At 43.3% G+C, this 128,747-nt stretch overlaps 1 protein-coding gene across 6 annotated transcripts; it reads right to left on the minus strand.

Moving 5' to 3' along the window:
- Nucleotides 1-1,798: 1,798 nt before the first annotated feature.
- SEMA4A (semaphorin 4A) lies at nucleotides 1,799-107,457 on the minus strand. 6 transcript variants are annotated; one of them, XR_010086314.1, is made up of 16 exons: nucleotides 56,262-56,473; nucleotides 33,723-33,855; nucleotides 29,545-29,705; nucleotides 24,292-24,354; nucleotides 23,940-24,038; nucleotides 23,073-23,184; nucleotides 21,778-21,894; nucleotides 21,260-21,399; nucleotides 17,487-17,659; nucleotides 16,181-16,331; nucleotides 15,087-15,276; nucleotides 12,569-12,687; nucleotides 10,837-11,000; nucleotides 7,774-7,880; nucleotides 2,527-3,322; nucleotides 1,799-2,416 (listed from the first exon to the last, which is right to left on the minus strand). XR_010086314.1 is itself a non-coding variant. In XM_063440319.1 (15 exons), exons 2-15 carry the CDS (start codon nucleotides 33,805-33,807, stop codon nucleotides 2,685-2,687), a joined length of 2,319 nt encoding a protein of 772 aa, XP_063296389.1. In that variant the 5' UTR covers nucleotides 33,808-33,855; nucleotides 107,380-107,457; the 3' UTR covers nucleotides 1,799-2,684. The 6 variants fall into 6 exon arrangements, 5 of the variants coding, with proteins under 5 accessions (XP_063296389.1, XP_063296388.1, XP_063296390.1 ...); XM_063440319.1 differs by lacking the exon at nucleotides 56,262-56,473 and adding an exon at nucleotides 107,380-107,457 and having other exon boundaries at nucleotides 1,799-3,322; XM_063440318.1 differs by lacking the exon at nucleotides 56,262-56,473 and adding an exon at nucleotides 69,324-69,836 and having other exon boundaries at nucleotides 1,799-3,322.
- Between the last annotated feature and the right edge of the window lie 21,290 nt (nucleotides 107,458-128,747).

The raw sequence follows: 128,747 nt of genomic DNA on the forward strand, positions 1-128,747 counted from the left end.
ACCCAATCCACCTCAACCCAGGCCTGATATACCAGGGCACTCACAAGCACCGCTGCAACCGCTAATGGAGTCCCCAGATGACTCTGCACCAACCACCAAACGCGACTTAAAGCTCCTATTAGCAGACATCCACAAACTCCTAGCGGCTGACACAGCCCTCCTCAAGACCAAACTGCGCACGGTCACTGAAAGGGTGAGAGCCACGCAGGCAGAAGTGGTGACAGTACACGCTCACATAAACACAATGGAAGACTCCATTAAAACGAATCCAGCAACAACAAACGTACCTGTCATTCAAAGTGTCCAGCATGGAAGATCGACAACGCCGCTCTCACCTTTAAAAGCAGAGGCATCCCCGCAGAAATAACATCTGAAGAGCTACCGCAATACACCAGACGCCTCCTAGCTACAATCCTCCCACACACAGCGGTCAAGAAAATGGCCATAGATGGGGTGTACCGCCTGCCTACCCCTCCCCACCTAAAGTCCCCAACAGCCAGAGACGTCATTTTCAGATGCACCACAGTGCAAGACAAACTACATATAATGGCCGGGCTGAAAGGGAAGACACCACTGCTGTTCGAGAACTCATCCCTAACGTTCTTTCAGGACTTATCAAAAGCCACCCTAATGTGGCGCAAATCCTATGGACCACTCACTACAAAACTCCGAGCAGCAGGAATCGCATACAAGTGAGGCGCTAACGGGACACTGGAGGTAACCCGAGATGGCACCACCCATGTCCTGACCTCCGTGGAGGACGCACCTACCCTCCAAACCACCCTGAGACTACACAACATGGCACAAGACCCCGGGAATGCCGCCCAGCTGGAACCAGGACCCAGCGGATCACAATACCCTGTACCGTGACTGATGTGCACAGATACCGCAGGCTGGGTCAAAGTGACTGCTATACACAATATATTTCAAGTTTTTATCGAGACTTTACCTATGTTTTATTTTATTTTCTTGACTTGTTATCCCACGGTATAAATACCTAAACACTAAGGACCACCGACGCACTGACCCTGGTAGAGGATACATAAGCTCCAAAACAAGGAGAGACAACACAATACACAACCAACCACAGGGCGACTAAAAATCTACCCCCCCCTGCAGCCCCTTCGGTTAGACCACCCCCAACAAGCCACCAACAACTAACAGCTCACCTCCACTAACGCAGCCAGACAACAACATCCGGCACAACACAGGGAGCCTAGCCCATGACACATGGAACTGACACAAACCCGAAGTCCCACAACTCGAGTAAAAACTGAAACCCCACATAGAGAACCACCAGACTCCTACTTGACGGGATCTGCTACACTACACCATGCCCCATCTTAAACACAAAGAAGCACAAAACAATATAACACCTAAGTATGGATAACTACGGTAAGTTATGTTTTAACATGTTACTGTTATACTAAAAATGTTATAGCTCGACCCAAAAGGTGCAAACCACAAACGACACAGGACTTCGACCTCACTTGTGCACCTGCGTGTACGACTGTCTGTAAAATTATTGCACCAAAACCGAAAATAAAGATGTAAAAAAAAAAAAAAAATTCTAAGAGTGTGCTCCTCTTTATTTTTATCTAGGGTTATATGGAGTAATAGGATGATAATGTAGGTAAGGTTATATGGAGTAATAACGCCCCGTATTGTGTATATATATTTCATGCAAAACTTTAGTTAGTATTAGTATCCTAACATTAGTATCCTAATTTTGTATATTCAACTTTTATTTATATATATATTTCAACAGTACCCCTAGAAATAAACATATTTAAACATGGTCATTAAAAATAATAGTTTATATCTACATAAATAAAATAAAACTCAAAATATACACAAAGCACGTTTTGCGGAACATGCTATTCCACTTTTCCATAATACTGATATGATTTGGGCAAAAGAGTGGTTTCTTGAAATACAGTGTTTGACATATAGCATAACCGCCCTCCCTCCCCCCTGGTCCAGGTCCTACATCCTCCAATTGTCCATAGAGCTGCATCCAGCTGGGAACCTAGCAACAAACATGCATTTAGTGAAGTCAGGCTCTGATCCTGTAGCTCGGCTGAGTATTCCGTCTGCCAACCTGTGGTCTATTCACTCTCAGCCACCCAAAATAACAACTGAGGCAGACATAGGTGTTACTAATGCATGTTTCACACTGGCCACCTGGTATTGTTTTATAGTCACACGTGTTACTCCTTGTTACTGCAGAAAATGTAATTTGTTTTGAATTTGGCACACACAGGGTGGCATCCCTTAAGTGTAATTCATCGATCCATGTCATCAATCAATGCACATTAATAGCCGGAGGTGGAGGTGGCACCTGCTTCACTATAGTCTGCCATCCTGCTGGAGTTGCTTCTTAAAATAAATCCTTGGGGTTTGAGTTTTTGTAGTCCTGTGAAATTAACATTAACAGCATAAGCCTTGTCCTTTTTTTCACATTATAAAATTACAAAACAAATGAATGAATTGTACCACTGGGACCGTGTCGCACAGTGCATTTACCTGTGTTCATTAAAACAGTGTCTTTTGTGGTTCCGTTTGATAGATGAGAGGCCCTTGTTGGTTGTCCACCTCAGAGAGAGTGAATGGTGACCTCACATGGTCATGTAATGGAATGTATGCAGTGCATTCTCCAGGGTCACTGACAAGACAAAAAACATTTAGACATCCGACGCATCCTCGAGTGGGGCCCTCCCATTAGATGTTCGTACTATCACGGTGTTGTTATCTAGGTCCATCATGGCATCTGACCCACTCACTGGTACACAGCACATGTTGGGGTTGTTCATGTCATTCTGGCAGATCCCATTCAAACGAGTCGTTTCTTTGGCATCAGACAGTTTTTCAGTTTCTGGGGTATTGCACCCCTGGATTTTACTCTTAGCTTTTAGATTATCTCGCCAACCGTAGAGAACAAAGATTAAAATCCCACACAAGGTGGACACCAGCAATATAGTAACCACCACAAAATGGGTGTAGTAATTGTTACCCGTGAATTGAGGAGACGTTTCCATGTTACTGTCTGTGTTCTCAGAGTCCTTATGTGTTACATCCACCCCGCTTGGGTCCTTGACCCAATATTTGGCCACTTGGTAGGTGAAGCCATTCTCTTCAGCCCAGCACTCATACAATCCCAAGGTGTCTCCTTTAACGATGATCACAAGCGTGTCCTGAGACGTTACCATTTGCTTGTCCGAGGATTTCAACAATGGATGCTTCCAGGTGTACGTTGCCAGAGCAGAGTGTTGGGGGCATTGCAGTTTCAGGATGGTATTATAGTTGGCAGTGTAGTTAGCCACTGTAAATAAAGAGGCAAAAACATTAGTTGGATTTCCAGCTGCAAATATGTCTACATTTGAAGTACTATGTTAGCCATAAAAAAAAACTACGGACTACAAGGTTTGGATAATGAGTGCAAGAGCCAGTCACACTATTCTGGGATAGTCTGTGTTGCTTCTATACAGCCCCAATTAATGAGTGCCAGAACCTGAGAATTGATTACGTCCAGTTCAGTGCAACTTTCTGGGAGCTCATTCAAAAGGACCGGAGACGTCTATGAGACGGAGTAAAGACACAAAGCCTGACCATGTTCAGTTCTCTGGATCCCTCACAGACACGTTTCACAAAGTGGGAGCTCTGAGCCTCACAGCACTTTCCTCCTCAGGAGCTCAATACTGGCTGTGGGGACTGTCAGTGAATAGGGAGACGGCTTGTGTCACACAGTCACAGCATCAGGTTCCATAACTCCCCGCATGTGATCTAGCAGGATGGTGCATTTTATCCCTGCTCTGTAGTGTGTGATTGCACATCGCTACGGTCTTCTAGAATCTAGATACAACGTTGGGATACTCTGTCAGGATTATTCAATAAAGTAAATCTACATTTATGCCAAAAGACCCAAACTGAAAACATAGGCTTATATAAAAGAAAAAGTCCATCAAGCAGGTTTGTACAAACCAATGAAATCTTTTTTTCCCCTTGATATGTTTTTACAGGAGACTTAAATGGTCCCTCTTTTTTCCCTGTAACCCTTGACCCTACTTTTCTTTTTTCCTGACAGGTGGGAAAATCAGAGGGCAGCATGCTTAGCACAAGTCTTGCCAGTGGAGCTTGGGAAATCAATTATAATATATATTATATTGGAGAAATGTCAGAAAAATACATGTGTCTCTAACATTGGACTGTTCCTTTATTATTTAGATTTTGCTCCCCCCTTCACTGTGTCATAAAATAAATATTACTTCAAATTCAGCAATAAAACCGTCTTCTGACCGCAGCACCACTGTGCCCGGCGCACAGAGAAGAATTGAGACAAAGGGAAGGAAACCCTCTCAGCTGCCTGTTTGCCAACCAGGAAGGTTTACACTCAGAGCACCAAACCTACTTCAGCTTAGTGAAGAGGTTTTGGTGTATATCTTATGCTCCCGGCAGTCTCCCTGCTCAATTCGCTACTATATAGGAGTTAAATTTACTTTGTTTATACAACTCTAGTCAAACCTCCCTGCATGTGACTTACACAGCCACCCTACACATGTCCTGTACATTTTTAAAGTTTTTTTACACAGTCTGTTTAGTTTAGAATTTCTTATCTTCTGATCTGTTAAAGTGATAATTCATAGAGACTGCAGGAATCTTCTGTGATTAGTGTTCAGTTAATAGAGCAGGAGATAGGAACGTATAATGTAATCACACTGTACTGTATGATCTAACTGAAAATTAAACCATTTTTCATGGGAGGCTGTGTTATTGGCAGCCATGGGGGGGCGTGGCTAGGGCTGCATAAACAGTGAGTTAACCTGCACCATTTCTCTACATGCAGGTCTACATGAAAGTCAAATTCATTACAAATAATATTCCAGTTCACAAGGTGGAGAAGATCTAAAGAAGACGTTATTTGGGCACACATTGGATCCAGCTATTGCATGTGTGGAATGAAAATTAGACTATTGAAAAACATGTAAATCATATAAACAATAAAGGTTAATGTTTTATTTGGACAAACAAACCTGCCAAGGTGATATTCACTGATGTTAGGCAGGGGTGGGGCATGAGAAGGGCTAATATTTTTATGGTGTAGTCATGGTTAATAGATTCCTGGACAGGCAATTCTGCACACATGATATTGATTAGAAGCAAGATGCACATAATTTTTTTAGTTTTGGCCAGGGAGAAGACAGGAAAAGGCTAATGGTTAGCCGGTGTGGCCTGGAAAGGGTTAATGTGCTGCCAGCCCCAGGTGTTATTGATTTCTGGTGGAGCAGCCAGGAAAGGGTTAATGATTGTCCAATGTGGCCTCAAACGGGTTACTGATTGGGTGGGGACAGGAAGGGCTTAATGGTTGGGTGGAGTGGCCTGTAAAGGGTTAATGCATTGCTGGACCCAGGTGTTATTGATTTCTGATTGGAAGGGGGTGGAGACCTAGATCTATAAATCAAATCCACCCATGGTGGGTGGGTATGAGGTGTGAGAGGAGGGGGACGTTTTAACTTGGTTTTGCATCGCTTTTTTACTCTGCGTGTGTTTCGGACAGGATCATCTCTGGTGTGTCTGTGTGTTTCAGGTAAGAAACTTTCCTGTGTTTTAGTAGAGACATGGTCTGACAGAAGTGTTTTATTAACTGTTTGGGTGCCAGAGAGAGAGAAAATATTAACTGTTTGTATTCCAAAAGGGTGTTAGAGTAACTATATGTCTGCCAGAGAGTTGCAATGTTAACAGTGTGTGTGCCAGATATTAAGGCTATTAACTGTTTGTGTGCCAGGAAGGAATAAATGTTAACAGTTTGTGCAAAGCAGATTTGTTTGAACTGTTTACGTGCAGACGGCTTGTTTTATTAACGGTCTGTGACCCAGAGAGCTGTAATATTAACTGCTTGTCTACTAGAGGTGTAAAAGTTTATCATTTTGCCCAATATTAATGTAACAGCTGGTGTGCCAGAGGGTAGGTACTACCCGGTTAACTGTTTGTGTGACACAGTGATAACATATTAACCGTTTACTAAATGTGTATTGCTGCTATTTACAGCCAGTGACTAGAGATATTGACTGTTTGTCTTCGTATCTCCACTGACCGTCTAAGGGTTAAAGGAATACTCTACACACAAAGCACCCCAGGTTGCTGAAAGTCTCTACTTGGGGAAAAAGGGGAGCGCGTGCAAAGGCTGCAGCCATTCGAACTGGTAAGATTAATCCCCCCCCCATGAATATATTCAGGGATACGAACTAAATCTTACATTTTATTGGAGTGATTAATAGTGCATATAGCTGTTAATATCATCAGTCATCTCCAGGATGAGAAAATGTCTTGGTTTCCATGGAATGGGCTGGTGGGGAAGTTTATTAAACCACTAGAGGGTGCGTTTACTCCACGCTAAGGTGAGGAAATTTGAAGACATTAAGCCAGAAGGAAAACAAAAAAAAAACAAATTGCAGGTCATGTTTCGAAGCATTAAAGACTCAGAGAGGCATCCAACACTGGACAACCTCTAGTTGTGCATTATAACTTGCCCAAGCACCATGGGGAATGTGTTTCACAAACACCCGCAGTGGTGCGGGTTCTGAATATTGTATGCAGTGTTTTCTGAAGTGATTGGCAGGAGATTGTATTCCCGCTAGGACAGTGGTTCAAGCTAAAATAAAACAAATACTTTTTTTTTTTTTTTTACTTATTTGATAAATTGTCACAACACATTTCCATCCTGCAATAAGACTCGGATCCATAGTCTTGGTATTTATACAATGGTAAACATTAACCCCTTAAGGACCAAACCTCTGGAATAAAAAGGAATCATGACATGTCACATGTGTCCTTAAGGGGTTAAACAAACAGTCTGGTGTGTGTTTTATGGTTTCTTTTCTACTTACAATCCCATATTTTAACTTGTCATTTGTCTTTAGTTTGCTGACTCTTCCAAAATGAAGAATTCTAGAATATGTTAACTAAAGAATAAAAGCCGCTGAATATATGAGAGACCGTAATAAACTCCCAGGCCTCAGTTTGCAGTTACTGCTGGGATTTTACATATCAGTCTATGGGAGAGTTTTAATTGATTTTCAGACCTGTCGTGTAGATGTCCAAGATAAGGTCGTCTTTTTAAGTTGCGTCTCTAGCCCCAGGAGCCAATGGATCAGAGCATCTTTATTTATGAATGGTTTGCAATACCTAGTCTTGATTTTGTTCGTGTTTAACATCTCTCTTGCTCCTCCCTGTGGCCATATTATGTTAAGTCATGTAAGTCAGTATAGGATATCTATTTTGATATGTAAAGCTGGTTTGGGGAGTAAAGTGGCACGTTTGATGCATAACCAATGTCTGTATTTATATGTAAAGGGTTTCACTAGAAATATAGCCCTATGAGTCAAAATCTTAACATTTGGGTGTTTGTATGTTCTAATATGTCCCGTTACGTTCTCATATGTAGCTCTTTGTAGATCTGTCTATCCATGCTGTGACTTTGTGTTAAATTGCACCATTATTTACACATAACCCTGTGTTGTGTGCTAGGTATCCTTTCTGTAGGCTCCAACGGTGGTAGCCCACTGCTGCCAAGAATCCGAAACAATTCTACATTTTATTCTAACAGATGAGTGGAATCCGCTTTGAAGAACCCATACAAGTGCCAACTGAGATGGTGGTGGCAATGGGGAGTTATATCCAAGAGGAGGAGCCGGCTATGGCACTGACGTACAGTATAACTCACCCCCCCCCCCCCCCTGCATCCTCACAGTATGCCATCTGGCTGACGTGTCTTACCTTTCATTGGTTTGGTGTCCGTTGCAAAGGTCGCTTTACCTCTGGGTAATTGGGTGCTGCAAGTGGTGTTTGGATGTCCATTTTCAATGTCCTGTAACCAGGATTCACTGCAGAGATAAGAAACACGTCATCAGATGCCTACCGATTACCCTCCAGCAGTAACACTCGAAGCCACTTTTGATTTGCATAGAAAATTCGGGCCCTTAAAAGGAACACTATGCACCAAAACAACTTTAGCTTAATTAAATGGTTTTGGTGTATAGAACACATCCCTGCTGTCCCATTGGTCAATATAAAGCACTTTATACACCCCTATCCGGCTGAGCCTTTTGCAAGATGTGTGAGAAAGCTGTGTCTATTTATTTTAGTTTGCTTTACTTATTGCACAGTTTAACTTAGAATTTCGCATCTCCTGATGTGTTAAGTGCCTGCTATACCCTTCAACCGGAAAGGGGAGGGAAGAGGCTGCGGGAGACCCCAGCAGTCTCCCTGCAGCAGCACTGGCCACCCCCTGGCCCTCCAGGGCCATGTGATCACCATGATCACATGGCCGCAATAGGAGTCTATGGAGCTGCCAGCAGGGGGACTGTTTGAGCTGTCAGGCTGCTAAAAAGTTTAAATCGCTCTCGCTCTCTCGCTCTCTCGCTCTTTTGGTGGGGAGTGGAACTTATACTTTGATTATACAATTTAAAAAATAAAGTGAACATTGTTCCACCACCACTCTAGTTCAGTACCCAGAGATTTCTCTTTTGTTTTCCGTTAACACATGATGATTTTTTTTTAAACCCCTTCAGGACCAGACTGTTTTGGCCATGTTGTAAGTTAAAGGGACACTATAGTCACCTGAACAACTTTAGCTTAATGAAGCAGTTTTGGTGTATAGAACATGCCCCTACAGCCTCAATGCTCAATCCACTGCCATTTAGGAGTTAAATCCCTTTGTTTATGAACCCTAGTCACACCTCCCTGCATGTGACTTGCACAGCCTTCCATAAACACTTCCTGTAAAGAGAGCCCTATTTAGGCTTTCTTTATTGCAAGTTCTGTTTAATTAATATTTTCTTATCCCCTGCTATGTTAATAGCTTGCTAGACCCTGCAAGAGCCTCCTATATGTGATTAAAGTTCAATTTAGAGATTGAGATACAATTATTTAACCCCCCTAAGGACACATGACGGAAATATTCCGTCATGATTCCCTTTTATTCCAGAAGTTGTGTCCTTAAGGGGTTAAGGTAAATTACATCTGTTTGAAAGTGAAACCAGTTTTTTTTTCATGCAGGCTCTGTCAATCATAGCCTGGGGAGGTGTGGCTAGGGCTGCATAAACAGAAACAACGTGATTTAACTCCTAAATGACAGTGAATTGAGCAGTGAAATTGCAGGGGAATGATCTATGCACTAAAACTGCTTTATTTAGCTAAAGTAATTTAGGTGACTAGTGTTCCTTTAAGGACCAGAGCTATTTTAACACGTTTGTGGTGTGTATGTTTAGCTGTAATTTTCCGCTCTCTCATTTACGGTTCCCATATAAATTATATATTTGGTTTTTTTTCAGGACAAATAGGGCTTTCTTTACGTACCATTATTTTTTTTAATATATGGTGAATAATCAAAGACTTTTTTTTTTTTTTATTTTTTTTTATTTTTAACTTTTACTTTAAAAATCTTTTACTTACCTAGAAAAGCTAATGGAAAAAACTGCTAAATAGATTAAAAATTTTGTCATGAGTTTAAAACATCCAGTGTTTACCTACTGTACTTTTTTGCTTTTTGTTTTGCAAGTTATAGGGCAATATGTACAAATAGGAAATTGCTATTTCAAAATATATATTTTTTTAAATGTATCAATAGTGACATTGTAACACTCTTATCTGTCATAAATCCCTGAATCACACCCCACATGTACATATTATTATTTGTTTTTAAAGTAGACAACCCAGGGTATTCAATATGGGGTATGTCCAGTCTTTTTTAGTAGCCAAAGTTAGCATTTTTTTTTTTTTTTTGTGTTAAAAACGCAAAAACAATTATGAACACTATCTTTGGCCAGTGTTTGTGACTTAGTGGCTACAAAAAAAGACTGACATACCCCATTTGCAATACCTTGGGTTGTCTTGTTTGCAAATGATATGCCATCATGGGGGTAGTTCTCATTCCTGGGCTACCATACGCTCTCAAAGGCAACATAACCAACCTGGCAATTTTCAATGTAAATTTTTTTTTGACCCCTGTAACTTTCAAAAACACTATAAAACCTGTACATGGGGGGAGACTTTGCTGAACACAAATATTAGTGTTTCAAAACAGGAAAACATATCACAACAATTATATTGTCAGTGAAAGTGCTGTTTGTGTGTGTGAAAAATGCAAAAAAGTCACTTTCACTGACAATATCATCGCTGTGATGTTTTACTGTTTTGAATCACTAATATTTGTGTTCAGCGAAGTCTCCAGAGTAAAACAGTACCCCTCATGTACAGGTTTTAGGGTGTCTTGGAAAGTTACAGGGTTAAATATAGTGCTAGCAATATAAATTTAGGTTGCATACTATTACTTTGGTACCAGCATCATTAAGACCTTATTTATGATTGTATATATTAATTTATGTTGAGTGTTCACTGTGGGATTTTGGTTCCTTGTGTCTTGATATATATTTTTGTTGTTTATATCGAAGTGTGTAATATCTGCCTTGGCTATACCTGCAGAGTGGGTCAGACTGTGAGCAGCCAGTGACCTATTTTCAGTTTTAAACTTCCTCTAAATTATTTAACAAGAAGAAACGGCACAAGTGGATGAAATGGTGATGTGGTACCTATAGTGTCCCTTCAATATAACAATTACAATTATTAACATCTTTATCCAACCTGGACCTAGTACTCTGTCAATCAAAGCCTTTGTTGTTGGATCAAACTGACAGTAATGTTTTGGAAGTGTTAAGAGTATCCCTTATTACTAATTTTTGTTAACTTCTTCCCAATTGTATTCCAACATTGTTTAGAGAACCTAACTGTTGGTTGTTTTATTTATTTCTATTCAAACTTGTGTTTTTTTGTTTTACTTACGATGTGTCGACCTTTGACTGAGCCCAGCGGCAGATGTGGTTCTTAACATCCCAGGCGCAGTAAGGATCTCTGGCTAAAATACAGTCAAAGCAACTGATGTACACACTGCAGTTAGCAAGAGGCACCTGCAGGATCCCTGACGTGTAACCAATGTAGAGGAGCCGCTGATGGAAATGGAAGAGAGGTTTGTATTATTGGAAGAATCACAGAGCAAAGGAAGCCACTCCTATCACAGTCTTCAAAAGAAAAACAAATCCGTATCCAAAGGATGAATTTTAGCCCGCCACACACGTTATGTGTCATGGGTAGTAGATCTTAAAATCAGAGCACAGTATAGAATAGAGCAGGGACAGGCAACCTTCGGCATACCAGATGTTTTTGATTACATCGCCATTGATGTTTTACCAGCGTTACCCCTGTACGAGCATTATGGAAGATGTAATGCCGACGGTTGCCTACCTCTGGCATAGAGCATTTGGAATCTGTATTCCTAACACTATAGTATGTTTCTAGTTAACGTTAGAACCTGCCCCTCCTATGTGTACTGTTTAAAAAAAAAAAAAAAAAGTTGTCGGCGCTGCCACCCACTCTTCTCATGTGACTGGATAACAGTCCGATGCAATGCTCAGAGAGGAATATTATGGATTATAGGCGCTAGTGAATGGAAGTATTCTCTGACAAGCTGTGACCGCACAGTATGTCTAGTGGGGAAGTAACACACCCAGTTCTCCTATCCAGAGGGCTTGGAGGCGCACTGCCAAGATTTCTAATTATTAAAATTATAGGATCTGGAGGATAGACAAGGGGAGAACTACGGTCCGGTGTAACTATGAAAATAACTCTCCAAAGTAGGGAAAGGCTAGAGAGAGTGTCCCTTTAGCGTAATGAAGTGGTTATGGTGAATAAACACCCTTCAGTCTCACTGCTTAGCTCTCTGCCATCTAGAAGTTAAATCACTTTTTTTTCGGTTTATACAGCCTTAGCCACACCTCCCTGACTGTGACTTTTACAGCCTAAGGGCATGATCTATATACTAAAACTGCTTCATTAAGCTAAAGTTGTTTTGATGCTTCAAGTGTTTGCTAATAAAATAAAAATTGATCATGCTTTTTTATTCTTTTCTAAGCAAGCTCAGAAGGGACAATCAATTATGTGAATTTGTATTATTTGAAATCTGGTTGTTGTTCTTATTCTGGTCAATTTAGTATAACTTTTGGTACGTGTTTTCCCAGTTTGCAGCAGGTGGGGTTCAGAATTAAATGCCATTATGTTTATCTTCACTAGTTTCTACTGTATCAAGCTTACATGCTGACCTATTAGAACTGATCATTAGACTCCATACTCTGGGTGATAGCAGTTCTGTAATACAGCTGCAGTCGATATCTATCTATCTATCTATCTATCTATATATATATATATACAGAGGTCAATAACCTCTCTCAATCCTCTGTAATTGAAGGGATATGAAATATTCCAAGTACTAGAACTACTACAGTCCTCTATAACATGGCTTGGCACTGATTTGGGTCACGCTGCCAATGTAGGCATTCATTCCTTGGCAGAAAGTTCTTGTATAAACAGACATCCAGCTTGGAGAAGACTGGAAGCAACACAGGCACCTGGTTGCACCCAGGCAAGTGTCAAACCATTTTAAAATTAATGACAGGTCATGCTGGCATCATCACCACTATGGCAGGCTTGGAGTATTGCTTGCTGCCCCAGGGAGTCTCACCTTGTTGGAGGCCAATAGGAGGTTCTTTACGGGCTCCTGATTTGGAAGAAGTTCCAACTCTTCAATGATATGTGAATATTTTTCGTTTACCACAACCACTTTCTGCAACGACCCTTTATCTGAAAGCCACAAAATGTAACAAAGTCAAACCCTTCAAACCTGTCTGATCACTAGAGCTGTGCAAAAAATAAAATGGTGCAGGCTGTAATCGTGTGACTTAAAGGGTTACTCCAATCATCATAACTACAACAGCCTTCCGTAGTTGTTCTCATGCCAGGAGTACCATTTCCCTGTTTGGCAACAGTTTTCCCCCTTATCTGGGTAGCCGCTGGGCTCTTACACTTCCTGGTGGTCCGATGTCACACTTCCAGCTTCTGCAGAAACCAGAAGCCGCAGCTGTCACCATTCATTGGCTAAGAGTGTCAGCTGACAGCTCTCACCTAATGTGATTGACATTAACCAGCTCCGATCTTTAGTCCTGGGCTGGCTGACACCCCAACGCCGCTCCCGGAGATGGAGCTACTGACAGTAGAGGAGTTAAACTTTGTATGTGCAGCATTTCTTAGCAAACATCTAGATTCCAGCCACCATGACCACTTCAAATCATTAAAGGGTTACTACAAGCCATGACCACTCCAAAGTCAGGATTCAGGCTGTAGATGAGTGATCCAAGAAGTGGATTTAGATGTGCAGATTTCAGCCTAAGTGCTTTGAGTGTGGGATAATCATTAAAAATGTAAAATAGGACCAGTGAAGACTCTCTCTCAAACCTGGAACTGATGGCGGAGACACAGAAAGCAGGCAAGCCTAAGGCACAGGGCAGCCCCCCAGTCACTGAAGATCGACTGAAAGCCCTCCTTGCTGCTTTACACCGACATATCACGGCAGACATCAACTCATTCAAAGAGGAAAGCCACGGGGTGTCAATGAGACTGCATGACACAGAAATCAGCACAGCAGCACGAGCTGACAAAGACCAAAAACGACCTGACCCAAACCCAGCACCAAGTTGCAGCTATGGAAGATCGCAGGCGATGGAATAATGTAAAGATAAGGGGCCTGGCTGAGAGCGTTACAATGGCGGAAATCCCCCACCTCATTCGAAGACTGCTATACAGCTTATTTGCTCCAAAACAAGCCAAAACCCTGATGTCGGGGAGTTACTACAGGCTACCACAACCGCAGGCAACTCCCAGCAAACCAACAGGGATGTAATTGTGCGTTTCCAGCACGGACAGGCATGGTTTTATTTTTTATATCAGCGGTCTGAAACCACTAACCACAGTACTGATACAGCATAAGAAACCCTACAGATGGGGTGCACCACGAAGCCTTCTGATCCCTAATGGGACTGGGACTCTTAAAGTTACTGACATCTCTGAAATGGACAACATGGGACTTGGCCACAATCTGCCAGTTTGTCCCGGCTACCCAAAGAAACAACACCGCTGCCACCGGGACAGCTTGAACATTCTATACTACCACACAATGTGTATACCAATGATATTATCCAAGTTAATATACTACACCCCTTTTTTTCCCTCAATGATTAGATACTTAAATCTGCATAATGTGTGGTCTGATAGATGTCCTTAAAGACACGTACAACCAAACTCTCACCTGCTGGCTCTGGGGTCTACGTACCCCTCTCTCTATCCCCCTCACCCTAATTGCTGATTTCAGCATTAAGTTACATATCAGAGCGGGTGTCCGCCTCTTGTTCTTTGTTTACAAATGTTCATACCCTCACTAGTTGTCCTCAAGAGGCTCATAGCCGTGCCTGCCCCATGGCAACAACGGATCTTACCGATGCCACTCCTAAGAAGGGTAGTTCAGCTGAGTTGATCAGCTACTGTTTTATATATAATATATATATATCTTTAATGTAACACCCTCAGACCAGGTGTAACCCACAATGTAGATTATGATTGCTATACTGGTTTTGCCATACAATGTTGCTTTTACTGCTTTTTCATACGCCTGTTAACCTGATGACACAAGCCCTCCAGAACACATGGGTCCGGTCTGTGGGCTACTTTTACCCTTGCTAGAGATATCCTGTTTTATTGCACTCTTAAACGGAATACAGCTATTTTCTACTACTAACAATACAAAAATGTGCCCGAAATATGTTTGCCATACCACTGTTCTATGTATAATGAAACGCCTGCATCAGCTGTTGTGGCAATGCAGGTAGCCTGTATACAACAAAAATAAAGATATAAACAAAATGTAAAATAGGCTGGCCAGGTTTTTAAAATGCCAGCAAAAATTAGTTTAAATGTTATTTGTTTTGGAGAAGTTTATTAATTGTATATTATGCTCCTCTTACGTAAAGACCATGGCCTGTGCTCAATTTAAATAAAACTGTCATTACTGGGTGGTCTACCTATTTAGTTATGTTAATAAGAATGTTGCCTGCAATGCTAATTAAACTGTAGCCAATTCTTTTAATAGACCAATGAGTTGGAATTCATCACAAGACCAGCAGAGGGCAGTGTCATACCGAGTATCTTACCTGTACCAAGGAATAGGACAGTGTAGTTACGGCCGGAGATTGTTGGCACTGAATCTACGGTGATTTGGGTGTAGCGGAGACCTTGTTTGATTAGCAGTGGATTATGTTCAAGGGGAGAAACCTTCCCATCCATCAGAAAATGGTCTTTCATGAAGTTCAGGTCTGTGTCTGAGAACTTGCCTGGGGAGCACTACAAATGGAAGGAGACCTGTTATTTTTTAATGGGATTAAAGAGTCACTCTAAGCAGCATCAACGTTGCATACAACATCCAGCTTTAACTCTCAGCTGGGAAAGCGTTTTAGAACAGCACTGATATGTAAAACAAATTCTGCAACTCAGCCCCATCAGAGCTGTCAATCAAGCACTCTGAATGGTCGGCTGTCCATTTTTATGTTGTACAGACAATTTGGACTGTGGTCTCTTTTCTCTATGTTGCTGATTGCAGACCAACTCAACAGTATGTCTGCAAGGATTTTATTTATGTTATCCATTACTTTTTTATCTGTGTAATATGTTTCTTATATGAGGCACTTGTCACCCCATGACACCTGCCCTTTCCTTCACATCCACATTCACCAATCTGCATGTCTATCCAGAGATTTTGACTAGTCAGTAATTGTGGAAGGTATAAATGTGTGTTAAAAGCATGTCACCAGCATGAATGAAGCTATGCATTCTTTTTATTAGTTTGGTGCTGAAGCCAAGAAGAACTCTGCTGCCATGAAGAAAGCATTTTAATGTGCTCAGTTGAAAGCAAAAGAAACCCATGATTAAAAGATGAAATGAGCCTCCCTTACGACCTCTGCAGGTTTCAATGCGAGATATAAAGTTTAAACACTTTAAATACATTGCACATTCCCTGGAAATTCCACCAATATAATATTCAAAGAAATCAATTTAAACTTCCTGAAACATTTATTTAGCAGCAGACAGATTGGAGCTATTCTGTGCTGATATACACAGTACGAACATGCTTTGTAATGTCCAAGGAATTAAACACCTCACCCTAGGCATACAGGGTGGACACATTGTAATTACATTGCTATCAGCCAACACCTTGATCAAACCAAGTCCTCCCACAACCAGTACTCACGCTGCCAGGACGGGGGTCGGACACAGGGCCGGTGTACGGGGTCCATCTCGAGCTCTCCTTATTTTGCTCCTTGTAGTTTCCGTCAAAAACATTTTCAATATCCTTCAGCTGAAAGGAACAAACTGCAGAAGTACTGGATCCTCCGGCCTGCCTGTTATGGGGAGAGGAGGAGAATTTTACAGTCAGATCACCTACTCTCTAAACCATGACTTGTAGGGATCAAAAACCTAATTATGCAAGTGATGCTACAATAGCCAAACTGTTACTGTAATCAAGATCTTTCCAGTTCCTCTACTTCTGCCTGTAATACAGTTTGGTGTTCAGTAAAAGATCGATCAGTACTGAGCTAACAGGAACTTGTTCTGGTAAGAGCCTCTTCGCTCTCTCTTATTCCCTGCCTTTTCTCAGATACGCTGCTGTTAGAAACTTTATTGGAAAAAACTAGTGTACCATTAACATTGCACTTAATAAATGTTAAATAGTAATAGTAACCAAACCACTGTTTTGTACAGACAGAAAGAAGGCTCACTTTGGTTGTATTTCTACAATTACAGTATCTTAAACTCTGGGATGGTTCTAGGGGTAAAAATATAATAATCTGAGAATGAAGAGTTCAATGGGTAACTTCAATGCCTCAGCGTATAATGGTACACCCCAATACGAGCGTAGAATGGTACACCCCAATACGAGCGTAGAATGGTACACCCCAATTCGAGCGTATAATGGTACACCCCAATACGAGCATAGAATGGTATACCCCAAAACTGAAAAAAGGCCCTACTAGAACTACTAGTCATACAGTCTGTGTGCCACGTTTAGTGGCTTGGATTTGGGGTACCCCTACAATCCAATGGCTTTCTAGGGGTGCGAAGCAAGGCATTATATACACATACTGGAAATTGTATTATGTAATTATGTATAGAATGAGTGTGAGTGAGGCTATTTCTACAAACCACAAATTGCAAGTAACTAGCTTCGACATTAAATGGAAAATGATCTGTTCTACGTGACATTTGTTTACACTCAGGGGTTTGATTGCAGTTGTTGAGCTCCCACCAGGTTGCTAAATGGTTAATAATGGAGAGATCTAATAAACTGCCTTACTGTCTGATTAATCCAGTGAAGGCTGATCAGCAACAGATACGCGTGATGTCAGCAATAGCTGGAGTCCTATAGACTGTTACCGTTTTACACTGTCCATTTGTTTGCATTGGTGGAATATTTCGTAGTGTTTAGGACACATTGTTTATACTCCCGTCATTTCCTGGTTCAGCTGCTGATTTGAACGAATGGACGCAGTACTTACCACTGTGAGCTGAACACACCATAGAAAGTACTGCGCTGGGGATCGTCTGGGTGTAATAAGGCCACGTGCTGAAGGACGTTGAAAGGGAAACCATCTGGATCGGAGCAAAGCAGCTGGGCTTTCAGAAATGTGGTCCACCTCTTCTGGAGGACCTTATCCCCACCAGCATCATTCTATGGGACACAAACAAAAAATAAGAACATATAAGAACAGGTGTATGAGCCAGGACAACCACCCAAACCAAGGTTTAATTATTTTTGTCTACATGGAAGAGACAGATTAGGTTTAGTTGTATTCATTATCTGTGGTATGTTTCCAGATGAGTGTTTTGTGATATTTAACAAGTTCTATCTTTTAATATAGTAAATTTAATAACAATGACCAGACAAAACAAGTCCGGTCTTTCACGATGAAATGTGGCAGCTTAAAACTAAAAGGTCAGTTGAAATTTCATTTTACAAGCAGCTGTTATCTGTAAAATTGCCACACAGGATATTTGCAAGATCCTTAATTTTGCAGAGTAAAACCAATCTTTGAAGAATAACTTGGCAATGTATGCTTGAGACATATCCTTTGCTTCACAGACATATATAATAAAAAAATAGTAAATTCAGTGTGAAAATATTGTCAACAACACCGGGCTTAAAATGGTCACTATAGGCACCAAAACAGCTTTTGCTAAAAGGAGCACTATAGGGTCATGAACATTAAAAATATATTTCTGACCCTATAGTGTTAAACCCACCATCTAGACCTCCTGGCCCCATCTTGCCTACATAAATATAGTAAAATCTTACTTGTATTCAAGCCTGAAGATGCTGGCTTTTTGGGCCATGATCAATACACCAAAACTGCTTCATTAAGCTAAAGTTGTTGTGGTGAATATAGTGTCCCTTTAAGTGGACAATGAGCTGTACCTGCAGTTTAAATGAACATATATTATATATATAAATAGCAGTAAAGGATGGCTGCTCACCGGATTTTAAAAAAGCAAAAAAAAAATTATTGAGAAATGTTTAAAAAGACCAACGTTTCAGTCCCAGTTCGGGACTTTCTTCAGGGTCTAAGTAGCAGAACAACCTATTTTTCATATATATATATATATATATATATATATATATATATATATATAAAATTTGCCAACATCACCGTGACAATCTCTCCATCGTACTTTCATTTACAACTTGGCTATTAACCCGTTAACGCCGTTACGGCGTTCCATGCCGTCCCCATTATAATGGGCTTTAAAGCCGTTGCGGCGGCATGGAACGCCGTAACGGCTTTGAGCCCCAGGAGGTAAGTTATACTTACCTTCGCCGCGATCCTCTTCTGGGGGGCTGCCTGACAGCCCAGGCTGCCCTCCAACGGCAAATGAGGCCCCCGGGGGCCATGTGATCGCTCTCAAAGAGCGATCACATGGCCCCCTATAGCTGGCTATGGATCTGCCTGCAGGGGGACTGTCTAAAATATCAGACAGTCCCCCTGCTGGTAAGAAAGTATAAAAAAAGAAATTAAACATGTTAAAAAATAAATTGAAAATATTTTTATATATATATAATATGTATATATATTATATATATAATATATATACATATTATATATATATGTAACGTCATACAAAGTGTATTTTAATACTAATATAAGTATATATATTAGCATTAAAATACACTTAGAATGATGTTACATATATATAATATGTATATATATTATATATATAATAGATGTACATATATATATTATATATATATACGTATAATTAAAATAATAAATAAATAAAATAATAAAATAAATAAATAAAATATTGAAACAAAATTTAATATAAATTATATATTCATATGTAATTTCATTCTAACTGTATTTTGTTATTAATATATATATATTGGAAACAGAATACACTTAGAATGACATTCTATATATATCTATATATATATAAAATACAAATAACCGCAAATATATATATATAGATAAATACATATAATTACATACAAGATTACATTAGTATACACGTAGAATTTAAATACATATATATGTATATATATTAAAATTCTACATGTATATTTAAATAATCTTTTAACATAATTATGTGATTTGATTAATTAAAATTTGATTGACATGCCTGACAACACAGGGAGAAAGTGCAGAGAATTTAATTTGCAAGCACTATATTTGACCCTGTAATACTCCACGACACCATAAAACCTGTACATAGGGGGTACTGTTTTACTCGGGAGACTTCGCTGAACTCAAATATTAGTGTTTCAAACTGGTAAATTGTATTACAACGATGATATTTTAAGTAAAAGTGACGTTTTTTGCATTTTTTACAAACAAACGGCACTTTTATGGACTATATTATTGTTGTAATATGTTTTACTGTTTTAAAACACTAATATTTGTGTTTAGTGAAGTCTCCCGAGAATAACAGTACCCCCCATGTACATGTTTTATGGTGTTTTGGAAAGTTAGAGAGTCACATATAAGGCTTGCGTTTCATTTTTTTCACATTGAAATTTGCTAGATTGGTTATGTTGCCTTTGAGAGCGTATGGTAGCCCAGGAATGAGAATTACCCCCATGATGGCATACCATTTGCAAAAGTAGACAACCCGATGTATTGCAAGTGGGGTATGTCCAGTCTTTCTTAGTAGACACTTAGTCACAAACACTGGCCAAATATTCGTTTTTTGCTTTTTTCACACAAAAACAAATATGAACGCTAACTTTGGCCAGTGTTTGTGACTAAGTGGCTACTAACAAAGACTAAACATACCCCACTTTCAATACCTTGGCTTGTCTACTTTTTCAAATGGTATGCCATTATGGGGGTAATTCTCATTCCTGGGCTACCACACCGTCTCAAAGGTAACATTACTAATCTGGCAAATTTCAATTTGAAAATGGAACGTTCTATATTTGACCCTGTAACTTTCCAAAACAACATAAAACCTGTTAATGGGGGGTACTGTTGTACTCGTGAGACATCGCTGATTACAAATATGTGCATTTTGTTGCAGTAAAACCTAACAGTATTATGACATTTACAGCTAAAATGTGAGGCGGAACTACACATTTTTAAAAAATAAATAAATTTCTCACAGTTTATTTTATTTTATTCATAATAAATTATATTCCATATATGAATAGTTAATGGTAAATTAAAGCCCTGTTTCTCCTGAACAAAATGATATATAATAAGTGTGGGTGCATATAATATGAAAGAGGGGAACTACGGGTGAACAGACATATAGCGCAAATTCCAGTTTTTGTTTACGTTTTGTTTTGATCAGAACGTGCACTATTGACTCCGTCCTGAAGGGGTTAATCATGTGGGGGTTATTTACTAACTGACACTTTACTGTAAAAAACGCTCATCCTAAAATTGGCCAGTCACTGGACAATTCCCGGTTTAGTACAACCAATGTCAAGACAGAAATTCTTCCTATGAGAGCTCACACTGAGTAAGCAAATTTTTTGCTGGCAAAACTGTTAGCAACGCACAGGTAAAGTTAAATTAAACTAGAGAAATTAAACATTAACTGTGAGCATTTAATGTGCCTGTTACAACTAGTAGGGACCAACTTATAAATGCATTATAAAATCACTGATTTAGATCCTCCAAATTCCCAGTGTGCATTTATTAACCCCTTAAGGACAGATGACGGATATATTCCGTCATGATTCCCTTTTATTCCAGAAGTTGTGTCCTTAAGGGGTTAACACGGGTAAGTGTTCACTCAGTCAAATCTTGTCACACCTCACACAAACTTGACGAACCTTGCATACACGTGCTACCCGTGATGCAGTCAGCTTGTCGAAGAAGTCAAACTCTCTTGCGGTCTCTGCAAAGAAGAAATACACTTTGCTGTCTGCTGAAGTACCGGCCAGATTAAACGATCCCACGAATGAAGCATCCGCTGCAAGAGAAAGAAAAACAGTTTGGCAATTTTAGTCGTAACTTCCCCATTTAAATTCGCTACAATTTAGAGTTTTGTGAATAAACCCCTCAGTGATGAAATAAGCTCCGTTTCTGTTATTGAATGACTCCTAAGTCTCTCGGCAGAATGATACATGACCAGCTGGATTTAATACAAGGCTAACAGGAGATCAGGATTGTGCTGACTGATACAATCAGATTGAGGCATGTTGTTACAGAATTGCATGATATTTTCTATTATAAATCCACTTTGTTAATCAATAAACTTTATATTTCTGGGCTGCAACGGCGTTGAGGTTGGCATTTTTAAAAATTCTATATAATTCACAAATCTTCAGTATTTCTAGCGGTAACTTACCGTGCAGCCAGCCGAGGGAGGTCTCTGTCTTCAGGTTTTGTCTGTTCCCAAGGGTACGGTAGATAATGGGCTCATTCCCCTTGAAATTGTTCATTGTCCCAGTATAGAGCTCCCCATCTACACAATATGGGGCAAATCCATTAATATAACAATCATTTGCAGCCATTAGATGCAGGTAACTGAATGTACATTTATTTGTCAATGTTGTAGAACTCCTAATTGCCACGATGCATTGCCAGCGGGTAGAAATGATTTGACAACTTATCCTGGTACCGCAGGCTGTAGAGGTTACAGAGGCTTGCAGTGTTCCTTTAAGCATTTGAATAATGGAAACCGTAATCATGACAATCTATAGTAAATGGCAAGTCAATTAAAGAAGTTACACATAAACCTAAATTATTTTAGAGAAAATTGGTTTTAAAATAGTGTAGGAAAAAGGAGCCAGTGGCCAGCGATGCAGCTTCAATTTATTTCTTTAATGGAACACTACACATACCAACATGTATTCCGAACACTACAGTATTCCCCCTGTAGTATATGTATGCTCCTTCCTCCTGTGAGGGTTTGAAAGGCGAGTATTGCCTACCTTTCTTCTGTCAACGCGCTCATCTCGACACAGCCAAACCACATCCCCGGCTGTTGATCTCAGCCAATCCAATTCCTCCTCATAGGGACTCAATGGGAGGCTAGTGCACATGTGCTGCACTAATTAAATGCTACTCTAGGGATAGCATTTGATTGACTACTGAATTTAACAGGGTTCTCACAGGGAAGTAATTCTAGTGGACAGCCAACAAAGTTGTGTTTTACCCTGCAAAGTATTGTACAAGATGACAATGTTTTACATTACAGGGTTAAAAAGTTATCATTGAGATAAAGTGGTCTGGGTTCCTTTATTGATCCTTTAAAAAGACAGCGTGTAAGTCTTGTAGGAGCAAAGCTAAAATAGAGTATGGCCAACGTCACCAAATCCTCAACAAGGCTATGCATTGTTCAGAGAGGCCATAATCAATACTGTGAATAGAAATGGTTTTAACGTTTGGTCTGAATTTATTCACAAGTAAATTTACAACTCATTAGTATACACAGTCCATGTAGAGGTCAACACAGAGAGTTTTACACAAGCTGTGAAAACATTTACACCATTGACAACAGCTCTTACACATTAACCTCCACCCATATTCACTAACTGACGGTACCGTACATATCGCAGCCTGCAATGTGCAACTATATACCTTTTGATTGTAAGCTTTATTAACAAGGCTCCTTCTTTTCTCCCGTGATTATGTACTTACCGACCATAACTGCAGTGTGTTTGTGTTGTGGGTCGAAGGGTGACTGTCCTCTCCCATCCAAGGCGATGACATGGCCCGTAATGTCTGTGTACATGGAAAAGGTGTCCAGATTCTGGAGGAGGGGACACGAAGTACAGTGAACACTAGAGAAATAACCTCTACATACAAACAGCCAAATAAAGGGGATGACATATGTTAAAAACCACTGGATTCCCTAAATCAGATCGCAGGACTGTCTGTCATTGTCTGCAATGTTTCGGGTCTATTCACTCAATTGGGAACTGGAGGGGATCGACAAGGTCATTGTAAATTTTAGGCTAAAGTACATTGCTCCAATTCAGCTATTTTGGGCTAATATGTGCAAATATTTTGTCAATTCTACACAGTTCCTGGTTTAGTAATTATATATTTTTTTCTAGCTCACATGAGATGAGTTTTACAGTAGAGATCGTAATTTAAAGATAAACGTGCCCCTAGAACTGCTCTTAATCAATTTACCAATGTATGTCACACCTGCTGCCTTGGCACAGAGTTTTAGAGAGAAACCCACTTCAGATATAAATATTGTTGCCTATTAACTCTCAACATTCCCTACACCAGTCCCCCACTCCCAACTAATAAACATAGAGAGCAACTTGTCAGGAATAGGAGATCAGGTGCATGCTGGGAACTATTATGGGTTATTGAGAGGGCTAAGCACAACATTACAAGGTGCTTTAAGGTACATATGTGCAGATACATTATTAAAATACCTTAAAACCTGCCAGACAGTTTTGAAAATGTTTAACATAACATATTGGTCAGATAGTACATAGGATGACATTCTTGCAGTCATACTGGATACAGGATGCCGGAACATATACTTACAATGTACGTGCAGAATGGGTTAAACGCGTTGGTCCCACATGTATACAGGTGGGTGTTATTAACGGGGAGGAGGATCCGGATGAAATTTAAACATTCCGTCTGTGGAAGGCATACATTATTAGCCAATGGATCCTATCGAGATATTTCACTTCATTATTACATTATATTGTGTAGTTCTGGCATGACAATGCTCCCAGAGGCTGTTTTTATCTTGTCCCCACTAACCGTTCTATTAAAAGGTGTCTATAGCATTTTAGAGAATCCACCCAGTCTCCAGCAGGACAGCCTTCACATTATATATCAACACCTTTAGTGCGTGAACATATAGAGACTATATAACAAAGTCAGTTACCTCTTTGCTTTTTGCCTTTAACACACACTGTGAGATATTTGTCGAGTCTGAAGGCCATGATATCTGGAATGACATTCAAATTGAAAAGGGTGAAGGTGCTTTACAAAGTATAAGCATTGAAGGCAGAATTGGCGAGATGTATTTACAGCTGTTATCATCATGGTTTCAATAAAGTGAATTCCCCCCCCCCCCCCACCCGCCTCCCTAGATCACAGAACAGAGGGGGACAAGACAAGCTCCTACATAACTTCATACATAACAATGGGCTACTGGACCCCTGGAGACTCCAACACCCAGGGGAACAGGACTATACATTCTTCTCAGCAGCACATGCCACTTACTCCCGAATAGACTTATTCCTCACAAACCAAACCGGCATGCACTGGATTAAAACCCCTGTGATCCATATCGTGGTCAGATCACGCAGACATAGCTCTCACTCTAAAAACTCCAGGCATCCACACACCTTGGAGGTGGAGGCTGAACGCCTCACTCCTTAGGAACTCACAGGCTAAGGACGAAATACAAAAGGAAATTACACACTATTTTCAGACCAACGACACACACCAGACATATCCCCGACGACTCTATGGGCAGCCCACAAAACAGTAATACGGGGACTCCTCATAAAAATAGCCACCCGACTAAAACAGGAAAGAAGTAAACGACTAGCAGATCTCCAACTGCGCAAAATAGAACTACGACACAAACAAACGATAACTCACGCTACAACCAGAGAACTGAAAGAAATTAGACACCTAATTAGGGAACTGATGCTTGACGATGTTAGCAAGGAACTCATTAAAACAAAACGACTTTTCTATGAAAAGTCTAATAAAATGGACACATTCCTAGCAAAAGCCCTCAGGCCCAAACCCGTCACCTCCTTGATAACTGCCCTGAAAGATAAACAGGGTAAGGTCCTCACAAACCCCAAAGACATTAACGACGAATTTACGAACTTCTTCACGGCAGTATACAACCACTCTCCCACGCTGACCGTAGATAACCATGAGTACGCAACCATTGTAGACACATTCCTAGAACAAGCACAGCTCCCACGCCTATCGGAAGACATAACAGCACCGTTGCGAGACCCCATAGACAGGGAGGAAATAGAAAGAGCGATTGCGGGACTGAAGGGAAACAAGGCCCCGGGCCCTGACGGTTTTGACGGGGCGTACTACAAAGCTTTCAAGGAAGACCTAGTACCCCACTTAGCCAACATGTACACACGTTGGACAGGAGGAGAAGCCCCCAACGAAGACTTAGCGACGGCGAATATCATACTAATCCCCAAGCCAGGCAGAGATAACACACAAGTGGCCAACTACCGCCCAATTTCCCTCATCAACTTTGACGTCAAGGTCTACGCCAATTAACTTGCAAACAGACTAAACCCCATACTAACCAAATGTATACACGCAGATCAAGTGGGCTTTGTACCCACTAGGCAACTGTACGAAAACACGAGAAGAGCAACTGACCTCATTTGGTGGGCCGGGAGAAATCGGACGCCTTCTCTGATCCTTTCCCTGGATGCGGAGAAGGCGTTCGATAGAGTCCAATGGCACTACATGTTTGCGCTCTTACGCAAACTACAGATGCCAGAATTCTTTATAACGGCTGTGAAAGCCCTGTACACCAACCCAAGGGCGCAGACGGTGATACCAAACGCAACACCGAGTATTTTTAAGCTTACAAATGGAACACGTCAGGGATGCCCCCTTTCACCGCTCCTATTCATACTGGCCCTAGAACCATTGCTACATCTCATAAGAACCCACCAGCAGATAACGGGCATAAAAATAGCCACGGAAGAATTTAAAGTATCCGCGTATGCGGATGACGTACTCCTCACCATCACTAACCCAGCACACTCGATCACATACCTTCTTACACTGCTTGACACGTTTAGCCAAGTCTCAAGCTATAAGATCAATCTGGACAAATCAGTTGGCATGCCGATAGGGTTGACAGAGACGGACATCGTACAACTCAAACAAGCGACAAACCTAAACATAAGCCCCCGACCCATTAAGTATCTAGGGGTCAAACTAACCGCCAACCCCAACGACCTATATTGAGAGAACCATCAAAGGCTCATAAATACCCTCTTAAGAGACCTAGATAAATGGCATGGAAAACCCATATCGTGGTTAGGAAGACTACATAGCGTCAAAATGAACCTCCTCCCCCGACTTCTATTCATCTTTCAAGCATTACCGATAAAAGTGACTAAGGGAGACCTTAAACCACTACAAACAGCAATAGATGACTTCATCTGGGCACGAAAAAGGCACAGAATAGCAAGACAGACATTATACACCGCCAAAAGCAAGGGCGGACTGGGCCTGCCCAACCTCTATCTCTACTATGTCTCAGCCCAATTAGCACAAATCATAGAATGGCACTCACCACTAGACGCACACAGATGGGTAGACCTAGAAACCATGCTCATGAATACAGACCTCCCACAATACTGGATATGGGTACCCCGAGCCGACAGACCAGAATTAAGCACAACCTGCCCGGCCATCCTGAACTCCATCAGTATATGGGACGCCACAACACATAAATACGCACTGTCCCACCCGATTTCTCCCCTAACCCCATACCTCAGAAACAAAGCATTTACACCAGGCCTCACCGCTAAAGACTTCCGAAACATTGAAAACACGGGCATACAGAGGTACCATCAGCTTTATCAGGCGGGCACACTCCAATCCTTTGACAACCTAAAAATGTTAGCCCCTTTAAACACGAAAGACTATTTTAGGTATATCCAACTTAGAGATTTTGCCAGAAAACCACACATTCGAACAGCATCTATGGCCAGACCAACCTTTTTTGAAACGCCGTGCGCCAGAGAAGCACCACGGGCCGGCCTCATTACGCTCTTATATACACAACTAAGCGCACCATCAACCAAATCACAGACACCCGCGTACGTGGCACAGTGGGAATCAGAACTACAAAACCCATTAGAAAGCGGGGAATGGCAGGACATTTGGGAGGCAACGGCAAAGACCTCTGTGTACTACACCAGGAGCAATGCTACAAAACACTCATGAGGTGGTACACCACACCAGTCAAACAATACAGAATGGGAAAAACAACAACGGACACTTGCTGGAGGGGGTGTGGGGACAAGGGAACCTATCTCCACATGTGGTGGACGTGCCCTAAAGTGAAAAGCTTCTGGGAAAACATTGCCAACCTCTTGGCAGCAGTACTACACAAACCTATCCAACCTGAGCCAGGGGCATTCCTCATAGCAAGACCATTAGATGATCTCACACACAAAGAACTAAAATTACTCAACAAAATTAACCTGGCGGCTAGACGGGCCATGGCACAGACATGGCTACACACTGACATGCCCCACATGGGTAGAGTAACACAGAACATAAAAGAAGCCCATCTTATGGACAAACTCACGGCGCAACTCAGGGATACCTATCCCATATTCCTAAAAATATGGGAGCCATGGGAAGACTACACAAACCGCTGAAACTCACAGACACCACACAAAGGCTTGAGCTGTATTTGACCCAAAACAAAAAGACGAGCGCCCTGGCTGACAGCGACAAATCCCGAAATTATGGCTGCAATCCCCCCACCCCCCCCCCAACCCCCACCTTTCCTCCACTGGATACACTATTTTCTTTCGTTTCATCCCTTTTCTTCTTTCCTTCTCAAAATGTTGAACACTCATGTATGTAATAAACAAAAAAAAATAAGGCAAAATACAAAAATAAAGATTTAAAAAACAAAAACCAAAAAACAATAGGGCACCCCTATTCCCTCCCTTTTCTATTTTGTACCCCTCCCCAATCCTTAGATCTAGAGCAGCAACAAATGTTATGTACAGAGTAATATTGTATAAGCAAACGACAGATACTGTAACCAAAGAAAAATCGTCATAAACCTGTTTCATATGTAAGATTGTCATGAACAGCAAAACTAAGCTCTGCGAACCTTGTAACAATAATCTTACTCCCTTGTTCTATTCTGTACCCTAACCCCAACGACAATGAAAACATTTCAAAAATAAAGAATTTTTAAAAAATAAATAAAGTGAATTTCCTGGATATAAAGGAGAGAGGAGGGGGCGGAGCCAACTAGACGCACTCAGGCTAAGCTCCTGGACCACAAGCCTGATTATATGAATTATACCTGCCAAATCAAGCCTTTCTGAGACTGAATGCGGACTATACATACCTCTGGGCCGGTGGGTGTTATCCCAGTCCCCATTGGGCAGCTAGCTTACTCACCTAGCACAGAACGGAGGGCCCCCACGGAACTCCACACCGACTATCACTTGACCAAGACGGCCACTGACGAGAGGCCTACCGTGCTTCAGACTCCTCCATCTTGGGCCGCATGGGAAGAACAAATAGACAAAGCATTTGCCAGGTTTTGGAAGCAATTCTGTAGTATAACCCATCAAATAGAGCAGAGGTTTGCTGATGCAACCACTACCCTGATGAGCCCCAAGGAACTGTCAGATGGCGAGTCCCCACCAGGACTGGCTTCACGTGCCAGTGGACCACCTGGGCTGAGGGTTACCCGCTACACAAACCACGCAAATGGAAGATTACCACCAACAACGACGGCAAAAAAGTGGACTATCCCGCACTCCTCGGATGGGGAAGGACTCAGTCGCAGGGAATCTCAGGGCCGAGGGGCACATGCAACTATCCCTCAACAAGGAATGAGGTTGGAGAGGTGGTACACCAAGGTGCCGATATGCTGCAAGCCCAAGCAGACAGCCTGAATGCTTTATGTGTTTACCGACTGTAGGGGTTGAGTGATTCCCTCCTCCCAAATTGATCTCCACCTGGGAACTTTCTGTCCTTAACACACCATTTTACTGCTTCCCTGCAGTTAGTATATTGCTATATCTTGACTTGCTATACATGGTGAATAATCTCAGTGGTGTTAGTCTGATAAGTGACAGAATGTGAAACCTATAACTATAATAACAACACTTCATGCCTTTTGTCTTTCCATACCTTAACGTAGCTGTGCTCCTAGCTGGCATGTCTGACTTCTTTGATGTTTAGCCTGTGCTTACTTCTATAAAAATGTGCAGTTATTCTATAAGCCATGTTAATGTGTACTATGATTGTTACTTGTTGAAGCTGTCGTGGCTTTTTAAGCATACTTGTTAACCCTATTTACACCAAAGATAAAGAATATAAAAAAAAAGGAGAGAATCCCCAGAGCAGAGACTGGTAAAGTACTGACCTGATTCTGCAAATGGAGATTCCCAGAGTCATCGATGCTTAAATACAGCACGGTATCCCTTGCTCCTACATACAGCTTCTCCCGGTCCTCGCTTAGTAAGAACTGGTCATAATTCAACACGTTTTCAGCACTGAATGTCTTCACAGACCTGCTGGGGTCACCTAAAGTAAAAAGGGTATGTACACTTACTACACACGTACAGCACCTGGTTAGATAAGGATAGTAATCAAACAAAATCACAACAATCAGTTACACCATATCATCCAAAGACATTTCCAAATCCTGTCAAGCCTGCTGGGGCACAGTTACCGTCCTGCCTGCGACATGACCAGACAACCATTTTTTTTTTATTTGTCACCAGCATGCCCTAATATTTCATTTCTTTACCCACGGACCGATGTGGCATCCAGCCACTTTCTAGGTCCTGAGGGCATCTCATCGACACGAGTCTGAGTATTCTTACATAACATAAATCTCGATACCTTTATCTAACGTAACCCTCAAAAGAACTCTTCCTCGTGTTAGGAAAATACTGACTTGTCCTATAGACATACTATGAAGTCTCTTTTTATTTCTTTAACCTTGTACCTATTACACCAATTATTTAAGAAGACAACATATTCCAAGCATTGCCTTATCATAACACAATGGAGTTCATGTATTAACTCTGGAATTGTGAAGAAAGGATAAGGACACAGTAGGCCAGGGGTAGGCAACCTTTTAGCAGCACTGTGCCAATATAAGATTGTGATGTCCCGTAGCGTGCCGGTCCTATTTTTTTTAATTGAGGTGTGTATGCTGCCGTATTCTGCTTGTGTTATTTTTTCTGTAATTGCTTTGTATCGTTGTATTTGTGCGTAATATGCAGGGCCGTCTTTAATATTGACTGGACCTTGGGCAAAGCATTCGCTTGGGGCCCCCTGGACCCTGTCCCCCCTCCCCATGCGTGCAATCACGTCCTCCACCTCAACGCAGTGGCAGACCTAAAGTAGAGAGGTGCAAGAATTTTATTGGGCCTCCCTGTTGCACGGGTGATTAAAAGGTAGATCCCCGTCTGTTGTGCAGCTCCAGAAATGCATTGACAACTGGGGCTCTACCATTAACCCATGTTTCCAGGTCTGTATTAAGCACTAAGCGGTTTTTGTATGGAATAGGTTTGTGTGTGGTGTTGGCATGATTGCAAGCATGTATTTGTGTAGTGTTGGTTTTTGAATGCAGGGGTGTATTTACATATGATTTTGGTGTGTAACACAGACATGTTTGTACGTAGTGTTGAAATTTGAATGCAGGGGTGTATTTGTGTGTAGTGTTAGTGTGTGAATGCTGAGATGTATGCACATATACACGCACACAGAGATATATACACACTGAAACACACACACACAGATACACACATACTGACACACACAGACATACTGATACACACACACACAGATATACTGACACAGATTTACTGACAGACACACACACAGACATACTGACACACATACACACACAGATATACTGACACACACAGGTATACTGACACACACACACACAGACATACACACAGATATACTGACACACACAAAATGTACACTTTAAAAACCTGCTGGTGGCAGAAGGTGTTGGGAGTTGGGGTCTGGCTCTCTCGGCCAGCCCCCCTCCACTCTGCCTACTCTTCTTTCCCGCGCGCTCCTCTCTTTGTGGGTGGAAGTGATGCGTGTCCGTCACTTCCTCCCAGCCTGCTGCCAAAAAGCAAGGGACCCGCTCGCGCTGTTAAGCGCCTCAGCGCGACCGGGCCCCTGCTGACAGAAGCCCACCGGGTGGCCCTTTGTGCACGGGCCACCCAGTGGGCCTCCTTAGTGTGCGGATTACCAGCCAGGTGTTAGAAATAGTTGAGGCCAGCGGGGCTCACTGTGCAGCTGCCCAGTTTGCCCCGCGTTAAAGACGGCCCTGCGTATATTAGCTATTATATTGTATATGTTCATGAGTAGTTTATGGATTGTGTAGGATACATATGAATGTGAGTTGTGTATGGGGGCTGCTTGTGGAATTGTGTGTGTGAATGGATATGTCACATTGTGTGTTTGGTAGTGTGTGTGTCGGCTGTTTGAGGTATTGCATGTGAGAGGCTGCATGTGGGGTTGTGTGCATGTATGTGGATTGTTAGTGGTGTTGCATTTGTGCGGATTATGTGTATGTTTGTGTGTGGGCTGTCCGTATTATTTGTATGAGGGGAGGGTTATTCTACATTTCTGTGTATATCTACCAGTGTGGGTGTCTTCCCTGGGGTCCAGTGGGGACCAGGCCGGCCAGGTACATGTCAAGGACCGGAGCTGCAACTGCGAGCTGTTCTACTATTGTGTGGATTCCCATTCACAAGTGCTGGGAGGAAGTGATCTGAGATCCCTTCCTCTACGTGCTGCAATGCATAAATTGAGGATTGTCCTTCACCACCTTTTCGGATTAGCAGATACCTGAAGTTTTACTGGGACTCCTGATAGGCCAGAGCCTGTTTGTCTCTAGCAGCCTTGAGTGCCGTGCAAAGACACCTCGAGTGCCGTGCATGGCACTAGTGCCGTAGGTTGCCTACCCCTGCACTAGAGGGACTTCCGGAATTGAAACAAACCTTTGGTCTGTTATCTGAAGCTGGACGTCCTCACGCTCTGCATGAGAACATTGTATAATGCTTTCCTATGGGGAAATCCTAATGTGAGCGCAACATCGGCGTTGGATTCGGGTAAGTGACTAAAGGGGTTTGAAGGGGGGCACTGCAGGAGCATATAGTCCAAGAAAAACAGGTTTGTGTCCCTGGCACTATAGAATCCCTTTAATAAACTTTCAAATGATATATAAAAAAAAAAAAAAAAAAAAAAAGGTGTAAAACTCACTTTATTTCCAGAGCTGCGTTGGTCTCATTGAAAATGGCCCTGCCCCCTTGGCTGAGATCATCAAAGTTGACAATCTCAAGTACTCCAATTCTGGTGATTCTTCCATGTTTTCCAGTTTACCAAATCTTATCCACTACCTGGTTGGAATTGTCAAAAGTCCATCTTATGTCATTTGCAAATTTTTATAAATACTGACAGAGCCGCTTTCAAGGTGAACTGTCACTTCGATTGAATAAAAAACTCAAAATCACCTATAGTTTATAACTTTTTAGTCATGTGATGTATATCAAAGATTTAGTACGTGACATCATAATCCAATTCACTCCTGGCACAGCCAGGGCACACAATGTAAATGAGGAAGAGAACCTCCTACTCCACACTGTTCTATGACATTTATAATGATGATTGTCAGTGAGTCAAGATGGAGGTACCAAGCGCCACAAAAATGTAAACACAGAGATGTGGCTTCATACATTTAACTTTACTTTTCAGGCCTCACAAACACCGACTTGTTATATATAGGTGTTAAGTAAATAGCATTGTGAAATTCTGACAAGTGGCAGTTCCCTTTTAGAAATTACCCATATTTAGCAATTGTCAGACTTCCGCTTCCTGACTCAGACTGGAAACATCACCAAGTAGTCTCTGTTTGCCACATCCTATGCTGCAACTCTATAAATAAATAACTACTAATATAACTGAATAAAATGAAAGACGTATTTGAGAAATAAAAAGCCTTTTGTTCCCTACAGGAAAACGCCAGACACCCTAAGGCAGGGGCAGAAAGTGTGTGTTTCTAAATATGTGCACTGAGGGGGCACATTTGGCCTCAGAGACACGTGTAAAGGATCAAACTGTGTCCATGGGAACTGCTTCCATAATAAGAAATATTTGATGACAAGTAATTGACATACACAAATTAACAGAAGAAGAGGTGGAGAAGGTCCTGCTCAAACTTACAATCTATGAGGAAGGGGAATACCAGGGTGTCAGAGGGGAGGATTAGATGTATGTGATACTCAGCTAGTCAAGGAGGTGTGGAAGAAACAGATAGCAGAAGAAGAGAGAACGAGCTGGGTTATGGGATTGAGGGGGAACTGAGGAGGGAGTAGTAATGAGAGAAGTGTCACCCAGGAAGATGGTAAGCTTTCCTTAAGACGTGTTGTCAGTGACTTCTTAAAGCACTGGAGGCTAGGGGAGAGTTTATGGCATGGGGTCGTGAATTTCACAGGAATGGAGTTTTACCGTGTAAAGTCTCACCCTGCTATTACTAAAGTCCACGGCACTTGGCGTATTGCAACTCACCACTCTTGAAGGAAATCCTGGCCACGGGTTCTGCAAGAACATAGGACAGCACAGCCACCAGGAGCAACAGAGACCACGCAGGCATGGCAAGGGTTTGCTTTCACAGCTTTCCGCTCGCACTCTTCCTCCACCGCTGCCGAAACAAAGAGAAGTGAACATTATAAAACATTGTCTGGAGCAACAGACATCACTGAATCCGTTGCTATAGCAGGTTTAAATAACTAAGGTATATCCCCTGAAAACTAACCTCCCAGGGTAACAACACATTAAAAAGATCCACAATTACAGCCATCACATAAGGGGGTGGGGTGTATATAAACAAGAAGACCTACAGGTAAATATTTACAGGTTGGCCAAAGCGCTCTATTTCGTACTTATGAATCTAGGCATGCCCAAAAGGCTGCTTTAAATAACGATGGACACAGACCAGAGGATGTGATCTGAGGAAGCCAATAATGGCAAAACGCATCATCACGCTGTACACAATTCTGTGAGTACATCATTACGCCACACTGAGGGCGTCATCAAACACCGCCCACCGGTACAAAGCTGAAACCCGGGAAGCCAGAAGTGCCGGCTGCTGGTAGTACTGAGGATTTTGAGCAAGTACAATTGCATTGAGGGTGAGACAGAGTATCCTGTGAAGAGTGTTATTGATTTTATCAATAAAGTTTGTTCACGGGGGGCAGGGCCTGATCGCCATGCTGACCGGTCGCAGGCCGGAGAGGCTCCTGACTACTTTGGTCCCCAATGGCACAAAACTCTACCATCACCGAAATCTGAGTGACCGGAAGCAGTCATGAGCACCCAGGCAGAAGCCGGAGCCACCGCAGTCCCTGAGATCGGGAGTTCCAGAGCCGCCAGGGAGCGATATGGGACTTTGGGGCCTGTGGCCTACGGGGGTGGAGAGCGGGACGGACGTCCGCCGCCCTGCTTGCGAACCTGGCCACCCTGTGACAGCCTTGGGATGCGCCTCGAGGGCCTCGCCTCCCCCCCCCATGGCCCGGGGGTTATCCCGGTCCCCAGCGGAGGGTCACACCGCCCTACTAAGCTATGCGCTAGGAGCCAGGGCACTAAAATGGCGGCGCTGCGGTCCACAATGGTCAAAGCGGCCTCGCCTGTATGCAGACGGAACCACCTTGCTGAGCATCACCCCTACCCAGACAATCCTGCCTTCCGACTGCGTGGCGGGCGGGCTGGGGCAGGAGGTGGAGGGTAGCGCCGGCAGGAGGGGCCCTCAGAAGCTCCACTCACTCTGTGGTCGGGTCTGAAAAGGACCGAGCGAAGAGGCCCACCAGCGGTAACCCTGCTAACCTGCTGACCCGAGCCGACACCACAGCCACAATGCCCATCGACTACCCTCAATGCCCGCACACACCTAGACACCGCTAACCGAGGCACGAACTAACACCATGCAACTCTGTGACACTGCAAAACCGGTGGAACCTGCAGCACTCTGTGAACTGTGACAAGCACAGGGACAGAACTATACACAGCGATTTTACTGGTAAGCAGTATACCATACCAGACGGAATCGGCTAGGCTAACTTGTGGGACTGATACTGGTCTGGACTCTCTCAACGACCTGGTTTGCTAATTTAGCCCTTAAATGTCACACACCGAAGCTTGAATGTCATGACCTTGTGTATTATGTTCTCTTACACCTTGCTAACCTCTGCTACTGAGATTAACACAGTAAGAGCATAGCAATGAGGATAGCTAGGGCCAGTGTAACAATCTTGCCTCTTCCCTAGACTAAGCCTGAATAATGCTATTTGGATACCACTATCTGATCTCCCTTATTGATATTGCTTAGTGAAATTACTCCCACAGGATTCCATTCACAGTTAATGTAGTGTATTCTCAGAATAGCTGACTAGTCTGACACAACTGGCTTCTGCCATATGATGAGATCTCTCATACTACTTAATGTATCTACTATGTCCATGACTTGTTAACCTAACAACGACTGCTAAATGGTGATATGTGTACCGCAGTGAATGCTTAAGCCATAGCCTGTATGCCACGAAAATTTACCGGGCACTGTTTTTGATTGTATAGCTATCGTTATATCCACGCCTGCCACAGTCTACCTTACGCTAATGTAACCAAACGATAGAAGAAGTAATTAAGGCTCACCAGCATGTACCCAGCTTGATTTTGTTATCACAATACAAAAAATATGTGCGTACCTTCTAAATGCTACATAACAGTATACACTCTTGTATGTTAACGTTGTCTAAGAATGCTGTTGTGGCATCAATGTCTTGCGATTGTTAAACATGCACAACAAAAATAAAGAATCAAAAAAAAAAAAGTTTGTTCACATTGGAGTTCGGTTGTCCATCGTTTTCCTGCAAAAAGCTGGGATATATATTCAAAGTGCAGATAGCCTGAGCAGTACTTTACCTGCTCCACGTTTGTGAGTGCTATGTACATATCTGGTTCTTTATATATATATATATATATATATATATATTTAGTGTTTAACAATATTACACTATATATCTTTTGTTTTCTCTTTCATGTTGAACTCTAATATTTTAATACTTTCACAGTGTGTTGGCACAATAAGCACTTTAATTGGCTATTTACACATGTATGTGATGAGTTCTTGCACTTTATATTGAAGCACTTTATGTACTATTTGCACAGTATTTTAGCACTGATTTTTTGCAATATTGATGTTATTGTATTGCATGATAAATTCTTGGCACAATTCTCAAAAAGGCGCCGCACACTTTATTTTTTGGTTTCATATTTTCAATTTTAGTGTTTTTAGAGCTAAATACACTAATACGGTGCTGCTACTTAGTATTGTATAGATTTTTATGTATATTTATTTTATTGTCAGCGCCATTTTTTACTCGTAGTTTTGGTGTCTGATTCCAAAAACATACAAATAAATAATCAGCAGATTTCCAATAAAATAAATACCAGAAGCTCTACTTGAAATTAGTAAGTCACATATAATATACACAAGGATTTAAATCAATACGTGACGCCAGTGTCAGGACTGCAACGACAATTACACGGCAACGTCAGCTAAATGAATTATAGATATCATTTGCTAAAGTGAGAATTGTTAGGAATTCAAAGAGATTTAAAGGAAAAACAACATTTGAACAGCACACACCATTTCCTTAGAAGATCCACGCTGTGGTGCAACACGAACAAGGTCCCTTGAGATATGCAATATCAATACAGCAATCGCCATTACATAATCTCAGCAATAAGAACAATGCTGCCTTCACAACGAGCTGTCCACCATAGCCCAGTCTCAGGACAATCACTGTGAACACGTTCCCTTTAATCCTATTTTCATGGGTTTGGGTGTACTGACGCATTTCGATCTGACATTTTATCATCCTGATCTCATGATGGTTTGTACAAATTCAGTTAGAAACTTTAGTATGAACAGCAGAACGGCTAAATATAAGAAATGGCGCTTTGTAAACAATTTTATATAATTTTGTGTTTGTCTCACAGTGTGTGATGAACCCAGTGGCTCTCATGTGATATTACGCAGATCGTGATTAGATGAGGACAGGCAAACACTACATATAGCTCACTGTAGGTTTAAGTTAACTGCGATCTACATGCTGCAAAAAACGATTGTTATGAATCTGCCAGAAAAAGCACACTGTTTATACATAGCCCCCATTATTTTTGTATCTTCGTTCCATTTGCAGCGTGTATTCTGGCTGTGCCTCGACTGAACAGGATTGTATTGTCATTTGTAGCTCAATGCAATTGTTCTGATGTCTATTGTCAGTCCCTGCAGGCATTTTCATGAAAAGACCGTGTTTACATTACTGCCTTGTAACACCTCCAGTAGCAGTTACTCAGACAGTGACTGAAGGTGCTTCCTGGCTCAGTGCTGCACACGGTGCAGCAATGATGTTCAGCGTCTCCACGCTCTGCATGGAGACACTGAATGCTATGGGGAGATACTGATTGATGCAGAGTGAATGCACTGGATTGGCGGAGATCGTCAAATCTGATAATCTCAGCGAAGGTAGCGGAGTGGGGCACAGTCAAACGCAGCGAGACTAGTGTGGCACTTAAAAAAGGGGGAGTAAAATAATCTTTTGAAGAGTAGACAAGCGGGGCTGCATCCTAAATTGTGTTTTACAAGTATAGTGTCAGGAATACACGTTTGTATTCCTGACACTATAGTGCTTCTTTAACATTTACAAGAAAACAGAGAATTACATTAAAAAAAAAAAATTAAATTTGAGTTATTTTTAAGGTTTTTTTAAATGGTTTCCAGAGAAGAGGCAGTTCCCACTATAAAGGAGATATTGGTTAACACAAGTTAATTGTTTGATTTAATGCTTTAATTACCATAGAAGTGGTGACCATAAACGTTCATATAACATAAATGCTGTACGTGGACACAAGGGCACAGTGATTATTGACGTTTAAATGATAGGATTGATTATATGAAACGCATGCTATGTGTGAATACAATAAGACTTACAGATCATCTAACGTACAGAAACCCACATACCTTAAAGGGTGAATGAGCAAAGTAAAATGTTACGGGCGGACAAACCTTTGTTTTTGTCATTCAAGTTAAGGCTGTTAGGATGTTTTAAAGAGACGCGTTTGTTGCACATAGTATTGAGAGCAATTCCTGATCATCAATATACATATTTCACATATGGAAGAATTTAATTTGTTTTTATAAAATGCATTTTTTACTTTTATCGCTAGGAACAAGCTGTGATAAAAAGAAAAAAAAATTAACAAATCCAGAAGGAAAATATGTGAACAAGGCATGGATCCAACGGGAATCTGTATTTCAATGAATGATGCACAGAGCTGTAGGATCCCCCTGGGTATCTATGCAATGAGAGTGGATCAGGCTTGATTTCAGGACCTGTCTGTATGTCTGTAAAATACATGCTCTTATAAAGTGTGGGGGTACAGAGGTGAACGCCACTCTAAGATACAGAGATTAAATGTCGTACTGCATTGCACCGTAACCCCACGACATCATTAACATGGTATTACAGAATATCCACTAATATGTACTCTATATAACCCAGCTAGGATAACTTCCATACTATTTATACAGCGCCAGCAAGTTCCGTAGTGCTGTACACTGGGTCTGCTTTAATTCGTGACGTTGCCTATTCAGAGCTGGAATGCACCCATTGACCAAGTAATCCATTCCTATAACCTCTGTCTCACCTCCTCTGTCATTACCGCTTCTTGAAACTACCAGTCTGAAGGTATTCCTGGAACCTAAATCCTTTATACGTTCTCGGGAAACATGCTGAGCTTCTGGCCTGATTAACCCGAGCGCTCTGCAAAGTAACTATCTTTAAAATGCATTCTCGTAGCTCTTAGACTGCAAACTCAACTCCCAACAGTATTCCTATGTTAAACTTGTTTATTAGCCCTAAACTCAGTATTTTTGCACCTAAGTACTGTGATACAGAGTTGGCGCCCTACAGTATAGTCTTTACCAGCACTCAAAAAAGATAGCTTCAAAATAGACTAAAATGAAATCTTCATGCACCATAACCACTGCAGATCACTGTGCCAGAAGTGAGCTCACTCATTGTAAGGAGTCATGCGGTTTTTGAACGGCTGGGCGAGCTGTAGTGGTTACGTTGCTTGTATTGTTTGTTTTCTAATTACAGTTACCAGACTTGCAAATTCAAAAAAGTTATTTGTCAGCATTTATTAAATGTCAGCAGACGGATCGATTACTAATGCACTCACACTGATTCTAATGGTTTAAACAAACATGGAGGTCATAATATCATATCTGATATATATTGACATGTAAATGGCTGCTGATGAACTGCTGACACAATCGCACTTTGAGACATCACCATTTTCGGATCACTGAAGAAGGGCTTCATACCTTACAATAACCTCTAAAGGTTTGGGGACGCCAATCCCACTAAATAAGAATTTTATAACAGGACAGGAGGCTTCATATTTTGCATAATCTTTCTTTACTAAAACTCCAGCAGCACAGGTTTAACAATAAAGTTTAGTGAAAAAAACATTGCCATAGGGTATAAAAGGCCCTTCCTCTTGCATCATTTCCTCTTTCTTTGCTGCTCCAGTCAGACAGGTCAGAGTATTTTATTCTCTGCTACTGAATTTACATTTACTCTGTCAGTGTCCTTTCTCTGATCATACTTACTATTGAATTTACATTTACACTGTCAGAGCTTCTTTTCTCTGCTCATTCTTACTACTGAATTTACATTTACTCTGTCAGAGTGTCCTTTCTCTGCTCATTCCTACTATGGAATTCACATTTACTCTGTCAGAGTTTCCTTTCTCTGCTCATTCTTACTATGGAATCTACATTTACACTGTCAGAGCTTCCTTTCTCTGCTCATTCTTACTATGGAATTTACATTTACCCTGTCAGAGCTTCTTTTCTCTGCTCATACTTACTGTTGAATTTACATTTACTCTGTCAGAGCTTCCTTTCTCTGCTTATTCTTACTATGGAATTTATATTTACTCTGTCAGAATCTTGTATTCTCTGCCCATTCTTACTATGGTTTTACATCCACACTGGGTTTGATGGATTGTCTCTATATTTGATTATCACTATTTATTTTCTTAAATTTTTCCCTTTCTCCCCTATATCCCCACCTGTACTACCTTTGCTTCCCTCTCACTATCTCCCTGTCATTCATTTCGCGATCGCGGCAAGTTACCAAGATCGCGCTTATCAAACCAGGGACTGGGGCATTGGTTAGGGTCAGCGGGAGGGGGAGTGTGGGAATCCGCGTTACCGGCATTAAGATTTGCACGCGAACGGCGGCCATTTTGGGTATCGCAGACCGCGAGATCCAGGGCGGCCAGCCACCTTCCCAGACCGTGATTCACACGGTCTGGAATGCTCTCATTTCTCCTACAGGGTTTTTCAATGCCTGTCAGGAGCTGTGATATACATAGCACCATGTGTATATGTGTGTATATGTATATATATATGTATGTATGTATGTATGTATGTACATATATGTGTATGTATATATGTATGTGTGTATATATATATATATATATATATATATATATGTGTATGTATGTGTATATATAGATGTTTCACAATGTATTTCATGCATTAGGTTAGCTCAATGGGCTAATACACTAGCAGTACACTGTCCATATCTTATGGTTCACAGGCTCTATCCCCACTGAAGTAGATAAAATAGGAATCACCTATTTGGGTAACCAGAGAATGGGTTCACGATTTTATATCTTGTGATCTATTAATTTCTGTGTATTTTTCGTATCCACGCTGGCGGGCCGCAACTGCTAGCCGCGCTGTCGTTTTGGCGCGAACGGCGGCCATCTTAGATCTCGCACCTGCGAGACCCACGACTGCCATTTGCGCCCCTAGCGGTTATGACTCACACGTTGGATATGTATAGTTAAGTATTTCCATTAAACAATAATTTACTGTGGAACATTGCTGATAACAAACTGCACTGTACATTAACCATTACACTGCTGCAGAGTGTCTATACAGAGGTGACCCCTCTCAGTTGGGGGTGAACCCTACTCACGCTCCTGCCAATACCATAACAGGAGTGACCCCCTATGCTGGGTGACCCCCAAGAGGAGCCATACAGCACTTGGTGCAGGATTTATTCAGGGGTGACCCCCCATAGGCTCAAAGAGACACAGTGCACGCAGGTTCAACATCCTGCCATACACTAACAAAATGACTCTATGCAGTGAATATCGGACACCCACACTACGACTGGGGTGATCCACGCACCTCCTTACCAAGGAATGAGGAAATTGCAAATGTACAGGCTCCACAATTCATATATTGTTGGGTGAACCCCAAACCAAACAGGCCCTCCACCCTTGACGGGTGCGGCCCACTTATACGACCGCTCATCCCGGTCGCACAGAGGGTGACCCCCTCTTCAGGCCACTCGACCCCTTGCGACCTGAGGGTCTCGGGTCAGATTCCATTAGTGGAAGCCGACTGTACTACTACTCATGTACTTCAGTACCTGACATTCTCCTGTCTTTCACAGAGAGGAATACTCCACTACTTCATGTTGAGTGACTCACCACAATCACCACCATCTGACTTCCAGTCAATGAAAAATTCGGCGGTGGCTGCCTCAGTGGAGAAGGCTATTGACACTGGTGCAGATCCCGAAAACAGACACCGACACCGCAACGGCCACTGAAACGGAAGACACTGACTTCCTTAGAGAAGTCCCCAGAATAAAACTATCCAAACGTTATTTTCTGTGCACTTTATTATTGGGGCTACCCCCCTTACTACTGGGGTGACCCCCACACTCAAAGATGTGCATTCACCAATGGATTACTGTGCACTTTTTTATTGGGGTGACCCCTTTATAGGAGGCGACCCCCACAGGCTCAAGTGTCACAGTGCAAGTAGGCTCATCCCCTGCTATACAATTAAGAGTCACAGTACAAGCAGGCTCATCCCCTGCTATATCATTAAGAGTCACAGTGCAAGCAGGCTTATCCCCTGCTACATCATTAAGAGTCACAGTGCAAGCAGGCTCATCCCCTGCTATACAATTAAGAGTCACAGTGCAAGCAGGCTCATCCCCTGCTATACAATTAAGAGTCACAGTGCAAGCAGGCTTATCCCCTGCTACATCATTAAGAGTCACAGTGCAAGCAGGCTCATCCCCTGCTATACAATTAAGAGTCACAGTGCAAGCAGGCTCATCCCCTGCTATACAATTAAGAGTCACAGTACAAGCAGGCTCACCCCCTGCTATATCATTAAGAGTCACAGTGCAAGCAGGCTCATCCCCTGCTATATCATTAAGAGTCAGAGTGCACGCAGGCTCACCCCCTGCTATATCATATGTATATATGACTCTATGCATGGTACCCACAATACGACTAGGGTGATCCACATACTCCTCACTGAGGAAGGGGAAAATTTTTGCAGTAATCAGGCTCCAACACTCGTCTGCGGACTTCTGTGCACTTTATTATTGGGATGAACCCCTTTACTACTGGGGTTATTCCCCCACTCGCAGATGCGCATTCCACATGGAACTATGGCCAGAGGTGCTCTAGGTGTCCTAACACATTTACACATGTACCTAGTCCATATATATAGATATATATACTCAACAGACGGAAAGGTCAACAGACGACCTCTCACTCAAGACTTTCAGCCTAGGTTAATTGCAGTGGCAACCTCAATGCAGACAACAATAGGCTGGGTCAGGGTCTTGCAGAGACTGTGAACCATGGTACCCCACCTGCCTATGAATTCATGAGCTACTAGGCCCGGGGCCAAGCACCTATATACAAAGGACAAGTGCAAGTATTCCATCACGGACCCTCCAAATAATTACATCAAGCCTGGGAACAGAACCTCGATGTGCCGGAAAGTTATCCAAACAACATATTAAGGAAATCTCCACGGATTTGACCGCTGCACGGTCAGTCAACACACAGAGATCAACGAAATGGGGGTTGCCAGGCCTTCATCCACGATCCATACAATTGTAGCCACAAAACCGAGGAAAAGGAGACTGTGTGTTCGACTCCGGGTCGCACGCCCTCACTCACTTCACCCCAACAACAGAATATTACTGAGAAACAGCTATACTCTTACATTTCTCCGGTTTCAACACTCTCATGGTATAACCATGGGCAGCGGTCTACCTTGTAATGAAATAAGGAAGCTACCTCTACTCGAGTAGGTAGGTTAGATTACTCCGGATGGCCGAAGGATAGGACATAGGATTCCTCTATACTCCTGGGCTGAACGTCCCAGTAGGGTAACTTAGCTCCATGAACTGCTTAATCTGGATACCTGGTTGACCATTGGGGGTCGAAGTCCACATCTTCCAATATCACCCCTCTACGGGTACTGGAGGACCACAAATCTCACATATGAGGAAACTTACTTCTTTCCAAGAAGCGCTGGGCATTCGCTCCAGACGTCACTGATTAACTCGGGGATAATTTTATGCTCACAGTAGTCGGGAGACTACCATTCTGGCACCATCCTACAGCTTCCCCACACCTAGGTGGGTTCAATAATTAGGATTGGACGGACACATACCCGTCCAGGATAGTCACACCAGGGACCCATTTGTCCATTTTGTTTTTTCATCGACGGGACCAAACAAATCAATTCACATGTCTATCATTAAGGTACGACCCATGGTACCCAAGAAACTTTTATAACCGGTCATGGCGCCCTTTGCCACAAGGGAATCCACTACCTCACCTATCTAGGCTACAAGACGTTACTTACTACACACGTAATCGACAATCAGTCTCTAGGGCTGGAAGGCTCGCTGCACATACCCCTACCAGAGAACCATGATCTGGAGAAGAGACGGCCGGCGTCGAGATTACCGACAAACTACAGCTAGCCTGGGACAGATCCGATCGTTGTATTCTCCTACATTTGGACAATATCTCGGCAACCGACTACACAAAACACCTGGACAGAGTCTGGTATCGGAGGACATTTACCATGACTAGGGTTCCCTCAGAAGATTACCTATATCATGAACTGGGTTTCGTGACAACGGGACTCCTTGGTCACCATCGCATCACGGAGATCTGGGTGACACGCACCTCGCCACTACAGCAGAATCGAAGGGGCTACTGATCCTATTGACTCCATTCTGGGCTATCCACTGCCCTTCCGCTGTCTCCCATTTTACGGACAACCCACAAGATACCATCGGAGACTTTGGCGGCTCATACTCCACGACAGGACTTTTTGTATGCTGTGAGGCGTCATACGCTCCAGAACCAGTATCGGAATACACTCGGTTATGGGTCTTAGTTGTGGTTCTCTCTATTCCTACAGGTTTGTCCTATGGATTTGGATACTCACTCCAACTAACCCTCGAGGAATCTCACAATCGAGACAGCCTCTCTCTCTCCCTTTGTATGCTATACCTTTCACACCAGTTATGGCCACCACCTTACCGAGTGGGCACGTTGACCATTGCTCATATGGTTGCGGTGATCGATTGGTTATCAGTCATTCGAGTCATGGATGCGTCTTAGACATCCACGACGCATCTTCCTTCGCCGATGTTCATTGGCCGAGTCACGAGAAGAGAATTTCAGGGTGTTCTACTTCCTCGGACTCTTCACACATCCTGTGTTGTTCCATAGCGTTAAAAATGCAAAATATGAAGCCTCCTGTCCTGTTATAAAATTGTAGATTATGCTAGCGCAGTGTACCTATAATCTTAATTTTATTAAGGACAGGAGGCAAGTATTTTCCCACCCTGCTTTTTCCCTCCCTAATTATCATTCCTTGGGTTGTACTTCAATAAAAGATTTGAATTCAGGGGGTGTGGTTATCTCTTTATTATGTGGTTTATTTCATATCACATCTTGAAATTACGACTGCTATCTGTTATGATTTCCTAATACATACAATTTGACTATATTAATGTCTCTCATAGCTACCTATTTCGGTTAAAATATTCTTGTCTCATCTGATAAATTCCTTTTACGTAAAGTACTACGGAATAAACTGGCGTTTTATAAACAGTAATATTGATTATGCTAATAATAATAATAATGAGGACAAACAGTTCATTTCCAAATCCCTTTCACGTCTTTTGTTTCTTTTCAGTTTGATTCTTCTTCATGGATCAATACATGGGATCGTCTTTGAACTCTACGACAATCTTCCAGTCGGGATTTGGATCATTTACAGTCTGATTCTTCGTCGTTATCATTATTTATTGTAATAGCAGGATATGTTTATGATTATCTCGCACCAAAGAAAGAGGAAATGATGCAAGAGGAAGGGCCTTTTATACCCTATGGCAATGTTTTTTTCACTAAACTTTATTGTTAAACCTGTGCTGCTGGAGTTTTAGTAAAGAAAGATTATGCAAAATACTTGCCTCCTGTCCTTAATAAAATTAAGATTATAGGTACACTGCGCTAGCATAATCTACAATTATACACACCTTAACAACAGCAATGAGAACATTGCAAATTCCACCCCTCAAACCACTTGAAAACACTTTTTTTTTTTAATCAAATAACCAACACCACAAAATATTTCTTAGTGTTTGTGCATGAGCAGGACGAACACCACAACCACCTCGCCTGACTTAATGCATACAAGCAATATTAAATAGGTCACTCCAACCACCATGACCTCGTCAGTGATTTGAAGTGGTCATGGTGGCAGGAGTCTGTATTTGTAGTGTTCTGCTTAACATTGCATATACAGAGAAATCTGGTCTTTTGTGGTGGGGGCTAGTTACATCTCCGGTAGCTCGGTACTGTGTTTCGTACTGTGAAATGTTAAATCTGTGTATATTTTACGCCTGGCGTCAGCACCCACAGTGCGCTGGTGACAGATGTTAGGAGATTCTCCCTTGCAGGCAGTGCGCCTGAAACAGGAAGCCTTGCTCACCACCCCACCCACTGCCTCCCTCCTATCTCCAATCATTGCCAGTTCCTACGCTCTGAACTGGCTAAATGGTCTAATCAAAGGCTTCTCTGTGAGACACTATAGAAGAGGCATCAAAACTGTAGCTTAATGAAGCAGTTTTAATGAGTATAGATCATGCCCTTGCAGTCTCACTGCTCAATCCTCTGCCATTTATGAGTTAAATCACTTTTGTTTCTCTTTATGCAGCCCTTGCTACACCACCCCTGGCTGTTACTGAAAAAATGGCATTTCAACAAAAATTTAGAAAAAATGGTTACATTTTCATTCAGATGTTAACTTTAATCACACACAGAAGGCTGCAAACGGGTCTAACACGATATTAAAAGAGGAGATAAGAAATTCTAAATTAAACAGACTGTGCAATAAAGGAAGTGTAACCATTAGATCTCACTTTACAGGAAGTGTATAGAAAAGTTGTATAAGTCACATGCAGGGAGGTGTGGCTAGGCCAGCATAAACAAAGTGATTTAACTCCTAAATGGCAGAGAATTGAGTAGTGAGACTGCAAGGGCATGTTCTATACACCAAAACAGCTTCATTAAGCTAAAGTTGTTTTGGCGACTATATTGTCTCTTTAAAGAAACAAAGACTAAAATGTCCATATGGATCATACTGGTAAGTGGAGGTAACAAACCTATTATTAATATCAATGTGCTTAGCTGTCTGTAACCTCCATCCTAAGATGTACTTAACAACCCTGCAAAATACCATTCTGTTTTCTCATTAATCTTGAAATATCAGACTAGCGAGCTCATCATTGCGAGCATTACCATGAAATCACAGTTTAGCCCCGGTAATCTGACTTGAGTCGCATTATTGGCAGGAAAAAAAGGTTTGTGAAATTTGACAAAGGACGGCAAGTGACCAATGCCGGTTTGTGACGCAGGCCCTTTTCTTTTTAATATAGAATTTTTATTGAGTCGAACAAGGTAGAAATGACCACCGCAGCAAGTTCACATGGTAATCCACACATAGTGAATATCGACCGCGTTACATTGGTAGGTAAACAAGTTTCCGTGTGAACATAACAATTAACGAGCTAAATATACATGAGTTGTTGACATCTCATCTTTGTTAGTCTTACAGTTCTTTATTTTGGTCTGGACACGTGTTAATCATTATTGCAATATCTCCTCGCAATGCACCTTTAACATCTTTTTGTAAAGTTGTGTAATTTTTACAATTTTATAGTATCGGATGATGGGTAGGGCGAGGGTACTGTAAGAAAAGGGAGGGGGTGGGGGCCTTTTTCTTTTTAATGTGCATAGCTGCAGCACTCATAGGGTTAACGTCAATAAGTTCAGGCTGACTGCCTCAAGCAGAGACTATCTGTTACCAGGTATCTCATGGCAATCAGCCAACAACAGAGCCTGATAAATGTGTTTTTTACCTTAGTCACATGGTTGGTAACATTTTACAGATCTGGGTTTAACTAGCTTTTCTGCAAGACATTTCTCCGAGCACATGATTCCTACCCCTCACGCTGACACAGGCATCAACGCCAGTTAATAATATCTGCCCTGGAAACATTACGTGTTACACAGACATTTGAAAGTTGCAGCACGTGGAAGAAAATTAAAAATGAGAAAAGACTGATCCGGGGAATCTTTGCCACTTGGATGTAATATTCCAACAATCCAAAGCGTGCAAAATGGGACCAGCACAGGATCTGCAATATAAGTCAATGCTGTAACGAGGCAACTGCACGCTGTCTGTGTGAAGTATTAGAGAGCTCCTTGCTCCGGGCCAAGTGAGGCGAAGAAGCCTTTTACACTTTGTGGCTGCACAATATCGTTACGAAGTGAGCGAGCGTAACTATGTCCTAGTACTTTAAATGGACTCAATAGGCAGGAATTAAAAATAAATAAATACAATTAGGGACCATTGCGGTCTATCCATTTAACCCCTTAAGGACCAAACTTCTGGAATAAAATGGAACCACGACATGTCATGTGTCCTTAAGGGGTTAAAGTGCAAGGACATGGAGTACAGCGCTGCGGAGTGTGTTGGCATTTATAAATAATATTAATATATAAGCCTTACTTTGCCACGGTATATGTTTTGGGGGGATAGACTTGAAAGTGGCGTGTTAAAAATAAGTTACAAAATTCCTACTGCTAAAGAGGAACGGTCTCTTCTATAGAAGTGACAGTTCGTGGTTTTCTCGCCTCAGTCATTTCCTGGGGTGAACAAAGCAGAAAGGTAAGTAACCCTTTGTTGCCTCACGTATGCTCATGTGCACTTTAGCATCAAAACAGAAAGGCTGTTCAAGTGAGTGTGCACTCAGACATTGCTCCAGCGTGCCAGACTCAGGCACAAACACTGCCCTGCTGGAGAAGGACTACATTGCATGCAAGGGCTGTTAAAATACAATTAAAATAAACTAGTGAGATTGTTACAAATGATTAACACAAACAATAGCTGCATTTTAGTTAACTATTTGATTGTGCAAAAACCTCCCTAGTGATAGTTTCACTGCAGTGTCTGAAGCTTTAAACACCACCACCTCTCATTCTGCTCTATGGGGTCTGATCTTATCCCATAATCCTCTGTGTATCTCCAACGATCAATTCTGCTCATCAGAGCCTGGAGCTATGCTATGAATCTTCTGCATATATCTAGCAAACTGTGAGCCTGCTACATGTACTGGGTCTATAAGGCAGTTAGCCACTTCTAAGCCATGAGCCTGCCACCTGCACCTAGACTGTGACTCCACTACCTGCTCCTAAGGTGTGAGTTCACGACCCAAACCTAGACTGTGGGATCGGTACCTGCACCGGGGCTGTATGTGAGCTTGTTAACTGCTTTGGGGTTGTATGTGAGCTCACTACCTGCACCGAGGCTGTATGTGAGCTCACTACCTGCACCGAGGCTGTATGTGAGCTCACTACCTGCACCGAGGCTGTATGTGAGCTCACTACCTGCACCGAGGCTGTATGTGAGCTCACTACCTGCACCGAGGCTGTATGTGAGCTCACTACCTGCACCGAGGCTGTATTTGAGCTCACTACCTGCACCAAGGCTGTATGTGAGCTCACTACCTGCACCGAGGCTGTATGTGAGCTCACTACCTGCACCGGGGCTGTATGTGAGCTCACTACCTGCACCGAGGCTGTATGTGAGCTCACTACCTGCACCAAGGCTGTATGTGAGCTCACTACCTGCACCGAGGCTGTATGTGAGCTCACTACCTGCACCGGGGCTGTATGTGAGCTCACTACCTGCACCGAGGCTGTATGTGAACTCACTACCTGCACCGAGGCTGTATGTGAGCTCACTACCTGCACCGAGGCTGTATGTGAGCTCACTACCTGCACCGAGGCTGTATGTGAGCTCACTACCTGCACCGGGGCTGTATGTGAGCTCACTACCTGCACCGAGGCTGTATGTGAACTCACTACCGGCACCGAGGCTGTATGTGAGCTCACTACCTACACCGAGGCTGTATGTGAGCTCACTACCTGCACCGAGGCTGTATGTGAGTTCACTACCTGCACCGAGGCTGTATGTGAACTCACTACCTGCACCGAGGCTGTAAGGCCGCTACCAGCTCCTGACCTGTGAGCCTGCTACTTGCTCTCCATTTATTTGTGAGATTGGTGGCTAGCTCTGCAAGCTGAACGGAGCTAGGCTTCTGGAGGCTAATTGTGGTTACACACTGGGTAAACTTTAAATGTACCAAGGAAAAGGTTCTAAAAACATGAATAGCTACAAAAAACACCCATGATCAAGCCACAAATTGAAATAACCTCTGCTTGTTCCAGATGGCGGAAGTTACAGTTTTATTTGAACACAACTTCTCTCCGTCTGGTAACCACATGTTGAAATAGTGTCTGGTTTAACACTTGCTACACTTCCTCCATGCACCAACAACAACCTAAAAGCTAATTTCAGCAATATGATGCTCAGGTATACTCCCTCTAGCATGTAAGCTCATTGAGCAGGGCCCTCAACCCCTCTGTTCCTGTGTGTCCAACTTGTCTGGTTACAACTACATGTCTGTTCGTCCACCCATTGTACAGCGCTGCGGAATTTGTTGGCGCTATATAAATAATAATAAACGTGGGAAATTCATGTTATTTTGGATTGAGCTCCATAACATAAACCAACAACCAGTCTGCACCCATTAGACTGCAGCATTGTAATTACAGACAGAGTACTCAGAGTAAAGAATAACTGCAACATTCTTAGCTGGGAATGTTATAACAAGCTTATTAAAAAATACTTAAACATAGCATTAGGAACATGGGCTTATGCACAGAACTACTGTCTCCTAAATTACGTCAGACTACACCATTTACATTTTCCTGGCCAGAATTATTTTGTGGTATAGTGTGATTTGTGACACGAGAAGTTATGGACTGGTTGAAAAGGTTTGATGCCAACCTAAAAAACTACTGAGGATTAAATAAAAGAACAGATCTCGCATTTCCTTCAATTAACAAGCAAAAGGATGTAGCTTGATGTTATATCTGCACAATACAGTATTTTTACTGACAGAAGGGGGAAATGAAAGTTGGCCCAATTTATTCTATTGCTGGAGATAAAAGTCTATGTTTAAATTGCAGACACAGGCCGGTTCACAGTGTCAGTCTGCTGGATTGAAAGCTTGTGCAATGTTGTGCAAGAAAGCAAAGCTGTGGGGAAATAAAACATGGCTATGGGTAGACCACATCGTAGCTCAAGATATGTGATCACATGTCAGTTATAAAAAAAACAACAACTATAAAGTACTTGGTTATCCATTAAAAGGAGACCTCTAATTTAAAGAATGTACACAGAATGGCCTCTCTTCCTCCCCAGTATCTCACAAGCCTTTGATTAGAAGAAAGGGTGGTATATTTATAACAAAGGACATTATTTTATTCAGTAAGAGCAATAAAGAGGTGGAATTTCCTGCCTGGGGAGTTGGTGTCCTTTTAAAAGGGAACATTATGTAAAGAGCATTTTGGAGAGATGCAATCAAGAAGATTCCCCCACCATGCCCATCCCCAGGAACCCACTGTGCTCCCTCGACTCCTCACCGAGTACCAGAAGAAAGGTCTTTAAAACTCATTGATGGGGATCTTTGTTTCTCTTCTTTGTCAACAATCAACAAAAAAAGGAAGTTAGAAAGATCTGATAGATGCTTTACAATCTGTGTAAATATGTGAGGAAAAAAGAAGACCACCAATGCAAAAATGCGGGTCCTAGATCGGGGCTATAAGTGCATGTATCCATAGATTGTGGCTATACGTGCATGCATCCATAGATCTGGGCTATACATGCATGTATCCATAGGTCTGGGCTATACATGCATGTATCCATAGGTCTGGGCTATACATGCATGTATCCATAGATCTGGGCTATACGTGCATGTATCCATAGGTCTGGGCTATACGTGCATGTATCCATAGGTCGGGGCTATACATGCATGTATCCATAGGTCGGGGCTATACATGCATGTATCCATAGATCTGGGCTATACATGCATGTATCCATAGGTCTGGGCTATACATGCATGTATCCATAGATCTGGGCTATACGTGCATGTATCCATAGATCTGGGCTATACGTGCATGTATCCATAGGTCGGGGCTATACGTGCATGTATCCATAGGTCGGGGCTATACATGCATGTATCCATAGATCTGGGCTATACATGCATGTATCCATAGGTCTGGGCTATACCTGCATGTATCCCTAGATCTGGGCTATACCTGCATGTATCCCTAGATCTGGGCTATACATGCATGTATCCGTATATCTGGGCTATACATGCATGTATCCGTATATCTGGGCTATACATGCATGTATCCATAGGTCTGGGCTATACATGCATGTATCCATAGATCTGGGCTAAACGTGCATGTATCCCTAGATCTGGCCTATACATGCATGTATCCATAGATCTGGGCTAAACGTGCATGTATCCCTAGATCTGGGCTATACATGCATGTATCCATAGATCTGGGCTAAACGTGCATGTATCCATAGATCTGGGCTATACATGCATGTATCCATAGGTCTGGGCTATACATGCATGTATCCATAGATCTGGGCTAAACGTGCATGTATCCCTAGATCTGGCCTATACATGTATGTATCCATAGATCTGGGCTAAACGTGCATGTATCCCTAGATCTGGCCTATACATGCATGTATCCATAGATCTGGGCTATACATGCATGTATCCATAGATCTGGGCTATTAATCAGTCCTGCAGGTTGCTAATTGATAGGGGTTGTATACATTTATTCATACTCTTGTATATTTTCTAGCTGGGCCTGATGATATTATATGTACTATCATAGGACATCCCAAACTTTCTGTTGTGGGCACCGTTACCCGATTTTATAGCACCACCATTTGTGCAGGAGCTCTGAGAGGGGTCCCTAAATCGCTGTAGAGGCCCAGCAAGGCACTTGTGACACCTATCGCTGCACTGAGTTTGTAAACCAGGGAGACACAGCTAAACAGCAATCCCAGAATCCCTGCTGGAGAGGGCTTTGATGAATCCACAAGTTGTAGTTATTTCTTTCTTAAAGCAGCTTCCCAGGTTAGGTGGTGCTGTGCTGCCCACGTTGTGAAGGGTCTGGTCTTGGGGTCTCCCGAGTGTTTCATATTCACATTTACTGAGTAAACTCACACATGGTCCAATAAAAATAAATACGGTCACAGCTCGGTGAGAGTTTAGGAATGTCAGGCTTGCGGTTTTGAATTGATCTAGGGCTTGCAGTTAATGCCTTGACAGCTACTCTTCAACATTCTAGCCAGAATTTAAAGAACAACCCCTAATGGCTTCTAACCTGTCGCCCAGTGGTAGAATCCCGAGTTGCAAGGTTCCTCTGGAAGTGTCCCAAACAGTGTTTGTAAAGTGTCCCTGTAAAAGGTCCATCAGTTTGTCTAACACACTAGTTTGGGGGCTCTGATTGGGCACAATTTGATATTAACCCAACACCCCTAGAATTAGTCCAAGTGTTTAAATCCCATGTTGGACATTTCAGCACTCCCTAATGATTGCAGGCAATCGTGTCAGGGATGGTAGGATACCACTCATGCAGGGAATCTGGGAGGGGAGATACAATTACTGAACACCTCAAACGTTGTATCTGGAGGAACGGCCCAATTCAATTAACAAAATGGGAGATAATGCTTGTATCCAATACTGTGCATACGACAAATCTATGACTTTTTGGGACTAAATCTGAGGAAATAATATGCTACACCATACATTAAAATAGTAAAACAATAATGAATCTTTGTACAGCATATATATTTCCAAAACCCTCTTTGAGAAACTGTCCAATCGCCTTTGTGTAATGGGGATTATAAATGTACAGTATACGAGATGCACAGACGTTATTCGCGTTAGACTTTTAGAAGCTAAACAACCTCCATCACAGAGAAGGTTAACGTAAGACAGGTGTGAAAGTCACTCGGAGATGTCTAGGGTTTCATTGTAGTTTCTACAGATCGCAAACTGACGTCAGGATTTGCTAATCAAACACAAGCCATGCAAATATTGCAGCTGCAGCGTAAAGAATTCGTCCTGTGGGCCGGGGATAGTGACACAGAAATGGCTAATTTAAATGGAAACCACCTGCCTCATAATGCTGAACTCACCGCTTTTATAGCTACACCAGATAAACAAGGCTGGAGAGGTTTATGTTTCGTGTCACGCAGCGTCCTATAAAGTCCTCTCCAAAAAAATATACCATAAAGGGTTTAAAGGCCTATAAAATAACGAATGCTAGATTGAAGAAGATATTGCTCAAAACAATTAACATATAATACATATTTTTGTAAAACAGTAATAAGCATATACTCTTACTGAGTGGTAAATACAAATTAAATGATTGTGTTTCGGAGGAAGTTGGCGCGCGGCTAACGTGCCTATTATCCCACACACTAAAAACTAGTTTAGTATCGATTGCAATCTATGGGTTTATACTACGAACACATTGCATGTTATTAATGGCGGTTTGTCAGGATAAAGTATTTAATAAATACTGCTGAGATGAAACACTTTTGATTGTTTGCGTTTATAAGATCCCTTGCAGAATTTGACGTTTCCGAACAGGATAACAAAATGAGCTTCCTGGTAATGTCAAAGCAGCCGCTAATTCTCCTCTAGGATTTCCAGAATCTTACGCTTTTTAAGACAGGGGATGTGCAGCCAGCAGGAGATTAACAAACAGGATGTTATGAAATGTGATCAGCCTCACAGGACGATAAAACTTCTATTAACAAGCGAGTCAGACAGAGAGCATGGGACGTTGTAAAAACGTTGGCAGTTTATACAATGGGCTGCCTCTCAGGAGAGGTGGGTGTAAAACAGGGAATTCAATGCTTGCAATAGACAGGCCTAGTTTCATCTAGTTAATAATGTTTGTCAGGGTCCGACACAACAAAACATGTGATTGATAGAACCAGAAACATGGAAAGTATCCGTGACTGCGATTTGAAGAAGATCTAAAATGGAGAGGGATCTAGCATCTCAGGACCATTTCGAAATAGTAGACCAGAAAACAGAATGGCCGAGGATTGAGAATCTCTGGACCAGTTCCAAATCAGATAACAGTAGAATGGAGAAGGGTCTAGGATACTAGGTCAAGTCAGTTAAGGGTGGAGGGAAACAGATTGAAAAAAAGCTAGAATACCAAAAAGACAAACAATGTATTATAAAAAAAGAAAAACTAGGATTTCAGGCCAGATCCTCAGAATGGAGAAGATATAAGAGTCCAGAAAGATAGAAAGGATGTAGGTTGACAGGACAAGTTCCAGTCATGACAGAGAGAATATAAAAGCTCTGATTTAGACCCAGATGTAAAGAATTGTTCAAAAGATCAAAGATCTGAAGAGATGATCTACAATCCCAGAATCTGGTCTACTAGGGGCAGAGTTTAAAGGAATGGAGGTAATATGGGATCCCGTGAGCAGACAAATTCAGAGCAGAATATGAAGGAATGGAGGAAATCTAATCTGGGATCCTGGGACCAGGTCCACTCAGGATAGAAGGTTCAGGAGTGGAAAGCAGACTGATCCAGCTAGCTCCAAAAACAAATGCCCGACTCTTAAAACTCAAATGCTTGGACAGCTGGTTGGCCATACAACGTGCTCCCAGGGAGGTAGACTGTAATCTGTAATGACCATAGAGAGGTAGAAGCTGACTATCCCTGACTGGAGATAAAACCAGGGCCCCCGAACGTGTTTTGTGCTAGGAGTGGGTTTAGCGTGCCAGCTCCATCTGCCACAGGGTAGGTCGGATGATGTTTCTATAGGAAAGAAGATCTCTAGGGAACACGGTGTGGATGCACTTGAAAATGACATTAAATAATGCATAATGTCTCTGCCAGGTCACTCCCGAGAGAGGTTTCATCGTAACAAGGAATGAGTCGACTCGTCTAGAGCATCAGTGGTAGATCTCACACCGGATCACAGTAAGGAATTCACTCTAAATGGTGACAGCCCCAGGCAGATGCCACCCAGTAGAGGTGGTATAAGATTGGAGAGTGATAGAATACGGGGTGAATATCTCACTGATATACCGTGGGTTTTACAGAGAACTTATAGAAAGTGGGTGATGTAGGAGTTCTTTCAGGGAAGGGAATCCCAGTTTCAGACACCAGTCTGCTGATAGAACAATACAATGCTTCTATTGTTTACACTTATTTACATTTACCTTACAAACGAAACAGACACAAACACACCCCTAGGCTGTTTCTCCAGGTGAGAAACTAGCTACAGTTTTTTACCCAGACAGTCAGCCCCTGGAAACACACCATACAGTGAAACAGAGTACCTATTCCCAGAATACTCAGCCAAAAGGAGAGTCCGCACTCGGTATTGTGTAATCCCTGGGATTTGTTGAGACTATTGAGACATATTGAGACAGGGGAATACAGTGAGTAGGAATTCACAGAATTGCTGAAATACATCAAGCTGTTTGCCTCCTAAAACCGGTTACAACCTCTTTATACAGAACTCCTGCCAAAACGTACACCTCTCCCCGTCTAGGTGCAGTCGCTAGAACACAGAGCTGTACTGAGTACATGATACATATCACCCAATCCTCACATGTGGAACCCCAGGTCTGGGAGCAGAACTTACCTGTCAGCAGGTGGCACAGCTTGGTGTCCAAAGGGTTAAACGCAGGCTATTCTCAGGGCAGTACAGAGAGAATTAGCTGTGGTGCTGACAGCTTGTGTAAGGAAAAGTCAAAAGGGGTGGCACTAACTTCCATCCAGTTGTAACTTGCCCAGCCCCTGAGATAATAAATAACAAACAGAGCGTGAGCTCTATTAAAGAGACAGAGTCCCCAGGCACATTACTCGCATGCCATTGCCACAGGAGTTGTGGCTGCATGGAACAGCTTCCACAAAGGGGTTGGGCAGGTGGTCAGGCATTCAAATGTCATCATACTCACATGCAACAAAGACAGGGCAGTGGTTTTACAGATCAGCCTTCCAGCAGTAATAATGTTACAGGAGCCTGTATTAATTAAATCTGCTCCACAGGCAGCGGATTTACAGATCAGCCTTCCAGTAGAGGGTGTAATCTTAAAGGATCCTGCATCAATTCCAAATAAATTCTCTAACAGGACAGTGGACTTGCAAGTTCAGACTTGGCAGAGCTAGCAATGTCACCGTAACCCACAATATTCCACAAACAGAGCAGTTGAAGCAAGGATCAGCCTTCCAGAAGAGGTAGTAATGTCATATGATCTTGCATGAATTACAAATTCAAAACAGATTTCTGAATCACCCTTCTAGAAGAGGTAGCACAGCAGCCTGCATTCATTCAATAAGAATTTAAGTTTCATATACAGGGCAGTTGACTCACAGATCAGCCTTCCAGCAGAGGTAGTAATGGTAATGGAATTTGCATAATTTGTGTGTGTGTACAAGTTTCATAGAGAAGGCAGTGCTTTCAGTAAACCTCCTACCAGCAGAGTGTTTAAATTTCCATATAAATAAAGGCTTCCCGGAGAGGGCAGTGGTGCAAGCTTAACAAACTCCCAGTGTGTTCCATCCTTGGATATTCCCCATGTTATCGATGATTCATTTCCTCTATTGATAAGCCAGTTAGAGTTACCTGTCCGAGTGGGACCATCTAGTCCATGGATTCCTGCTGACTCCTGTACTACTCACACATTCCATAGCTCTGAGTGATAAACTGGAGCAGGAATCAGCTGGCTGCAAGATTCAGGTCTCTGGGCTTGTGACTCCCAGCTGAGCGAAACTGCTGAAAGGTATAATTTAATGACAGGCACAATGCAGAGTGCTGGAGGCATGCTCACTATGGGGGATGAGAATAGTGAATTGACCAGGTAACCTAACAAAAGAGCTCCCTGGGGCTTCCATTACAAAACAAGGCACACACAGGTATTGGACCCTGACACAGAGAGGGCTCATTATACAGTATCCAGGAGATGGACATTCCATTCATTCTTGGAAGGATAATGTAATCAGTATTTCAATTAATTTACTAGGAGCCCTGATACCGGCTTGCCCAAAGCTTCAAATATTAGCCAACAGGGGCATTTATTTGCCCAACAGCCCTCACACATGCTGAAGGCACTGCTCGCATTAATTTACAACTGATTTCCCACATTAACATATGGATTTATTGTTCCTAAATCATCAGTTTACTATGGCACGCACGGGGGAAAATGAACAACATACAGATTTCAACACCTGGCCTAAAGCAAGCAGCAAAAAGACTGTGAGCAAATTAGATCGTATCTCATAATGTTCCTCATTTTGGGAAGAAACGTTACCCCATCTATCCTGAGAGCTCAGAATGTTTGCTGTGTCTGAGGCTTTCACAGAGATAGCTTCATCCCCAGGAACACGGCTTACAACCCTTAGCAAATAAAGTGCAGCCCAGGCCCCCATGACGTTAGGGACACGATATAGGTCTGAGACATTGTGTGTATTGCATTATGCATGCATTGATCACTGCGAGTGACATGCTGGACCTGTAAGGGAGCTAACTGTAGTGGCAGGTTTAATGTGGAATGGACCGTTTCTGCACTGCAGCTCCTGGGATGCTTTTGAGAATTGATATTTTGTAATTAATGAGAGCCGCTGTAATGTGAGAAAGTATTTTACCTACGCTTGACAATTGTGACAAAAGAATGGTTTAAGGCAAGCTCCACTTGCTTACTAAAGCTAACAAAGGGTGAAGCTTGCCTTAATACAGAAGACTAAACAGTCTCTACTTTTTCTTATGGTTTAAAAGGAAATAGATCAGAAATGAAGAAAAGAAGAACAGATTCTGAGAGAGGAAACAATAGGAGAAAGGTCGGTTGAGGTGACAGAGCCACTTTAAAGGGATACTATAAATGCCAGGCTGTATTCCTGGCACTATAGCTCCCTCTGCCACCCACCTCCCTCGCGGTACATAGAGGGTTAAAAACCCTTTATTTCTTTACCTAATCCCAGCGCTGATGCCCCTCGATGCTGGATTGCAGCGCCCCCTCCTCCAACGTTCCGAGACGGGAGCTAATGCGCATGCGTGGCAAATTCCACGTGTATTAGACCTCCCGTAGGAAACCATTGAAGCCATGCTTTCCAATGGGGAAATAGCTGATGCTGGATGCCCTCGTGCAGAGTGTGAGGACGTCCAGCGTCAGTTACCAGATCAGATCTCCGTTTGGATCCAGGAAGTAGCTGTCTGGTAGACAACCACTGAGGGCAGACTTAGTGCTGCAATGTAAACACTGCAGTTTCACTGGAACAGTAAGGGCAAAAGGGACATTGCACCCAGACTACTTCAATGAGCTGAAGTGGTCTGAGTGCCTACAGCATCCCTTTAAGGTTAGATGCTTGGGTTTAGATAACGTTTAGCTAGAATTCACAGGTGGAGACAGAGCTCCAGATATAGAAGTATCAGAGAAATACAAGTATTACTTTTGTTATTTGAGAAATAAACTACTAGAGTGGTTGGGGTAGACTATTTATATAGTGACAGTGTATAACAATCATATATAACACATCAACTATGCAGGTGTCATTTACACTCTGTTACTCATTAAATGGCAATCAATGTGTGACTTGGTACGGGAGGTGACCAGTCGTAAAACCGGTCAGAGTGATGGCAAATTGGCTGCCAATTATGAGCAGATCACGCAGTTGGTTATTTATAGGTCAGGGATAGGCTACAGGGTAATAATGTGAAACCTAACTCATTCTACCATAAAACAAGCACTCATCAAATTAACCCCTTTCCTTCCAGACCTAACACTTCCCCCACTAACAGAAAATCTTTACCTTCCGCTGCCAGGAAGAGCATCAGAGAGTTCAAACACTGGAGTAGAGAGAAGATGTCTTTCTGAATGCTGAGTGAGTTAATGAGTGTATGTGAACAGCGACACGAGAACAGACCATCAGATTATCTTATGCCAGGCATCTCGCCTGAGAAGAGCATTGCCCCAGAGATTAAAGGCCCACATTGTTTTGGCCTGGGACAGGGCCACTGCTATAAGAAAGAGAGTCTGTATCACATCCAGGAATGTCCTCCGGACAAAATGTTCTCCGACCAAGAGAAAAAAACAGGCCCCCAGTAAAGACTGTCGTGCACGTACCCTGCTAATAATGTCTCATCAGAAACCCAAGAACTGACACTTCAAAAGGGGTGATGTGCTGAATTGCAGCCTTTAGGAAATATATTGACAGCCGGAACAAATGGAAAATAGATCTGATTCTGTGGTTCGGTTATGACCTCGGGTCAGCGATAATGGGGCAGGAAATGGAAGATGACGACGTTAATCAAATTAACTGTTCTTTTCTATGGTGGGAGAGTGGTTCATCAGTTGTGGTAATCTCCTCTCCCTAACTCATTAAGTTAGTTTGGCCGAAAGGTAGATCCTCGTGTGTTGTAGACACACAACTATTATAAAAAAAGACCCAGATCACTTGCCTTCTTACATAACATGATAAGCAACAGAAAGAAATGCTTCCATTTCCGATTATAATTATAATGTTTAGGTCTGCCGTTTAAAGCTGCCTCTGGTACCCACTAAGAGGAAACCACAATTCTCTGATAAACTGAGAACAGTCTTAACAGTTATGAGAAGCAGAGGAACGGACAATCGTAAGGGTTGCATTTTTGGCACAGAAGTAACAATCCTGACTCGTAGCGGACTTATTTTTTGTCTGCTCTGTGGAATCCATCACTGACATTTGACAAGCTTAAGAGCATCCTGCAGTTTTTCAAAAACTATTTTTAATATAAAGTACCTATAGAAGATGCTATGTTTACTTTAAGTGAGAAGCAAATGCTTGTTTAACCCCTTAAGGACACATGACATGTGTGACATGTCATGATTCCCTTTTATTCCAGAAGTTTGGTCCTTAAGGGGTTAAAATAATGCTATTGCACAGGCCTATGATTAACTGTGAAATTATAGACTGTAAGTGTAAAAAATAAATTTAAAAGATTTGATAGAATTTCTTTGTCTGTGTTGGGCCGACACTGCCTTTGACACTAGTTCCCCACTATGATCTAAGCCAGATCTCCCTATGATTTGGATCAGAAGAATTCACGAGTACGAAAAGCCTAAAAAAGGACATTTCACTGGATTCCAAGGGAAGGGACCGCTATAAAGATTTGCGCTGGGACCTACACTGTAGATTGGCATCAATATTTTAAGTTAAAGACAGTTTACTAGTGGCATTCATCAAAGTAGTAGAGAGGGTACACATAAGGTATAGGTATAGGTATACAGGCAGATGTACTATATCTACTGCACTTTTTAATGTACAGACGTGTCTCTGCTACAAACATTACACAACTACGGCAAAAATAATTTCTGGATATGTGTACAACACGATTACCACTAGATACAATAATATGGTGTGACAGCTGTGTCATAAAAGGAAAAATAGAAAAAAAGCATAAGAATACAGTCACCTCCAAATCTATGAAGAAAATAAAAAATAGAGGATTTTACACTGTATTACTGTAGCCAATTAAAACAATAACAAAATAGAAAAAAAAACACCAATTGGTAAGTCCATGAGACCCCAGCAATGAATAGAGAATGCCAAGTGACATTGATGGAATCCAATAGTCCTATGACTGGGCATTCTGAATGCCAATTATCATGTTTACCTTGCATTCCACAAACTCTGTGAATAGGGAAGGGCTAGGAGTCTTTACCTGGACTCATATCGCATAACCTGACACTGGCTTTTCTCTGCCCCTCCCTTACAGAGTAGGAGGAGGAAAGGGGTTTGTGGTTAATTTTGAGTAACCCTACATAACACTTTTAAAAAAAGGTTATCCAGACCACAAGCATGGATTTGATCAAATTGATTAACACAGTACATTATTAAGGCCATTTTGTCACCACAGAGGCAGTACATTTTATTCCGGCATACATTCACAGTCAGGCGATCTGTGGTAGCCTGATTGGGAGCTCGGAGGCCCACTAGCCATGAATTCTACGCCAGGAAACGACTCTTTAAACATTCAGGAAATCAGAATTTAATCTACGGAGTAACTTCATGTACTGGATGGGTAATGGTGTCATGGTTTCTATGGTTACTAGCAGTAAATGACATTTTGGTGTAAAAATGCAGCATTGCAAGAAAGAAATGGTAGTTGCCTTTAGTAAATAAGCTCCACTCTATTCATGTAAAGCAGGCCTGCACAACCTGCGGCCCCCAGATGTTTTTGAACTACAACGCCCATGATTCTATGAATAAAACAGATAGCCAATGCCCATGCTTTTTTGAATTAAACAGATAGCCAGAGAATCAAGGCTAATAGGCAGAGGATCATGGGGGTTGCAGTTTAAAACATCTGGGGTGCCACAGGTTGGGCAGGCCTGATGTAAAGTATATCTCGGTGCTAGTGGGTACTCAACGGCTGCCAACGGCTGGATGAGGGTAATGGGAAGGGGCCGACCCAATAGCCTACTTTAAATTATAGTGACTCACCCTAAATAAAAAAAACATTGTCTTTAATTAACCCATGTGATCTAGGTCAGCTATTATCGTCACATAACAGTAAAGAGGTACCTGGGATTGCTATAACAGGGTTACTTAATGTGATTCCTACCAGATGCCAATGTTTTGACTGACCCTGGTTCTTCAGCAAAGGATGATGTTTTGGTGGGCAGGGGCCTGCTGGCAGAAAAAGAGGTTAAACACTTATCAGAAAGCTTACAGTTGTTTAAACCCCCCATGAACATCTGCTCTTTATAGAGGAGATTAACCCATTACACACTGTGGCTCAGCCTTGCAGTCAGACATCGCCCTATAGCTGTCTGTGTCTCCAAATGATCTGCAAAAGATTAACCCTTTTATAGCCAGAGTGTAACAGAAAGCAGCAAAATATGAACTGGAAAACACAATTGCTTTCCAAATAAGAAGGAATAAAACAGGAACCTCAAAACAGGGTATTTTTTCGAAGCATGGATACTGTCCCATTTGGTCCATAAGAAACGGTTTGCAAAGCTCTATTTAATATCATATTAAAGCAAGTAGTGGACGCATGGATTCTGCACCCAGCTGAAGTTGTATTCACTACATAACAGGGGCTCCTCTGGTAGTTTTGTGATCACGTTGTGTGTCCAGTATCTGCACAGATTGTAAAAATACACCCACTGTACCCCAGTAATGAGCAGGTATATCCACTTGCCTTTGGCATGAAGCGTTACACCCCCGGGGTGCTGCTGAATGCAAGGCAGATAATGGGATATTGACCAGTGTACAGTGACCTGACTCTCAGCCGATGCCGGAACACAGCCCGCCCAGAATCCCATTCATCTATTTTACTAGTCAATTAGGCTAATTACAACATCCGCCCAGTATCCACTTTTCCACTTTTTATAAAACCTTCCCAGCCCTGAGGGATCCACAGGAGGCTGCTGTGCTTGTAGACCGCTCTGCTAATTAACTGCTCTGCACATAACTATATTCCTTTTCATGCTAAATACATCTCTGCATGTCAGACTGCTCTGCAAGTTATGTTACTTGTATGCTACTACATAGATCTGCATGTTGTTAGAATGCTCTGCGTGATACTACACGTTGTTAGAATGCTCTGCGTGATACTATACGGCTACACATGTTGTTAAAATGCTCTGCATGCTACTATACGGCTACACATGTTGTTAAAATGCTCTGCATGCTACTATACGGCTACACATATTGTTAGAATGCTCTGCGTGATACTATACAGCGCCACATGTTGTTAGAATGCTCTGCGTGATACTACACGTTGTTAGAATGCTCTGCGTGATACTATACGGCTACACATGTTGTTAAAATGCTCTGCATGCTACTATACGGCTACACATATTGTTAGAATGCTCTGCGTGATACTATACAGCGCCACATGTTGTTAGAATGCTCTGTATGCTACTATACAGCTACACGTTAGAATGCTCTGCATGCTACTATACGGCTACACATATTGTTAGAATGCTCTGCATGCTACTATACAGCTCTGCATGTTGTTAGAATGCTCTGTGTGATACTATACAGCTCCGCATGTTAGAATGCTCTGCATGATACTATACAGCTCTGCATGTTGTTAGAATGCTCTGCATGATACTATACAGCGCCACATATTGTTACAATGCTCTGCGTGCTACTATACAGCTCTGCATGTTGTTAGAATGATCTGCGTGATACTACACAGCACCACATGGTGTTAGAATGCTCTGCGTGCTACTATACAGCTCTGCATGTTGTTAGAATGCTCTGCGTGATACTATACAGCGCCACATGTTGTTAGAATGCTCTGCGTGATACTATACGCCTACACATGTTGTTAGAATGCTCTGCATGCTACTATACGGCTACACATATTGTTAGAATGCTCTGCATGCTACTATACAGCTCTGCATGTTGTTAGAATGCTCTGTGTGATACTATACAGCTCCGCATGTTAGAATGCTCTGCATGATACTATACAGCTCTGCATGTTGTTAGAATGCTCTGCATGATACTATACAGCGCCACATATTGTTACAATGCTCTGCATGCTACTATACAGCTCTGCATGTTGTTAGAATGCTCTGCATGATACTATACAGCGCCACATATTGTTACAATGCTCTGCATGCTACTATACAGCTCTGCATGTTGTTAGAATGCTCTGCGTGATACTATACAGCGCCACATGTTAGAATGCTCTGCGTGATACTATACAGCTACACATGTTGTTAAAATGCTCTGCATGCTACTATACGGCTACACATATTGTTAGAATGCTCTGCGTGATACTATACAGCGCCACATGTTGTTAGAATGCTCTGCGTGATACTATACGCCTACACATGTTGTTAGAATGCTCTGCATGCTACTATACAGCTACACGTTAGAATGCTCTGCATGCTACTATACGGCTACACATATTGTTAGAATGCTCTGCCTGCTACTATACAGCTCTGCATGTTGTTAGAATGCTCTGTGTGATACTATACAGCTCCGCATGTTGTTAGAATGCTCTGCATGATACTATACAGCTCTGCATGTTGCTAGAATGATCTGCGTGATACTACACAGCACCACATGGTGTTAGAATGCTCTGCATGCTACTATACGGCTACACATGTTAAAATGCTCTGCATGCTACTATACGGCTACACATATTGTTAGAATGCTCTGCGTGATACTATACAGCGCCACATGTTGTTAGAATGCTCTGCGTGATACTATACGGCTACACATATTGTTAGAATGCTCTGCATGCTACTATACAGCTCTGCATGTTGTTAGAATGTTCTGCATGATACTATACAGCGCCACATGTTAGAATGCTCTGCGTGATACTATACAGCTCTGCATGTTGTTAGAATGCTCTGCATGATACTATACAGCGCCACATATTGTTACAATGCTCTGCATGCTACTATACAGCTCTGCATGTTGTTAGAATGCTCTGCGTGATACTATACAGCGCCACATGTTAGAATGCTCTGCGTGATACTATACAGCTACACATGTTGTTAAAATGCTCTGCATGCTACTATACGGCTACACATATTGTTAGAATGCTCTGCGTGATACTATACAGCGCCACATGTTGTTAGAATGCTCTGCGTGATACTATACGCCTACACATGTTGTTAGAATGCTCTGCATGCTACTATACAGCTACACGTTAGAATGCTCTGCATGCTACTATACGGCTACACATATTGTTAGAATGCTCTGCCTGCTACTATACAGCTCTGCATGTTGTTAGAATGCTCTGTGTGATACTATACAGCTCCGCATGTTGTTAGAATGCTCTGCATGATACTATACAGCTCTGCATGTTGCTAGAATGATCTGCGTGATACTACACAGCACCACATGGTGTTAGAATGCTCTGCATGCTACTATACGGCTACACATGTTAAAATGCTCTGCATGCTACTATACGGCTACACATATTGTTAGAATGCTCTGCGTGATACTATACAGCGCCACATGTTGTTAGAATGCTCTGCGTGATACTATACGGCTACACATATTGTTAGAATGCTCTGCATGCTACTATACAGCTCTGCATGTTGTTAGAATGTTCTGCATGATACTATACAGCGCCACATGTTAGAATGCTCTGCGTGATACTATACAGCACCACATGTTGTTAGAATGCTCTGCATGCTACTATACGGTTACACATATTGTTAGAATGCTCTGTGTGATACTATACAGCGCCACATGTTGTTAGAATGCTCTGCGTGCTACTATACAGCTCTGCATGTTGTTAGAATGCTCTGCATGCTACTATACAGCTCTGCATGTTGTTAGAATGCTCTGCATGATACTATACAGCGCCACATGTTAGAATGCTCTGCGTGATACTATACGGTTACACATATTGTTAGAATGCTCTGTGTGATACTATACAGCGCCACATGTTGTTAGAATGCTCTGCGTGCTAGTATGCAGCTCTGCATGTTGTTAGAATGATCTGCGTGATACTACACAGCACCACATGTTGTTAGAATGCTCTGCGTGATACTATACAGCACCACATGTTGTTAGAATGCTCTGCGTGATACTATACAGCTCCGCATGTTGTTAGAATGCTCTGCGTGATACTATACAGCGCCACATGTTGTTAGAATGCTCTGCGTGATACTATACGGCTACACATATTGTTAGAATGCTCTGCATGCTACTATACAGCTCTGCATGTTGTTAGAATGTTCTGCATGATACTATACAGCGCCACATGTTAGAATGCTCTGCGTGATACTATACAGCACCACATGTTGTTAGAATGCTCTGCATGCTACTATACGGTTACACATATTGTTAGAATGCTCTGTGTGATACTATACAGCGCCACATGTTGTTAGAATGCTCTGCGTGCTACTATACAGCTCTGCATGTTGTTAGAATGCTCTGCATGCTACTATACAGCTCTGCATGTTGTTAGAATGCTCTGCATGATACTATACAGCGCCACATGTTAGAATGCTCTGCGTGATACTATACGGTTACACATATTGTTAGAATGCTCTGTGTGATACTATACAGCGCCACATGTTGTTAGAATGCTCTGCGTGCTAGTATGCAGCTCTGCATGTTGTTAGAATGATCTGCGTGATACTACACAGCACCACATGTTGTTAGAATGCTCTGCGTGATACTATACAGCACCACATGTTGTTAGAATGCTCTGCGTGATACTATACAGCGCCACATGTTGTTAGAATGCTCTGCGTGATACTATACGGTTACACATATTGTTAGAATGCTCTGTGTGATACTATACAGCGCCACATGTTGTTAGAATGCTCTGCGTGCTAGTATGCAGCTCTGCATGTTGGTAGAATGATCTGCGTGATACTACACAGCACCACATGTTGTTAGAATGCTCTGCGTGATACTATATGGCTACACATGTTGTTAGAATGCGATGTGTGTTACTGTACGGCTACACATGTTAGAATGCGCTGCGTGATACTATACGGCTACACATGTTGTTGGAATGCGCTGCGTGATACTATACGGCTACACATATTGTTAGATTGCTCTGCGTGACACTATATGGCTACACATGTTGTTGGAATGCGCTGCGGGATATTATACGTCTACACATGTTGTTAGAATGCGCTGCGTGATACTATACGGCTACACATGTTGTTAGAATGCTCTGCGTGATACTACACGTTGTTAGAATGCTCTGCGTGATACTATACGGCTACACGTGTTGTTCGAATGCTCTGCGTGATACTATACGGCTACACATGTTGTTGGAATGCTCTGCGTGATACTATACGGTTACACATGTTGTTAGAATGCGCTGCGTGATACTATACGGCTACACATGTTGTTGGAATGCGCTGCGTGATACTATACGGCTACACATGTTGTTAGATTGCTCTGCGTGATACTACACGGCTACACATGTTGTTAGAATGCGCTGCGTGATACTATACGGCTACACATGTTGTTGGAATGCGCTGCGTGATACTATACGGCTACACATGTTGTTAGATTGCTCTGCGTGATACTACACGGCTACACATGTTGTTAGAATGCGCTGCGTGATACTATATGGCTACAGATGTTAGAATGCTCTGCGTGATACTACACGGCTACACATGTTGTTAGAATGCTCTGCGTGATACTATACGGCTACAGATGTTAGATTGCTCTGCGTGATACTACACGGCTACACATGTTGTTAGAATGCTCTGCGTGATACTATACGGCTACAGATGTTAGAATGCTCTGCGTGATACTACACGGCTACACATGTTGTTAGAATGCTCTGCGTGATACTATACGGCTACACGTTAGAATGCTCTGCGTGATACTATACGGCTACACGTTAGAATGCTCTGCGTGATACTATACGGCTACACATGTTAGAATGCTCTGCGTGATACTACACGGCTACACATGTTAGAATGCTCTGCGTGATACTACACGGCTACACATGTTGTTAGAATGCTCTGCGTGATACTACACGGCTACACATGTTGTTAGAATGCTCTGCGTGATACTACACGGCTACACATGTTGTTAGAATGCTCTGCGTGATACTACACGGCTACACATGTTGTTAGAATGCTCTGCGTGATACTACACGGCTACACATGTTAGAATGCTCTGCGTGATACAATACACTATACACATGTCTTTGATTTAATAATTTTGTATGAGCTTTTCAAATGATTTTCTATTTGTGAGGGAATTAAAATTATGAAAATTTTGTAAATATAGATTTTTTTTATATATATTGATTTTTTTCTTTTTCATATTTATGTATATATATATATATTTTTACAAAAATATGTTTAAAAGCGTATATCGCTCTGTGCACTGACAGAGCAGTCTAGTTGCGATCACTGGACTGATCCCCACATTATTTAATTGCTTTGCAACTCGACCACTGGGCATTATAAGCAATGTCTGGTTGCCAAAAAACCCTCACTATTGAAATAGCACAGTCAAAACAGCAAGTTGTGATGGTGCTTCATTCAGGTGAGCACAGAGCTATTACCTCACTGTTTGAAACGGCGTTTACTATTACAGCAAGCGATAAGGCAGCTTGCCCACCGTGGGTAGTACTCTAACCTGATGCTGGGGCGTAATTCCAAGCTTTGCTTGGCTAAAGGCTATGAGAGTTAAGAACCACAGCCTTTGGAGTACAGGTGTATCTGTTATTTAACAAGTGACACTAATGTTATTAAGAGAGGTGTACTGACACTGTTTTGACTACAGTTGTATTTGTCAAGGATTCCCCAAATACTAGACCTCTCAACAGATTGTTGTATGTAGCCACAGTATACCACTTTGCTCTGCAACCTGCCACAGTGAGTAAAAACAGGTACACTCATGATAACGGGTTTACCATGGAAATTAAGATAAGACACAGAAAAACACACCTTACAAATGACTGATCTAAATTGCATCTACAGCGGTGGGAGGGCTGAATCGCAATGTCTAGTGCAGAAACTGGGCGCAATACATACATAATACACCATAGGGTTATATAGAAATTATATATAGCAAATCCCCACAAAGATGGGGTGGTGGAACCCCGCTATTAACAAATCAGAGTACAGCACATGACTTGTGGGGATGATATCAATTGTCTCACTGCATACCATGGCTATGGATAGACAGATGGGCTACAGACAGACAGATAGGGGATAGGGAGTGACCTCGGACCTGCACATAGGGGAGTCGGATACTGACCTGGATACAAGCTGTTTGGCACAGCTATAGAAGATGATGTACAGAGCTGTCACCTGGCTGGGGTCTCTTCTGTATTCAGAGGGTCTGGGATCCTCCCTTTTCTCTCATGGAGGTGGGTGTGCACCTACCCTGCTATTGTGAGTCGGTAGAGTCCACGTTAACCGCGGCTTCTACATCCTGTGGTTGTCATGGCTACCATGCACCATTTAAGCTCCGGATCAGATGGAACTCGTGTGATGGGGAGGGGGCCAGACGCCAGCTCCAGATGTTTAGATAAAAGCCTTGTCCAAGCTAAAACGAAGAGGAGGGGGTTTCACCAGGGAGGGCTCTCCCCATCTATTGTGTGTTAGACTCAAGAAAAAAAATACAAGGATGACATCTGTCACAGCCCTAGCCACTGGGACACAGAGTTTACACCTCTATAACACAAAACACCCCGTCTCAAACACACACAGCCTCTGCCTCAAACACACACAGCCCCTGCCTCAAACACACACAGCCCCTGCCTCAAACACACACAGCCCCTGCCTCAAACACACACATCCCCTGCTTCAAACACACACAGCCCCTGCCTCCAACAAACACACAGCCCCTGCTTCAAACACACACAGCTCCTGCCTCCAAGACACACATCTCCTGCCTCCAACACACACAGCTCCTGCATCCAACACACGCAGCTCCTGCCTTCAAACCACACCTGCCTCCCAACATACACAGCCCCTGCCTCAAACACACACAGCCCCTGCCTCAAACACACAACCTCCTTCATCTAACACAAACAGCCACCTCAAACAAACACACACAGCCCCTGCCTCTAACACAGACACAGCCTCTCAACACACAGTTCCTGCCTCCAATACACAGACCCCCTGCCTCTAACACACACAGCCTCTGCCTCTAATACACCAGTCCCCTGCCTCAAACACACAAGTCCCCTGCCTCAAAAACACAAGTCCCCTGCCTCAAAAACACAAGTCCCCTGCCTCAAAAACACAAGTCCCCTGCCTCAAAAACACAATCCCCTAGCCTCTGACTCACACTTTCCTTGCTTCCAACACACACAGCCTCCTGCCTCAAAACCACACACACTGTCCCTGCCTCTAATACAGCCTCTGACACACACTATCCCTGCCTCTAACACACACAGCCTCCGACACACACTATCCTTGCCTCTGACACACACTATCCCTGCCTCTAATACACACAGCCTCCAATACACACGGTCCCTGCCTCTAATACACACAGCCTCCGATACACACTGTCCCAGTCTCTAACACACACAGCCTCCGACACATACTGCCCCTCCCTTCAACACAAACAACCTGACACACACTATCCCTGCCTCAAACACGCACAGCCCCCTACCTCAAACACACACAGCACCTGCCTCAAACATACAGCCTCTGACACACACTGTGTCTGTATTCAACACACACAGCCCCTGCTTCTAAAACACAGTCTCTGACACACACTGTCCCTGCCTCTATTTGAATTTATTTTGCAGATTTACCAAAATATAAGTATAAAACACAGTGGCTATCCTGCCTTTGTAACACAAAGGATAAAAGGCAGCATTTGTGGTGATAGTATTTAGAAGAATTATTATGTTGACTCTGGTGTCATCAGCTAAAAAGTAAAAGCGTACTATCTGCTTCCTAAATTCTATTTTGCTCACTTCTCCAAATCCTCTGACCAAAATGCTTGAGATAAATCTGTAATTAAACTCCTAGTTTCCAAAGGCAAGCTGTATGGAACCAATTTATAGAACGTCTCCTTATTAGGAGCTGGTAAGGTGAATCAAAAAATGTAAGAGGAAATGAAATGCTATTTTGAGGAAGAATTGACTGATTCTTATGAAAAATGAAAAAAGAAACTGTGTCTGATGAAATTGAAGCCAAAATAAACAAACTAGAAACAAGGTAAATCCTTACAGGAACACTTTGGTCACCATAACAACTTCATCTAAATGAGGTTGTTATGGAGCCAGGAGGCCCCAGGCACACTCATATCTTAACGGTTTAACCCCTAAGGTTGTCTCCAGTGCCGATCTTAAGGTCACCCTGGCAGCACCTGGCTTCTAAATCTGAGTTACAAGATGTGCCACCAGGCATGGGCATTGCTGATTGGCTAGAGAAGCCAGCTGATGCTCTAAGTCAGGGGTTCCCAATTAATTTTTCCCGTGGAACCCTTTGACATAGTGTATCAACACACCCACGAAAAAAAATATTACAATTGTGACGTTTTTTTTGTATGTGGCGGTGTGTGTCAAGGTGTGTATATCTGTGCTTGTATGTGCCAGTTGTATATCTGACACACAGATACACACACTGGCACATAGTGGCACACAGATACACACATGGGTGTGTGTATCTATGTTTCAAAGTGTGTGTATCTGTGTTTGTATCTGCCGGTGTGTGTGAAGGTGTGTATATCTGTGTTTGGATGTGCCAGTGTGTGTATCTCTGTGTCAGTGTGTATCTGTGTGTGTGTGTATGTATCTGACACACAGATATACACACACACACACTGGCACACAGATACACACTGACACAAACACACACCTTGACACACAGGTACACACACTCAGATACACACTGACACACACACATCTTGACTCACAAATACACACACACACTTGCACCCACAGATACACACTGGCACATACACACACTCAGATACAAACACACTGATACATACTGGCACATACACACACTGACAAATACACAAAGCTTGACACACAGATACACACGCTGACACACTCAGACATGCATGCTCCTTGACAGACACACATACACTCTCACTGACAAACACACACACACACACACACACTCTTTGACAGACAGACACAAATACACTCTCACTGACAAAACACACAAACTCTTTGACAGACAGACACACAAACACATATACACTCTCACTGACAAGAACAGATACATTCTCACTGACAAACACATACACTCTCACACACTCACTGACAAGCACACATTCACTCTCACTGACAAATACACAAACACATACAAACTCCCTAACAGACACACATACAATTTATTTATTTTAAGATTTTACTCCAACCAGCGGCTGGCATGGAGTCCCTGTGGTCCAGTGGGGCTGCTGGCGAGTGGTCCCTAGGGTCCAGTGGGGCTTCTAAGCAGCTGGAGTGCTCAGCTCCCTCGCGCGCCTCTTAGTGATGTCATATTCTGGCTCCAGCATCACTGCTGTGCGCGCGAGGGAGCTGAGCAGGATGATCACTGCCCATTGCTCCCTTGCCACCCGCGGCCATTTTTTTAAAAAACTTTTGCCGGAACACCTATTGGGAAACGATGCTCTAAGTCAATCATTAGTTCCCCTTTCATAATAAAACTTTTTTTTTAAATGAATGCAGAGCTACTTAGAGCAGGGGTGGGGAACCTTTGGCCCTCCGGATGTTTTGAACTACATCTCCCATAATGGTCTTACAGCCATAATGTTCGCAAAACATCAAGGGAGGTGTAGTCCAAAACATATGGAGGGCCGAAGGTTCCCCACCCCTGGCTTAGAGAATTAACTGGTTGCTCTAGCCAATCTGTAGAGCCCCTGCCTGCTCTACGCTTTCTGTAACTTATATTCAGAAGCTGGATGCCGCTAGGGGGGCCTTGAGATCGGCACTGGAGGCAACCTTAGGGGTTAAACCGTTAGTGAACGGTTTAACACCTTAAGGTAAGAGTGCACCTTTATATGAAGTTGTTATGGTGGCCAGAGTGTCTGTTTAAGACCTTAGCAGGTCCTCACATCATCATGCATAGCATAAGGATGCCAAAAGAGTCTAGTGCTTCTCCATGAGAAACACTGGATTCCATGATTCTCTGTGAGAAGTATCAGACTTGGCAAAGCACAGTAATTGCTATGTGCCCTCTGGCCCCAATGCTTCTCTACGAATTATCATCAGTCAAGATGATTGTACAGAAAGTGTAGCAGATGCTGAGGGTAGCCTGTTCTGGAGCTAGATGACATGTTCATATTTTTTCCTTAATTTTTTTGTAATTTAAAAAAGTAGGGAACAGTAATCTAAATAGAGGAAGGAAGCTTAAAGGACCACTCTAGTGCCAGGAAAGCATACTCGTTTTCCTGGCACTAGAGTGCCCTGAGGGTGCCCCCACCCTCAGGGACCCCCTCCCGCCCGGCTCTGGAAAGGGGAAAGGGGTAAAAACTTACCTTTTTCCAGCGCTGGGCGGGGAGCTCTCCTCCTCCTCTCCGCCTCCGTTCCTCCCCGTCGGCTGAATGCGCACGCGCGGCAAGAGCTGCGCGCGCATTCAGCCGGTCACATAGGAAAGCATTCATAATGCTTTCCTATGGACGCTTGCGTGCTCTCACTGTGATTTTCACAGTGAGAATCACGCAAGCGCCTCTAGCGGCTGTCAGTGAGACAGCCACTAGAGGAAAAAGGGGAAGGCTTAACTAATTGATAAACATAGCAGTTTCTCTGAAACTGCTATGTTTATAAAACAATTGGTTAACCCTAGCTGGACCTGGCACCCAGACCACTTCATTAAGCTGAAGTGGTCTGGGTGCCTAGAGTGGTCCTTTAAGAAAAAAAAGTCAAAGTAGTCGCTAATTCATCTAAATATATATTTTGACTGCGTTGGAATTCCAGTGAATTTGTAATGTTTTACATTGTCTGCGTAAGGGTGCAGCAATCCTTGAACCCAACCAATTCATTAATACGTATTGGATTTGGTTCCCACTTTGCATAATAAACCCCATGAAACCTCCTAAGAAGTGGTGAAGCAGTGGGGGGGACGGGGGGGGAGAAATTTTTGGCTAAAGCCATGCAACAAGGCTATACAAATCCTGATTAGGCAAAACATTCATATCATGACAGTCTTACGAGCCATTGATTATGAAGTGGTTAAACACATTGTTATCCAGAGAACGAGGTATTTACATGTCCACACAGCAACAAGTGCCAATCTAAGTACTATTTAAAAAAAAAAACAAGTCCATACCGGCCAACATTATTATACAGGTTGACCCCCACTAAATTATTTAATTTATTTCTGCCGAATTTCCTGCTTCTAATTATTGGGTGAACCCCATTTTATCCGACAGTTTTATTTCTCACTTTTGTTTTAAGAAAACAGTGAGATACTATGTCTGAACATTCATAGCCTGCTATCTCCCAAGAATTAATAGCATTGCTCGTCACCACTATTGCGGAGTAAATTCCTAAGGCGCTAGCAGCCTTTCATGAACAAACTTCTACCGAAGTCAATCTCACTGCGCACCAAACCTCTGACTCGGAAGATTCTCATCTCATCTCATCTCGTCTTCAGGCTATATACCCAGAACCTTTACATTATCGAGGTATGCAGCGGTTAAAAACATGTTATCTCCACTGATCCACTTCCTACAACCAGCTGATTTGCCTTACGGACGAAGTCCGTATAGAACTTCACTGGTGGCTTCACAACATGGAAGCCTGGAATGGCAAAGCCATTTTCGGTTCTCAGTCAGACTTCATTCTGGAATCCCATGCCAGCCTGCTGGGATGGGGCGCAACGTGCTCAGAGAGAGCCACCGGAGGACTATGGTCTCTGTCGGAACAGGCCCTACACATCAACTGTCTCGATCTGATCGCAGGATCCTCTGCAATCCGCAGTTTTGCAAAAGATTTCTTCAATTGCTCCTTAGTATTATGCATGGACAATCCCTTTTCAGCACCTCTTACAGCCATGTCTCTGGTAAGAGAATCTATACTTTCACGGAATTCTCTCTGCTTCCTTATAGTGTGAAGATTTTCTACAGCGTCATAATGTGAAGCCTACAGCTCAACAGTTCTCGATTTACAGGGTTGACCAAGTACAGGACCTTCAGTTTCGTCCATTGTTCATTAAGTTATTCTGGTTACATGATTGAACTTCGCTTGTCTCGGCTACAGCAAGAAAGAGGAGTTGGGAGGAGCTTGATGACACTATATAATATCGTTGTACACTCTGATTGGTTGAATTTTTTTACATTGTTGTTAACTGTTTCTTTGCTGCTGGGAGGTTCAGTAAAGAAAGATTAAGCAAATATTTGCCTCCTGTCGTTAAGAAAATTTAGATTATTCCTTCACTAAAGCTAGAATAATCCCTAATTTAGATGAACACTGCAGACCATATCCACTCAACCCACTGTAGTTGTTATGGTGCTATGAGTGCACTGACACCCTCCCAAAGAAAGTAGTCAAACCATATATGATCAGTCAGACAACCTATCATCTTCTGCTGGTAGCTACAGCAAGGATTTCTCCAGTTAGCTCTACTGAGCTAAGACCAGCCATGCATCGCCATGCTCATTGGCTGAAAGTGGCAATTGAGGGCTCTCAGCCAGTGGATCTAGCCCTTCAAGGTAAGGCTTAAGGGGACACTATAGTCACCCAGATCACTTCAGCTCATTGAAGTGGTCTGGATGCAGTGTCTCTATTCCCCTTAGTCCTGCATTGGAAAACATTGCAGTTTTTAAGACTCTGCAATGAAAAACAATACCGTTTTTGAGAAACTGCAATGTTTACATTTCAGCACTAAGAAAGCCTCTAGTGGCGCTTCCGGTACTTTACAGACGCTAGGTTGCCTAAATGACACTGGACGCCCTCTGTGAGGACATCCACCATCAGTGAAATCCACATAGGAAAGCATTGAGTCAATGTTTTCCTATCTATAGAGCCTAAAACTCTTGCGCATTAGCACCCCCCCCGCCCACCACGGATGACGTCGGAGGAGATAGAGCGCCAACCCAGCACCGAGGGAGATCTGGGCTAGAATCAAGTGGATAAATACATGTTTTTTATCCCTTTATGTTCCACGTGGGGAGCGTGAGGACCAGAGGGCAGTATAGTGTTAGGAATACAACTTTGTGTTCTTAACACTATAGAATCCCTTTAACGTGCTTAGATTGTTCCATAGCAGACACATTACTGTGCATTTTATTGCAGTGCTATACACAGAAATATCAAACATATCGAGCTCCTAAAAAAGGACCCTAAACACAAACACTTAGGAGGTGTCTGACACGATCTTTGTCACGGTGAGTAAGACTTTCAATTGTAGCTGCGAGGCCCAAGAAAATTGAAGAACACTGTTCTAGATGAGTAAATGCAGGTCTTTAAAAAGCTGCACCTGAAGGATGTGTCTCTTGTAAAATTAAACATACAATATGAGTCACATCCTTATCAGACTTAATATTCTTTAGTTAAAATCAAAAATTCGGAAGGATGTGAAAGAATTAAAAGAGCACAAAATAATTCTACCATAGATTTTTTCCCCCCCTTAAATCTACTTGTCCAAAGGACTAAAGTGGTGGTCCGATATACTTATTGACACAAAATAATACCAGTTACAAAGATTGGGGGCCCGCCCTGGAGCCCTAAAAATGTACTGGGTTATTTGCTTAACTCTATTTTTCACAAATGAAAACTGAATGGAAAAATGGGAGCAAAAATACCTTATCTGGAATCTCTAACTTTGCTATAGTTGGAACATGGGTATTTTTGCTCCATTTTTGCTATTTGGATTGATTTTGTTAAATTTCTGAGTTTTCTGAATTACCCTGAGTTGCTCAGCCTCTACCCTCATCCACAGTCTTGCCCTTTGTCTTAGATCCTAGTGTGTATTGTCTGTGCAGGTTGAGTGTGATACATGTATGACAAAATTACACTGGGTATGTGGGTCTGCCACCTCCGAGAAAGATCCTTGCTGAGACCATGGACATACTACATCTCCCCTAGGCCATATGCCTGTGTCCCCAGGTAGGTTTAAATTCCTCTGCCCACTCCCCTGTCTCCGAGGCAGATTTCAATTCCTCCGCCCGCTCCTCCGTCTCCCAGGCAGGTTTTAATCCTTCTGCCCGCTCCCCCTTCTCCCAGGCAGGTATCAATCCCTCTGCCCATCCTGCTTCTCCCAGTCAGGTATCAATCCCTCTGCCCATCCTGCTTCTCCCAGTCAGGTATCAATTCCCCTGCCCATCCTGCTTCTCCCAGTCAGGTATCAATCCCTCTGCCCATCCTGCTTCTTCCAGGCAGGTATCAATCCCTCTGCTCATCCTGCTTCTCCCAGGCAGGTATCAATTCCTCTGCCCGCTCCCCCGTCTCCCAGGCAGGTATCAATTCCCCTGCACATCCTGCTTCTCCCAGTCAGGTATCAATCCCTCTGCCCATCCTGCTTCTCCCAGTCAGGTATCAATCCCTCTGCCCATCCTGCTTCTTCCAGTCAGGTATCAATCCCTCTGCCCATCCTGCTTCTCCCAGTCAGGTATCAATCCCTCTGCCCATCCTGCTTCTCCCAGACAGGTATCAATCCCTCTGCCCATCCTGCTTCTCCCAGCCAGGCATCAATCCCTCTGCCCATCCTGCTTCTCCCAGTCAGGTATCAATTCCTCTGCCCATCCTGCTTCTCCCAGGCAGGTATCAATTCCTCTGCCCGCTCCCCCGTCTCCCAGGCAGGTATCAATTCCCCTGCCCATCCTGCTTCTCCCAGGCAGGTGAAGAATTTACTTCACTTCACTGAGATGACGTTGTCTGGGTGACTATAGTGCCCCTTTACGCATTGTTTTCAGGTGTCCTCTAATTAGAACCAAGGCGACGCTCTTACCCACACCCCTAAAATGAAAAAGTCCCTCTTTGTCCATTTGAAATGTTGGGAGGTTTGCTTTCTCAACACTGCATCTCCTCACCTTGCTACTCCTGACCTGACCGTCCTATTTCCACCATTTTCTGAAACTCTGCTCTCCCTCTTCCTACTCTTTATATCCCTCTTTTCCCTCTTCTCCTTCAGTATCAAAATCACTTTTTCACCCAATTAACTTATCTTCCATATACCCCCTCCCTGCTGCAACCATCCTTTCTGCCCTCATTTCTCTGTTCTCCCTTTCCTAGTCTCAGCCCTTACAAAACCCACTCTAACCTCCTACCATGGTCTCAACTCCTGTTTCTAGCATCTGAATGTGATATTTCTCCAAAACCAGGGCCCTTCCTCTCCAATGCTCACACTAAGCCATCTAGAAGTCATATCCACCTCTTACCAGTACCCTAGCATTTCTCCTCATCAACCACTGTCTGACGTACACTATGGAATACCCGTTCTGAATGCAGCTGACTGAAATCTACAGCTTTACAAGACTTCTTCATCTCAAACTCTCTTCATCTATAGGTGTAGGCATCATTCTCTCCTCTTAATGCACCTTTCAGCCAATATTCCCTGTCCCTTTACTTCATTCAAAGTTCACACTCTCCATCTATTTAAACCCACTCCTTTAAAACTGAAATCATGTATTGTCCCCCAAGTCATCCTAGCCTTTCCCTCAACACTTTTTATATTGGCTTCCATATCTGCTCTCCTCTAGCTCTCCTTTTCTCTTCCTTGGGGACTTTAATACACCAATCAACAACCCTAATAGATATGATGCCTTCCGACTCCTCTCTGTAATCTCCTCCTTCGGCCACCATTCTCTCCTTTTACCCATCTCACATCTCACCTGCTCTAGCTCTGCAACCTCCCACTACAACTCCACCCTCTCATCTGAACTAAATACCATGCCACCTCCTATATTTAAACATAAAAAGAAACCCCAGTTACAACCTTGGCATACTAAGCTAACCCAATACCACTAAAATTACTTCAGAACTGCTGAACGCTGCTGGATAAAGTCTCATTCAACATCTGACTTCCTCCACTATAAACTCATGCTACACTTAAACAATCCTGCTCTTTCCTCTACCAAACAAAACGTTAATACCCTCATAATCACACTCTCCCGAGAACCCAAACGTCTCTTTCACACTTTAAACACTCTACTTCACCCTGCCACCCCTCCTCAGCACCTTCTGTTCCTGTACATCCAACTTGTTGCAACTACAGTTGTGCTCAAACGTTTGCATGCCCTTGGAGAATTGGTAATATATGTACCAATTTTAAAGAAAACATGAGTGAGCAGGCAAAACACATTTATTTTATTTCTTATGTGATTCATATTCAATTTTAGGTTAACAGAATGGTACAACCATAAAACAAAGCATGGCAACAAAGAAAAAAAAAAAATTGCCCCTGTTCAAAAGTCTGCATACCCTTAGTTCTTAATACTGTGCATTGCCCCTTTTAGCATCAATGACAGTGTGCAGTCTTTTGTAACAGTTGTCTATGAGGCCCCTAATTCTTGCAGGTGATATAGCTGCCCATTCGTCTTGGCAAAATGCCTCCAGGTCAGTGGAGTGGAGTCTTTGGTCGTCTTGCATGAACCGCATGTTTGAGATCTCCCCAGAGTGGCTCAATGATATTAAGGTCAGGAGACTGTGATGGCCACTCCAGAACCATCACCTTTTTCTGCTGTAACCACTGGACGGTTAATTTGGCCATGTGCTTAGGGTCATTGCCATGCCGGAAAGTCCAAGAGTGTCCCATGCGCAGCCTTTGTGCAGAAGAATGCAAATTGTCTGCCAGTATTTTCTGATAATATGCTGCATTCATCTTGCCATCAAGATTCCCTGTGCCTTTAGAGCTCTCCCCCACAAACATCAGTGAGCCACCACCACGCTTCACAGTGGGGATAGTATTAGTTTCACTATAGAACTTGTTGCCCTTCTCCAAACATAGCGCTTATGGTTGTGACCATAAAGCTCTATTTTGGTTTTGTCACTCCAAATTACAGTGTGCCAGAAGCTGTCAGACGTGTCAAGGTTTTGTCGGGCATATTGTTACCGGGATTTTTTGTGGCATTGGCGCAGTAAAGGCTTCTTTCTGGCAACTCGACCATGCAGCTCATTTTTGTTCTAGTATCGTCATAGTGTGCTCCTTGAACCAACCACAGAGCAGCCTGTATTTCTTCTGAGGTTACCTTTGGGATTTTCTTTGTATTCCGAACAATTCTTCTGGCAGTTGTGGCTAAATCTTTCTTGGTCTACCTGACCTTGGCTTGGTATCAAGAGATCCCCAAATTTCCCACTTCTTAATAAGTGGTTGAACGGTACTGACTAGACTCAAGGCTTTTGATATCTTTTTTTTATATTCCTTTCCATATTTGTAAAGTTCTATTACCTTCATATGCAGGTCTTTTGAGAGTTCTTTTCTGCTCCCCATGGCAGGATATCTCAGTGCATCCATGTGAGAGCTAACAAACTCATTGACTATTTATACACAGACACTAATTGCAATTTAAAAAAGCCACAGGTGTGTGAAATTAACCTTCAATTGCCATTTTAACCTGTGTGTCACCTTGTGTGTCTGTAACAAGGCCAAACATTCATGGGTATGTAAACTTTTGATCAGGGCCATTTGGGAGATTTCTGTTATCATTTTGATTTAAATAGGAGTCAAGCAACTATGTGATAATAAATGGCTTCATATGATCACTATCCTTCAATAAAATACTTTTTTTTGCATGATCAGTCATATTTTCAAAATCAATGCCAAAATTTCACAATGTCTGCCAGGGTATGCAAATGTTTGTTTGTTAGTCCACCTATTGTACAGAACGAATAAATTGCTGGCGTTTTATAAATAATAATAATAATAATAATAAATATGAATTAGGAATACTTTCAAAATACATGAATCTCAAACATGCAATGCACAGTAGCATTAGAAAGCCATAGAAAGAAAAAAGGTGAAAAAAAACAAACCAAAAAACAACACAATACGAATAGTACTCATAGAGTTGGCAGGGAGTGAAAAAGAGCCAGAGGGGAAGTACACTTTTTAGAGAACGGGGGGTAACCCCAAAAGTAACATAGCGACAAGAAAGGGCAAAAGTGTACCTATGTATATTGAGTGATTGCTCAAAAATACGTTAATGCGGAGAGAGCTAAGGTGAGCTATACACAGAGTATTCAACTGTGGGACAACATCTACCTTAGGTACGATGCTCAGCAAAAAAGAAAAGAAAAAGAAAAATAAATAAATTTTATTAATAAATATAAAAAACCACAACGTGCTAGTGTACAAAACTGTAAACCTAAGTTAGTGTTAACCAAAAAACCAACATAGGTGTAGTAAGTGAAAGAAATTAAAAAGAGAGAACAATCTCTTCCAGGAACTCTATCTTATTCATATATAGTAAGGAATATCAGGACTTATTGAGTTTATTCTAGGCCGCTGGGTAGGTGTGTAGAAGACCTCAAACCCTTCTTGCGGTAACACTCGGGAGATACGTATGTTGTAGGCCCATATAATAAGGTTGCGTCCTGAATTGTGAGTATATAGGTAAAGATAGACCGAGGGAACCGGCACTTTAGCACCGTGCCCGCGGGAAAATAGTGGCGGTCACAGTTGTATACACACTATTACTGTGTAGCTAAATTGGTAATTTATTAGCGGTCTAGTTATAAGATACTTGGTGACTGTAGGATTGTCCATATGATAACTGCAGCCTAAAGACGTTGATAGTCAAATATTACATAAATTGTCGGCTGTTTGTATAATTGACGGACTCCTCACATGAACACTAGTAAAGTACTGTACACAGTGCAGTGGTTGTAAGGAAGAGGAAAGTTACCTCCCCGTGCCTACACAAGCACTTAGCGATACAATCACTTAACAGACAAAGTATCCAAAGGTATAATGACTTAGTGCGGAAACCAAGCAAAATCTATGAGCGGTCTAGTGAAAGGACCCGCCACTCCCCGTGCCTTCGAGGGCACCTAACACCCAACCCGCTCGACCAAACAAAGTAGACTGAGTATATATAAATTAGCTTGGTATGGTTACTAGAGCGGAGTTAGTCAGTCGTCTTATGAGGAGAGAAATTTGCTAGTCCCCGTGCCTTCATGGGCACCTAACAGTAATCCCACTAAGTCGTTAAAGATTGTCTTAGTTAATCAAAGTAGATAATTAATTGCAAAAATCATTATCGCTAGGTGAGAAGGCTGGTCTGCCTGTGTGGCCAAGTTATTCTGCCATCGCCCTGGAGAACTGTGCCTTCGAGGGCACCTAAATGCTAACACCCCTGGAAGAGATGTTTATCCTCAGTGTAGCGAGGATCTGATAAGAACTTCTAACTAATAGTGCGCTGCCTAATGGCTCGAATGGGCAGACTAGCCTTCGAATATAGGAGGAATTCAATATAGTTAGAGAATAGCGTGGTCGCTGGTTACAGTGCTTAACACTAAATCATAGGAGAAGCACTGGAGGACACCCTGACGCGCGCGTTTCGCCCGACCTGGCTCGTCAGAGGGGAACCGGCCGGTACACTGCGTCTGGTTTAAATCTGGAGGAAAGGATTCCTATTGGGTGAGAAGGACCATCGTCTGATAGGTGAATTCTCACTCCGTCATTAGTGACTGAGTGAGTGGGCGGGGCTTATTCGCGGAGTCGCTTAACCCCTTCAGCGCTGGGTTTGATGATAGGAACATGGGATTCTAATAGTGTTGAATATGCTGAAATTGCCAGTACATGGGGCAGACATCCAGATGGGTGCCTGTATTTAGTTATAGCTCGATGTTAATGGGGCTGCAGCCTAATTATATTATATTCTGCTACCCACTAGACTGTACCTCTGTTGAGAGAAATCTGTTTAATTTTCGTATAAGCATGGACCGATCAAGTTGTGTATATATACATATTGGCCCGGTTCTAGTGGAATAGACCTCCGAAGGATGGTGCCCGTGTGTGTCATGTTCTATGCTTAAGGCAAAAGTTTCTTATAGGTTGTTCACTGGTGTATGAGAGGAGTGAAATTGAACTCTTCGTTCAGACCGTCAGGTGTTAGTGTTTTTAGGGCATAGATCCATCTGGACTCTTTCATCAGGAGAATTTTGTTAAAGTTCCCTTTTCTGGAGTTTAAAGTTAGTCTTTCCAGTGCCTGCAATGTAAGGTGTGTTGGGTCACCCTGATGAAAATTGCGGACGTGATTCGATACTGGAGTGGAGATGTTTGGGTTAGTAATAGAGCAGATATGTTGTAGTATCCTGCGTTTCAGTTGTTGATAAGTTTTTCCCACATATTGGATACTGCAACTGCACGTAATCAAATACACTACTCTCGTTGAGCTACAATTAATAAACTCCTTAGTTTTATATTCTTTTTTTGTTATGGAGCTTGTAACGATTTTAGTGGGTTTAATGTATTTGCATGCCTTGCAGTGTCCGCCGCGGTAGGTTCCAGTAGTCTGCGTGAGCCATGTGGATTGCGATGGTCTGGTTGGTTCAGTATGGCTATGGACCAAAACGTCTCTCAGGTTTTTTGCCCTACGTGCAGTAATCTGAGGATAGCTGCCAATATTTTCACCAAGGTCTATGTCATGTTGGAGTATCGGCCAGTTGTGTGCCATTATACTTCTTACTTGGTCCCAATATAGATCATAGGTGCCTATGCAACGAGTAATTTTTGTTTCCAGCTTTGGTTTGTTGGTTCTTATGCTTTCGCTTCTGTCTATTGATAATGCTCGTTGAAAGGCGCGTTTTAAGACTCTATTTGGATATCCTTTCTGCTTAAACATAGTTCTCAGTTTACTCGCTTCCAGTAGGAAGGTTGTTTCGGTCGAGCAATTGCGTCTTGCGCGCAGATACTGGCCAAAAGGTATGCCTGACTTCAGCTTTATTGGGTGATAGCTTCTCCAGTGGAGCAGGCTATTGGTTGCTGTGTCTTTTCTAAATAGTTCAGTTTCTACTTTTCCATCTTCCAGGATTTTTATGTTTAAGTCTAGGAATACCAGATGTTCCGAGTCAATCACGTGGGTAAGTTAGAGGCCTATGGTATTATTGTTCAGGTCTCTTACCAGATTGAAAAATTCTTCCACAGAACCTAACCAAAAGACCAGTATGTCATCAATGTATCTATGCCAGCTGTAGATACATGTGTCATACTGGTCTTTGGTGACGGTTGGCAAGATGGTCTCCTCCCACCACCCTAAGTATAGGTTGGCGTAGCTGGGAGCACAACGCCGTCCCCATAGCAGTCCCCTTAAGTTGCAGATAGTGTTGGCCATTGAAGACAAAGAAGTTGTGCGTTAATACAAATTCCAGTAGTTCTATAATAAAATCACTTTGTGCCGATGTAAATCCTGGCGTTTTCTTTAGAAAGTAGGACGTGGCTAAAATGCCAATGTTGTGTGGAATATTGTTGTATAGGGCTACCACGTCCAGGCTACCCAACATACAGTAAGGGGGGACTTCTAAGTCCTCGAGTAGTAACAGTGTTTGTTTGGTGTCTTTCAGGTGTGATTTTAGTGTGACAACCAAGGGATGTAACAGTTTTTCTAGGAATTGGCTGCTTCTCTCAGTAAGAGAGCCATTCCCAGAAATGATAGGCCTACCAGGAGGATTGTCCGGGTTCTTATGGATCTTCGGGAGACAGTAGAACGTGGCGATTGTTGGAGTCGTATTTGGGATAATGAATCTGTGTTCATCCTTACTGATAATGCCATCCGATTCTGCTGTATCTAAGATGTTTTTAAGTTCAGTCAAGTATTCCGTGGTAGGGTCATGTGGAAGATGGCTGTAGTGCTGAGTATCCTGAAGATGTTCCATACAAATTTTGATGTATCTACTCTTGTCTAGCAGGACGATATTACCACCCTTGTCAGAGGCTTTGATGACCAGATTTGAATCATGACTAAGTTCGAACAGGGCTCTTCTTTCTGCTGTGGTGAGGTTATCGTCCTGTCTGGTGGGGGTTTGTAGAGATTCAATTTCGTTGGTGGTCATTTTGATGAATAGATCAACGCTGGATACTTCCTTCAGGTTGGGGGTGAACCAACTTTCAGGTTTTAGACTGGTGAGTGGTTGGATAGGATCCTGCTCATCTAGTAAAGATAGGAGTGTTTTGTAGTGTTGGTAGTCAGTGATGGAGAGGCCAGCCTCTTTGGCTAGTTTCTGGTTTTTTCTTTTGTGGACTACATTTAGGGCCAGTTTCCTGCCAAACAGATTGGTATCTTTAACCCAGTCAAATTTTTTTGAGGTTGGTGTGGGTACAAAAGATAGACCTTTGTTGAGGAGTGAGAGGTGGTGTTTTTCAAGTTTGAAGGTTGATAGGTTAATTATTTGATTATCATCATTCACTCTTGGGTCGCATTGGTTCTTTTGTCCGATTTGTACCCCCATTTCTTCCGGTCCCTTAGCCTGCCCCCTTGTGGGAGGGGCCAATCGTCCTCTAAAAAAGAAAGTGAAGGTGGTTTTGTTGTCCTGTCTACTTGGTTGATGGAGTCTGGATTCTCTGCTCTATTTGTCCCTGGAAAAGTTACTACTCTTGTGGGCTTTTTTAGAATGCTTCTGCCTCTATTCTGATTAGAATAGTCTCTATTCCTTTGGTTACTGTTAGATCTGGATGAGCCTGAATCAGAATCAGTCCAGTCAGTATTGCCAGATGTGGAGCTGTTTCTGCTGAAGGAGCGTGTTCGAAATTTTCTTTTTGAGCGAAAGATGTTCCCCGCTTGGAAATCTTTATGATCTCTGACAAATTTCAAATGTTTTTTCTCTTTGATGTGTTTCTTGAACGAATCTAAGTTATTCTGGAGTTTGTTTTCCATCAGAGGAAACTCCGATTGGTCCTTGAACGTTCTTACGTTTAGTAGTTCTTTTTCTAGATTTTGATTAGTGGTCTCTAGATTTTGTGACTCGAGTTTGATTAAAAATTGCATTAGTTTTGCTGAGCATTCTAATAGAATGAAGGGTTTGAGGTCTTCTACACACCTACCCAGCGGCCTAGAATAAACTCAATAAGTCCTGATATTCCTTACTATATATGAATAAGATAGAGTTCCTGGAAGAGATTGTTCTCTCTTTTTAATTTCTTTCACTTACTACACCTATGTTGGTTTTTTGGTTAACACTAACTTAGGTTTACAGTTTTGTACACTAGCACGTTGTGGTTTTATATTTATTAATAAAATTTATTTATTTTTCTTTTTCTTTTCTTTTTTGCTGAGCATCGTACCTAAGGTAGATGTTGTCCCACAGTTGAATACTCTGTGTATAGCTCACCTTAGCTCTCTCCGCATTAACGTATTTTTGAGCAATCACTCAATATACATAGGTACACTTTTGCCCTTTCTTGTCGCTATGTACTCATAGAGTTAATGCATCCTATTAAATATTACATTGTTTGTGGGTTAAAAAAAAAAAAACTCACCGCATAAGTAAACCAATAGGGGAATGGGGCATTTTGAACCAGCCCCCTGCCCCCCCCCCCTCCCCCCTCCTTTTGGGGTTTAAAAAAAAAAAACTGCAAAAAAGGGTTTTAAACCTGGCACCAGCACTAGTCCAAATCCCCCACAATTGCGTCCCCCCATTACACTGTGTGATCCTATTAGTGTCTGTAGTCCAATCAAATGCTTCTAGGTAAGAGGGGGCGTGTCCGACGGCCGACGAAGATGGCTGTGTGAACGAGCTGCTCCTCGTGGCCCCAGCATATATCGCTTCAACTAAGCGCACCCCACACGCACTCACCTCAACATGGGGCGCACTAAAAAGCAGTCAGAGCCCCAGGGTACCCCGAGACCAACGGGATCCGGGGCAGAGCCCTCTATCCGCTCCTTCCTCGTCACTCCACAAGACTTTGCGTCCCAGCCGGAAATGGAGGCCGCAACTGAGACCGCGACTCCCGCCGGATTTTCCCCGGCTTCATCAGCCTCCCCAGAGACACAGGGCACGCTAGACGGGGACCTGCGCGCCCTCCTGCCCAATTTACTAACCAAGGCAGACCTGGACGCCCTCTCCGACCGCCTCAGCAGAGTCATAAGGGAGGAACTGGCCCAGGTAAGGGCAGATGTAGCCTCACTAGACACACGCCTTACTGTCACAGAGACTGAAACTGGCACCCTCCGGTCTGATGCAGACCTCGCCCGCACCTCCATTACCAACTGTGAATCCAGCTTGGCCCACCTGACCACCTGAGTAGATGATCTGGACAATAGGGGCCGCAGACTCAATCTAAGAGTGCGGGGGGTGAAGGAGGGGGGCCCGACAGAGAACCTGCCAGAGCTCCTACGCACAGTGTTTAGCCATGCCCTGGGGGGACAACAAATTCACAGACTGGGCCTGGTCAGAGCCCACCGCGCTCTGCGCGCACCTCCTGCGCCCGGTGAACAGCCACGGGACATTGTCTGCTGCCTTGACAACTTTGCCATGAAGGAAGATATACTGCGCGGCGCACGCCGCATGAACACAATCCGCATAGATAACCAGCATATTTCCATATACCAGGATCTCTCCCGCTACACCCTGCAGGCAAGAAAGGCTCTCAGACCAATCACCATGGCGCTTCAAGCAGCAGGTGTTCCCTACAGGTGGGGATACCCCTTCTCGCTGTCTGCACGCAGAGGATCAGACCTCCACGTCATAAGGTCCCCGACAGATGTCCCGGGATTCCAGCGCTCCCTTGGGCTCCCGCAGGTGCAGGTTCCGAACTGGCTGACCCACCAATTCATACGCCAAGCTACAGGCCCTCCACCACCACCACCGAGCAGAGATCAAGGCAGGAACAGGCCCCAACGTGACCGCCCATGGCTCCCGGACCCAACAGGGCCCGAGGAATAAACACCGCAGCAGCCCTATCACGACAAGAGATGACGAAGCACCAACGCGACCATCCATCACTCCATGAACTTGTGAGTACTTTCCATTGACTGGGGACATTGTCCAGACACACGCTACACCACAGGGGGGGAAATGGCATGCACCTTGGGAGGGGGGCACGTGGGGGACCGGGACACAGTCGCACATGGAAGCTAAACCTACACAGGGACACAAACGCCACTACGGGCGGAAAAAAGACTTCAGGCCTTCAGAAACAGTGAACATTGCAAGAGGCCTAGAAAAACTGACCTCAAAGGCACCAAGGGCCATCCAGGACGCTTCACAAATATGAGACATAACTGCTATAATTAGGCGGGAAGAGGGGGATGAAGGGGATGTTATTCACTGCACAGACACGCGACCCCAACAGACATACGACCCTAAGGGAGGGACGGGGGGGGAGGGGGGAAAAAACAGGGGAGAAAAAAAAAATGGGGGGGGGGGGGAGGAAAAAAAAAAAAGAGGGGCAAAATGACACGGCAATAAAGATAACGACACGTAAAGGGGGGGAGAGGGGGGAGGAGAAAGAGGGGTAAAAAAAAGGGGGGGGGGAAATAATAATAAAGGAGAAAAAGAAAACAAAAAAACAATAAATAAAAAAAAAGAAAAGGGGGGGGGGGGGGAGAAAACAGGCCAACACGGGGGGAAAAAGAGAGAAATGGGGAAAAAAAAAGGGGGGGAAGGAGACAAGGGAGAGAGGGAAGGAGAACACATAAGGCGTTCCCCACGCACGAAAGGGGGGAAGGTAAAGGGAGGGGAGGGGGGAGGGACGCACAGGTCGCTAAGGCGAGAGGGTGGGAACGTATAGACAGCTCTGACACATCGGGCGGGGGAAAAATAGGACGAATATGAAGACAGGGGATAGGATCAAAGGGAATACACAACCACAGACACCACAACGCGACCAGGCACCCCGGAGCAGACGTGAGGTGGAAAACATATGACTGGAACAGGCGCAGACACCTCCACCCTTAGGGTTTAATGCACAGGCGTATGACCCGAATGTAACTGACAGCACTGCACGGTGAAGCTCACCAACGCGACACACGCACCTCTCCACCTATAGGACCACCAGACCCACGCCCACAGGCTCCCCCCCACGGAGACATGAACCCAATCCCGCAGCGACCCACGGAATACTCGCACTCACACCCACACCCCGCAACCCACACAATGGAATACGACCAAGGGAAGATCGGAGACATGGAACACACAAAACAAGCTGGACACAGATGACATGGCGCATAACATGCCCCACGACCCACACACATAGGGGTAGCTTACCCAGACAGATAAAAGGGCCTACACGAGCCACACCACCACACTATCAGTCAAACACTGGTCATTGCCTCGGACGGCTGGACAGATGGTTGTACCCTATACCCGACGCTATTCAAGGCCGACGGAGGCCATCCCCCCCTGTCGACCAGAAACCGGTACGGGATACCCGAACCCCCCACAGGGTAAGGACTAGAAGCACTCCCACTTAGGCAGAGTGCCCCCTGTCCAGGAGCGGGCCCGGGCCTCAGCTCCACTGAGCCTTTGGTCCTCACTACCAGGACATTAGTCCACTTACCAGATCTAATACTAGGTCACATTAGGACCAACACCGACACGCCACAGTGCACACACACATACACACCCCTTCTATCTCTTCTTCTCCCTCACCCTCTTCTTTCACTTCCTCCCCCCCTTGCCTACCCCCTCACGCCCCGATCCCTCCCCACCCACCGCTGTGGGTGTCACAGATGGCCGCCCAAGGGACGCAAGCCCCGGGGACTGCCCGCTACATCAAGGAAAATCTGAACGTCATTTCATACAACGTCCGAGGCCTCAACATACGGGAAAAACGCTCCCGACTCTTACGAGATCTGAAACGATACCACACATCCGTAGCGTTCATCCAAGAGACGCACTTCCAGGAGAACCGTACACCATCCCTAAGAGACCGCAACTACCCACAAGGACTCTTCAGCAACAACCCACTGCGCCGCACACTGGGCGTCGGTATCCTGTTCTCCAGGGGGACCCCATTCGTTGAATCAGACACACTTCGCTGCCCTCATGGCAGATACATCTTTGCGAAGGGGACCATACACGGCCAGACATACACCTTTGCGAATATTTATGCGCCAAATGCTAACCAATACAGATTTCTCCGAACGACGCTGACCACCCTGATGGGATTCACGGAAGGCACAATGATTATAGGCGGAGATTTTAACCTACCGCTCCATCACCAAGACACTTCGGCAAACTCCGCTCAACAGGCACCCAACAGGCACGCGCGAACGATACAGCTCCTACACCACCACCAACTCACGGATTGCTGGAGAGCACTGAACCCCACTGCAAGGGACTACACATTTTATTCCACGACTCACGCCACCTACACCAGGCTGGACTACTTCCTCCTGCCATACCACCATCTACCCCTTCTCATAGAAGCAGAAATTCTTCCCATGACATGGTCAGACCACAACCCCATTCGGATAGGACTCAAGTCACCCCTGTTTCGACCTCGCCAGGTCTCTTGGCGCCTCAATGAATCGATCCTTGCAGACCCAATCCTGGTCACAACGACAAAACAAACTATCCAAGACTACTTTCGCAACAACGAAACCGAAGACACGACGCCCCTGATGTGCTGGGAGGCACACAAAGCAGTACTCCGTGGACATTTTATTGCGCACTGCTCGACACGGAAAAAGGCACACAACAAACAAATACAAGACCTCAACAAGGACATAGCGGACCTGGAATACCACCACAAACGGACAATGGACCCGTCCACATACCGCGATCTGATTCTCAAGCGAACCCAGCTCACCGAACACCTGAACCGAGCAATTCAACGCTCCTTCCAACAATTCCAACATCTGGTATATGAACACGGAAACAAATGCAGCAGACTCCTAGCAAACCTGCTGAAACAGCGCAGAAATCACCTATATATCCCCAAGATTAAAAACACTGACCAACAAATGTGCCATCTCCCGGACCAGATCGCAGCGGCGTTCACCCAATACTACGAAGACCTCTACAATCTACAAGGTGACGCACAGGCTAACAGGGAACCCCGCAAGACAGAGGCCATTCATGCATATCTTGAAGCAGCCGGACTGAAACAGTTATCTACCCCAAACCGGGATGACTTGGAGGCCCCTATAACAGTAGAAGAACTGGCGTACGCGATCAAAAAAGCAAAGACGGGGAAAGCACCAGGACCAGACGGACTGCCGCTACAATACTATAAAACCTTCCTACCAGACCTCCTGCCGAAACTACATTCAGCTCTGAACTCAATTCTAGCCGGCGCTACCCCCTCAGCCCCATTCACGGCAGCAAACATCACCCTCCTCCCCAAAGAGGGTAAAGACCTGACATCCTGCGCAAGCTACCGCCCGATATCGGTCCTGGATGTGGATGTCAAACTCTTGGCGAGCGTGCTGGCCAACCGATTGGCACCACTACTCCCGGACCTGGTCCACCCAGACCAGACTGGGTTCATCCCCGGAAGAGAGGTCCAAGACAACACCATACGGGCACTGAACCTGATCTCCGTAGCAGCGCAATCTGACCAACAGACCCTGATCCTCTCCACGGATGCCGAAAAGGCTTTTGATAGGGTGGACTGGGAATTCCTCTTCGAAACCCTCCGGAGCCTGGGCATCGGCCCCAAATACATACAATGGGTAGAGGCGCTCTACAGTTCACCGACAGCTAGACTCCGCATCAACGGGGCCCTCACAGACCCGTTCTACATCCGCAACGGAACACGCCAAGGGTGCCCCTTATCCCCCCTGCTCTTTGCACTAACCCTGGAGCCATTCCTTAACAACATTAGAGGCAACGAGGCGATCCGTGGACTCCGTATAGGCCGATCACACCACAAAGTCCTGGCATACGCGGATGACCTGCTCTTCATTGTACAACAACCGGCCACGACAATCCACACGATCATAACTGAATTCGAAAAATACGGCAAGGTCTCCAACTTACGCATCAACTACAGCAAATCAGAAATCTTAAACCTTAATGTTAGACACACCCAAACGCAGACGCTCAGACACCGCTTTCCCTTCCGCTGGTGCACCACCAAGATGAGATACCTAGGGGTCTGGCTCACACCAGACCCAGCGGATCTCTACCAACACAATTACCTACCACTTCTCAAAACCGCGCAGGCCGAACTTCAGGCCTGGAATACCTACTACATGTCGTGGCTAGGCCGCATCAACGCGGTGAAGATGACCCTACTCCCTAAATTCCTCTTCATCTTCCAGACGATACCAATCGCAGCGCCGAAGAGCCTTTTCACGTCCATCCAAGCGGCAGTCCGTCACTTCATCTGGAAGGGCAGGGCCCCCCGAATAGCCCACTCCCAGTTAACACTCCCTAAAATCAAAGGGGGACTGGCTCTTCCCGACTTCAGGAAGTATTACACTGCGACCCACCTCACCCGAATCATCGGCTGGTCGACAGCACCAAGAGATAAGCTATGGGTTCGACTTGAAGCAGATAGCTCCGACTGCGACCTCCGAGCCCTACCGTGGATCACCCCAGAAGCGAGCCGACGCACCACGCACGCGAACCCATTTGTGAAAGCCACCCTCCGCATTTGGCACCAAAACGGCCCCAAATACTACCTCACAACACACCCGAGCCCTCTACTCCCACTCAGGAGAAACCCAGAGTTCCCGGCGGGAGACATGGGGCCCACCCTGAGACCGCGGACCGACACCACAATACCCCGAATGATGGACGTACTCACGCCCCCTTGCTCTATAAAACCACTTGCGGACCTGTTTCCGGACCAAAGGCATACCTTCCTCCACACTATAGCAAGGGAACAACTGCAGAGATATGCACGCTCGATCCCCCAACGACCGAGCCTCACGCGGGATTGTACAGAGTTTGAGTCCATGTGCCGGTTGGAGGCACCCCCCCTGAGAGCGATCTCCCAGATCTACACCACACTGACGACTGGACGATATCTACTGGCGCCACCGTGCATTAGGCGTTGGGAAGAAGACCTAGACGTAACGCTCACGGACGCAGACTGGGATAAGATCATAACACTCACCCAGAAGACCCCAGGGTCAGCGAGGCTCCAAGAAAATTCGTATAAAGTCTTTACGAGATGGTACATCACCCCAACGAATCTACATGCTAGAGACAGCACGAAACCAAACACATGCTGGCGATGCGGAAAGGAGCCGGGATCGTTCCTCCACCTATGGTGGGACTGCTCCCTCATCCGTCCGTTCTGGGAAGCGGTGGGCCGAGTACTTCACGAAACCACAGACGAAAACATCCCAGTGGCACCGGCACCATTTCTACTACACCATACCACAACACCCACACCGGCATACAAACGATCAGTGATACCGAGGCTCCTCAATGCAGCGAAAGCAACAGTCCCAATCTTCTGGAGACAACCATGCACCCCCTCACTCAAGCGCTGGGTGGAGGAGGTGGAAGACACCCGGAGATTCGAGGACCTGAAGGCAACGACTACAAACGCCAAAGAAAAATACCGTACAAGATGGTTCTACTGGCTAATACACATCGCCTCGGATGACTTTGTGACGCTCTTGAATACATCTGAACACTGAGAGGAACACATGGGCAACAGGTGGGGGGTAGCCATCTGGGGCACCGGCGGAGTGGAGATCCCCAGAACAGAGATGGGAGACACACAGAGACCGGCTGACTAAGATACCCGCTTGCCGCCAAGCCGCCCCTCCCCCCCCCTTTTTTTTTTTTTACTCCTCTTCTTCTTCTTCTTCCTCTCTCTCCTCCTCTTCCCCTCGTCCTCTTCCCCACCCTCCCGTCCTCCCCACACAAATACCAGACTCACACCAAACACGACCACAACCCCTAGAGGGAGGCACACAGACATACAAACATAAACCAGATCCCAACTAACAACATAACCTACAATTTTAACCAAAGCACAACCCCATGCACTGCCTACGAGCATACCAAGACTCAGAACAGACGCTACGGACTGAGCCACAAACACGCTCCCACTATCCCAAGCTATATAGAACGGTTGAAACCGCTAACACCGGAACAACAGTCAGCATAGACCGCTTAGACACAAGAAACGATATACTAACATACTGGCCGCACCTGCTGACTAGCCGGGTACAATTTCAAACCAGATACACAACGTGCGATACCTCTGGCAGGCGCCAAAACCACTGAAGGCGACATATAGACCGGGACCACGTAGGGGACAAGCACACATAATCACAACAAACTAACCAACCCAAGATTACTACAAGTATCGTCTAGCACTAAGCCGCTCCGCTAGCTAGCTACCACAAGGCACCCACCCAAACCAGCTAACATGAGGCGACTATCCAAACCAGAGGACAAAAAAACCAAAAAATAAAAAAAAAACCGATATACACAAACCAGTTAACACAAGACAACTGCGCAAACCAACTAACACAAAACGACTACGCAAACCAATTAAAACAGGACAACCACACAGACAAATATTACTTTGGGCTATACCCACCTAGTTAATGTATCTTGAAGTACGCACCTACTTAATTAAACTAAATACGCATGTTCAATATTCTTGTTTCAAAGTTACCGCCTCTGCGTAGGCGACCGTATGCTTTTACAATACTGCGTTTGAATTCCACAAACAGAATGTGATGACAATCAAACCGATTTAAAACAAAGCCACGTACCGTGAACGAAAATGTTAAGCTAAACGGTCCTCTGCGCAGGCAACCAAATGTCTACACTGTTGTAAACCAATGCTTAAGCCCCTGCGTGGGCAATCACTTGCTTTTCTATTTTAAAAGTCAGTTTGATACATGCATTTATATTGTGAAAACAATAAAATATTTAAAACAATCAAATGCTTCTCATACAGAAACATTGCATTGAATGCTATGCAGCGCATGCATGAACTGTGACATGACCTGAGTGACAGCACATCTCACCGCTACAGTCCACCCTCCTCACTGCTGCTGAGGAGAGGAAGAGGGGGGGGATGTACAGAGGGTGGGGAAAAGGTGATCAATGGGCTGACTGACTGGAGCAAGGGTGGACTTTTACTTGCAGGCGCGCTCCCAGCACGGTGGTTGTGGTCATTGGAGTAACGCTTTAATCTAAGAATGTATCTTTGTAGTTATCTATGTCACAGCTGTCATTCTGCAAACAATTAAACCAATGCCACTTACGTTGCACCTGGATTACGTGCTAACCACATCCTGCCCTGTATACAGAATATGCAGCTAAGCACCATGTAAAGCACAAATGGAAGGTATGAGTCACCAGGTCAAGTCCCTGTGCAAGCAGATACATGAATTACTCACAAAACCACCTTCAAAGGAGCATTTCAAGCAGCGTATCCACTACAGCTTGCAGGTTATGATGTCAGTAGTGTCTTGGCGCCCCCATTGGAAGCAAACCGTTTTTTTTAACCGTTAGCTCAGGCTAAATACTAAATACCTGGGGTCCACTCCCTACCTCTACTACTAACACCAGCGAGTTTACACGTATAGGATATCTACAAAATAAGTAAAAAGGCCAAATAGTGTAATAACGTTATTGCACTGGAATAAAGTGAGGATTCGAGGTTAAACTCACAAAAGTGCGAAGGTAAGCAGGCACATCTAGTACATCTAGTATATTCCTCCTTCAGTGGAACGCAAATTTCCGGTTACAGTTTGGTGGAATGCATTTGCGTTCCACTGAAAGAGGAAGACTGAACTTTCCGGAGGGAGCCTTCATTACGGACAAACCATTGCGATCCAAGATGGACTTAATGGGTTATAAAATGTGTATTTGCTGGGTATGTATGCCCCTGAGGAAGTCCCAAAAGACGAAACGCGCAGGACTAATTAACACACTTGCTGTATTGTATATTAAGTTTACTACTCAGTTTTTTGTCTTACTTATCCGGAGGAGGTCAGCTGTTCCCTGTATCCAGCCATTGTCTCTTTGGAATCTTATTGATGGGCTTTAACCACTTTTACTTCTTGTAAGTGCAATGTAATAAAACTGAGATTTTATTTTTACAATACTGCGCTATGGTTTTGCATATTTTATTTTCACATATACCCCTGATCTCTGAGAGGATTCTATTGAAGAAAGAACATATAAACTAGATGTACCTGCTTACCTTCCCACTTGTGAGTTTACCTCAAATCCTCACTTTATTCAAGTGCAATAACGTTATTACACTATTTAGCCGCGAAGCAAACAAGGCATTTACTGATGCTATGAAACAGAAAGCTGAGCCCTGCTTAAGAACTTCCATTAGTAGTGGAGGCAGGGAGCGGTGCCCGTCAGATCCCAGGTAAAAAGTTAAACCACTCAAAATTGCTTTGACTACTTATATTGATGGGGGACCATCAAACCCTGGCACCAAAGCCACTCAAAGGAGATGTAGTGGTAATGGTGCTTGGAGTGTTAATGCAGGCTTGCAACATTTATTACACTTTAAGCAATTGTGAAAACAAAGAGTGATGCACACTGGGCTCATTATGGACAGAAGTAGAAAAGGCACCCATTCTCCTAAAACCTATTTCAGTTATGTGAAGGGAGCACTGTCCCCAGTCTACCTACACAACGTGCCACACATTTGGGATAAACAATACCTGATTAGTACTCATTAATGGAACACTATGTAAAACGAGCTATATTTTAGACTGTTAGACTAACTAAAGTATGATGACGTTTATCCAAATAAATGAGAATCCTTGCAGCCATGTGGCGAATGCATGCGATTTGCCACGATACACCAGTTCAGTGCTTCTCATAAACACTCACCGTCCAGTATCAGGAGACTGTGCATGCGGACGCTGGAAATAAAATAGATTCAGTTACTAAATCTATTTTAGTCCGCACTCCTTGGGAGCTGTTTGAATCGCCACTGGAGGTTTGGGAATTGCGAATTAGAAACAGGGCAGTTTCTGATAAATGACACTATTTTGAGTTGCAAGGCTGCAGTGGAATGTCCCAAAACCATATCACGAAGAAGAAGTGCTTCAAATCTGGGCAAAAAGTGCCGAACGCTTTAAATAAGAATGTCCCAGAATGTGTTATATGAACACACGGGGCACATGCTTAGTGTTAGAGGTGCTTATTACTGAACATTAATGAATCTGAGAATTATAGGGAACTGATCGTGGCATTTCAGAACTTAGGCTGATATAGGTTCAATTGGGAAACGCTGAATTGGATATTTTTAAATGAGGGTATTTTGGTCTAAAATCTGCCATTTCTGTTGTCCATTCTCCGTGCACTATTCAGGCAGTGACAGAGCACACCCCACTGCCCAAATCTAAAATAAATTTAACTCATTGTTTAGTAGATATACCCCCAATGAAAACATGCATGCATTCAATTAATGCATTTTGCATTTTTTATTTAAATGCATAATTGTGTGTATATCTAAAAACAATTTGCGAAAGATGCAGTCTTTGTAAGCCCTCCCCTTCTGTCCCAGACCAGACTTGGCAAGGGGGCGGGCCAAACACTGTTTTGTCCAATCAGCAACTCCTCATACAGATGCATAGAATCAATGCATGTCTATGAGAAAAATTCAGCGTCCCCATGCAGAGCGTGGATACGCTGAACTGCACTGCTGCCAACTGTGCAGCCCTGAGCCAGGAAGCACCTCCAGTGGCCATCTGAGGAGTGGCCACTTGGAGGTGTCCCTAGGGCCAATGTAAACACTGCCTTTTCTCTGAAAAGGCAGTGTTTGCCGGAAAATGCCTGCATACAATGATTATACTTACCAGAACAACTACATTAAGCTGTAGTTTTTAAAAGAAGACAAACTACCACAACAAGAGGACATAGTCTTAAATTAAAGGGTCAAAGGTTTAAAAATAATATCAGGAAGTATTACTTTACTGAGAGGGTAGTGGATGCATGGAATAGCCTTCCAGCTGAAGTGGTACAGGTTAACACAGTGAGGGCGTTTAAGCATGCGTGGGATAGGCATAAGGCTATCCTAACTATAAGATAAGGCCAGGGACTAATGAAAATATTTAGAGAATTGGGCAGACTAGATGGGCCGAATGGTTCTTATCTGCCGTCACATTCTATGTTTCTAGTTGTTCTGGTGACTGTAGTGTCCCTTTAAGTTGCTAGTAGTGCCCTGTCCAACTGATGTATGCATCATGCATTGTCCGTAGTAACTGTACAGTTCACACTAGCATCTACAGTCCAAGATTGGTTAATAGCAGAGTATGATTTGATTTGTTTTACCCTAATTAGTGAGATCTGCGTGTCTCATCATGACTGACACTATTTTTTTTTTATTGTGTTACAGTTTCCTTAGTTAAAGGTCTTTATTTATCCCTTTAAATGTAAATTAACCAAAAAAAATAAAAAAAAATGCTCCACTGATCATTTATCCATTCGACATGGTGACCCAATCCCTCAAACTGTCCTTTCAATAGAGTAGCCGTATATGTTACTGTTGCCAACTGTAGTCGCCTAATTTCAGTAGTTTTTCAGAAGTCGTTAAGTGAATAAATTCCTCTGTCTGCGATGCAGCCTTTCTCGTGGCTCAGCTGTGGCACTAACCACGCCACTTCCCTATGGCAGAGGTAATAAAACGCCGGCTATGTTACAAGTGCTACATTTCGATAACAGCTGGCAAAGCGGTTCCCCTTGTTAGCCAAAATACTAATAATGATTGAGTTTCGTGCTGGGGTATTGTGCAGTGCGAAACCATACGAACTAGAACACCAAACGTGGTTTATTCTCAATTTCCCTTTTGGATCCCACTTCTCCATTCACTACCTTGTTCTATTTGGGGGAGGGGGGAGTCTCACATCTCACCACTTCTTGCTTTGCATCTAGGGACCAGGGCTATCTATTCAAACCTGTTAATGAGTCAGAACGAATGTAGCAGTGAGTGGCTGAAGGGTTTCCTGTAAAGCTTTGAATAACATGTGTATATATAATAATATATATTTATGCTATATTGGACAGGTGGAGTTTGGCGAGACCTATAAATGTACAGAATACGGGACACTTCCACAACATTAACTGCCAGTTGTCATTGTACAGGGAGTCTACCACAAATGAAAATAGAATTATAAGTTACAAACCATGTGGTTATGAAGTTTTGAAGAAGTAATGTGTGTAAATGTGGCGTGACTTTATATGGGAAATCTAACTGAAACCTTAAGAATGAGGCTGGATAATACAGTACCAGTGCACTACTCCCAGAGATATACAGGTGTGGACACTGTATGCAATACAAAGGTGTAGGGGGGAGTATAGATACATTCTAGTACAGTAAATAGTAACAGTACAGAGGACGTTTGAGCAGAATACAGGTATAGGGAACAGTACAGGTAAGCTGCATGCAGTATATAAGGGACAATAAAGGGTACAAATTACAGGTAAACTATGAAATGTTAATATAAAGGTGTGTGCAGTATATAGCCATAAGGGACCCTGCAGAAAAACTGTGTCCTGTATCCATAAAGGAGTAAGACACAGTATAAATAATCAGTGTGTAACAGACAGGTGTCAGGGAACCTATAGAATAGCTGTGTGCAGTATGTAGGTGTGAGGGGCCCTATAGAATAGCTGTGTGCAGTATGTAGGTGTGAGGGACCCTATAGAATAGATGTGCGCAGTATGTAGGTGTGAGGGACCCTATAGAATAGCTGTGTGCAGTATGTAGGTGTGAGGGACCCTATAGAATAGATGTGCGCAGTATGTAGGTGTGAGGGACCCTATAAATAGCTGTGTGCAGTATGTAGGTGTGAGGGACCCTATAGAATAGATGTGTGCAGTATGTAGGTGTGAGGGACACTATAGAATAGCTGCGTGCAGTATGTAGGTGTTAGGGAACCTATAGAATAGCTGTGTGCAGTATGTAGGTGTGAGGGACCCTATAGAATAGCTGTGTGCAGTATGTAGGTGTTAGGGAACCTATAGAATAGCTGTGTGCAGTATTAGGTGTGTGGGACCCTATAGAATAGCTGTGTGCAGTATGTAGGTGTGAGGGACCCTATAGAATAGCTGTGTGCAGTATGTAGGTGTGAGGGACCCTATAGAATAGCTGTGTGCAGTATGTAGGTGTCAGGGAACCTATAGACAAGCTGTGCGCAGTATGTAGGTGCCAGGGAACCTATAGAATAGCTGTGTGCAGTGTGTAGGTGTGAGGGACAATATAGAATAGCTGTGTGCAGTATGTAGGTGTCAGGGGACCTATGGAATAGCAGTGTGCAGTATGTAGGTGTCAGGGAACCCATAGAATAGCTGTGTGCAGTATGTAGGTGTGAGGGGACCTATAGAATAGCTGTGTGCAGTATGTAGGTGCCAGGGAAACTATAGAATAGCTGTGTGCAGTATGTAGGTGTGAGGGACCCTATAAGATAGCTGTGCAGTATGTAGGTGCCAGGGAACCTATAGAATAGCTGTGTGCAGTATGTAGGTGTCAGGGAACACATATAATAGCTGTGTGCAGTATGTAGGTGTGAGGGAAACTTTAGAATAGCTGTGTGCAGTATGTAGGTGTTAGGGAACCTATAGAATAGCTGTGTTTAGTATGTAGGTGTGAGGGAACCTAAAGAATAGCTGTGTGCAGTATGTAGGTGTGAGGGAACCTAAAGAATAGCTGTGTGCAGTATGTAGGTGTGAGGGACCCTATAGAATAGATGTGTGCAGTATGTAGGTGTGAGGGACACTATAGAATAGCTGCGTGCAGTATGTAGGTGTTAGGGAACCTATAGAATAGCTGTGTGCAGTATGTAGGTGTGAGGGACCCTATAGAATAGCTGTGTGCAGTATGTAGGTGTTAGGGAACCTATAGAATAGCTGTGTGCAGTATTAGGTGTGTGGGACCCTATAGAATAGCTGTGTGCAGTATGTAGGTGTGAGGGACCCTATAGAATAGCTGTGTGCAGTATGTAGGTGTGAGGGACCCTATAGAATAGCTGTGTGCAGTATGTAGGTGTCAGGGAACCTATAGACAAGCTGTGCGCAGTATGTAGGTGCCAGGGAACCTATAGAATAGCTGTGTGCAGTATGTAGGTGTGAGGGACAATATAGAATAGCTGTGTGCAGTATGTAGGTGTCAGGGGACCTATGGAATAGCAGTGTGCAGTATGTAGGTGTCAGGGAACCCATAGAATAGCTGTGTGCAGTATGTAGGTGTGAGGGGACCTATAGAATAGCTGTGTGCAGTATGTAGGTGCCAGGGAAACTATAGAATAGCTGTGTGCAGTATGTAGGTGTGAGGGACCCTATAAGATAGCTGTGCAGTATGTAGGTGCCAGGGAACCTATAGAATAGCTGTGTGCAGTATGTAGGTGTCAGGGAACACATATAATAGCTGTGTGCAGTATGTAGGTGTGAGGGAAACTTTAGAATAGTTGTGTGCAGTATGTAGGTGTTAGGGAACCTATAGAATAGCTGTGTTTAGTATGTAGGTGTGAGGGAACCTAAAGAATAGCTGTGTGCAGTATGTAGGTGTGAGGGAACCTAAAGAATAGCTGTGTGCAGTATGTAGGTGTTAGTGAACCTATATAATAGCTGTGTGCAGTATGTAGGTGTGAGGGACCCTATAAGATAGCTGTGTGCAGTATGTAGGTGTCAGGGAACCTATAGAATAGCTGTGTGCAGTATGTAGGTGTTAGTGAACCTATATAATAGCTGTGTGCAGTATGTAGGTGTGAGGGACCCTATAGAATAGATGTGTGCAGTATGTAGGTGTGAGGGAAACTTTAGAATAGCTGTGTGCAGTATGTAGGTGTGAGGGAAACTATAGAATAGCTGTGTGCAGTATGTAGGTGTTCGGGAACCTATCGAATAGCTGTGTGCAGTATGTAGGTGTGAGGGAAACTATGGAATAGCTGTGCGCAGTATGTAGGTGTGAGGGAAACTATGGAATAGCTGTGCGCAGTATGTAGGTGCCAGGGAACCTATAGAATAGCTGTGTGCAGTATGTAGGTGTGAGGGACAATATAGAATAGCTGTGTGCAGTATGTAGGTGTGAGGGAAACTTTAGAATAGCTGTGTGCAGTGTGTAGGTGTGAGGGAAACTATGGAATAGCTGTGCGCAGTATGTAGGTGTCAGAGAACCTATAGAATAGCTGTGTGCAGTATGTAGGTGTCAGGGAACCTATAGAATAGCTGTGTGCAGTATGTAGGTGTGAGGGACCCTATAGAATAGCTGTGTGCAGTATGTAGGTGTCAGGGAACCTATAGACAAGCTGTGCGCAGTATGTAGGTGCCAGGGAACCTATAGAATAGCTGTGTGCAGTATGTAGGTGTGAGGGACAATATAGAATAGCTGTGTGCAGTATGTAGGTGTCAGGGGACCTATGGAATAGCAGTGTGCAGTATGTAGGTGTCAGGGAACCCATAGAATAGCTGTGTGCAGTATGTAGGTGTGAGGGGACCTATAGAATAGCTGTGTGCAGTATGTAGGTGCCAGGGAAACTATAGAATAGCTGTGTGCAGTATGTAGGTGTGAGGGACCCTATAAGATAGCTGTGCAGTATGTAGGTGCCAGGGAACCTATAGAATAGCTGTGTGCAGTATGTAGGTGTCAGGGAACACATATAATAGCTGTGTGCAGTATGTAGGTGTGAGGGAAACTTTAGAATAGTTGTGTGCAGTATGTAGGTGTTAGGGAACCTATAGAATAGCTGTGTTTAGTATGTAGGTGTGAGGGAACCTAAAGAATAGCTGTGTGCAGTATGTAGGTGTGAGGGAACCTAAAGAATAGCTGTGTGCAGTATGTAGGTGTTAGTGAACCTATATAATAGCTGTGTGCAGTATGTAGGTGTGAGGGACCCTATAAGATAGCTGTGTGCAGTATGTAGGTGTCAGGGAACCTATAGAATAGCTGTGTGCAGTATGTAGGTGTTAGTGAACCTATATAATAGCTGTGTGCAGTATGTAGGTGTGAGGGACCCTATAGAATAGATGTGTGCAGTATGTAGGTGTGAGGGAAACTTTAGAATAGCTGTGTGCAGTATGTAGGTGTGAGGGAAACTATAGAATAGCTGTGTGCAGTATGTAGGTGTTCGGGAACCTATCGAATAGCTGTGTGCAGTATGTAGGTGTGAGGGAAACTATGGAATAGCTGTGCGCAGTATGTAGGTGTGAGGGAAACTATGGAATAGCTGTGCGCAGTATGTAGGTGCCAGGGAACCTATAGAATAGCTGTGTGCAGTATGTAGGTGTGAGGGACAATATAGAATAGCTGTGTGCAGTATGTAGGTGTGAGGGAAACTTTAGAATAGCTGTGTGCAGTGTGTAGGTGTGAGGGAAACTATGGAATAGCTGTGCGCAGTATGTAGGTGTCAGAGAACCTATAGAATAGCTGTGTGCAGTATGTAGGTGTCAGGGAACCTATAGAATAGCTGTGTGCAGTATGTAGGTGTTAGGGAACCTATCGAATAGCTGTGTGCAGTATGTAGGTGTGAGGGAAACTATGGAATAGCTGTGCGCAGTATGTAGGTGTGAGGGAAACTATGGAATAGCTGTGCGCATTATGTAGGTGCCAGGGAACCTATAGAATAGCTGTGTGCAGTATGTAGGTGTGAGGGACAATATAGAATAGCTGTGTGCAGTATGTAGGTGTGAGGGAAACTTTAGAATAGCTGTGTGCAGTATGTAGGTGTGAGGGAAACTATGGAATAGCTGTGCGCAGTATGTAGGTGTCAGGGAACCTATATTATAGCTGTGCGCAGTATGTAGGTGTGAGGGACCCTATAGAATAGCTGTGTGCAGTATGTAGGTGTTAGGGAACCTATAGAATAGCTGTGTGCAGTATTAGGTGTGTGGGACCCTATAGAATAGCTGTGTGCAGTATGTAGGTGTGAGGGACCCTATAGAATAGCTGTGTGCAGTATGTAGGTGTGAGGGACCCTATAGAATAGCTGTGTGCAGTATGTAGGTGTCAGGGAACCTATAGACAAGCTGTGCGCAGTATGTAGGTGCCAGGGAACCTATAGAATAGCTGTGTGCAGTATGTAGGTGTGAGGGACAATATAGAATAGCTGTGTGCAGTATGTAGGTGTCAGGGGACCTATGGAATAGCAGTGTGCAGTATGTAGGTGTCAGGGAACCCATAGAATAGCTGTGTGCAGTATGTAGGTGTGAGGGGACCTATAGAATAGCTGTGTGCAGTATGTAGGTGCCAGGGAAACTATAGAATAGCTGTGTGCAGTATGTAGGTGTGAGGGACCCTATAAGATAGCTGTGCAGTATGTAGGTGCCAGGGAACCTATAGAATAGCTGTGTGCAGTATGTAGGTGTCAGGGAACCCATATAATAGCTGTGTGCAGTATGTAGGTGTGAGGGACCCTATAGAATAGATGTGTGCAGTATGTAGGTGTGAGGGAAACTTTAGAATAGCTGTGTGCAGTATGTAGGTGTGAGGGAAACTATAGAATAGCTGTGTGCAGTATGTAGGTGTTCGGGAACCTATCGAATAGCTGTGTGCAGTATGTAGGTGTTAGGGAACCTATAGAATAGCTGTGTTTAGTATGTAGGTGTGAGGGAACCTAAAGAATAGCTGTGTGCAGTATGTAGGTGTGAGGGAACCTAAAGAATAGCTGTGTGCAGTATGTAGGTGTTAGTGAACCTATATAATAGCTGTGTGCAGTATGTAGGTGTGAGGGACCCTATAAGATAGCTGTGTGCAGTATGTAGGTGTCAGGGAACCTATAGAATAGCTGTGTGCAGTATGTAGGTGTTAGTGAACCTATATAATAGCTGTGTGCAGTATGTAGGTGTGAGGGACCCTATAGAATAGATGTGTGCAGTATGTAGGTGTGAGGGAAACTTTAGAATAGCTGTGTGCAGTATGTAGGTGTGAGGGAAACTATAGAATAGCTGTGTGCAGTATGTAGGTGTTCGGGAACCTATCGAATAGCTGTGTGCAGTATGTAGGTGTGAGGGAAACTATGGAATAGCTGTGCGCAGTATGTAGGTGTGAGGGAAACTATGGAATAGCTGTGCGCAGTATGTAGGTGCCAGGGAACCTATAGAATAGCTGTGTGCAGTATGTAGGTGTGAGGGACAATATAGAATAGCTGGGTGCAGTATGTAGGTGTGAGGGAAACTTTAGAATAGCTGTGCGCAGTATGTAGGTGTCAGAGAACCTATAGAATAGCTGTGTGCAGTATGTAGGTGTCAGGGAACCTATAGAATAGCTGTGTGCAGTATGTAGGTGTCAGGGAACCTATAGAATAGCTGTGTGCAGTATGTAGGTGTTAGGGAACCTATCGAATAGCTGTGTGCAGTATGTAGGTGTGAGGGAAACTATGGAATAGCTGTGCGCAGTATGTAGGTGTGAGGGAAACTATGGAATAGCTGTGCGCATTATGTAGGTGCCAGGGAACCTATAGAATAGCTGTGTGCAGTATGTAGGTGTGAGGGACAATATAGAATAGCTGTGTGCAGTATGTAGGTGTGAGGGAAACTTTAGAATAGCTGTGTGCAGTATGTAGGTGTGAGGAAAACTATGGAATAGCTGTGCGCAGTATGTAGGTGTCAGGGAACCTATATTATAGCTGTGCGCAGTATGTAGGTGTCAGGGAACCTATAGAATAGCTGTGTGCAGTATGTAGGTGTCAGGGAACCTATAGACAAGCTGCGTGCAGTATGTAGGTGTGAGGGACCCTATAGAATAGCTGCGTGCAGTATGTAGGTGTGAGGGACCCTATAGAATAGCTGTGTGCAGTATGCAGGTGTCAGGGAACCTATAGACAAGCTGTGTGCAGTATGTAGGTGTCAGGGAACCTATAGAATAGCTGTGTGCAGTATGCAGGTGTCAGGGAACCTATAGACAAGCTGTGTGCAGTATGTAGGTGTCAGGGAACCTATAGAATAGCTGTGTGCAGTATGTAGGTGTGAGGGACCCTATAGAATAGCTGTGAGCAGTATGTAGGTGTCAGGGAACCTATAGAATAGCTGTGTGCAGTATGCAGGTGTCAGGGAACCTATAGACAAGCTGTGTGCAGTATGTAGGTGCCAGGGAACCTATAGAATAGCTATAGACAAGCTGTGTGCAGTATGTAGGTGTGAGGGACCCTATAGAATAGCTGTGTGCAGTATGTACGTGTCAGGGAACCTATAGAATAGCTATAGACAAGCTGTGTGCAGTATGTAGGTGTCAGGGAACCTATAGAATAGCTAGACAAGCTGTGTGCAGTATGTAGGTGTCAGGGAACCTATAGAATAGCTATAGACAAGCTGTGTGCAGTATGTAGGTGTGAGGTATAAAGTAGCTATGTATCAGCAGTGCAATAAAATGACATACAGCGCAATCTACCGCAGAGTGCTATAATCTCCTGCAGAGCAATACAGTCTATTGAGTATTGATATGACTATCAGATCCAGACAAGTAATTACTAATGTTTACCTGGCTCCAGGGAAAAATGCATGAAATAGCACCTTAGTGAGGGAGTAGTGGATGCATTGAATGGGCTTCCATGAGTGGTAAATGTGAATGCAGTGAGGGAATGTAGCAGAATGGACTTGTTTAGTAAAGAATGCTCAGCTATGTATTGATCCTCCATCATGTGTGGATTAAATGACTTTATACAGTATTAAGAGACCAAGAAAGCTTCGTGAGAACTGCGTTTTCCTGAAGGAGGAAAGTCAGGAACAATTTATTAGGAAATCTTTTAAACTTTCATTCTTTGCATTCCTCGGAGATGAGCCCAGGCCTAATACTTTAACCCACACACAGCCAGGCCAAATATTTAAACCCACATAGCCAGGCCTAATATTTTAACCCACACACAGCCAGATCAAATATTGAACCCTTGCCCTGCCAGGCCCAATACGTTTAACCCACACACAGCTTGGCCCAATATTTAACCTCACGCAGCCAAGACAAATATTTAACTCTAGCATTGTCAGACCTAATATTTAACCCTCACAAAGTAAAGCCTATTATTAAACTGCAGAACAGCCAGGACAAATATTTATGACCAACACAGAAGGCCTGTTATTTAACCCGTACACAGCCAGGCCAAATATGTAGGGACATCAATACATGGGCAGTAGAGACCATTTGATGTCTATGCAGCTCTGTACAAATGAAGAAGAGGCTTGAGAGATTTGGACAATTCATGAAGAAGAGGCTTGCAAGCTTTAGGGAGCTCTGCACGCAATATATGGATACCTGTGAAGTTATTCACAATTATTGGTGCAATTAATGTGTATATACAAGCAATCTAAAATAAAACTCCTTTGTTGTCTTATGTTACAAGCCAATAATTCTACTGAGGGGGGCTGGCCATTCTACTCAAACATGTTCTATTTATTAATTTAGAATTCAACTGACCCACACAGTCTTATCAGATCTTCTTGTAAATGTATCAGTAAACTGAGTGATACGCACTAGCCGTCCAGCATCAGTGGTTGGGAAAATCACCACTGGACAAAGATATACACAGAAGCTTTCAACATAAAAAGGGAGAGGGAACCCGCCATACTTTGTATTAGTGGACACACTGGGGTGAAAAGCACCTGCTGTTTGCAGACAACCAAATTACACCTGGTGTTACTTACACAGCCCAGCGTTGCCCTCGCCAGAGTTGGCATCTCCGTATCTGCTCTCAGCCGCTGTGCCAGTGTCTGTGTGAGCTCCAGGAAAGCAGATTACAGGAGATTTATGCGAGCTGGCTCGCTCTCTCCCACCCTCTCCCATAACCCCATTAGTGACGCTCCAAAGCCTGCCGGAAACTGACAGCTCTTAGCAGCTTCTGGTCCCCAAAATATGTGCCTCTCCTTTCTGCTGTGAAGCCGGGGAGAATTCTGCATGAAGTTTTCACACAGGGGGCTTTATCTCCGTTACTACAGAAATCAATTCACTTAACACTTTCAGTACCTGAGATATTAAAAGCAAAATGCTTTCACATCTTACGATCTGGTAAAGTAAACCCGGCAACAATGATACAACGTGCAGCATCCAGCATGCATTGTTTGTTCTCTATATCCTCCTTGAGATCTGCTCTATAGAACTGAACACAATACTCTAGGTGAGATCTTACCAGGGATCTATAAAGTACTATCACTACCTCTATATATCCTCCTGGAGATCTGCTCTATAGAACTGAACACAATACTCTAGGTGAGATCTTACCAGGCATCTATAAAGTACTATCACTACCTCTCTATATCCTCCTGGAGATCTGCTCTATAGAACTGAACACAATACTCTAGGTGAGATCTTACCAGGGATCTATAAAGTACTATCACTACCTCTCTATATCCTCCTGGAGATCTGCTCTATAGAACTGAACACAATACTCTAGGTGAGATCTTACCGGGGATCTATAAAGTGCTATCACTACCTCTCTATGTCCTCCTGGAGATCTGCTCTATGGAACTGAACACAATACTCTAGGTGAGATCTTACCAGGGATCTATAAAGTATTTTCACTACCTCTCTATATCCTCCTGGAGATCTGCTCTATAGAACTGAACACTACTCTAGGTAGGATCTTACCGGGGATCTATAAAGTGCTATCACTACCTCTCTATATCCTCCTGGAGATCTGCTCTATATAACTGAACACAATACTCTAGGTGAGATCTTACCAGGGATCTATAAAGTACTATCATTACCTCTCTATATCCTCCTGGAGATCTGCTCTATAGAACTGAACACAATACTCTAGGTGAGATCTTACCAGGGATCTATAAAGTACTATCACTACCTCTATATATCCTCCTGGAGATCTGCTCTATAGAACTGAACACAATACTCTAGGTGAGATCTTACCAGGCATCTATAAAGTACTATCACTACCTCTCTATATCCTCCTGGAGATCTGCTCTATAGAACTGAACACAATACTCTAGGTGAGATCTTACCAGGGATCTATAAAGTACTTTCACTACCTCTCTATATCCTCATGGAGATCTGCTCTATAGAACTGAACACTACTCTAGGTGAGATCTTACCGGGGATCTATAAAGTGCTATCACTACCTCTCTATGTCCTCCTGGAGATCTGCTCTATGGAACTGAACACAATACTCTAGGTGAGATCTTACCAGGGATCTATAAAGTATTTTCACTACCTCTCTATATCCTCCTGGAGATCTGCTCTATAGAACTGAACACTACTCTAGGTAGGATCTTACCGGGGATCTATAAAGTGCTATCACTACCTCTCTATATCCTCCTGGAGATCTGCTCTATAGAACTGAACACAATACTCTAGGTGAGATCTTACCAGGGATCTATAAAGTACTATCATTACCTCTCTATATCCTCCTGGAGATCTGCTCTATAGAACTGAACACAATACTCTAGGTGAGATCTTACCAGGGATCTATAAAGTACTTTCACTACCTCTCTATATCCTCCTGGAGATCTGCTCTATAGAACTGAACACAATACTCTAGGTGAGATCTTACCAGGGATCTATAAAGTACCGTATATACTCGAGTATAAGACGAGTTTTTCAGCACATTTTTTGTGCTGAAAAACACTAACTCGTCTTATACTCGAGTCAGTTGTCTGTATTATGGCAATTTACATTGCCATAATACAGACATGGACCGGGGGCTGTCAGGAAGCTGTTACTTACCTTCACCGCAGCTCCTGTCAGCTCCCTTCTCTCTTCTCCGGTGCGTGCAGCTCCCAGGTCAGCTCCCTCTGCAACTCTCGCGAGAGCCGCGGGGTCAGAGCGTTGCCACGGGTTACCGTGGCAACGCTCCGCGCGGCCGCGAGAGTTGCAGAGGGAGCTGACCTGGGAGCTGCACGCACCGGAGAAGAGAGAAGGGAGCTGACAGGAGCTGCGGTGAAGGTAAGTAACAGCTTCCTGACAGCCCCCTCCTACAGCCCATCCACTGGACCACCAGGGAGTGAGAGCCCCCCTCCCTGGCCAGCTAACAAGCAGGGAGGGGGGACGAAAAAATACAAATATTAATAATAAAACAAAAAATAATTAAAATAATAACATAAAAATAATAATACAAATAATAATAAAATAAAAAAAAATAGTTACCTAAAAAAAAATAACATTTAAAAAAAATATTAAAATAATAATTAAATAATAATTAATAAAATGCCCACCCCCCACCAATGCTCTGCACTCATACACACACACACTGCACATACACACACTGCACTGCATTCATTATAAACACACTGCATTCATACACACTGCACTCACACACACTGCACTCATATACACACACTGCACTGCATTCATTATACACACACTGCATACACACTGCACTCATACACACACACTGCACTCATACACACACTGCACTGCATTCATTATATACACACTGCATTCATACACACACACACTGCACTCATATACACACTGCACTCATATACACACACTGCACTGCATTCATTATACACACACTGCATACACACTGCACTCATACATACACACTGCACTCATATACACACTGCACTGCATTCATTATACACACACTGCACTCATACACACACTGCACTCATACACACACACACTGCATTCATACACACACACACTGCATTCATACACACACACACTGCATTCATACACACTGCACTCATACACACACACACTGCACTCATGCACACACACTGCACTCATGCACACACACTGCACTCATGCACACACACTGCACTCATGCATACACACTGCACTGCATTCATTATACACACACTGCACTCATACACACACACACTGCACTCCATTCATTATATACACACTGCACTCATACACACTGCATACACACACACTGCATACACACACACTGCATACACACACACAGCACTCACACACACACACTGCATTAATTATATACACACACTGTAAATAAATATTCAGTTAATATAATTTTTTTAGGATCTAATTTTATTTAGAAATTTACCAGTAGCTGCTGCATTTCCCACCCTAGTCTTATACTCGAGTCAATAAGTTTTCCCAGTTTTTTGGGGTAAAATTAGGGGCCTCGGCTTATATTCGGGTCGGCTTATACTCGAGTATATACGGTACTTTCACTACCTCTCTATATCCTCCTGGAGATCTGCTCTATAGAACTGAACACAATACTCTAGGTGAGATCTTACCGGGGATCTATAAAGTGCTATCACTACCTCTCTATATCCTCCTGGAGATCTGCTCTATAGAACTGAACACAATACTCTAGGTGAGATCTTACCAGGGATCTATAAAGTGCTATCACTACCTCTCTATATCCTCCTGGAGATCTGCTCTATAGAACTGAACACAATACTCTAGGTGAGCTCTTACCAGGGATCTATAAAGTACTATCACTACCTCTCTGTATCCTCCTGGAGATCTGCTCTATAGAACTGAACACAATACTCTAGGTGAGATCTTACCAGGGATCTATAAAGTACTATCACTACCTCTCTATATCCTCCTGGAGATCTGCTCTATAGAACTGAACACAATACTCTAGGTAATATGTTACCGGGGATCTATAAAGTGCTATCACTACCTCTCTATATCCTCCTGGAGATCTGCTCTATAGAGCTGAACACAATACTCTAGGTGAGATCTTACCAGGGATCTATAAAGTACTATCACTACCTGTCTATATCCTCCTGGAGATCTGCTCTATAGAACTGAACACAATACTCTAGGTGAGATCTTACCAGGGATCTATAAAGTACTATCACTACCTCTCTATATCCTCCTGGAGATCTGCTCTATAGAACTGAACACAATACTCTAGGTGAGATCTTACCAGGGATCTATAAAGTACTATCACTACCTCTCTATATCCTCCTGGAGATCTGCTCTATAGAACTGAACACAATACTCTAGGTGAGATCTTACCAGGCATCTATAAAGTACTATCACTACCTCTCTATATCCTCCTGGAGATCTGCTCTATAGAACTGAACACAATACTCTAGGTGAGATCTTACCAGGGATCTATAAAGTACTATCACTACCTCTCTATATCCTCCTGGAGATCTGCTCTATATAACTGAACACAATACTCTAGGTGAGATCTTACCAGGGATCTATAAAGTACTATCACTACCTCTCTATATCCTCCTGGAGATCTGCTCTATAGAACTGAACACAATATTCTAGGTGAGATCTTACCAGGGATCTATAAAGTACTATCACTACCTCTCTATATCCTCCTGGAGATCTGCTCTATAGAACTGAACACAATACTCTAGGTGAGATCTTACCAGGGATCTATAAAGTACTATCACTACCTCTCTATATCCTCCTGGAGATCTGCTCTATAGAACTGAACACAATACTCTAGGTGAGATCTTACCAGGGATCTATAAAGTACTATCACTACCTCTCTATATCTTCCTGGAGATCTGCTCTATAGAACTGAACACAGAACTCTAGGTGAGATCTTACCAGGGATCTATAAAGTACTATCACTACCTCTCTATATCCTCCTGGAGATCTGCTCTATAGAACTGAACACAATACTCTAGGTGAGATATTACCAGGGATCTATAAAGTACTATCACTACCTCTCTATATCTTCCTGGAGATCTGCTCTATAGAACAGAACACAGAACTCTAGGTGAGATCTTACCAGGGATCTATAAAGTACTATCACTACCTCTCTATATCCTCCTGGAGATCTGCTCTATAGAACTGAACACAATACTCTAGGTGAGATCTTACCAGGGATCTATAAAGTACTATCACTACCTCTCTATATCCTCCTGGAGATCTGCTCTATAGAACTGAACACAATACTCTAGGTAAGATGTTACCAGGGATCTATAAAGTGCTATCACTACCTGTCTATATCCTCCTGGAGATCTGCTCTATAGAACTGAACACAATACTCTAGGTGAGATCTTACCAGGGATCTATAAAGTACTATCACTACCTCTCTATATCCTCCTGGAGATCTGCTCTATAGAACTGAACACAATACTCTAGGTGAGATCTTACCAGGGATCTATAAAGTACTATCACTACCTCTCTATATCTTCCTGGAGATCTGCTCTATAGAACTGAACACAGAACTCTAGGTGAGATCTTACCAGGGATCTATAAAGTACTATCACTACCTCTCTATATCCTCCTGGAGATCTGCTCTATAGAACTGAACACAATACTATAGGTGAGATATTGCCAGGGATCTATAAAGTACTATCACTACCTCTCTATAATATCCTCATGGAGATCTGCTCTATAGAACTGAACACAATACTCTAGGTGAGATCTTACCAGGGATCTATAAAGTACTTTCACTACCTCTCTATATCCTCCTGGAGATCTGCTCTATAGAACTGAACACTACTCTAGGTGAGATCTTACCGGGGATCTATAAAGTGCTATCACTACCTCTCTATGTCCTCCTGGAGATCTGCTCTATGGAACTGAACACAATACTCTAGGTGAGATCTTACCAGGGATCTATAAAGTATTTTCACTACCTCTCTATATCCTCCTGGAGATCTGCTCTATAGAACTGAACACTACTCTAGGTGAGATCTTACCGGGGATCTATAAAGTGCTATCACTACCTCTCTATGTCCTCCTGGAGATCTGCTCTATGGAACTAAACACAATACTCTAGGTGAGATCTTACCAGGGATCTATAAAGTACTATCACTACCTCTCTATATCCTCCTGGAGATCTGCTCTATAGAACTGAACACAATACTCTAGGTGAGATCTTACCAGGGATCTATAAAGTACTATCATTACCTCTCTATATCCTCCTGGAGATCTGCTCTATAGAACTGAACACAATACTCTAGGTGAGATCTTACCAGGGATCTATAAAGTACTTTCACTACCTCTCTATATCCTCCTGGAGATCTGCTCTATAGAACTGAACACAATACTCTAGGTGAGATCTTACCAGGGATCTATAAAGTACTATCACTACCTCTCTATATCCTCCTGGAGATCTGCTCTATAGAACTGAACACAATACTCTAGGTGAGATCTTACCAGGGATCTATAAAGTACTATCACTACCTCTCTATATCCTCCTGGAGATCTGCTCTATAGAACTGAACACAATACTCTAGGTGAGATCTTACCAGGGATCTATAAAGTACTATCACTACCTCTCTATATCCTCCTGGAGATCTGCTCTATAGAACTGAACACAATACTCTAGGTAAGATGTTACCAGGGATCTATAAAGTGCTATCACTACCTGTCTATATCCTCCTGGAGATCTGCTCTATAGAACTGAACACAATACTCTAGGTGAGATCTTACCAGGGATCTATAAAGTACTATCACTACCTCTCTATATCCTCCTGGAGATCTGCTCTATAGAACTGAACACAATACTCTAGGTGAGATCTTACCAGGGATCTATAAAGTACTATCACTACCTCTCTATATCCTCCTGGAGATCTGCTCTATAGAACTGAACACAATACTCTAGGTGAGATCTTACCAGGGATCTATAAAGTACTATCACTACCTCTCTATATCTTCCTGGAGATCTGCTCTATAGAACTGAACACAGAACTCTAGGTGAGATCTTACCAGGGATCTATAAAGTACTATCACTACCTCTCTATATCCTCCTGGAGATCTGCTCTATAGAACTGAACACAATACTCTAGGTGAGATCTAACCAGGGATCTATAAAGTACTATCACTACCTCTCTATATCCTCCTGGAGATCTGCTCTATAGAACTGAACACAATACTCTAGGTGAGATCTTACCAGGGATCTATAAAGTACTATCACTACCTCTCTATAATATCCTCATGGAGATCTGCTCTATAGAACTGAACACAATACTCTAGGTGAGATCTTACCAGGGATATATAAAGTACTATCACTACCTCTCTATATCCTCCTGGAGATCTGCTCTATAGAACTGAACACAATACTCTAGGTGAGATCTTACCAGGGATCTATAAAGTACTATCACTACCTCTCTATATCCTCCTGGAGATCTGCTCTATAGAACTGAACACAATACTCTAGGTGAGGTCTTACCAGGGATCTATAAATTACTATCACTACCTCTCTATATCCTCCTGGAGATCTGCTCTATAGAACTGAACACAATACTCTAGGTGAGATCTTACCAGGGATCTATAAAGTACTGTCACTACCTCTCTATATCCTCCTGGAGATCTGCTCTATAGGACTGAACACAATACTCTAGGTGAGATCTTACCAGGGATCTATAAAGTACTTGGAGAAGAATGTTGGGAATTTTGTCCACAGGATCTTGGGTGCAGGTGTACCCACAAACCACTGTGGACTGTCCGCTAGCTCTAAACATGGACGCTGGGATATGAGGATGCCCTATCGAAAAATAGAGCGTGCAGCATTACAAATTAAGCTCCGGTTAGTGCCTCTGTAATGATATTCTGTTGCCTAATGAATGCTGCTTAATAACAAACTTGACATTTTGATTGCACGGTAGTGATGTGTGTGATTTCAAAGTTGACATTTTGATAGGATATCGGAATCTTGCTCGTGTGTGTCTAAGTTTATTTGCAATCATTTCCACTGATGTGTTTTGTTTACAGCTGGTAGTTGTCAGTTACGTTATTAAAGTTTTATTGTAGCCATAAATTATTTAATACAAGAAAAAGGTAAAATTCGGCTAACACCCAGGAGGTGTACAACAATACTGTTTTGTTACAGATACCTGCTGTTTCTCATCACCATCACCTGACTGCTGAATGGGTTAAAAGCCGTGCTATGACAATGATGTCCTCTGCATGCTATTTTCTAATTTGGGTAGACCAGGCTGGTCCACTATGCAGAACAGAGCCAAGAGGGTCCGTCTTGGAGGACAAGGCACCACAGATAAGTTATTTCTGTTTGTGCAGAGATGGAAATTGTAAAGGAGAACATGGAATTTGATGGAGGGACACCTGTACTTTGAAGGATTAGCTAGGCTTGAAATATCTCAGAGTTAGACACTAAAGAACATGAGCTGAACTGAGATGAGCAAGGCTAGATAGGGCCGGACGTGACGCATATACAGTACATACAGACTGCATTTTGGATATTGCATTTACACATCCACGTATTATAAACAGTGAGCTCAGTATGTGACAATGTAAAGGGCTGTGGCAAATTCAGCGATGAGTCTGAATAAACTAAATAATATTTAGATTATATACTTCAACACATGCACTACCGGATCAACTTTCACACTTTACACTTAGTTTTACATCCACTATGTAACTAATTATCATGAGGATCATATAATACACATTGTAGTAAAACACCATAACTACAGCTCACTGAAGTGGTTATAGTCTATGTCTAAGTCTACAAGTGCTTCACCCCGGTGTCTGTCAAATTGGTTAGGAATGGTTTTGCAAAAAGAAAAGATAATTTTTGCACAATCCCCCACCCCTCCCCTTCCCACTCTTTGTACAAATGCTTCCTTTCATGTCGGTGATACGCTGAGAGAGCTATGGCAGCGTCCATTTACCCCCTTTTTTAATCAATGCTCTAATCTAATCCTTCACTACTCTGATTCACAATACTTACCTCATCTCCCTATCTATTACCCATACACTGTAAACCAGGACCATGTGAATATACAAGTCATGCACACAGAATCACAGAATAAAACATAGGTTTGAATATCCATGAACCTGAACCGTGTGTACTCCCTACACATACACTGAGTAATATACTATGTATCATAGACTGCAGGCTACAATGAGATTACTAACCAGACATATATATTATCACAGGAAGACACTGCCCTCCAGTGGTTGAGACACAATAGTGCAGATGGCACTATTTTTTGAAAAAAAAGATTTAATGAAACGATGGAGTACAAATTAGCACTATTTCTTTTAGGATGAGTGGTACTACTCTGTAAACTGATCAGTCATACGTCTGTTTAACTAGGCTGAGACGCAGTCCATATCTTGGCTCTCTCTACTCATGTCTAGTTGGGCGTGCAGCATGCAACATTAACCCTAGCATCCAAGAAACCTTTTTAGAAATGGCTATAGCTCTCTGACGTTCTCCGAGCTGAGAGAAGACACAAGGTGCTCTATGCATCATCAATTTATGGCAAGTTGTGATTTTTTTGGTGCATGCAGCTATATACATACACACATATACACTGTCTAGGTGTATTTTACTATTAATAAATATATATATATATATATATATATATATATATCTCTATCTCAAATTACACGTAGACTGATACTGATTAAATATATAAATATATAATTATTGTTATATATATATTTATATATAATATAAAAAAATAAATATGTAAATACGTAAAAAAATAAAATTTAAAAAAATTATTAAAAAATATATAGATGTGTGTTCTTTCGTTCTAACTGTATTGTGATATTAATATATATATTTATATCAAAATACACGTAGAACAAAATAATATATATATATCTATATACATAAATATATACGTATATACCACTATATATATACCTATATATAAATAAAAATATTTTAAAAATTATATATATATATATATATATATATATATATATATATACACATACACGTATATATACATATATGTATATATATACACACCTATATTAATTCTACACATATATTTATGTAATATTTTTACATAATTAGGTATCCTAATTAATTACAATTAGCGGGACCTGCCTGAAAACCCATGCCGAAAGTATAGGGAATTTAATTTGCTAGCACTATATTTAACCCTATAACTTTCCAAGACACCATAAAACCTGTACATGGGGGGTACTGTTTTACTCGGGAGACTTCGCTGAACACAAATATTAGTGTTTCAAAACAGTAAAATGTATTACAACGATGATATCGCCAGTAAAAGTGACGTTTTTTGCATTTTTCACGCACAAACAGCACTCACACGGACGATATTATTGCTGCAATACTTTTTACTGTTTTGAAACACAAATATTTGTGTTCAGCGAAGTCTCCCGAGTACAACAGTACCCCTCATGTATAGATTTTATGGTGTTTTCAAAAGTTACAGCGTCAAATATAAGGCTTGTGTTTAATTTTTTTCACATTAAAATTCGCCAGATTGCTTACGTTGCCTTTGTGACCCTATGGTAGCCCAAGAATGAAAATTACCTCTATGATGGCATACCATTTGCAATAGTAGACAACCCAAGGTATTGCAAATGGGGTATGTCCAGTCTTTTTTAGTAGCCACTTAGTCGCAAACACTGGCCAAAATTGGCGTTTTTTGACTCATGGATACTTAACATGTCTTTCCCGAAAGAACAGGTCATACACATTCAACGTCACTTTGCTCTACCGGGCCAACTTCCAGCTGCTCTTGATGCGGCTGGGGGAGGACCTGGAGAAATGGTCAATGACACACCTCTAGTGGTTCAGCCGGGTTGGGATAGTCAATATTAACCTCCTACCACGGGTGCGCTAACTGTTTCAAACCATACCAATAACCATTCCAAAAACATTTTTTGTCACACTGAGCACGCTGATCCTGAGGTTTATTTGGCGCAAATCCAAAGCCCATATACAACACGACATCCTCGCGCTGCCAAAGTTAGAGGGAGGTCTGGCTCTCCCGAACTTTAAGCTATACTATCAAGCCACTCATCTGCAAAGGATAGTAGAGTGGTCCAAACAGGGCATGACTAAACTGTGGAAAAAAATAGAAGCCACTTAGGTGGGCAGGCCCATGGCAGTCATGCCCTGGCTGGAGCCAACACACAGTGCCAAACTAGTAGCTAGACACCCACTCTTTAAGGCAACCATCACAGTATGGCACACGCAGGCCCCAAAGCTGGCCCTTTCATCATTCCCAACGCCCTTATACTCGCTGGTTTACAACCCGGCCTTTCCTCCAGGGCTAGAAACAAAGCCATTTCAGGGGCTGATAGGTACAGACATTCCCCAGGCTCGACACCTGTTCACAGAGGGACAGATCAAATCGCTGACTAAGATGCTTACCACGGACACCCCTAACTTCATGCAATGCTTCAGATATAAACAGCTGGTGGACTTCCTCACCTCTATTCCACAGAGACCCCTTCTGACCAGAGACCTTACTCCAATGGAGGTGATCTGCACAGACAATGACACTTTAGAACATGGAAAATCAACCTTATACATTATGCTCCTTACAGGCCTCGGTGCAGGGGGACCTTTTCTTGGTAGTAGCCACTGGTGACTATGAATGTTCCACCCTCATGTTGGGAGAGACACATGCCGACACCACATGGACGGGCGTCCAACTGGTCACCGAGGTAGCGACCTCGTACAAGCACGGTTACTGAAACTCAGTTTTTTTTATGTTAGACAGTAATTGCAATTTTTTACTAACTAGTAATCAACTTGCCTATAACTAACCCAATAACAATTGAGACCTGCGTGTCTTACATGTTGCCTAAATGTTCACTGAAAATGCAAGTTCCATGGTTTCACACTTAATAGTACAGACTTGCGTGTCGTGTACTATGCTGTTCTATGTTATATTTGACACATACCCCCAAAAAAGTACAAAAAAATAAAAGAGGACAGGAGGACCTCTTGTCGAAATAAAAAGATATAAAAAATAAAATCAAAAAAATACTCACACTTGTGACTTTGCCAGCCTTGAACTCTGTGCATAAAATATGTCTAATCCGGGGGGCGGGGCCGGGCCGCCGAGCTGAGCGGTCGCAGGACAGCTCAGCTCCTGCAAACAGGGCCACAAATAGCCTACAAATCGAACTTTTGGGGAGAATTACCGGCAATTTCCTGCGACCCTCGATGTACCGGGGCTGCCCGAGCCGAGGAGAGGCTTGCTCTCGCAGTTTTAGTCCCTCGGAGGATGGGGCCCGCTGCACCAGGCGGGACCTATGCTGGCGGTGAGTGAAGCAGACGGCCGCCGCAACGCTATCCCGCCCGACGGAGCCCGACACGCGTGAAAAGCCTGCGGACCCGGTCCTGCTTCCCCCCCCCCCACTGGCCCGGGGGGGTGATCCCGGTCCAAACAAAGCCAAGCCAGACTCCACAGCTCTCTGAGACACCGCTGTCGTGTAGCCTGCGACCCGCACACAAGATGGCGGAGACCATGTGCGTACTACATGCAACCTCGAGCACAGGCCTACCAACAGCCTTCATTTACCCCTGCACATGGGGTAATACCACGCGGAGGCCCTCACACCCGGAGATACCCCTGGCATCTGACACCCACCAATTGCCACACCGGTGGATATCACTGTCAAGGGGCCCGCTCACTCTTCTTCTGAGCTGGGCGCTCACAGGGAGGGACCCCCCCTCCCCCCACAGCCACCCCCCACAGCCTGCCATACACCCAGGGAGAAGCTTGGGATCCGGCGGAACCCTGGGCCCACGGACCTGATGATGGGCCCAATGGCAAAAGGCAAGAGCACCTACACAGGCCTCAGGCCCTCGACCGCAGAGAAGCCACCACAGGAAACGTGGCGTTGCAACACCCGCCCACAGCGACCGCCAGTGGCCTCGGGGCGCAGTAACTCCAGACCCCAGTGGCGACCGAGCTGACGGCAAGTCAACACAGGCCTACAGACCAGCCTAGGCCTAGAGAGACACCCTCACCATCACCTGCAATGCGGCAAGCCACAGAAGCCCAGCGACGGACACACACCGCACGCACATCGGCGGGCTGGCACCGAAAACCTGCAAGCCAGGAACCGGCATGGGCCGAAGGGGACTGATCTGTGGACTCATAGTACCTTTTCTCTTTACCTCTCACTGCAAGGACTCTCTCCAACTCACGCTCTGGTTAGCCAGAATATGCCATCCCTCACTGGTAATGAGAGGGTTATTATTAAGAAGCCTGCTACCACTTATGTCTCCCTACTTACTGCATGGTATACTGTTGTCTATGTTGAAGAGTTGCTGTTGCTAACTAGCCTAACGTAATTTTATATATTAGCATATCTCTAATTCGAATGTAACCTATAGTTTTAATTTTACCCTGTCTCCCACTACCAAGCATGTACAGCTCTGACTTGGCGACAGTTCAGAGAGCATATTGTCTGCTAACCGCATTTTGTATGTATGACTGCTGGATCAGGCTGACTGCGAATATACATCTTGCATATTATAAATCACAAACGTCTGACATATCTAGTTACCTGATAACGGCACATACACGTAGTTTAGCCGGAAACCTGCATAGAATTACATGTTTACCAGTAGCCAACACTGCATACTCTTTTATGCCCTGATATACCACCTACTGTCTTATCTATAACGCGACATCACTACTTAGACCAGCAGTTACCGTATAGCATGTATACCTACCACTTACGCATAGTCAAGCAGACCCAGATCAACGTTTACACCTTAAAGCGAGGACACTCTACGTAAATATTAAGCTACAGTTCTTAATCGATTGTTATCCATCTGTAATATCTAACCAAAAAAGAAGTGCTTTGTCAATCTACTACCCAATGTAACAAATGTTTTGAAACCTACGTATGGAATGCCGTTGGGGTACCATATGTAAGCATGTAACGATTATAAGCACTGCAAAAATAAAGATTTATAAAAAAAAAAAAATATATGTCTAATCCATGTGCACGGACTTTGCAGGGGGAAGAGTTTCTCCTGGTCTTCCTCTCTGAGTTGAGTCCTCCCTATCTCCTCAATACTGTTTATTTATTATTATTTAAGTTAATTTTCCCATTCTTCCTCCCTCACCCCCTATTATTTGTGCACATGCACTCTGGGCTGGCAAAGCCGTCCAATCAAAGCACTATGTTTAAAAAGCCTCTGATCACCTGAGGCGGGGTGGAAGGCAGCCTCTGTGCTGGATTCCAAGTAAGTGAAAATCCTTTCTTTAGCAATTGTACTGCAAAATAGGGGAACTGAAAACTAATAGTGCACAATAGAATAGTGCATTTTAAAAAGAAAAAAAAGTGTCCCCTCCCACACCAAAAAAACTAAATAAATTGTTGGCGTAATCCTTTAAAATTTTTTGGAGCTAGATTCGCAATAGTATCCTTCAATTCTCGGCAGAACTACTTTCCCTTCTGCCGGAGATTTATTTACTGGACAGGCTCCCAGATGCACTACAAGAAGAACCAAAGAAATTGGTTATGCAAATACAGATTGTGGACAAGACTTGTATAGTGAGCGCTTCGAAATCTGAATTGCCATCTTCCCTTTCCAAAGAATCTGATAAATTATCAATGATTAAACTATATGAGGAAATGTCCTTTGGTCACTTAATAAACATTTTTTTTTTTTTACATTCTTTATTTTTATTGCGCATGAGGTAACAACAGCTGCTACAGGCTTTTTCATAACATTTTAGTATTTTAAAGTGTGGCAGATTAAACAGCACATTTTACTTTTAGGAAAACATGAGAGTAACTAACTACATAACATCGATGAGTTGGCTTAGACATGCTAAGCTAGACAAGCATATGAGGAGCTAGGTCACGTTTACAATCATGTTAACTACATAACTTTGCGTTCCTGAGGAGGCCGAAGAATGGCTATTTTTTTAATTTATTTTTTTAAGGCATGCACAATTTTCATGGTATGAACAGAAGATAAACAGAGTGTTATGCTTCCTAGGTAGGTTCATCTATCTGAAAATCATGGTACAGGTGTATATAGGTGAGTTGGCTAGGAGACTTGCTAGGTTAAGTAACATACACAAAGGTCAAAATATAATACAAGACTGTGTCGGTGTTAAACATGCTAGGGGCACATGAAGGGCAGTCGTCCTTTATAGATTGCTAAACAATAACATTGTGAGTTCAGTAGTTAGAAGTCCTGTCTACTAGGTATTACAGAAGGTGCTATATTCATGCCTGAGTTAGGCTGCTGGACATGCTGTCAGGACCACTGCACTAGTTTGAAAGATGATAAAGAAAATACCAGTTCATGTCAGGCATGTATAATTAATAGACTAGGTCAGGGCCAGGCAACCCTCGGCACCCCAGACGCCACGGACCACATCTCCAACAATGCTCTTACAGCCATAATGTTGGCAAAGCATCATGGGATGTGCAGTCCAAAACATCCGCAGCGCCGAAGGCCACCCATCCCCGGACCAGGTAGTAGCTAAACATTTGCAGGCTCACTAGGTAAATCTATATTGTTTATGGAGTGGAGTAACTGAGAAAAAAAAACAGAAACATTCACATAAAGTCAGGCTGGCTAAATATGATTATGAATATGCTAATCAGATCTATCCAGAACAAGGTTATGGCAGCAACAGTCCAGATATGAAGATTTAGAGCATTAGAGCATTTGGCTGCGGTTAGTATTAAATTGGTAGATTGCAAGCAAAGTAGCCTAAGTAGCCTGTGTCCAGCCGGACAGCTTGTGGTGGCAGACCCCTTCATCAGCCTATGCCCTGTGTGGGCACCTCACAGTCCTGCAGCATGGCTCGGTACCTCAGGCCTCCCGGCACAGGCGTTGTCAGGTGGAGTAGTTCAGCCCGTCGGATCGGTGTGCCCAGGAGTCCTGCAGACCGTTGGTGAGGGCCAGCAATAGGTCCCAGCGGCATTTTCCTCTGCTTGTCCTTGTGCTGGGGTGGTTTGCGTGGTCTGTTGCACCTTTTCTGCGGGAACTCCCTCCTGGTGTGAACTGCTGGCTGTTTCTTTGCCTGGTGTGGACGCCTCTCAGGTAGGTGGCTGCCTTTCTTCTGTATGGCATGTTGTAGTGCCCGGTTTTCTAGCTTGTGCCAAAAGGCATTGAGGACAGCCTCCAGCCTAGCTGGCACCACTGGGGCTTTGTGGATCAGAGCCGGCCTTGTTTCCTGGACCCGTTGTGCAGCGGATCGTCGAGGTGCGTTTCTCGCCGCTGGCCTCGTGATTGTAGCACCTGGTTGAGAGCACAGGTGAGTAGACGCTCTGTGAATGCGCTCCTGTCCAGGAGGCTGCTTCTCATCCGAGGTCCGCCGTGGCTTTTGCTTCTTAGGGCTGGCGTGCACGGTGGCTGGACGTCTATTCACTGTTGACCCATATTGTTGGTGAACATCAGGTACGTATAGCAGCGTACTTCTGTGGCTTCTTGGCCTGGTTTCAGGGTGGCATGCTCGGTCTAGCTTCATCCAGAAGTCGGCAAATATTTGGTCGAGCCGCGTTAAGCTGGACTCTAGCGGGCCTCGTGCAGTGGAGGGGTGCGTATAGGTCGCCATCTTGGTCAAAGCAGTGGCGAAGTTTGCGTGTCGTTGCAGTGTCAGGTCTCAGATGTCTCCAGCATCTGGCCACCAGGGTTGCTTAGCAGGCGCAGGGATATCCCTCACCGGCAGGGGGGGGGAGCAGGAGCGCTTCTGCTGTTAGCAGTGTCTCCGGGAATACTAGCAGGGAGATCGGCCACCTCTCCACTGCCTGCACCTCCAGGTAGGCCGCAAATTTCCTTCAGGGTTTAGTCGGTGCTCGTGTGTCCAAAAGTGGCAGGATTCAGCTTGTCTCAGTCACAGATATTGAGAGTTTCTTATGTGGAATGGTCATTAGATTTGTCTAGATTAAAGTTTAGCACTCAGAGCTCCCTTCACATGCAGCCAGCCAGCATGGCAGTCAGACCCCGCCCCCCACTTAATAAACATTTTAAAGTGTGGTCTCACTGGTCAGATTCACCCAACATCCAAGCTGGTGTTATCCCTGTCCCCATTGGGTTCCCCAACACTGACCAAAACAGAATGGTTGGTACGTGAACTATGGATACTTACCTGGTCTGTACCTTCCCTCCAAACGAATATTAATGTACGTTCTGTACCTGTGATCTTAAATGTGCTTTTACTACTGTATTCAGCTCTGGTGAGACGGTTATTCTTCCCCTTTTGACATTTTTGCATTGTTAATTAATCTTCAAGAAATATAATACATTGAAAAGGAAAAAAAAAAAAAAAAAAAAGTACCTATTTTTACTGAACCTCCACTTTGCAGAGTATCCAGTATCCCATGATGCCTCGGGCGCTCACATGCACGCTCTGGTATCTGAGAAAGTCTGTAAGGCAGTGCCATACTCGCTCATGGATCACTAAAAATGTTAAAACCCGTGCCCAGCCTTGGTCAGCAAAGGATGCAAGTAAATAATTTCCAAAACGTTTCCAGCACAACCAACAGCTGGGTTTGCGTTAGCCGATTGGCTATGCTGAAATTAGCCATGTTACAGTTCCTCTTTAAATGCAGAAATTCTCACTATCCTGGAACGCAGGGTGTCCATCTTGGCTCCCCGACAGTCAAAGTTACAAGTTCTGCCCTTAGCGCTTAGCATGGAGAAAGGAAGAGAAATAAAAACAAAGTGTCATGTGTGCCTGATTGGGCCAAGACTGACCTGCATTGTGGGGTCAATTGCTAAATCTTTATTATAGGGCTGACACACATTATAGGTGGTTTTCCATTTTCTTCAAAATTGTGTAAATTAAAGAGAAATGACAGTTTCCCTTTAATAATACATGGAACCTGCTGTAATCAGGTTTATCAGAGGCTTGCATATTTACATAAACAAGAAGCGCAGGCTAGATGAGCAAGTTTAATTTTAGTTTGGTTTACAAGGCAAATTCCTATGGAAACAAATTCTATCACTTTAAGCCATCACAGACGGAGAGAGTTTGAGTACACCAGATACCTAAACCAAGTATGCAAAGGCCACAAATCAGGATAGACTCTAGCTGTGTTTTACCAGTGACCAGTAGGCGCCATGCTGATAAAAGGTAAGAATTAATAAAAATATATTAGAGTCTAAAAAAAGAGCCGAACTAGCAGCATTCCATCAGTCATTTAATTTAAGCTTTCAGTTCGGCTACTCTTGCATTAACATTGAAATCTCATTTTAGTAAATAAAAAAAATTGCAGTGCAATCTCACAAACATATCTAAGAACTATTAAATATTGATAATGGAAAGGAACATTAGAGACAAAGCAATTGACCTATAGAAGAAAGGAAAAGAAAAAACAGAATTAAAGGAACGCTCTCGTGTCAGGAATCCAAACATGTATTTCTGACACTAAAGTCCTGACGTGACTGTTTAGGTGACCAGGCCACACCGGCTTCTCAATCTTGATCTCAGTCAATCCAATGCTTTCTCATAGGAAAACGGAAAAACGCAGCGCTATGCATCGATTTAATCTATATGGGGAGCGTTCAGGGCTGCCTGGTCTGAGTGACCGCCACTAGAGGTGTTACTAGGCAGCAGTGTATACATTTTATTTTTGTTTTCACCCCTTCAGCAACCGGGGATTGTGAGGTGGGAAGGAGAGGGGACCTGCAATGCCAGGAAAACAAATTGTTTTGGAGAGTCCCTTTAAGCTGTATTGGTTCTGGTGAATAAAGTGCCCCTTTAAAGTTGGATAACTTTTAACCCCTTAACGACGAGTGACGGACCTCGTCCGTCACACGGTAAAATTAACCCCAGATCGCCGCAATCGCGGCTATTGTGGGGTTAATGGTGCTCCGGTCTGCCTCTGTATTAGAGGCAGACCGGGAGCACCGGATCGGGCTGTCCCAGTACATGTGCCCGCTCTGACAGCATGTCAGAGCGAGCACATCATGTGCTCTGTATACTCACCTCCGCCTCCCTGCACTTCCGGGTTCAGTGTGAAGTGCAGGGAGACGGATCAGTGCTGATCCTGCCCCCGGTGTAAAAAAATAAATAAAGTACAATTAAAATCCCACCCCCCTTTACCCATTTTAATAAAAAATTAACCCCTTCCCTGCCAATTGACCACTGACTACAGTGATCAATTGGCAGGGATTACATTTTACTATGATCTGATTTATTTTTTTAACCCCTGAGGATTAATTCTTTTTTTTTTTTTAACCCTCAGGGGTTAAATTTATTTTATTAATTAATTTAAATATTTTAAAATTAGAAATTTAGCTAGCTGGGGAGGGTGGAAGTTAGTGGGGAATTGGGGGATTTAGTATTAGGCTAACTAGGGGTTAACGTTAAAAAAAGTTTTAAAATAACCTTTAAAAAGTTAAAAAATTGAGTTAAAAAAAAGTTTTAATAACGTTTAAGTAAAAAATTTAAAAAAATAAACCCTTTACCCAGTTCAAATAAAAATTAACCCCTTCCCTGCCAGTCGATCACTGCCTACAGTGATCAAAATACAGATAACAGTATTATTATGGGAAAATGGGGAATTTACTGTTAGTGCTGCTTACTGCTAGTTAGGGGTTAACGGTAAAAAAAAAAAAGCTTAGAAAAATGTTAAATCTGTAAAAAAAAAAGTTTTACGAAACTTTAGGAAACTTTAAAAAAATTAATAAGCAAAACAAAAGTTTAAAAAAGTAAAAAAAGTTTTAAAAAGTAAAAAAATACATTTAATAACGCTCATTACCACTACACCTAGTACAAGCTAGCGGAAAAATGATCCCACGCTAAGGTTCAAAATATGCCTTTTGAAATACCCTGGGATGTCTTCTTTAAGAAATGGTATGGCTTTATGGGGTATTTGGATTATATAGCCTGGTAAAATACTCTAAAATGGGACATGGGCACAGCGTAAAAATTTAAAGTTTGACAAAAAATGGAATGGCTGTGTCCCAAATGTGCCCCTCCGATGTCCACATATACCTGGCAAAGGTACAAACGGGGGTATTTTTGTACTCAGCAGACATAGCTGAGCAACATATGAAGTATTATACAGTGGTAGTACACATAAGGTTTGCAAAATATACTGTGCAAACTCACTTTGTGTGTCAAAAAGGCAGAAAAAACGCTTATTACCACTACACCTGGTACACGCTAGCGGAAAAATGATCCCACGCTAAGGTTCAAAATATGCGTTTTGAAATACCCTGGGGTGTCTACTTTAAGAAATGGTAGGCCTTTGTGGGGTAGTTTGAATTTAAAACCCGCGAAGATGCTTGGAAATTGCACATAGGCCCAGCGTCAAAATTCAAAGTTCGGTAAAAAATTATATGGCTTGGTCTCCTATATGGCAATGTAGCTTCACGAAATAGTGACAATGACATTCATTGGGGGTGTCTTTTTACTCAGAAGACTTAGCTGAGCATAATTTGGGGGGTTTGAACTTAGTGGCACATATGAAATATACAAAATGCCCAGCAAAAATGCAATCCGTATGTAAAAAATGCACAAAATTATTTTTTACCACATACTTTGGCATGTAATGGTAAGAAAATGGGGTAATGTTAAGGCACAATATGCACCTTATGAGATACCCTGGAGTGTCTACTTTTACAAATGGTAGGCTTTTTTTTTTTTTTTTTTTTTTTTTAAACAGTCAAACTGTTATAATAACCCAAATGGAAGCATAGGCTCTGTAACGGCTACCCAGGTAGAGAGAGGGTATCTGCCGTTGAAGACGTCCTTTTCCCTGCAAGCTGCTGTGGAGAAGTAAACCTGGTGCAATCCCATCTACGATATCCAGAGCGAGAGTCAGGTTCAGCTGTAACAGGAGCAGAATAACATTCCCAAATAATCCCCTTCCAAGAACGAGACGAGGCTACGTTTTGAAGGGTCAAGATGAATTGAGGACTGGGACACCCAGCCTGCTTTTTATTAGGATAAGGTACACACAGGACACTCCCAGGGGGAGGATGGAAATAACCAATCATACACATGGTAACACCCCCACGTCTCCTCCCCTCAGATAAACACATAACATAATTATATATTGATAGCTCTCATTCAGGGGAACAATATATCCAAAAATCAGCCCATTCGGATGAATGGTTCGGGAGATACAGAGTTCCAAAGTTTTGACCGACCGCACAGACCAACTAGCCGAAAATAGTTCCATGAGTTTTGGCCTTGCGGTCGGTCTCTGTTCGCACGGTAAAAAGGTACGAAAATCTTGCCATCCATTCGAATCTCGGGGTTCGCTGAAATCCCCATAGACGATTAAGTATAACTACCGAACGGTGGGACGTTCGGTAGTTTCCGTACGAATTTATGGAGGTCTGGAGGACTCAGCGGTGTTCGCCTGTTTGCGTATCCGTTTTTAGTTCCATGCGGTTACAGGCAAACACCGCTGTTCGTGCGCAAGATGGCCGCGAACACGTGTAAAGTCCCGAAATGGCGGCCGCCTATATTTT

Source organism: Pelobates fuscus, chromosome 13, assembly GCF_036172605.1.
Source record: "Pelobates fuscus isolate aPelFus1 chromosome 13, aPelFus1.pri, whole genome shotgun sequence".
In the NCBI taxonomy this organism is placed as follows: Eukaryota; Metazoa; Chordata; class Amphibia; order Anura; family Pelobatidae; genus Pelobates; species Pelobates fuscus.

Bases quoted from the DNA above. Each gene is read 5' to 3' on its own strand.
- SEMA4A (XM_063440319.1), bottom strand. From the start codon at position 33,807: ATGCCTGCGTGGTCTCTGTTGCTCCTGGTGGCTGTGCTGTCCTATGTT. The intron at 24,039-24,291 runs GTAACTGACTTT...TGCCTTCCACAG, and splicing joins TAAAGGCAAAAAGCAAAGAG to ACGGAATGTTTAAATTTCAT. The intron at 23,185-23,939 runs GTAAGTATATGT...CCCCTCCTCCAG, and splicing joins ACCCATTCTGCACGTACATT to AATCTGGACACCTTTTCCAT.